This window comes from Myotis daubentonii, chromosome 3 (assembly GCF_963259705.1).
Source record: "Myotis daubentonii chromosome 3, mMyoDau2.1, whole genome shotgun sequence".
NCBI classification, from domain to species: domain Eukaryota; kingdom Metazoa; phylum Chordata; class Mammalia; order Chiroptera; family Vespertilionidae; genus Myotis; species Myotis daubentonii.
In genome coordinates, this window is record NC_081842.1 from 19,861,781 (window position 1) to 19,982,423 (window position 120,643).

General features: G+C 42.6%; 1 protein-coding gene across 2 annotated transcripts; it reads left to right on the top strand.

Moving 5' to 3' along the window:
• Positions 1-5,094: 5,094 nt before the first annotated feature.
• Positions 5,095-117,316, top strand: ARHGEF26 (Rho guanine nucleotide exchange factor 26). 2 transcript variants are annotated; one of them, XM_059686849.1, is made up of 14 exons: positions 5,095-6,735; positions 8,106-8,145; positions 13,243-13,388; positions 34,153-34,209; positions 38,067-38,227; positions 75,718-75,870; positions 80,108-80,237; positions 82,919-82,993; positions 84,442-84,531; positions 88,745-88,899; positions 103,408-103,617; positions 112,779-112,846; positions 114,330-114,434; positions 114,940-117,316. In XM_059686849.1, the coding sequence occupies exons 1-14, from the start codon at positions 5,671-5,673 to the stop codon at positions 115,080-115,082; spliced, it is 2,598 nt and encodes an 865-aa protein (XP_059542832.1). In that variant the 5' UTR covers positions 5,095-5,670; the 3' UTR covers positions 115,083-117,316. The 2 variants fall into 2 exon arrangements, with proteins under 2 accessions (XP_059542832.1, XP_059542833.1); XM_059686850.1 differs by lacking the exon at positions 34,153-34,209.
• Positions 117,317-120,643: the final 3,327 nt, after the last annotated feature.

Here is a 120,643-nt window from a genome sequence, read left to right on the forward strand (position 1 = left end):
CAGCGGCCGGAGGGAAGCTGGTGCTGGCAGTCAGGGGAAGGAAGGCCTACTCTAGCATGAATTTTGTGCATTGGGCCTCTAGTAAATAATAAATTGCTATTTTAAGCCACTAAGTATTGGAGTGGTTTGTTTCACAGCAAAGCATAACTGAAATATCACCTTGAATTTTGCTGCCAGAGGGTGGATACACTAACAATTCAAACATTCAAAGTCTAGGTATTAAGTATATATGCATAGCTATTTGCATTTTTAAAAACTCAAAGGAGGACGTTCCACAGAATGTGTTTAAAGTAGCTTTTTAAAAACATCACTTCACATATTCTGAATTTTTGAATGAATATTTATATATTTACATTAATATTTTTGGTGGCTGCATTGTATATCATAATTTATTTACTAGTCCCCTACCAATAAACTCTTGGCCTGTTCTAATTTTTTGCCATGGTAAGAAATGCTTTGATGGACATCCTTGAACATACTTCTTTGTACACAGTAAGGATTTCCTGTGCATGAAATTAGGAGATCAAAGATTTGCTTGTTTTCAAGGTTTTGCTGACAATCATCTAATAGCTGGAGGGAAAGGTTGTACCCATTTACATTCTTACCATCAATGATGATTCAGATCCTCATTCCCTGCAAGAGTGGATGTTACCTCTCACTTTAAAAATCTTTGTCAACCTAATGGATGAAAAATTATAATTTTAATAGTTTTATTTTGTTTTTACTGTTGGGGTTGGGTATATTTTTATGTATAGTGGATACTTGTGTCTTTTCCAAGATCCGTATTCTCACTCTTTGCTCATTTTTTCTATTGTTAATCTTTTTCCTATTGATTTTTATTTATGAATGACATAGATATTAATATTTTGTGTGTATATATATTTTTTTTTCCTCTAATACCCTCTAAGAGAAGATTTCCCCTCAGATTTTATGGGTTTATGTGGATTTTCTTAATGCACAATGATTACATGTTTTTTAGTTGCCCAAATATGTTGTTGCTTTTTTTCTTCATTTTTCATTTCTGACACTGGTGTCATCAGATTCATTATTTTAAAGGATAAAAAAGCTTAAATACCTCCAGAAAGGGAGTGTCAGTTGCCATCCAGGTAAAATCCAGACCCCTCAGTCTATTACACACCATATTCCTTTCTCACCATAGCTAGTCATATTGACCTCCCACAACTTCCAAATGCAAGCTCTCTGTTCTTGAAAGTTTGGTTTCTGGTTTGTGAAGCGCATGGGTTCAGGGGTCAACAGATCCAAGGTAAGATTCTGACTCAACCACTGACCAACAGAAGAGCTTTCTGAGCCTCTGCTTCTTCATATTTAAATTGAGACAAAATTAATGTGAGATTAAACTATGTATAATGAATAATAGTGATTGACATATAAGTGGCATTTAATAAATATCTCCAGCTAAGCCCCCATGTTTTTGCTCACATTGGGAAATCTCTCTGGGATACCCTTTTCTTCTTTTCCACCTCACAATACTTTACCTACTCTTCCGGCCCAGTTCTACCCACACTCCTTCACAAAGGCTTTCATAGAGCTTACCATGTCCCTTACTCAACTTGGGTGTCTTGTTATTATTGTAATGTTTTAGATGAAGCTAATCAGCCAGGTTATGAGCTTTGGGAAGGCCTAGCCCAGTGCTCAACACTTACATGCATCTAATAAGTATTTGTGAAAAAAATAAATACATGAATAAAGAATGCATGAGGTATACCTGCAAGGTAATAATATGAGTTAAATTGCACTTACATATTAGCCAAATTATTATGGCAGACACAAAATTAGTGATCAATGCAAATTTGATTGGTAAATGTTGCAATAATTGATATCTCAGCCTCTGGTGTCCTGCATGATACCATTTAATATTTTAATGGTTCGATATATCATGGGGGCAATGGGTAAAGGTGATCAAAAGGTGCAAACTAAAAATTGTAAGATAAGTAACTTCTGGGGATGTAATATACAGCATGGTGATTATAGTTAATAATACTGCAGAGTGTATTTGAAAAGTTCTTTTAAAGAAAGTTCTCATAAAGAAAATTAATTTATAACTATGTGAGGTGTTGATAGTAACTAAACTTATTGTGGCAATCATTTTGCAATATATATGCATATCAAATCATTATGTTGTACCCCTTAAACTAATACAATGATATATGTCAATCATATCTCAAGAAAACTAAAATTTTTTTAAAAAATTAAAAATAAAAAATATATAGCATGGGAATATACCAGTGGAATATATCATTCCTAACAGTTTTATATACGATATTTCTTCAGTGCTAAAAAACTGGGGTATGTCTTATTAAGAAAATAGCCATTGGCCCTGACCGGTTTGGCTCAGTGGATAGAGCGTTGGCCTGCGGACTCAAGGGTCCCAGGTTTGATTCCGGTTGGGGGCATGTACCTTGGTTGCGGGCACATCCCCAGTGGGGAGTGTGCAGGAGGCAGCTTATTGATGTTTCTCTCTCATCAATGTTTCTGACTCTCTGTCCCGCTCCCTTCCTCTCTGTGAAAAATCAATAAAATATAGTTTTAAAAAAAGAAAGAAAGAAAATAGCCATTGGCCAGGTGGCAGTCATGACATAGTTGGCATTGCCTCTGTATTTGTGAACATGGTAATCGCTATTGGAAGTGCCATCATGTCACTGAGTTCAAAGCAAGTTAGCGCTATCTGTGTAAGATCCATATATTCTGAGAAATGCAGTCAAAGGCAGCAGAAATCGCCAGATGTGTCATATTAGATTCAAGAAACTCCAAAACAACAAGAGGCTGATATAACCAATTCATGTATCATACAGGACTGTGGTGAAAGGGTTGAAACTTCCTTCTGGCCATTAATAGAGAATGTACATAGCTTGTAGTGACATGACTCAGTTGAACAAGAAAACTATGCTTTTAGTCTAATAACATAGTGCCAGCCTCAAATTTGCAGAAAGAGTGTCAGTGGCTGGGAAGCAAATCCCAGAGATAAGACTGGAACATTCTTTTAAGAAATGGTGCACTATTAGTGACAGTGTGCTGAAAAACACACAGACTGATGCTCTGGGTAAAAAGGGACTCAGAGGAATTAGACTCACTGTACAGAATTTTTATAAATAATTTATGTTGCTTATATTTTTCTTTTCTATATATGCAATTATTGAAAAATCTACGTTTAAGTCTAAAATCGCTCTTTCACCCGGCCGGCATGGCTGTGGTTGAGCATCAACCTATGAACAAGGAGGTTACGGTTCCATTCCCAGTCAGGGCACATGCCCGGGTTGCGGGTTTGATCTCCAGTGTGGGTTGTGCAGGAGGCAGCCAATCAATATTCTCTCATCACTGATATTTGTATGTCTCTCTCCCTCTCTGAAATCAATACAAATGCATCTTTATGAAAAAAATAAAACAAAATGTGTTAGTATGGAAAATATCCTATATTAAAAATTGGGCATGCTTTAGTATGTAATCAACCATATTTCTTCCAAACCATGTTTGGTAAATTTCTTTCTAAAAATTTTTTTCTTATAAAATTTCTGATGCCATTTCTTCTAGTTTACAAAAACAATCTCAGATCAAAGTAATATATATTCAATGTACAGCATTTGATAAGTACAAAAAAAGTATAGAGAAGCAAGAAAAACATCATGCTCTCACTACCCAGAGATGTCCTCTTAATATTTTTGGCCACTGCATTCAACGTATCTAGGGCAAAAACAAGCAACCTAACTTCCCCACAGTGGATGCTCACTACATCCCTGCTGAATGCATGAATGCTGAAAGAGAACTGGGAGAAAAGCCCATCTGTCTTGCTAATAGAATTAATTATACAGTTCTTATAGTGTAAAAATCATTTGTCTTCTTAAGTTTGCTCTATTCTTCCCATATCGCAGGGGGTTGGCTAGGATACAGCCAACTTTCTATTATTTGGCCACGGAGCACCCTGGAAGGGATGGTCACTGTCCTCACTGCACTTCTCATTCATTCAATAAATATTTAAGTGCCTGCTATGTGCCTGGAATACAGAAGAGCAATACATAAGCAGGACCCCTGCCCTCTAGCAGCATCATACAATCTAAAGACAAAACAGATAAACAAAACATAAAAATATGTATATATGTATGTCTACATATGAGCCAACTGTGATAAGTCTATAAAAAGGAAGAGAACAGATGGCTGGGAAAATAAATAAGGGGGACCATGATCTGATTCAGGGTGGGGGTCAGGGGAGGCCTCTGACGGAGTGACAAGGCAGAAGGAACAAAAGGGAAGGTTCTCTGGGGATGTAAAACTTTAGGTGGGTGTGGACTAAGACTCGTGAAGGAAAAAGTGATGGGAAAGAGGCAGGCACATGATGCAGGGTCTTCCTAAGCTAGAGAGAGGATTCTGACTTTTATTCCATGCATGCTTGGAAACCAATCCTTTTTTTTTTCTTCGTAATTTAAATTGCGTTTATTCTTAATAGATAACACCCACGATTCAAAGCACACCAGATTCAAAGATTTTTGAATGAAAACTCTCCCTTCCTAGTTTGGTAGCCACACAGGCCTCTCCCAAGCGGCCTGCGTGTATGCCCCCAGAAATACGCTAGGCACAAACAAGCGACTCTAGGAGTCTATATTAAAAGATATTTCAAGCCGGAGAGCGAGGCCATCGGATTTGTTAAGACCACCCGAACACTGAGAGGGGACCGGCTTTCTGCGTTCGGAGCTACGCCCTGCAGCTCACCCATTTCACAAACCCTACTCCGCCTGGCATTCTCGGTTTCTAAGCAGGAGATCCCCCGGGGCCCAGGGCTTCGTACATTGCATCTCAGCAGGGATCCCCCGCTCGTTCCCACGCTGGGCTCCGGCCCCCCACCCCGCCGCGCGCCCCCAGCTCCCCCGCCGCCGCCGCCGCCTCCAGCCCCAGTTGCCAGCCTGCAACCCCGTCGCTCGGCACCCAGCCCAGGTGTGCCGATCTGTTTCCAACAGGGACCCGGCGGGATCAAAGGCTCGCGGGGCAGGAAAGCCAGTGGCTGGCGGCGGTCGCGAAAGGGGCGGGGATGGGCGGGGCCAAGACGGGGGCGGGGCCAAGACGGGGGCGGGGGCGGGGCCGAAGTCTCAGTTGGCTGCCGAGCTTTGCAGAGCTCCCGCCGCGGCGCCACGGTCCGGTACCCGGGCCACCCACCGGGCGGTGGGCCCTGCTTGGCCCCCAGCTCTGCAAAGCCCCGAAGGTACATCCACCTAGGAGCCGGGCAGTTCGAGCACGAGGCCAGCAGCGACAGGGGCGGGCGGCGGGATGGCGGCGGCGGGGAGCGTCCGGCGGCGAGTTTCCCAAGAAAGCTGAACTTATCCCAAGTTTCATGTGCATCAGCTTGCACCCGGCGAGTCGGTGGCGAGCTCTTTCCGTGCGGGTGGTCTTTGGGCGCGGGAGAGACGAGGCGGTGATTGGATTAATCCGCGTGGGCGCAGCCCGGACCGGATTCTGTCCCGGATCGTGCAGCGCGGAGCGCGCAGTGTTGCCCTAGAAAGGGCGGGTAAGTGACGCGCAGCAGCGGGGCGACCGCCGGCCTCGGAGTGCGCGTCTTTGCGAGGCGTGCCGAGGAGCCTGGAGTCCAAGTTCCATGACTTCTTCCCTCTTTAGGCGAGACTAGCTGGGTGCTGTGCCTCGCGGGGCTCACCCCCAGGCTTCGCGATGGACGGCGAGAGCGAAGTGAATTTTTCCAGCAACAGTTTAACCTCTTCGTGGCGGAGGAGGTCGACCCCTCAGCCGCAGATGCTGGGCCGGAGCAAGCCGAGACCCCAGTCTTACCAGAGCCCGAGCGGGTTGCTGATCACGGATTTCCCGGTGGAGGACCGGGGCCCGCTCCCCGTGGCGCAGACTCCCTCCCAGGTGCCCACCGCTTCGGACGGCAGGACGGTCCAGAGGAGCCCTCTGCTTCTGTGCACCCATCGGAGGCCGGTGACCAACGGGAGGACGGTCTCCCCGGAGTACCGGGCTGTCTCTCCTCGGCTCCGACGCCTGAAGTCACCGCAGACCCCCAAAGGGGCGTTGGGGGGCTCCCCGAAACCCCCAGAGAATGGTACAGTGATTCCGCCCGCGCCGCAGCGGCTGCGCCCCCCACCCTCTCCTAACGCGTCCGCCCCCTGCAGCCCAGAGGGAGACCGGGTCGGACCGACTGCCAGCCCCCTGCCTGCGCCCGCTGCGAACGGGCTCACTTGTCACGTCGACTCCCCAGGCTGCCGTTTGCAATCCGGGCAGACAGCTAAGGACCCTGAGCGGGGACCCTCGCCCCAGAATAGGTCTTTGGAACAAAAACTCCCCCTCCAAAGGCTGCCTTCTCAGGAGAACGAGCTCCCGGAGACGCCTTCAGTGGTTTTGAGCACAAATAGCCCGGCCGCCCTCAAAGTGGGGAAGCAGCAGATAATTCCCAAGAGCCTGGCCTCAGAAATTAAGATAAGTAAAAGCAGCAGTCAGAATGTGGAGCCCCACAAGAGACTCCTCAAGGTGCGCAGCATGGTGGAGGGCCTGGGGGCGTCGCTGGGCCCCTCGGAGGACGAAGGCGAGGTCGAGAACGACCTGGACAGCCCGGGGTCTCTGCGGAGGGGGTTGCGGTCCACGTCCTATCGCAGGGCGGTGGTCAGTGGCGTGGATTTTGACAGTCCTACCACCTCGAAGAAGAAGAACAGAATGTCTCAGCCGATTCTGAAAGTGGTGATGGAAGACAAGGAGAAGTTTTCCAGCCTTGGAAGGATAAAGGTAAGAGTGGACATGTCACTCAGTTCAAAGTGAAGGTGTTGGAGATAGGGAGGAGGGACGCAGGGGAGATCAGGCATTACTGTTCTCTCTAATTCTGTTGTTTGTTGATGAAACCTGTGCACATGTATCTCTTGGCCACTGTATGGTTGGCACGCACAGCCCAAGTCCATGCAGCTTTGTGGGAGGACGTGAAACTCCTATCACTGGGTTGGCTTTCTAAGCTCAGGCAGAATCTGGGGACACATGGGGGAAAAACACAGCAAATGAGGTATTGGCTGCATGAGTCCTGAAACACTTTTCATACAGGTAAGCTGCAAAAGGGGGTGGAGAGCAGGGCAGGATTTGCACTCTTGACTTTGGCCAAGCTATCTGGTGCTTATTTAGAGGTGTCAGTCAGTGGCTGCCGATTTATCACAGCTGATGAGGGGAAAAGCTGATTTCCTTTGAGCCTATTGATTATTTTACATTAATTATTTAATTTCTTTGAATGGCACTCACATGCTAAATACCTCAGATAACATGTGAATTTTTAAAATTTGGTGCCAGAAAACAAAGACACAAAAGGCACAAATAGTATGTCATCTTTGTTGTTACTTGTTTCTGTCAACTCGGCCTTTGGTTGTATTTCATTCCTGTTTTGTGCCCATTTATCCTGGAGTGCATTTAGCAAAAGTTCAGGTTCCAGTGAACTATGTGTTATGGCTCCCTGATAGAGGCCAAAAAGCTGAAATTGGTAAAAAATAAAAATAAAAATTGCCAGATATGACAGAAAGAAATAGGGAAAACTAGAGAAAGGGATTTTGGAGTGTGCTGTGCATGTGCTGTCTTCTTCAGAAATAAGGTGGACCTGGGCAATCGGGCAGACATTTGTTTTGGGAGCGACATCTATTCTTGATTCATCGGAGAACTGGAACCAGTCTGTATGATTGTCACATATGTAATACACAAGCAAACAGGTTTTATTTTAGATCCTATGGCCTTGGAGAAATTACATAACATTTTATGTTTGTTTTGCACACACCCTCCCGCCCCCCCCCCCCCCCCAACTCTGCAAGTATAGCAAAGTTCAATTTAACAGTGATGGTGAGTCATAAATAGTGAAATGAGCTGAGCCTGCTGGTCATTTGAGGATTCTCAAACTATTTCAACAGGGTGTGAGGGACATTGTACATTTTATTTCACTGTTTTCGTGAATTGTTCGAGTCATAGGAGTGAACCAACTCCAGGGATCATCAGCTGTATGCTTTGGGAAATCTAATGCATGTAACAACAAAATAAGTACTTTTTCTTAAATAGTTGTATTTTCAATTTGGCTCATTCATATATAGTATGCTTTGCCTTTTCCTTTTTTTGCTTTTCTTGTTTCTTAGAAAAAAGTGCTGAAAGGACAAGGACCATTTGATGGGGAAGGTAAGCATTTGATTTTCCAGACTTATATTGCTGTTTCAATGTGGAATATCAATTATAAGTTCCAACCCAGCTGCAGTAACAAAAACACTTAAGATGAGGAAAATGTGCAACTTCTCAAAATTATACAGCACAAAGCACTTCACTCAGCTAAATTTTCATCTAGTAATACCAGCCGTGAATAAAATCAATAGCTTTCTTTGTAAGCTGATAACTTTGTCAGCCAATGCCCTGGGATTTTGAATTCTTTTCTACTCTGGCTCCATCCCCACCTCCCTTAAGAAAAAAGGAAAAAGAGTAAGAGCAAGCTCTAGCTCTTTAGTCAAAAATTCTGAGAGTTTGGCATTTAGATCTTAAGTCATTTTTTTCCCCTAGGTCATATTTCCTTTGACTTAATATTCTTTCCCCATTTTAGTCTCATTTCTGACTTCCCGTTTCCTTATCAAGTGTCTGTTTGGGGGAAATCTAACTCCTGGCCAACGGAAACATATTCCTAAGCATTTGTAACCCATATAGTATTTTCATTAAGGGTCTCAAAAACAAAAGCAGCTTCAACCCAGGTGTTCAAACCCTAATCAGATTAGTGGGCTTTGTGTAAATAGATGGGTCAAATGTCAGCCAACTGGAAAAGCATGAAAGGAGCAGCAGCCCCAGCTGCAGCCCTTGTAGGGCTGGTGGAGGGTGGTAGAGGTGAGGCTAGTTCCCTTCTTTCACGATTTGAAATGCTTAAGATTTCCCCAACCTTTAAAGAATAATGCAGAAGGGTATGCCCGTCTAAGTAAATCTAATGTAAAACCACCCAGAGTTATAAAACATATAACCTTGGTGAGTATCAATTATTTCCCCATATAAAAATCATTCCCACTGGAGTATTTAAACATGACTGGTTTATAAAAATTTATTCATTGCACCAATCTCAGGAAGCATTCTATAGGGCAGTGATGGCGAGCCTTTTGAGCTCGGCGTGTCAGCATTTTGAAAAACCCTAACTTAAGTCTGGTGCCGTGTCACATATAGAAAATTTTTGATATTTGCAACCATAGTAAAACAAAGACTTATATTTTTTATATTTATTTTATATATGTAAATGCCATTTAACAAAGAAAAATCAACCAAAACAATGAGTTCGCGTGTCACAGGTTTGCCATCACTGCTATAGGGTGTCCCAAAATTCACGCAAGAAGTAATTTTGATAGAAAACACAGGTTTATAATTAAAAATTGTAATTTTTTTTATTGATTCATAAAGTATACAGTATAAGATTTCCCCAACCTTATAGGGTTATGTATGGAATAACACATCGGGTAAATGGCCTCCACGGCTTTGCTGGCACCTACGCAAGGCCATGGTCTTCATTGGTCTTCATTGTCCCTGCTCCTGGGCCATCATTGGTACTTCGTAATGCTTATCAAATTGAAGGGATTGAAATCAAAGGGCAACAGATATTAGAATCTGATTCAGTAAACCAAGTAAAATTAGGCTTTTATTTTTTGTTGTTGTTGTTAATGCTCACGCAAAATTCAAGTCTTGCGTGAATTTTGGGACACCCTATATATGAAGAAGAAACCCAGCTGCAGTGTTGTAGCTGCTTAGGATGAATTCCTCTCCCTGATTTTACCGTTGAGGACACTGGAAGCTCTGAGCGGTTTCGTGCCCTCCCTACTGTCACTCAGCCAGTACTGGGACAGAGGGCTGGTCCTCAGTCCAGAGTGCTTCCTCTTGTACCACTTTTTGAACATGAAGTGATCAGAGCATCTACCTAATACCGATTTAGAGAGATGTTCTGCATCTTCTGGAATTTGGCATTGATTCTGGGACCTTTGCCTCAAAGGATTAAAAACGTTGAGTTGTTGTTTTTTTGTCCAAAGGGGGATCACCCCAGAATGGATCACACCCTTCCTTATAACTAGTTTTACACGGTTTCTGTTCATAAGGAACTGTTTCTGTGCATCCTTTCAACTCTTTTCAAATATGATGACTTAGAAATTCTTTTTCACATATATGTAGTACTTGAGGAATGCAGTATTCTTACAGTTACTGATTAACAAGAATGTAACCTGGGAAGCGGTGTGATAGTGGTGAGAACCTGTGAAGTTGGACCCAGGGGCCTGCGTTCCTCTCCTACTGCTTTACTCATCGTTGGAGTGATAATTGAGCAGGCACCTTAACCTCACCAAGGCTTGAGTTTATCATGTGTAAAATGACGTTAGCAGTACCACTACCCACGTTGTTGTGGGAGTGAACGAGAAGTCATCTCAACAATGCATGCATGTGTTTTGTGCCAACCACTAACTACTTTAAAGGGCAGTAGAGGTGGGGGAAACTTAGTCATTACCTTTACAATGTGTTTTACCTATGCAGAGCAATCAGAGACCAGTGCAATCTTGCATAGACCTCGTATTTCTTTATTATAGTCATGTAGAACAGGCAATAGTTGATGATTAAAGAGGAAGCTGTTTTCTTGCTTCAGTAGATGGAAAGGATTTTGATACTCTGTGTTCCCAAACTAAACTCCTAACCTTCCCTATTATAGCTAAATCTCTTCTGGTGTTTCCCTCTCCTACCTTCTTGTGTGGGACTTGCAGACCTAGGAAGCACCTGATCACCTGCCTCTCTCCAAGCCCATATACTGGTACCAGTCCACTCCCAGTCCTTTCTTTTTTTAAAAAAAATATACTTTATTGATTTTTCACAGAGAGGAAGGGAGAGGGATAGAGAGTTAGAAACATCGATCAGCTGCCTCCTGCACACCTCCCACTGGGGATGTGCCTGCAACCAAGGTACATGCCCTTGACCGGAATCGAACCTGGGACTCTTCAGTCTGCAGGCCTATCCACTGAGCCAAACCGGTTAGGGCTCCCAGTCTTTTCTAAGTTGCATAGGACAAGCTCCGTTATCTTTCATTGACTACTTCAGTAGCATCCTCATTAGTCCCCTAAGTAGTCAGTGTTTTGCTCCTAAAGATCTAATAAAATCTTCCCTTTCAGTGCGTTCCCATGGCAATCAGGATCAAAATACAGTCTTTTCTCTTTTTTTTTTTTTTGGTGGTGGGTACCCCAACCGGGGATTAAACCTGCAACCTAGGTATGTGCCCCTACGGCAGTGGTTCTCAACCTTCCTAATGCTGCAACCCTTTAATACAGTTCCTCATGTTGTGGTGACCCCCAACCATAAAATTATTTTCGTTGCTACTTCATAACTGTAATTTTGCTACTGTTATGAATCGTAATGTAAATATCTGATATGCAGGATGTACTTAGGCGACCCCTGTGAAAGGGTCGTTCGACCCCCAAAGGGGTCGCGACCCACAGGTTGAGAACGGCTGCCCTACTGGGAATTGAATCCACAGCCTTTTGGTGTATGGGACGATGCTCCAACCAACTGAGCCACCCAGCCAGGTCTACTTTTTCAAAAGCATTTTAATGGATGCATCATTTAGACTTACCATCATACAGTCTGTACAGTGTGAAAGAAACTCATTCCTTTGTCCATAGGATAAAATTCAGTTTTTTTTTAAATTCCTTGCAAAGCTCTGCTTGGTTTGGACTGTCTGGCTCATCTCCCTACACTCAGCTTGCACCCCTTGTCCTCTAGACACCCACTGAGGCACACTGACCTGCCTTAGTTCTTTTAAGGTACTGTATTTCACTTGCCTCAGGACTTGTGCACATACTGCACTTTTTCCTTTAGCTCTGTGGCATCTCAGCTTTCTGGTCTTAGATTTTCCTCACTGACACCTCTCACCCTCAGACTAGATCACACGCTGCTGACCGTCTTTTCTCAGAGTACCTGTATATAAATCTTTCAGTGTGTTGGTCTGTATTTGTACAAGATCATTGTGTCCTCAATCCTACGGTGACTTGCCTTTCACTTGGAGAAAACACTAAAGTTGTCTTCATGGCATTGAGGCCAGGCCCTATATGATCTGCCCTTTATTCATCCCCCACCTCCCATCTTCTATACTTCCCCTCCCTCATCCTATTCCAGCCACACAGGCCTCCTTGCTGATGGTGCATACGGAGTCCTGCCCCCGGGCCTTTGTCCTTGCCGTTCCCTCTGATGAAATGTTCTTTCCCCACTAGAATGGTGGCTTGCTTTCTCACCTCTAGTCTTTGCTTAAATGTCACCTTGGGGAGGCCTTCTTAAATTACCCTATTAAAATCTACATACCTCCCGCATATAACATTCCCTGTCTTTCCTTGTTTTATTTTTCTCCATGACCATGAACAGCATCTGACACATTTTTTTTTTAATCCTCACCTGAGGACATGCTCATTGGTTTGAGAAAGAGAGAGAGAAACATTAATGAGAGAGAGAACATCGATTGGTTGCCTTCCATATACATGCCCCGACTAAGGATCAAACCCACAACCTAGGTATGTGCCCTCAATGGGAATTGAACCCGCAATCTTTCAGTATACCCATGACACTCCAACCCACTGAGCAGCACTGGCCAGGGCAGCATCTGATTTTTAAGTTATTTGTTTATTTATTGTCACTCTCCCTTCACTCTGATATCAGCTCCATGATGACTGGTACTTTTATATGTTTTGCTCATTGTTGTATCCCCAGTGCCTAGCAATTATTGGCATCTAGTAGACATTTTCTGAATATCAGTTAAGCCAGTAAATGAATGAGCGACTTTGACGATTTTGCTCATAAAGCTTTTAGCTCATGAGGGCACGAGAAGTGTCTTTTATTTTCTATTTACTCCCAGTCCTTGGCACATTGTGGATGTACAGTAAATGGTTGTTAAGCAGATAAATGAATGTTGATGGACCTTGAAGGGAAGGTAGGGTGTGGATTCAATTGAACCTAAAAATCCGTTTAACAGGTATGACTATCCTTCATGGGTAGTGTAGGATAGACATGGGAATTTTGCTTTAGTTGGCATTTCATGTCAGGGCCCCTTCCTTTTCCCTATGGATAGATTTGGGACAGGGCTGTGTGAGTGAGAAAATCACTTTTTAAATCCGTTTGTCTCTTTATCGTTTATTAAACTGGAGACTCAACATTGTATAAACATAGATGTTTGTTTAGAACAGGTAGCATCATGATGGGGTCCATTAGTGTGACACGTTGGGTTGGCTTTTCTTGCAGAAAATGCTGTCCTGTACCAGAACTACAAAGAAAAGGCCCTTGACATTGACTCTGATGAAGAGTCTGAGCCCAGAGAACAGAGGTCGGAGGAAAAGATTGTGATCCAGCACAAGCCACTGCGGTCCACGTGGAGCCAGCTCTCTGCGGTGAGTGTTTGCCTTCTGTTCTGTCTGCAGAGCGGGAAACACCGAGGTGTGTAAATTTGGCGGGAATGTGGTTTTACATTTTTCTGCCAGTAGTCCTGTAACTCTAACGAGTAAGACTCTTCTTCGACTGCGCAGTGTTTCTTGAACCTCTCAGGCACATTGAGAATATGAACTTTGACACTACTGATTAGGAAAATTAGGCTTTGATAGCGTGCCTCGAGACTGATGTACTATGAACTCTGGAAACTCTTCCTATTCAGCGTCTCTTCTCATTTGTTTTATATAGTGTATATGTAATGGTAAGTTAATCTATCCTGAACTTGATTATAATTATGGCTGCGTATACATATGTGTGTATGTATGTATACTAGTATTTCTCTGTGCACAACAGGGAGCTTAGAGTGCTTCCCGGGAAATCTCATTTGATGTAGACACATTTGTATTTTTTTGATGTTGATTAATGAATGGCGTTCTGTTCCATCTTTCTCTGTGCATCTTTTGTGTGGGAGTGTCTCCGCACCGACTTTTGTCTGGTTGAGTAATTTCTCCTCTTTGCATCAGACATCTTTTGTTTTCAGCCATCATTTCTATCCCTCCTGGCTTAACAGATGTCACAGTGTGATGCTTCCTTTACTTGCTATGGGCACAGCCACTGTGGGCATCTGATGCATTACCGAGTAGAAAGGAATTCCCATGGTTGGCTTGGGTGTTGGGAGCGTTGCATCAAGAAACAAGCCAGCACACCTCCGTGAGTTCTTAGGCAATATGAGAGCAGAGGTGAGTTTTCAGCAGAAATGAGTGTTGTTCAGAGTCGGGGATCTCATCTATTCAGGGAACCTAGCAACATAAGAAAAGGAGCTGTGTACGTTGGTTGGTGCTCAGAAGCAAGACCGTGGAGATGGGTGTATGTTGATGGTGAAGATATCCTCTGGTTCGGGCTCTTCCTCCCCTCTTCCAGCCTGTATTGGAATTTGGAGTTCTAGAAACCAAGCCCTTTCTCCTTGTCCCTCTCCCACCCTTGAATTTGTTTCTAAGGAGAATCCACTCAGTTCCACTGCCTCCTAGGCGTGGCACCCTGAGTATTAAGTCACAGATTAAAATACCTGCAGGGCCAGGACAAGTAGTGTGAACAGTGATGCTGGTGTGTGTGGGGATGGGGAGTGTGGGGACTGTTGTGAACCTTTTATGAGCATTATTCTAATTCAAGTTTTAAAAACAATATGTGTGCCCAACAAAATATCTATGGGCCTGACTTGGCTTCTATACTAATAGTTTGTAACTTCTGTGATGCTTGCATGTGGTGAAGTGGTAATGCCTATTCACAGAACTGACATATTGGTGGCTTTATACGCTAATCTAATGGTATATCTATCTATCTATCTATCTATCTATCTATCTATCTATCTATCTATCTATCTATCTCAAAGCAAATACTTGGAAAAAACTGGGGACAAGGCCCAATGAGGCTTGGGTGCCATTAAATGGCTGTCATTCCGTCATTGGTATGGATCATTTGGCAGAGAATCCTCAAGAATAATCCTGTGGATTTTTTCAGTTCTCTCTCGTGGCAGCATCTGTGTTTGTTAGCACAGGCCTAAATTCTGCTGTTTTTCTCTGGACCCTTAACAGAATGTGCCACTTACGCTTTGATCCAACGTAACTTTAGTGCTGAAACTCAGGCTGCCATATTTACGACGCCTCCTGCAGTTTGGTTTTCATTTAGATTAGCAAGTGCACGTTCAAATACTACTACATATCCTTCAGTATAACTTCAAATATGGGCATGCGTTTTATTTGGCAAAAGATAGATGTAGGGATGTGCTTTTTGTTAGCAAGATTTATATCAAAAGACTATGGGTGATAAAATGTAAAACTACAAAGTGGGTTCTAACTTTAGTGTGTGTTATCTTGCATTCGAGTGTTCCCAGGAGGCTTATGTGTATTTATTGTGTTGCTTGGCAATTACACTTAATCAAAGGAGGGTGACTGGACTTGAACACCCATTGCTTAGGCACCAGCCTGCATTTTCTTAGTGCCTTCTGTGCCTCCTTTTCACATTTAAAATGTTTTACTTCATTTTTTGTATTATAAAGTACTTCAGATGTGCAGAAAATTTTAAAAATATATGTCTGTGTAATAGATTTCTAGGTACCCATCACCCAGATTGAACAGATGTTGACGTTTAAACCTACTTACTTCAGGCCTCTTATTTTTTAGGCAGATTCATTTACCCACCCTCCCCTCCAGCCCTTTTCTTCCTTCTGCTGCCCCAGGGGTAATCACTGTCCTGAAGTTGTCTTCTGTCCCTACCACATGGTTTTCTGTCCACCAAAAAGATGCAAGCAGCTCTGGCTTTTAGGAAAGTAGATTATTTAACAGCAAAAAGCTGTGATTACTTTTAAAGCAGCCTAGCAGTTGATTTGTCGAAGCTGCGTTTAGGACCCTAAAGAGAGGAGGCTTCATGAATCATGAACAATGTCAGGCTGTTTTCAATAAGGATGAAGACCTCCATTTCTCCATCTGACCTCATGCCCCGGTCCCTCCTTATAAAAGGGTTGCAGTGTCTGGGACAGGTCTTGGGAAAAGTTTGCTTTTTATGTATTTTTGCACCATCTTTCCATGCTTAACTTTTTTCTTAACTTATTTTTTTATCCTCACTCGACATGTTTTTATTGATGTTAGAGAGGCAGGAGGACAGAGAGGGAGGGGAGGGGAAGGGAGGAAGAAAGGAACATTGACATGAGAGAGAAACATTAATTGGTTGCCTCCCATATGTACCCTGACCAGGGATCGAACCTGCAACCTAGGTATGTCTTTTAACCAAGAACAGAAACTGCAATCTTTAATCTTTTCTTGTATGGAACACTCCAACCAACTGAGTCACCTGGCCAGGTCTCCATACTTAACTTTCAATATACTAAATTAGTAGGGTAGCGCCCCATCCAGTCTTGCATATATCACTAACAAAAAACTCTTCTTGGGGTAAGGCCTTGATTCCAGGAAGAGTAGGACAGTGGCTTTTTTTGGCAAAGGGTTAGGTCTCATATTGGCATCTGCCTTGACTTTCTACTTGGGAGGGGGTGTATGTGTATGAGTATTTGCTGCTGATTGTTTTATTTTTTAAAATCGCTTGTCTTTGTTGCAAACACCTGCCTGCCTCTTGGGATGAAACTTTTCTTATCAGTTGATTGCAAGAGGAATCCTGTATGCAAAAGGCTCCTTAGAAGTGCAGCCACTGGCTGTCATTCATGGTCGTTGCATAAGGCCCTTAAGCCGTCAGCCCGAAATGCCAGTTGTCTTAGTGTGTTCGCTCATGATATGTCTCCTTTAGTTTTATTGGACAACCACACAGGTGACAGGTGGTTCTCCACCTACATACAGCGTTGGCAACAGGTTTAACTGGAGTGTTGTGGTCATCTAGGAACAAGGGAGAACAGAGAGGCATTTAATGGGATCTCAGTGGAATAATGGAAGTTTAGGCTGCCATGAACTTCTCTAACCAGATTAAAGTGCGTTAACGTGAATGCATTTAGCAGCGGTGGCTGTGCCAGCAGGTTCTTCAAGTAGAGTTGGGCTGTTCTCTTATAGTCAGGAATAAGACCTGGGCTCCTAATTCCCTAAGGGGGACAGGCTTCCTCTTCCTTCCCTTGATTGTCAGAGTCTATAGATCAATTCTTAAGTGGAAATACTGGATTTCGACAGTCAAGGGAGTAAAACTTTGTGCTGCTCTTCGGGTTTTGGGAAACACTAACACTATGAGAAATAATTTACATGATCATGGTGTTTGGTTGGTCACACGTGAAAAGGACTTGAAGTTTTGAACTTGAAAAGGTTTTCTCGATCTTTAGAGATCTGTGCTCAGCGATGAAGAACCTGCCATCCACAGGTGAAAGGCCCAGCGCCTCACCTTAAACGGCCATGGGAATAGAAGCCAAGAGTTCCTGGATCTCTGAGAAAAGCTTGTGAATTTGAAGAAAAATATTGATTGTTTTATCTGTCTGGGATAGAACACAAAATCCCTGTTATAGTCAGTGCCAGGGAGCTGAGACCTGAATGCAAAGTGAGCTTCTGGTTTTCCAAGTTCACCCTTTAATGGGATCCTGGAAGCACTTAAGTATTACAGAAAGGAAACGATAGATTTTGACCGAAGTCTTTTTGCTTTTCATCATAACTCACCCCGCCCCCGCCCCCTGGGGCTCCCGTCCTGCACTGCGCAAGCGCTAAAACACGACAGTTGCCAAACGGGTGTTTGTTTTGTTAGGTTCAGTGACAGCAGCAAAGCCACACTCGCCAGCCGTACCCTGACCCCATTGATTTGCCATGGGGTGTGTTTGTCTAATTCCATCACCTTGACATCCCAGGTGCTTTTGAAAAGGGTGTTCAGGCTCCAGAGGCAAAAACAAGCACCCGGGCAAACTGTGCACTGAATTCAACACCTAATATAGTCATCTCCTCTGTACTCTGCATTTGTGCTTGCTGACAGGTGGCTCTATCAGTAACCTTAAAGCACTCTGAGTATTTCTTCAGTTTGCTTCAAACTTTCAAGCTCTTTATTCAGAAACTGGTTTTTCTGTTTTCATCGAAGTATTTCTTCAGCTGTGCTTGCTTAGCGTGGCTACCAGTGTAATGAGAAATCTAGAATGAGGACGGGAGTCTCATGGGTGCCGGACACAGCTCTTAGGGCACAGAGTTTGCCTCTGGGCAACTTCCCGAATTGCTGAACGCGAAAGGACGATTTGAAAAGTGGCAATTTTATTATAATATAGTTTCACTCAGTTGAAAATATAACAGACACATTAGAGTCTTAGCAGCTCGACTGATGGGACTTATTCTTTTAGAATTTATACTGTTTAGTTGAAAGACATACTTTTTCTCCTAAAAATCAGAGCTCAACAGGCGTAGGAAACCTATATATTATTTTCTTTGCAGAAATGCTTTATGCACTTAGAGGTTATATAAAGTTTCGTTCCTTTTCTTAAGTTTTCATACTTGTCTCAAATAATTTGCAGTCGCTCAGTGACGTGCTGCTTAAGATAATCTCTTGAGTCATATCATTTTCCATTTGTGTTTTTGCAAGATAGCAGTCTCATAAAATCACTTTTTACCTTAGATGGTGATTAATGCTTTTTACCATATTTATCCTTTGTGTTTAAAAAGATAGAGAAACATTCTCATTTTTCAAGTCTGGCTTACTTATAGTAACTCACAGTGTAAACGGCCAGGGCTTTAGACACATACTCGGTCCACACTTTTAAGTAGAACAGCAGAACTCCTGGTATGTTTGCATTTTTATAAGCAGAAAAGTGGTTCATGTGCCTAGACCTGAGACCCTGGGCAGAGATCCTATTCCAGCCACAAGGGCTGGAGCTGGGAGCCTGCTTAGCCTGGGCCCAGAGACTGGGCTCATATGTTTTTGCACAATTAGATTATAGTGTTCTCTTAACATCTTTGAAAACAAATTTTGACTTATGTGAGAATACATAATACATTCTCCATGTGAAAAGGAATTTAAGCATTTCAGGTAAGCCTAAAGTCTTTTTGATAGCCTATCTGCCATGTTAATCCTTTTCCCTCCTCTGTAGGTAACACTGTTCTCAATTTGGTAACAGCCTCATCCAAATCCACGTGTAGCATTTAAAGAAAAAAGTAAGCATTGTGTGTTTTACATAAGTAATATGCTTTATAGATTTTATAACGTGCTTTTTCTCTGAACGATGAGGCGTACAAACCAATTTATGGCTAGCCATGATCTCCAGTGTTCTTTCTAACTGCTGTGTTCTTCTATAGGATGGATAGGCCTTCTGTCATCTTTCCTTGGGTGGTGGTAGTGGGGTTATACATGCTTTGAGAATCTAATAAAAGCTATGAGCCCTGCACCTTCTCTTTAGAAAAATGCACACACAACTATACGTGTAACTATTTGTTTATCATTTTTGTTTTTTCGTTTCAGTTTGAGGGCAGCTTTTTTTCATGACTATCTCCAAGTACTGGGAGCACCTCACTGTTGCTGTGTGTGTACTGAGTGCAGCTTTTGTGTTGTCCATATTGTTCAGAAGTGTTTCTCTTTCTGAACTTTAGCACTGTTGGAACTTGAACTGTATGACCCCGTCTGAACAATATTCATAGGTTGAGGAAAAAACCACTCTGGTTGGAGCTGAGTAATTAAGGAATAATTGAGTGGTAGCTATGCCAATATTTATGTTATTGATCCTCCGGAGGGAACAATGGGATGTGAAAAGGTGGAGGTGTGTGCACCAGGCCCCGAGGCGAGGCAGAGAGCTGAGGACGCAGGTGCTCCAAGAAAGTGGGAGGTGATGAGCACAGGGACATTTCATTTTGGTTGGCATAACTACAAAAGGAGCATTTCAGCCAGGAATCCAGCCAGGGGGCCTAGACAAAGAGGGTCTTATTATTTCATTGAGCAGAAAACAAATGAGAAAGATTCCTTCATTCATCTAGTGTTTGTGGAGGGCCTGCTCTACACCAGGCCCTGTCCTAGACACTGGTGATGGCACACACAAAGACTCCACCTTGCTCTCATGTCCTTACAGACACCCTTCAGAGCAAGACAGACATCAAACAATAACGGCAGAATTGCAGCTGTGCTAATGCCACGAAGGACATGTTTGTGCTGCTCTGAGAGCCTTTTGGGGAGGGCACCTGTCTGGGCAAGGTGCTGTCAGTCAAGGGAAGGTGGCAAAGGAGGCAACAGGAGTGCCCAGATAGGTGTCTGGGCAAGATTGGGGCGGGGGGAGGAGGGGGCAGGCAGGGTGGAGGAGTCCCAGGCAGAGAGAACCTCATGTACGTGGGTCCTTGGGGTGATGGTGGGTAAGAGGAGTTAGAATGAAGTCAGTGCAGTTGGAGCTTCTTGAGTTACATCGTGGGCTCCTCCTCCTTCCTCTGATCTCTAATGTTGGAGGGTCCCAGGCTCCGTCCTGGGGCCTCTTCTCCTGTCTGCACTCACTTGGTGATCTCATCCAGGCTTGTGGCTTTAACGACATCATGTGCTCTGATGATGTCCAAGTTTCTTTCTCTAGAACTTCAGGTGAGGATATCCAGCTTCTTTTCTGGTATCTAATAGGCATCTCAAAGTGAGCCTGTCCCCAAAATGTGCTTCTGATCACGCCCTTCTCTCCCACCCAAACCCGCTTCTTCCCCAATGGCCTCTATTTCTTCTCAACAAATAGCTTTATTTCTCCAGTTGCAGAGGTCAAAAACCTTGGAGCCATTCCTCACTCTCCTCTTTCTCCCATAACCTACTTTCAATTAGGTGCAAAGCCTGCTGCCTTTACCTTCAGAACAGAGCTACTCTCTGCGCTGCCTCCCTGTCCAATGCAGAAGTGGACTACCTGGTTGCTTCCCTTCTCAACCACCTGTATCTCCCTGTGTCCCTTAAGGTCGCTTCTCCAAGTAGCACCTATATAATTACATTGTTGATTTGTGCCCTGTTAAAATGTACTGAGATACTGTCTCTTTGTTCTGAACCCTCAAGTGATTTCTCCTCCACTCAGGGTAAAGTCTTATTGTGGCCCGGGGGAGTGGGGGCTGTGTGATCTGGCTCCTGGTTGTCTTTCTGGACTCATCTCCTGCTTTTTTGCCTTGCTTATTGCTAGTCACACTGTTGCCCCTCAGATACAAGCTGTACTCTGCCTCAGGCCCTTTGCACTGGCTGTCTGCTCAGTTTACAATAGCTCTCCTTCTAGGCAGCCACATGGCTCTCTCCCTGACACCCCTCTCCCCCAACATGTCCCATCCTCTCTGTGTCACTTACCCCTCCTACATACTATGGGATTTACTTTTTGTTGTTAATTTACTTTTTGTACAGCTACTCCCACTGGAATAAAAGCCGCAGTAAATATTTGATGAATTTACAAATGAATGTATGAACGAATAAATGCAAAAACCTAATCCCATAAGTGAAAATAACAGAAAGCTACTCAACATTGAAAGCAGCCAGGAAGTTAACATTTGTGGACTGTTTTTAATTTTTATTTCAAAAGAAAAATTCTTGATGGTTGTTTGGCCACGTCCAGGATTTAATAGATGTCTTTGAAACATCAGGGAACTGGCATCTTCATATTTTAGAACTATGTTGCGCATCGTAGGTATTTGCATACTATGAAATCACTTTAAATGGTAGCCTCTATCCCCACTTGGGGTTTCTTTTGGGGACTTGGCTGGGCGCATTCTGTAGAAATACAAGGTAGTTAGGTAAGAGGAGAGAAGACCCAGTTACTTTGAGAGGTTCTGAGTAACTGTGGGGGAAGGCTCTTTACTATTGAGCTTTGGATTGTAGAAATCAATCCGATTCTTCCATTTGTCTTTCTGACCTTCAGATGTCCCCCCCCCCCCCCCCCATGGCGTCTTGTCCCTTGGTCCAATGATGGTACCGTTTCTCAGGGCCACATCCACACAGTGGTTAGTTTGCATAATGACAGGAAAAGTCACCACCCTCAAAATGACTGTTTAATTTTTAAATATGGAACTAATGCTTAAAAATTTGTTTCTCAAATTTTGTTGATTTATCCCGACTACATATACTAGTAAGCTGTTGATTTTCTAGGTGCTTAGTCTGTACTCTAATGTCTTCAGGTGATTAAGGTATTTATTATTTGTGTACCTGTTACTGGAGGAGATAAGGACTACAGAGCCAGTGGACAGCTTCTGCAGAAGGAAGTGTTGTTGCCAGTGAAAGGAAATGGCAGATTATTTTCCCCTTTGGTGTAGGAGATAAACTCTGCCACCCCGCCAACTGCAATAACACAAAAATTGGAGCAGTTCCCGTGTTGGGTGGCAGGAAACCCCGCTTCTGGTAGTGATGTACAAAGGAGTAGGGTTGTTGTCCGCTCAGCTGAGCAACGGGGAGCCCTGCTAGCCACCTGGGTTCAAGATCTCCGTGTGAGCAGGCAGGTCAGTGGCTGCCTTGCAGGAGAGCTGTAGCTCTGGGACCTGCCATTGGGGCATCCTTATATTAATTAAAGAAGTTGTTAAGTGTAGTTAAATGATTGGCCAGGTATTTGCAGAGGCCTCACTGTGTACCAGTGAACGTATTTGATTCTTTCACTGCAGTTGATATAGTCCTCGTGACAAGACCACGAGGGCAAGTACTGTTTTGCTACGTACCTTAGTACTTTATATCCAGGCAGCTGAGACTCTGAGATGTTAAATATGGCTACTTGCTTACTGTATTTATAAGGGTCTTGATATTATTACCTGGGAGAGCAGGAACCATATTTCCGTGTGATGATTGGCCAGTGTTGTGACTCAGTGACCATCTGCCTATTGGCTCTCTTCCCATGAATTGGCTTATTTTTCCTCTTTACTATGTCTGTCTTTTCTCCTGAAGGCTCCTGCAGGCTTGGAGTTTCTGAGTCCTCCTAACTTAGACTTGAGCCCACTCCTACTCCACCTCACGCTGTCCTTTCAGCTTCCATATACAATGAGCCAATTTAGTTTCTGGAGAGCCATATTGGATCATATTGGCTCAGCCACTTTCCCTCTGATGATAGGTCACTTCCTTGTCATTCGGCCAGGTGCCTAACTAGCTCTATTCCAATCAGCTTTGGCCTCCATGATGCATTGTGGTGTGAAATGTGGCCACTTTGGGCTACTTCTTTCGCAGAGAACAGCTTTTCTTGCAGGTGTCTGTGAGAGCGCTAAGTGACAAGACTGATGTATCTTGTATAAATTTACACATGGAGGAGTTGACATGGCAACCATGGTCCATATCAGTGACCTAACATAATGCGAAATACATTTTACCTTGTAACCCGGTATGTGTGTTTGTGTGTGTGCATGTGTGCAGGTGTGTGTGTGTGTGTGTGTGTACCTCAAACAAAAGTTTGACAAAGCGGAAGTTACCTTTAATGCATGCCGTACACTATGGTATTTTCTGTTTTATCCTTCCTGTTTTGTTACATTTATATAGATGAAGATCAGAGATTTATGGACTTTATCTTGCCATTTACTAAGAGCTTAGAACTTGTAATGTGAAAAACACTGGTCTCTGACTCCAAAATGCATCACTGAATTATAGGGGGCAAACAAAACAAGCCTAAACCAAGACCTGTACTGCAGGATTTTAGAAGCTGGTTTGGAGGACAATAGAAATGAAATGTCTAAATGATGTTTTTGAAATAATATAGGACAGAATGTCAAAATGAATGACACAGACATCAGAAAACATGCCGAACCAGTTTGGCTCAGTGGATAGAGCATCGGCCTGCGGACTGAAGGGTCCCAGGTTTGATTCCGGTCAAGGGCATGTACCTTGGTTGCGGGCACATCCCCACTGGGGGGCGTGCAGGAGGCAGCTGATCGATGTTTCTCTCTCATCAATGTTTCTAACTCTCTATCCCTCTCCCTTCTTCTCTGTAAAAAATCAATTATATATATATATATATATATATATATATATATATATATATATATACAAAAAAAGATAACAGTTAAGGACAGGATACTTCGCTCTAGAACAGCAGTTCTCAACCTGTGGGTCGCAACCCCTTTGGGGGTCGAACGACCCTTTCACAGGGGTCGCCTAAGACTATCGGAAAACACATATATAATTACATATTGTTTTTGTGATTAATCACTATGCTTTAATTATGTTCAATTTGTAACAATGAAATTGGGGGTCACCACAACATGAACTGTATTAAAGGGTCGCGGCATTAGGGAGGTTGAGAACCACTGCTCCAGAAAGTGTGACCAAAACTAGATGGGCTGGTTGGACAGAAGGGTGAGAAATAAAAGCAGTGGAAGTATAACATGTGGCTTGAATGACATCTGATATATAGGTAAACAGAATGCTAATTCTGTTTCTACTTCTCAGATCTCCTCCATACAGTAATTCCCGTCTGGTGAAACCATTGCATGCTTTGTAAATCCTATGTAAAACATCAGCTCACTTTATTGCTCATTTCGCTAGAATAGTTTTTTCCCAGGTTAGATTTTTATTGCAAATCTAAGAAATTAACTTCAGGGTCAGTGTTGGTCTAAGTAGCTTACTGTTTTGGAATTGTTCATCCTGTCCATCTGCCACTTTGCAAAAATAACAAACAAAAACAAAACAGCATTTACCCTGTTGGCATCACCCTTACCAGCGGGTGTTCTCCTGGGCGAGAGGAGCCCGTCAGACCTGCCTTTGCCAGCCCCTTCTTGACTCACGCCTTCACTATGCGTCCGTGGCGTCATTCCCAGTGACGCCGACTCCAGCCCAGGCCGCCGCCCCTCGCTCTCACACTTGCACACCTGCCTGTCATCACTCATTTTCAACACTGCCTCATAAGCCGCTGCATGGTTTGGACTTGACTGAGATCTTTCTTTCTTATTCCCTCCCTTGGCCTTACTCTGTTTCTTTTTTCTGCTGGTGGACACCTGTCATTTCTCTAGCTCTCCTTATGGGCAACAACAAAGACATGCAGGTACTGCTGGCAGCCTTCACAATTTCGTTTTTCTGCCCTACTTGTTTTATTTCTTTTTTTGAGAGAGGACTTTGAAACCTATTTTAGTTTTTATTTAAAATGAAGATTTAGGCCTTGGCCGGGTCACTCAGTTGGTTAGAGTGTCATTCTGATCTGCCAAGGTTGTGGGTTTGAGCCCTGATCAGGGTACATACCAGAATCAACCAATGAATGCATAAATAAGTGGAACAACAAATTGATGTTTCTCTTGCTTCCTCTTTCTCTATAAATCTATAAAAAAAATAAATATGAGAATATTCCATAAAAATTTTTAAAAAATGAAAATTATGCTTTAAAACCAAGGCATGTTCATTATAGAAAAATCAAAAAGTATCAATAGAAAGCGATAACAAAATAAAAATTAGTTGACGTTTTGTATATAAGATTCAGACCATTTTTTATAAAGGTAAAGTTGAATTTTTTCTTTTCTTTTGAGCAAAACTATCCTATCTAATAAAAGAGAAAAATGGTAATTGGCGTACGATGATACCCTTTTCATTGGCTAATCAGGGCTATATGCAAATTAACTGCCAACTATGATTGGCAGTTAACTGCCAACTATGATTGGCAGTTAACTGCCAACTAAGATTGGCAGTTAACTGCCAACAAGATGGCGGTTAATTTGCATATGTAGGCACAATGCAGGGAGGCGAAAGGGAAAGCAGGAAGAAGCCCCCTGCCACTGACAGTGATCGGAAACCCAGGGGGGAGCTAAGAGCTGGGGGGCAGGGCAAAGGCGGCCCTGCCCCCCAGCCATGATCAGAGAATCAGGCGCCTTTGCCCCCCTGGCCAGTGATAGCAGGAAGTAGGGGTGTAGCCAGCGATGGGAGCTGGGCACGGTCGAAGCTGGCAGTCCCGGGAGCTAGGGGTCCCTTGCCTGGGCCTAAAGCGGAGCCCACGATCGCGGGGCCGCTGCAGCTGCGGGTCCCCGCTGCCCGGGCCGGACGCCTAGGCCAGAGGCCTCAGGCCTGGTCAAGGGGCCGATCCGGTGATTGGTGATCGGAGGGTGATGAGGGTCAACTCCGCTGGCCGAGTCATCAGGCCTGGGTGGGGGGGCTGAGCCGGGGATTGGGGGGATATGATGGTCTCCTTGCCCAGGCCTGAAGCCTGGGTCAGAGGCGTCAGGCTTGGGCGGGGGGTGGAGCAAGCGATCAGAGGGAGATGGGGGTCCCCTGCCCAGGCATGATTCCTGGGCCAGAGGCCTCAGGCCTGAGCGGGGGCCAGAGCCAGTGATCAGGGGGAGATGGGGGTCCCCTGTCCAAGCCTGACACCTCTGGCCGAGGCGTCAGACCTGGGCAAGGGGCCGATCCTGCGATTGGAGGGTGATGGGGGTCAACGCCTGAGGGCTCCCAGTATGTGAGAGGGGGCAGGCTGGGCTGAGGGACACTCCCCCCCCCCCACCCAGTGCACGAATTTCGTGCACTGGGCCCCTAGTCAATAATAAAATAATATTGTCTTGTTACCCATATTTTCCCTTTGTGTTCTAAATACCTTTTTTTGTGTTATTAAACCTGCTGTTTTTTAACCCATTATTTTTCCCTTAACAATGATGTGAATGATTTTCTGCATCATTAGACTTTCTTCCACAACAGCCTTTTGAATGGCCTATATTGTGTTTCATCAGATAGGTGGATGTTTGATTTTTTTAACCACTTCCCCATTGTTAGTCATTAGTTTCTGATTTTTCAATTTAAAAATTCAAAATTTGAAGCTGATTAAGTTCTTTAAAATAATTAATTTTGAATTAAAGAAGTAATACAAATACATTGTCCTCATTACAAAATTAAGCATAACAGTTCATACCGAAATCTGCTTTGATTTTATCACCATTCCCAACCCCCTCCATTGTTAGTCTTGGTCTGCTCCTCAGTATTTTATTAAATATTCCACTTTGTAAACCTGTTCATCTTTTATTAAATAATTTTGCAAATTGCCCTTTACCCCTAACATCTTTTTCCCTTTCATCCTTTCTACTTCTGTGTCATTAGCTTTTCATGTGTGTTTTTTTTAGTGTCATTTTCTCCTCTTAACTGTTGATAGATGAAGAACTTCATCTCTTGCTCACCTGGAGAATAGAGAATGAATACATCTGGGTCTAGTCTCAGTGCCCACAGGGGAATGGAGGCTAGCTCGTAAGAGCCACAAGTCAAAGGAAAGCATTCCTTAACTGGGAGAAATGTCAGGATTAAGCAACATGTGAAATCACCAGGCCACCCCACTGACAACTTAGCTTTCACTGCAGCAGATGCTAGGAATCCAGTGAAAGATGAGGTTTCTGGGGCAGCCAGTGGGAGGATCTTAGTTTAGGGCAGCGGTCGCCTAAGACCATCGGAAAACACATATGTAATTACATATTGTTTTTGTGATTAATCACTATGCTTTAATTATGTTCAATTTGTAGCAATGAAAATACATCCTGCATATCAGATATTTACATGACGATTCATAACAGCAGCAAAATTACAGTTATGAAGTAGCAATGAAAATAATTTTATGGTTGGAGGGTCACCACAACATGAGGAACTGTATTAAAGGGTCGCGGCATTAGAAAGGTTGAGAGCCACTGGTTTAGGGGGAAGAGTAGCTGCAGATCCCAATTCCGAGAATGTTCAGAAGTGTTCAAGAAGCAGTGTGCTGCCTGGGTTAAGAGCTCAGCCTTTGAAGGCAACCAGGCAGGCCTGGGGTTGAATCCCAGCCTTGCCCCTTAACTAGGGCCAGTGGCTTAACTTTTCTGATGCTAGTATCTTCCTTGCAGGGTTGTCATAAGGTTTAGAAGTGTTACAGGGAGTGCCCTCTGTGTCCCCACATGTTGCCAATAGAAGTGGAATTCTTGTGATGTCACAAGGAAAGGAATTTCCTGAGATTCGCACAGGAGAATGAGTGATAGTTATTTGCGGGGAATTAAACCCTGGTCTTTTCAAGGTACCATTTCCCTCTGTCCTGCCATGGAAAAAGTCCAATCTTGTCTTCAGCAGAGCTAGAATTAAGACACTGTCCAGAGTCTCTGCTCCATATTTAAGCACAGTCCATTCCAGTATTTGGCTAGCTTAGCTTGTGTTCCCAGCTGCAATCCCTTGCGTGTGGGTCCACATGGCCATGGGCCAAGGGTCTGCTAAGGCCACATGGCAAGCTAGTGCCTGGGTGAGTGTGGGTCACAGAGCAAGGGAGTGCAAGAGCAAGCGAGAGAGAGGATTCTTTGTCTGGGGCTTATGTATTCCCAAATATTTGTGGGTTGGCATTGGAGTCCACCCTCCTAGCCAATGATCTTTGTTCCCAGGCTAGACTGACAGGAAAGCACCTCCCCAATGCCACCCCAACATCACTGTGCGTACACCCACCTTCCTCTTTATTGCACCCCTTCCGCCAGTGACTTGCAGGTGATGGAACAGAGGTGTCCTTGGGAGTGTGAAGTTGCAGCTCCCTGGTGAAGCTGCCCAGATGACCATGCTTTAATATCTGGCCTTCTCTCTGCTCTCTTTCTGTTTTTAATATTAGCTGGCTAATTATGATGGTGGCAGAAGTTACAAGATTCTGGTGCATGGCAAGCATTTGATATAAAGGTTGTTTGAGAAATGAAAAAAGGAGCAACTAGAGCTCTGAATCAGGATTTGGCTTGATATGGGTAGCTGGTTAACCAGGCTGGCTGCAATGAAGTGATGCACACTTATCTCCTAAATCGTACAGAGCGCAGCAGTTTATTTTTGTACATTTAATTACCTGTCTGTTTGTGGTTTGTACTCTCCGCCTCATATCTGCATTGAAATAATTTGAGTTCATTCAAGAATCTTGGCTTTGTCTATAAAGGGTGACTCAGGCCACAGAGGACAAATGCCTCAAGCCCTGGCCTGCCTTATTGAGTTTGCTGTCATTTTAGTAGACCTGAGGTTCTCTGGAGGCAGTGTGGAGAGAACTGAGAGGCTTGCTGTTTGTTGAGAACCAAGAATTTTGGTGAGGTCTATAGAATTTGGGTGAGGACTATAGAATTTGGGTGAGGACTATAGAATTTGGGTGAGGACTGTAGAATTAAGGTCAACAATAGTAGATCAGAGAGCAGATCCTTTTTTTGAACAAATGAGTTAGGAGGTCCCTGGCATGTTACTTGATATATTTTCAAACTAAGCATATGATTTTATTAAATGGGTCATTGCCTTCTCTCTACCTCCCTGAAATTATGATGCCCTCTGACCTCATTTATCTGATTTTTGGTTATTTAGGTCTGTGGCCCTTTGAGATGAATGTTGTGTAGCAGCTCTTAGCTTAGGTAGAGTGATAGGTCAGGACCTTTCTCCGTGGATAACGTGGGGCTGGAGAGAGCCTTAAGGGGGCTGGCTATGGACATGATCTCTGGACCCTGGCAGATTTTTTCGGTTTAGGAACTTCAGACATACTCTCAAAGAGATGCTGTTCCCATGCTATTTACCATGAAAGAACTGTAGCTCATTTGTAATTCAGGGGCTATTTGGGTTGTGTTCATTTTGTAGAAAAGACCTGAGAGAGATTGTGTCCTGTGGTTTAATTCTACTTTGCAATTCATTCCCTTCCCACATGAGCTTTTAAGAACAGAAGCTGGTGAATAGGGAATCACCAAGAGGCAGGAATAACCAGCTGATTTTCAGCAAGTGGGGCAACTCTGGCCAAGTATAAAGGTTTCAACTCAGATGGGTATTCAACCTACATTCGTGTTTTATGGAGCCCGACTGACCTTGGATCATAAATTTCTGGTTTAATTGTTCACTGTCCATCTCTGAGCCTTTTTGGTCCGTCAGTCTTTTGTGACCCTTCCATCTGGTTTCCCTAGCTGGTGGGGGGAAATAGGAGGAATGTGCACTCATCTTACCTACAAACAGTATCAAGTCTTGGGGGGCCCGAGAACATATCCCTATTTACCCCATATAAATGGTGATCTGGTTGACCGAGAGACTGGGGTTGCTAATCTTGGCTCCTGCACAGAATCCTCTCTGTACTGGACACAGGCTCAGTATGTACAAATGGCAACTTTGGGGCTCTCTTTGGGCCGTAGAGAACTTGGCTCGTAACCTGTTCCAGTGAGTGGAGTGAAAGGCCAAGGGATATTGCACAAAGGTTATGGATTTCCTGCCACCGTTCTGTGAAGTCGCCTATAACTGGTTGAGGGCAGGATGGAATCTCTGCTTAAAGCCTCCCTGTTCCTTCCTAGGAGAGTCATCTGTGTGTGTCAGACTTGCAAATTGTCAAGAATACTGGCATGAGTTCTAAATGGAGCATTGAATAATTAACTTGGGGGTCTATACTTTAGGGAGTTTGCTCTTTTCTAAGTTTCAGTATTTTGGGTCTAACTAGACATGCATGAAGTATCTTGTACTGTTTTTTATTAGTTTCAGCTCACTGTTCATTTCCTTCTCATTTGGACATGGAATATGTATCTGTTACAAAGATCATGGGTGGAGAATTTCAATACCAATTACAGCAGTAAAAATCTACGAATTTAAAACTATTACAACATTACTGAGTTCTCTGAGTTTGTTATCTGGTTAAGCCCCATACCATATTCATATTTGTTAACTTAGGTCAGAATTGTGGTTTTGGGCTATAATTCTGTTGCATTATTTGTATTCCACTTAAAGTGTTGAAGATACTGACCTGCATTCATACTTTCTCCTTAGAGTCTAGAACAGTGATGGCGAACCTATGACACACGTGTCAGAGGTGACATGCGAACTCATTTTTTTGGTTGATTTTTCTTTGTTAAATGGCATTTAAATATATAAAATAAATATCAAAAATATAAATCTTTGTTTTACTATGGTTGCAAATATCAAAAAATTTCTATATGTGACACGGCACCAGAGTTAAGTTAGGGTTTTTCAAAATGCTGGCACGCCGAGCTCAAAAGGTTCGCCATCACTGGTCTAGAACCTGCCATGGCAAGAATGGAAGAGTCTTGTGAATTGCGTAGATGACACAAACTCAAGAACCCCAAATTGAATACAATTGTTACTGTTTCATTAAACTATTTTCACAATTCTCCTTATTGATTACATAGTTGAATAAAAAATTCAAACCAGGCCAAGATAGTGAGGAATAAGTAAGTCCCAGGGAGGTCAGAAGAGACCTTTAAAGGAAGTGTTGCTTTGACTAAGTGTTCCATATGTACTCAGCCAGAGCTACCAACATGAAACAGTATTTTTTAAATAAAAAAGGAGCCTGTACAATTTAAATTTTTCATTTTAGATAGCAAAGTAGCAGTTTTAGAAGCTTGTATATATATTTTTTCTTTTCTGCATGTGGAAACAAGGGGAACAGTAGAAGAAATGTGATAAACATAATATTTTAGATTAAACTTTAAACTATAGATATAAATATATCTTTTACCAGATTTATTTTTCTAAGCACCCCCCCGCCCCCCCCCCCCCAAAAAAAAGAAAGTCTGGGCCTACCAGTGATTTTACCTAAGTTCACCAACATGGTCACTGTTTTTGAGTTAGATAATGTCCAGAGGTATTTACTATTAAAAACTTGCCACGCATTCTTTCTTCTTTTTTCCTGCTTGATATTTGCCCCTATTTTTCATTCTCCTCTAATTTTCTCTTCTCTTCCTTCTGCCAGCCCTTGTGGGGCCCTCTTTCTATATCCCTCTCTCCCCCTCTTTCTCTGGTTTCATTTCTCCAACCTCCTCAGTCTCTGAAATCACCTTGCCTGCTCTCAACCTCCGCCTGCAGGCACCTGTTCTCAGGTATTACTTAACGCAGGGTTCCATGTGGAAGGAGGGCTCAGGTGGCCAAAGTGCTCCTTCTTGCTCTGGAGGAAGAAGCTGTCCCGCCTGCCTGTGCGCGTACGAAGGGGCTGAGGCAGGACAGCCCCGGAGCAGTGGCGTGGCTGCCTGCCCGGAGGAACTGGTTTGTCATAATTCCCCAGAGCAAACTTTCGGGCTCCTCACATGGATCACACCTCAGTTTTCTTATGACCTAATATTGCTTCCTGGAACCTTGTTTTTCTCTCTGTTACAGTAGTCTTGTACAGGTTGCTGGTTTGTAACTGATGACTTTTAGGTTAAAGGAATATTTCACCATTTAAAACTACCTTCTCTTCCCCCTCAAAAAGCAACGACTAGTACTTTAGCTGGGGAATTTGTTTTTATTTTTATGATCAGATGAAGTACTCTTAATCCCTCAGTTAAACTAGGTGTCCTCTGTCTAGGTCTCTAAGCCCACACGTTTCATTCTCTTCCCCTTAAGATTTCCGGGTCTGTGAACTCATCAGTCCTTTTGGATGAAGATGTGAGTGGCCTGGAAATTCTTGCTGATGACCTCACCTGCAGAGATTGTGGGCATGGAGCCTGGATATTCTTCTGCCAGGACTTCGTGTCAGGCAGGAAATCCTGTGAAATTCTTGTTCAGGGTTAACCAAATGGGAGAGGCTCTGAACAGTTTCATTCTGGCCATCTCCTCCCTTATTAAAGTGTCTGACGGGGCCTTTTTAGGCATGAATTCTTGCTGATACGCTGACCCAGGGTCAGGATGGTGGATGCAGTAAAACATATGGAGACTTGGTACAGACACCTGGCATTAGAAGGGGTCTTGCCCAACCCTAGAAAAAGAGGGTGGGGGAAGGGAGTCCCTAACCCCCATGATATCATGATTAAGAGCATGAGCCCGGGAGTTGGACAGGCATGAATGCAGATTCTGGCTTTGCTCCCTACTTAGCTTGTGATCTTGGGTCCCCAGCCTCAGTTGTTATCCTCATCTGTGAAATGGGGATAAGAATAGTATCAACTTCCTAGAGTTTTTATGCGGGTTCGGTGGGAAAACAGGTGTAAAATGTTTAGCACATTTCCTGGCATACGGTAAATGTTCAGTAAATGGTTGCTCATTTTAATATTGATTTGGGACTCTATTTTCATACTGCTTTCCAGCTTTTTCCAAACATTAAATGAAAGACAGTAACATGTGGTTGTCTTGGTTTCCATGACAACACAATGTAGAGAACTGTGTGCACAGCCGTCTTCACACTAGGATATGCATCACACCCCTGGAGTTCATGGACACTGTGCGAGGTGGACAGGAATCATTCGAAAGCTACCGGTTTCCAGATCCTCAACTTCTGCTTCTTCTCCTTTCTAAAACGGAGGCTGCATCTGCAGTGAAGGGTTACCCAGGTCTTTTTTCTAGCCTCTCCTTTCACATTTGCCCTTTTGCCGTTTTACCAAAGCAAGGCATCCCTCTTGCCCATCTCAACTCTTACAACCGTGCGTGGCCCCAAGGTGGCAGACCCCGGGGGCGTAAAATAAAAGGGGGTCCGTGTGAAACATTTTCAGTGAAGCCTCCTTTCATTAAGCCACCATAAGCCCCTCCATCTTTCTAAGAGTTGCATCCTCAGTAACATGTTACTCTTCAGGCTTAGTGCATTAAAATTGGAAGTAATTATGTTGTTTTGATCATATGCTATTAATATTTGTGGTGGTTATATAATCCACAACAATCTCTTTTATACTCAAAGCTAAATGGTTACAGGGAATTTTAGAAAATTATGTTTAAAGTTACATTTTTGCTTTCACGTGTACTAGCGTGACTAATAAGATACCCAATCACATAGAATTACTATGTTCCATTAGGAAATTCTGGGGGGAAATTGATATAGAAGTGTGATTTCAGGGAGAAAGAAGATGATTGTACAATCTCCAAGGGAAGCTTATTTACTTTTACATGGATGATGGTGGCTATCAGATCGTTAGGGCTTTTATATTCCATTGAATACATTTAAAAGACCATAGTGGCATTGAAAGTGTCTAGATTGACAATTAGCAGGAAAATACATCTTTAAAATTCTTTAATTTAGGATGAAAATATGAGACGTGAACTTAAAAATAGGTCTAGCTCAGCAGGTGTGGCTCAGGATCCAAGAATTCTCCAGTTCAATTCCTGATCAGGGCACATGCCCAGGTTGCAGGCTTGATACCCAGCCCCAGTAGGAGACAACTGACCAGTGAATGTTCCTTTCTCATCAGTGTTTCTATCTCTCTATCCCTCTCCCTTCCTTTCTCTCTAAAAATTAATAAAAACATATTTTAAAAATATGTTTTTTAATTTCATTTAATTTTGTTGTTTTCCATCACCATTTATCCTCCATACCTTCTTCCACCTCCACCCACCCCCTCACCCCCTGCAATTTGAGGAGGTATGAGACTCCAGAAATTCACATGTACTGAATTCAACATTTTGCATACATTTCTCTTAATTCATTTTTGGAAGGCATAAAGTTATGCCTTACATAAAACAATTATTAAAGTGAATGAACTCAAAACTCTTTTTTCCCCCCACCAGGTGAAAAGAAATGGATTGTCTCAGACAGTTAGCCAGGAGGAAAGAAAGAGACAAGAGGTATGTTTTCTACCGGCAGCTGCTTTAGAGCAGGGGTGGGGAACGTCTGGCCCGTGAGCCGTATAAGGCCTGCAAGACCATTTGGTCTGGCCCTGCCAAGGCACTAGGGGTGACTTAATTAAACACTTGACCACCTATAGTGGGCTGCTTTTTAAGTTGGTAATTTTGTATGACTCGTGAATGATGTTATCAACATTCAAATGGCCCTTGGCAGAAAAAAGGTTCCCCACCCCTGCTCTAGAGCTCTGAAGCGTGCGTGTGCTTCCATCTACTGTGTGCACTTGCTCAAGGGCTTTCCTTAGCAACTGCATGAAATGAATACAGGTATGGAAGGAATAAAATTTCAGAAGACATACGTGGTCATTGTCAAATACAACTGCATATAAGCTCCCAGGAAAGAATGTTTTAAAATATCCTGATGTTAAAACAGAGCACCTAGTCCAGGTATTTAAACTGGAATGAAAAAGGACGTTAGTAAAAAAAAACTGGTGAAATCTGAATAAAGTGTGTATGTTTGTTTGTGGACTAAATGTAACGTACCCTGGTTATGTGATGCACCCTGGCTAGGGGAAGCTGGGTGAAGGAAACACAGGAACTCCAAGCCCCCTTTTCGACATTTCTGTAAATCTAAAACTATACCAAAATAAAACTTTACTTAATAAAAATAAAACATAACAATAGGGTTTCACAACTTGAAGTTTAAATAACTGCAGTTTAAGAAAATTGCTTGTTGTGATAATACTGTGAGGGTCTCAAAGCATTTTCCACCTGTCTTAGGCATATTACTAAGGATTTCTATCTTTATGCATATACATGCATATGAATTAATCTTACAAACGTCATGTTGTATCCTTATTTCATTGGCATGGAGTAAGACAACAATATAAGGGCACATTGTATTGCCATTTTTTAAAGTTATGACATTGATATAACCATCACTGAGAATTAAATTATATTTATAAGTTTTTTCTTCATTTTTTTAAAAGTAAAGAAAATAAAACTTTCAATAAAGTAGACGTCCTATATTCTTATTCTCAGTCTTCTACCCTTTATTCTCAACCCCAGAGGCACCTATAATTATGAATTAATGTATAACTGTCCAATCGGTATTTTTAAATGTATTCTATAGATTTATATACATGTACTGGTGTGTGTGTGTGTGTGTGTGTGTGTTAAAACATAGATAAATGATATGATTCTGAATATACTTTTGGTTACTTTTTACATTCAACATTGTTTTTGAGATTTATCCATGTTAATGCGTATTAATCTAGATCACTCATTCAGACCACCTTTTTCTCTTTTTTTGTTAATCCTCACCTGAGGATATTTTTCCATTGTTTTTTTTTAGAGAGAGTGGAAGGAAGAGGGAGAGACAGAAACATCCATGTGAGAGAGACACATCGATTGGTTGCCTCCTGCATGTCCCCCGGCCAGGTCCAGGGAACCTGCAACCAAGGTACGTGCCCTTTACTGGAACCGAAACCAGGACCCTTCAGTCCGAGGGCCAATACTCTATCCACTGAGCCAAACCGGCTAGGGCAGACTGCCTTTATTAAAAAAATATTTTTATTTATTTCAGAGAGGCGGGGAGTTGGAGAGAGATGTAGAAACATCAGTGGTGAGAGAGAATCATTCATCAGCTGCCTCCTGAATGCCCTGCACTGGGCAACCAAACTTATGTGTGCTGACTGGAATCAAACCATGACCTCCTGGTTCATAGGTCGGTGCTCAACCACTGAGTTACACCAGCCGGTCAGTACCACCTTTTTAAAATCTGTTTTCCAAATGATGGACGATAGGTGACATATTTTTTCCTTTATTATTAGCATTGTGGTATAAACAATGTCTCTTTCCCTGTGGACAAATTCAAGAGCTTCTCCAGAGTCCTAATTCCATTTGAACATTTCTGTTCTTTTAATCCTTTTCTATTTGAAGCTATTCTGTTTTCCTTATATTTTGAAAATATTTATTCCGATTTGCGATATAAAATAAGTTGTGACAGCAGCAACTCTACCTTTATGGTTTCTTTCTATTCCATGTAGCTATTTTTAGCAGGGGTAACCTGATTTGCCATTAGTAGTTAATGGCTCTGTTGCAGGTGTTATCACAATTACATTAACCCTATTACATGCAAGTACCACTTATTCATCTTTTCCTATGATCTATTCTGTATAGTTTATTAAATCTTTTTATTCAAATCTTCATGTTTTGGATTTTATTATAAAAGTCCTTAATTTTTAAAATATTATAAGTCATTCCAATGTGCCATATCCATCAACAACCTGAAATCCCTTAGTTTTGGCTAGGAAGTGACAATTTTCTTTAGTTGGCATTGCACTTCCTGGAGATAATCATATTGATGGACTGATAACTGTGTCACAGAATTACCTAAGAAACAGGTTCAGTGAGACGCCTAATGGGCTTACTCTTTACTCTTTAGAATGTTCTTTCACTTAAATCCCTGAGCACAACCAAGGCTAGAGCAGCACTTTGAAGTAAGGCTTCCCTAAAAGCTTATGGATGCTGAAAAGAGAGATGCATATTGAGATTGGCACCACTAATGTGACTTGCAAACATGGCCCACCCACCAGTAGCCGGGCCTCTACCTGCCTAGCCTGCCCTGCTCCCACCAGCCTTAGCAGCAGCGCAGGGAGTCCTGGGAAGCATCTTCTGAGCAGGGGTTTGCAGGGAGGAGCCCTGGAGGGCAGGGTGATGATGGCAGTGTTACTAGGGAGGTCTCCAGGAAGGACGTGACTCTCAGGGTGTCCACCATCGCTCCCTGAGGAGGAATTTCCCCTGTGTTGCCATTCTGGGAGGACCTGAAGTTGGCTTTGTTAAGGGCTAGATGAATTCCTTACCTAGGGCATTGATGTCCATCCGCCTATGAGGGTTGGCATTTCATCATGAATGAAAATGCTTATCAGGAAAACCACTGGGTGCCTGACACCAAGAGTTTCTGCAGAGGGTCCTTCGCTCCTTCTTGAGACACTGACAAGAGCAGAGGTGGTGGCTTGTTGAACAGACAGGAATTGCTTTCAGTGTGTATGAGTTGACATGAAAGAATTCCTGAAGCGGTTAAGAGCCCTTTGAGGGTAGGAAAAGTCATGCTCTCTTAGCACACCCAGAATGTTTGCTGTTATTGACTGCAGATGATTCAGATGAAAACATAGGTAGAGAAAGGGCCCACAGAGACAGAGCAAAGGACTATACGTGTGAAAATTTTCCTCTGAATCCTAAGTGATGTCTGTAAATCCTTATTGTCCCAGAGCAACATGCTTTGAAAGCAGGGCTATGGGAGATGACCCCAAAGATTAATTAGTGTCACACTGAGATTTTATCACATGCCCTAGCTTCCTAATATAGATCCTACCCCATGGCAAAGTACAACCTCAGGATGCAATCTCAAGTTTTCCAAGTGATGATTTCATTGTTTCATATTTACACTATGGGCAGTGACTCACTCTCTCTCAAGATTTGGGTATAAGAGCCTTATATAAAGACAGTAGTTTGGTGATACAGTTTTCTTTATTTTATTTTTTTGTAAATATGCTTTTATTGTGTGTATGTTTTTAGAGAGAGAGAGAGAGAAACATCAATGAGAGAGAAACTGGGGATGAGCCCCCAATGCGGACATGTGCCCTGATGGGGAATCAAACCGGTGACCTCCTGGTCATTGGGTCGATACTCAACCACTAGCCACACTGGCCAGGCGGAATACAGTTTTCTTCATGCTTATCTTTTTGTACTTTTCAAGATATTATATTCACCCTTATACCATCAGCAGAATTATGGGAGTTATATTTAGTTCTTCAGTTACTAGAATTAATAATATATTTCTTTTTCCTCCTTACCAGGCTATCTTTGAAGTTATATCCTCTGAACATTCATATTTACTCAGCTTGGAGATCTTGATACGAATGTTTAAAAATTCTAAAGAACTGAGTGATACAATGACCAAAACAGAGAGTCACCATCTTTTCTCCAATATTACAGATGTCTGTGAGGCAAGCAAAAAGTAAGTTCCCTTTTATTTGCCTTTGGTCATGCCAAGACATTACTTACTAACAGACACCCGTGTTATCTCAAAAGGAAGGCATTTGTGGACATGAAATCTCTCATTCACTCAATTGGCTTTTATCTTTATTCTTTGAAATAAATTATAAAGATATGTTTCAGGTTGTTGACATATAGACGGATGCTAAGTGTGTAATTAATTGTCACAGCAGACTGTGTTATCTAAGGTCTCTTCATTCCTTCTCTTCCCTCATTCTCCTCACTCTTTTCATTGTCAATTATGCCAATGATAGAACAGCACTTAGTTGGGAAAGAAAAGAGTAACTAACAATCATGCCAAGCAAATACAAAAGTGATTTTGTTTACATTTTCATGTTCTTATATTTGTTCATATATTATGATTTTGTTCACATAAACATTATTTTTGAAATGCGTTTATAAGGCCCATAATGATTTCTATGGGTTTTTCCATATTTAGCATTTCGTAAGCGCTGCTGGAAGAGTTTTCAGTATCATGTTTAATGAGTGCAGGAACTCGGTATGCCAGCATTGAGCTTTTATGTGCTTCTTAGCAAACTGCACAGCCTGCGCTGCAGCCACGCACCAGAAGTGCACTAAAGCGAACCATATGAAGCTGCTGTTTATGGACTGAATATCGGCAATTTTATGTGGTTGGGTCCACGTTGGATTTACTGTACAACTAATAAAGCTTAAGCTTTAAGCCTTCTTACTTACAAGGGTACCTTTTAAGTAGTTGCTTTGTGCCTAATTTTTTTCGTAAATAGAGGACCTACAAGTTGGACAGTCTTTAGGATGGACAAAAACTGGCGCTGCCCTGGTGTGAATATTCCTTGTGAATCCGAACATTGTTCTTCTGTCACTTCGGGGAGGAGCCAAGCAGTCACGATAGCGTGTTCACGTATGTCTGCTGGCTCCGTCACTGTATGCAAGGGGCACTTCTCTTTCGAGCTACAAGGTTGAACATCCATGCTAAACAGATCAACACGTGGGCAGATCACTGAGCTCTCCAAATGTTTCATGATAGTGGCACAGCTGCAGAGGCCAGATTCTGGCACCAGAAAAGATCCTGGCAACCTTGTTATTGACATGGGTACTTAAAATACACATTCGGAGGATCTGCTGGGCCTGAGGGACAGTGTGCCTGTGGTGTGGGGGTGGTGGTGCTGGGAAATCCTCTTTCAGAAGCTTTTTCTGTTGCTTGTGGTCCACCCATTGGTGCTTTTGGTACCAGTCTTTCCAGTTTTTTTAAAAAATATATTTTTATTGATTTGAGAGAGAGAGCAAGCGAGAGAGAGAAATATCAATGTGAGAGAGTAGCATCAATCAGCTGCCTCCGAATGCCCCCCACTAGGGATTGAGCCTGTAACCTGGCATGTGCCCAGACCAAGAATCGAACCAGCGACCTTGTGCATGGGACCAACTGAGCCACACCAGCCAGGGCTGTCTTGCCAGTTTGGGTAAGAGAAATGAAGCTTTCTTTTCTCCCTTCAGTGAAGATATCTTTTCTCCCTTACATGGTGTGTCCCTCTTCCAAAGGTATTTAGATTTCAAAGTGAGTCTCTTTCGTTATAACTTGTACTTCAGTTGAAGGAAAACAAAGCTCCAAATTAGCTACATCACTATGAAGAATTATTACTGTTTTGATAACTGTAAATTGCAAGTCATGATTTTAAAATAGAGATGTTTTCCGAAAACCCCCATGGCATGTTTTTACTCCAGTGTGGAATTGTGCTTTGAATCATGTGGCCATTGGTCAGCGTCTCGCAGTGTCTTAATGACTCCAGAGAAAGCTTTTAGTAGATTCTGGTTGTTAAGTAACAACAGTTCGTTTGAGCTGTCGGCATGGTTCAGAAGGAGCCGGGGTTCCAGCAGTCACTTCTTTCCGTGATTAGTTAACCTCGATCAGGTTGCTGCTTCTCCAGATCATTTTTTTAAAATATATTTTTGTTCCTTTTTTAGAGGAAGGGAGAGGGATAGAGAGATGGAAACATGGATGAGAGAGAAACATCAATCGACTGCCTCCTGTACACCCTCCATTGGGGTCCGGGCCCTCAACCCAGGCATGTGCCCTGACTGGGAATCAAACCGTGACCTCATGGTTCATGGGCCGATGCTTAACCACTGAGCAACACTGTCTGGGCCAGATCATTTCTTATCTATAAAAAGGGTATAAAAATATTCACCATTGGTTAACCCTGAAGTAAGTCATTGCATTTAAATTAATAGATTTAAATTTTATTTTAATCATTTATAAAATTTAAATATTTTATGCTTTTGTTAAGCAAATTTTCATTTCTATGGTAGCTTATAGGAAGTGGCTATTCTGGACCATTTTTTCTTTTTAATTAAAAGCAAAACTCAGAAACTTTTCATTCTCCATTAAAAATAAATAAATAAATATCCTTTTCTTTACGTTTTTGTTTTGTTTTTTACTTGAAATGTAATGTTGTAATTTGGATAGCTGCCTGTGTGATATTTTCTGTTGTATTTTAACTAGATTCTGCTTCTTCATATAATCTTATGTCTGCTTTATAATAACATAGTGCGCACGTTTATTTAATTCAGTTTGAAAACCCATTTACGTATCTGAAACACTCAGATACAGCCTTTTAAAAATTTAAAGTACTCGGAGTGTTGGCAAAGCCCATTTATTATGTAATGGCTATTTGTTGAATTTCCAGCGTTCGGTCTCCAAGAATGACTCTCAAGTGATAACTATTTAATGTGCTGCCCACGACAGAATTTCCAGTCCTAAGAAAATGTCAAACAGAATCTTGAGTAAAACAAATGGTCGGTGTCTGGATTGGATATTACTGATTAAGTATGGCCTGTTAAGTGCTATGTGACTTTCACCTAATGAGAAATGGTAGCTCTAGGTGCTAGGATATGTCGTGTAGATTGAGGTCAAAACATGCTCAACTTTCAGCTTAACAGTGTGGCATCTGGTCCCCTTTATGGTAGTTCAGACTCTTTACTGCCCATAAATAACACCAAGAAGCCCTTTTACGGGAGATGACAGGGACAAGATAATTCTGATTCTGGTTGTGTGTGTGTGTATGTGTGGGTGTGAATGTGTGACAGGTCCATACTAAATTCTTTTTTTTTGTAAAGAATTGCTCCTTTCAGTGAACACTGTGGGACCTCCTATTCTGCAAGGTGCCTGGGTTCTAGAGCATATTAGCTGATGGCATCTGCCCAGTGGCTGTTGGGCCCCAGGGGGACATTCCCAGTGTGTGAGCAGAGGCATCCCACTGCAGGGCACATCTCCCGAAATCGGCAGATCCGTTGGGTCAGGCTGGAGGTTTTGGGCTTAATGGCGGATGGGCATCAGAGCTGAGGAAGGTGAAGGCCTCCGTGTGCCCTGCTGAGGCTGTGTGGAAACATTGCGGCCTTAAATAGGGGACTGAGGTGGTGGCCTGGAAGGTAACTGTAAAATCTAAGGCGTTAGAGAGGATCTGAAGATGGTGGAAGATCAGAGGCCTTTCCAGGAACACAGCCAGAGATGAAGGGAACCTGATAGGGAGTTGGAAGGAAAGGACTTGAGGGATGTTTAGAACATAGAATCTTGAGGCCGTGATGAGAAACGGGGAGGAGTTTTGTCTGCCTGCCAGGTTTCTGCCTTGTTGACTGTGGATGGAGGTTGTATTGGCCAGGATAGAAGAGAGACAGGTTGGGGCTTCGCGAGGGAAACAAGAAAGTCAATTTGGGGCAGGTTTGAAGTGATTGTGAAGCCTGAGGGGAAGCAGATAAGAGAAAAATCTTGACTGGAGATGTAGGATTTGAGTCATAGGGGTGGTTCTCCATGAGACGCTAGAGCAGTGGTTCTCAACCTTCCTAATGCCACCACCCTTTAATACAGTTCCTCATGTTGTGGTGACCCCCAACCATAACATTATTTTCGTTGCTACTTCATAACTGTAATTTTGCTACTGTTATGAATCGTAATGTAAATATCTGATATGCAGGATGTATTTTCATTGTTACAAATTGAACATAATTAAAGCATAGTGATTAATCACAAAAACAATATGTAAATATATATGTGTTTTCTGATGGTCTTAGGCGACCCCTGTGAAAGGGTCGTTCGACCCCCAGAGGGGTCGCGATCCACAGGTTGAGAACTGCTGCCCTAGAGCTTGTAGCATTGGTTTTTAAGTGATGGTGGCTGTATTTACTTCCTAGGGGCATTGGGAAATGCATATTTGGTTGCCCCAGTGACTTGGTGGTTCTACTGGCATTAGTAAGCGGGGGCCAGAGGTACAGGCACCCTGCAATTGGCACAACAGTCCTACATGAGCATGAGTTGTCCCACCCAAAGACTGGCAGTGCCCTCCTTGAGACGCATGCATAGAGTAAAACGAAAGAGAGAGAAAAACCAAGGTCAGAATTTTGGCACAGAAATACTTGAGGACCCTGTGGGCTGGGGCAGAAACGAAGTAAATAGGATAAGAACTGCATGGACTTCTCTCACAGTGGAGGCTTCGTTCTCTCTTTAATGCCCCTTCCTCCTCCCGTCGCCCTCCCTGTCAGTGCCATGGGCTTGCAGCTGTTTTCTTTGTAACCTCTTTACAGGTGTAATTGGGGCTCGCCTGGCATGGCTCAGTGGTTAAGCATCAGCCTATGAACCAGGAGGTCATGGTTCGATTCCCAGTCAGGCACATGCCTGGGTTTCAGACTTGATCCCCAGTGTGAGGTGTGCAGGAGGCAGCCTACCGATGATTCTTTCTCATCACTGATGTTTATATCTCTCTCCCTCTCCGTTCCTCTCTGAAATTGATAAAAACCTATTTAAAAGTAAAAATAAATAAATAGAGATGTAATTGGGCAGGTAGCTGTATTTGTTCCCCTCTTTTCTTTTTCATGGGATGAGTAGAGCTAGATCCTTTAAGTGTGGGCTGTATCAGTATGTCTTAGGTCAATGTCATACTGATCTCCCAAATCTGGACCTATTTCCTTCCACCTTAACTGTGTTAACTTCCCTGTCATTCAAACTCATGAAACCTCCCCGGACTCACGATCTCCCTGTCTTTTCAGGACCAAAGAAGTCTTAAAAGCCTAAGCATCCCATGTAAAAGGAGTATTAGCTAATTGGTTCCGAAGTGAGTGGGCTTAATTCATAACTAAACGCCGTATGTAGTGTATGTTTTGCATATTTGTACACATCCTTGGATGATTCTTTTTTTGTGTGTTCTGCTTCATATAGCTATGTTCATTTAGAATAATTCATACATAATTTCATATTAATAGAAAAAGACAAGTATGACTGATACAAATGCATTTGTAAGAGACTATGATCTAATTCCCATTGTTTTTGAATTTAAGATGGCAATACTAAAAGGCTGATACTATCAGGAAAGGAAATTGTCTTTTGTTTACGGCTGAATATTAACCCTCCTGCTGTATTTAGAAACGCCAAGGTCTTTTGTGTTGAAAGGTTTTCTACAAAATGAAAACTAGATGAGCCTTCGTTTTGATGTTTTATAAAGTGACACATTTTCACCTTCAACTCTGAGTTTTCATTCTAAATATATAGGCTATGCTGACTATTCCAGCTACATTTTTTTCAACAATTATTTGTAACCTATAAAAATATAATGCAAAAGAACTTTGCATGACGCTTCTTTTTCTTTTTCCCATGTCAAAGTTGAAACATTTCCCGTGTTAAAGTTGAAACTGTCTTTGGAAAGTAGGAGAGAGCTGAAACTATGCTTGCCTTCAGTTTCTACCGAATAAAATAAAAATATCCTTTCCTATGCTTTTGTGTCCCGAGGAACTGGTTTTGTTCCCCACATAAGATGAGAAACTGATGCCAAGGTCTCTAGTTTCTGCTTGGTGTGGAAGAGTGGATTGCAGTAATAGCGCACATTCAGAATGGGTCTCACCCAACATTTGCTTCTCCTGAAGATTTTGTCCCCCCCCTCCCAATTTTAAACAGATTATATTAAAATTGAAATATCACAGGATACTAAATACTGCTTTAAGTGCACACACTTTAATATTATTTTATGAAATGCCTTCATATTACAACATAATGACCTTTTACTCAAATAATGACGCAGTATAGCTAGCTGCCTTGTGAAGTGTGTTTTCTATATGATAATTGACATGCTAAACTTGAATGCCTTCACAATAAACCTTCAACAGTTTCACAATGCTAATATTAGCATTTTATCCTTCCTGACGGATTCTTAAAGGTACATTTTAAAAGGAAGACCTATTAAATTGAACTAGGCCAGAGAATATGGAACTGCTTACATTGTGGAACCTGTTTAATTTTTGCCCTGAAGTCATGGCCGTTCCCATTGTTTTTCATTAGCAACCGTTCCTTCCTTACTCAATATTCAGTATGTTTACCACAGAATCTTTGGTAAATAAAGCAATTGACCTGTTTCCTTTAATATAGCAAAGGAGCTTTATTCTTCCTAAAACCAAAATTTCTTCTGCTGACGGTTAAAAGACGGTGACTTCCAAAAGCTACTAATGTTTTTATGACATTCCTTGTCCTTTTTCTCTTTCCTGAGATGAGCAGACAAAGAAGTTCATGTGAAAGTCCCCTCAAGTACTCTCTAATAGCAAGGGTATTTAGTCCACATTGTTCAGCTTTTACCCATGCCCCAAGTCTGAAGTAAAAGTAAAAGAAATAAGTAGTTATTTATGTATCATTTTAGGGAAAGAAATAAAGTCCACAGGCGTCTTCATAATAGGTGCAGTCCTTTCAGTAAAGATTGCAGGAAAGCAGGGGGGAATCCGAAGGCTTGGCAAGGGAGATACCGCCAGTTAAAGATGACTTTGCATTCCTTCCCTTAGGAAGCCACTTGAGAAATGACGGGGGGGAGAGAGAGAGAGAGAGAGAGAGAGAGAGAGAGAGAGAGAGACAACAGCAATAACATTTGGGAACCTGAAACCTGGGTGCTCAGTAACGCTTCCAGACAATCCAAGAAAGTTCAAACTGGGAGTGAAGAAAGCCAAGAAAAACCCAGATTTAAAAGCCTGAATTTCTGGAAGGTGCAGAGTTGATAACGAAGTTGGGGTAAAGGTGTGACAAAACATAGGAAGCCTGTTGGGGACGTACTCAGATCCCAGACCTTTCTTCAGTTTCACACAGATGGATGGTACCCAGGTTCACCCAGCTGAAGGCAAGATGGATGACCTCTGAACCTGAAGGCCAGGCCCCAGTGAGGAAGGGCGTGCTGGACAGGGCATAGGGATATAGTGACGGTTGACACCTGGAGCCTTCTGCCCCGCTTCCCTTTGCAACACTGGTAGTCAGGTACCTGTGCACCTTTTGCCCTATTTTTGGCAAATGGTGGTTGGCATCAATTGGGTTAAGTAACATTTTATCAATAATATTTATGTTCAAATTAAATACATTATTATATCATTATCGTTACTGAGTTTTGCAGGAAGCAACAAGCTAAAGGTTATAAAACCTCAAATTTTAAAAAATATCTCTCTTTCTGTAACAGTATAGATAAGTACTTACTAATTCTAAACCTTAGTTTCTCCATGTATCTAATGGGGATGAAATTATAGCTAATCTCCTAGGTTGTTATGAGAATTAAATGAGATAATACATGTAAAGTACTTAGCGTAACACTGCATAAGCTCTCACATAGCAGTGATTTTGTTGATATATTTACTGTCATTTTGATCATCTGTGACTGATCTTCTGTAATAGCTCTGGTTTTGTATTTATTGGCTTTTGTGTGTGTGTCCCCTCTCTGTCTATCTCTGTCGGCATTGGTCCAAGACCAGGTTAAAGGACAGGTCTTGGTTACATAGATTCCAGCACAGTGATGTGCATGGGTATGTTTTACAGCATTGTAGCAATCATCTTTATTTTGACTTGGAATGAAATAAAAATAAATGGATTCTTCCTTAGGCGTAAGGCTTGGGAGTTGTGTTTTAGGTTAGCACTAACGTCTGAGCTGTTTCCTTGCTCCCTGTCTGGTGTTTGCCTTGGAGTTGTAGAATCCTTGGACCAATGCTTCTCAATAGGCCCAGACATGCTCCAGCTGCCAGTTACGCTGTTCTGGTTATTTTTTGCAGACATTTGGGGCTACTACATGCTCTCTTTTTTTGCATTGCTTTTGCAAGCTCCAAGAGTCCATGGATTCTGAACTGTTAACATGGAGATTTAAACTTGGATAATGATCCTGGTTGGGACAGATGTAAGTGTTACCAACTGTAGTCATTAGCTGTTATCAATCTTAAACTAGGGTAGAATTTTGTGGAAAAAGAAACAATGGCCGGGGCTTAGTTGCAGTATTTCATCTGCATTGCATTTACAGCTGTGGATTTTGAACCATTACATGGGTTTTTGACTCTGCCAGTTGTGAGTTAAACAAGCAGGACCACACAGTTTTTCTGGCCGATGGAAAAGATTTTAATGTAAACTTTGTGGTCTAGCCAAGTTAAATCTAGCACTTGATTTAAGCACAAGGCACATGGTTGATGAATTAACGTTCAAAAGCAAGCTCTTCTAAGCTTTTTGATTACTTGTTGATCCTGGGCTGTTGCCTCTAATTGTTATGCATTAATTATTATCATCTGGGCATCAATTTTGCCTTTTTCCAACAGTTATTATTTCATCTGATTTAATCCTGTATAGCATTTTGTGAAGTACCAGCATTTTACTTTTGCAGCTCAGGAGACTTAGACCTAAATTAATTATGTGAATTTGCTTCATTCATTCATTCATTCATTCATTCATTCATTCATTCATTCATTCAAATAGAATGGAAATTAGTGAGGTTTTTGATTCTTTAGAATGCATTCCCCTAGACCCGTGGTGGGCAAACTGTGGCTTGCGAGCCACATGCGGCTCTTTGGCCCCTTGAGTGTGGCTCTTCCTAAGCCTTAGGAGTACCCTGATTAAGTTAATAACAATGTACAGTGGGGCCTTGACTTACGAGTGTCCCGACTAACGAGTTTTTTGAGATACCAGCTGTCTCTCGGCCGATTTTTTGCATTGAGTTGACAGAGTAATTTGAGTTAAGGAGCTCCTTAACGAGCTCGGTCTCAGAACGAATTAAACTTGTAAGTCAATGCCCCACTGTACCTACCTATATAGTTTAAGTTTTAAAAATTTGGCTCTCAAAAGAAATGTCAATCGTCATTCTGTTGATATTTGGCTCTGTTGACTAATGAGTTTGCTGACCACTGCCCTAGACCACTTGTTCAAATATATAAATATTTGAACATATTTTTCCGAGGATATTTTGCCATTGATTTTTAGAGAGAGTGGACAGAGAGAGAGAAACATCGATGTGAGAGAGACATGTCCACTAGTTGCCTCCTGCACTCGCCCTTACCAGGGTGGGCGATTGAGCCTGCAGTGGAGGTACCTTTGACCCAGAACCCTTCATTCTGTAGGCCAGTGCTCTATCCACTGAACCAAACCGGCTGGGGCTCAAATATATATATATATATATATACATATATATATATACATATATATATATATATATATATATATATATATATATATATATATATATGTATATATATTTTAAGTGCAGTTGAGGGTTCAGTCTAAAGAGCTCAATTTCATTTTAGGCCTCTTCTGGGGATTACCCATCTGGAAAATTATTAGGATTCACTCTTGGTGGTGTACATCACCCATGGAGCTAGTCATAGAGAGTGATTAGGCTTTTGTCTTATTTTGAATGTTGTGACCTTGTAAAATATCGAGACCTTAAAAGCAAAGAGCAGCTACTTTTCTGACACAGCCCTGTGCCACACCATAGACACCCCCGGCCTGTCAGTGCCCTGTGGCCATTGTCCCCGGACGAGGGCTGCTGTCCAGTGTCTTTAGCATAAGCAGTCTCGCAGTGAGTCTCCATGGGGGAAGTTCTCCAGCACGAAGCTCATTGATTATTAAAGTGTCTATGGTTCCTATATAATCAGATACCCCAACATGCAACAATACAGTAAAATAAAAAAGATATCAAAGTAGTTTATCTTAAACTCCTTAAATTGCTTTTATAGTGATTTGAGGAAGAAAAATTTTGGAACATGCTGACTGAGTTCAGATGATAGTTTTCTGCTTCTTCTGAAAAAAAGAAAAAAATTGAATGTTTCCAAAATAAACTTTCATATAAAATGAGTTTGCAAGTTTTTCTTAGTACTTAAATGAGAACATTCTTCATTCCCTACGTGAATGAATACTCAGCAACTTCACAGCACAAAACTTTAATTTTTTAAAATATAAATTTGGTGTAAAACCTGTGAAAATACAATTTTCTTAAAAATTCTGAAAATATTTTCTGTATGCTAAGAAGATAGGTGAATACTGTTTTAAATATTAATTCAGTATATTCTTACCACATTCTTGGGCTTATTTTTTTCAAGGATGTGGATGAAATCATACCAGCCTTGACACTTTTAGATTTTATAAGTATATTTATAGAAAAAATGTCTTGAGAAAAATCATGAATGGTATTTGTTCAAAGGACTTAGCTGATACTTTATCTATGCAGAGTTTTCTTTGGATTTCCAAAAGGTTTCGGGAAATGATTTGAACTTGGAAAAAAATGTGGTGGAAAGGTTCCATAGAAATGTCAAGATTGGCCAAGATTGACCTTGTCACTTGTGGGGGATTCAGACAAAGGGACCTCTGTGGCGAGAAGACTGTCTGTGTATCGGGAGTTCATTGGAATTTCTTTCCTGGCGGAGAAGAGTGATATGAACAACCAGAACAGGGCACAATAGCTGTGTTTGTGCTTATCGCTGAGGTCGCCCTGTCACGTAACACCCACTTCTTCTGCATCTCGTGTAGATTCAGTGCCCAACACTTCGTTATACACATTTATGTTTGCCTTTGTGCGTGCATGTAGATATCTTTGAAAAATCCGCTGGGAAGAAGATGTTTTCCAAGACAACTTTGATAGCTATTTTCTCAAGTAAGAATCTTGCTTGAGTCCATTCTATTGAAAAGACAGCAGGAAAGATTAAGCCATGGAATTATTCTCTTGGGTTTTGCTAACGTAGCATTAAGTTAAAGATGTGTAGGAGGGCTTTAAAAAAAATTGATATAACAGATTGGGCCACCTTTTCTTTAGTTTTAGATATCTGATAGAGTTATTTGAAAATTAACATTTTACAGGTTTTGAAATGTTATATATGGGCGGAGAGTTTGGTTCCCTTGCTTGTGTTCCTGCCGCCGCCCCTGGGGCTGCTCTAATGAAATGCCTCCTGTTTGAACCTTTGCTTATCCTTTTATTCCTTTTTCTTTTTCCGTTTTCCTGGGCAATATCCTGTTTACTTCCACAAAAAAGCTTTTGCAATCGGAATGTAATTTTATTAATCTAGAATATCAGAATATCATTTCGCCAATTTATTACTAAACTTAGAGATCAGGATATCCTTTTATAGACATTGCTGAGAAGTGCACACTAGTTGATTTATTTATTTATTTATTTATTTATTTATTTATTTATTTATTTATTTATTTGTTTGTTTGCTATGTATCCTTTCCAACTGGGAGGGGGAAATGTGTCATTATTTAGACTCCAAACACTCTTCCCCTGCACGTTGTCGACTAACATATATTCTTGTGGACTCTTTGAAGCACCTTCTATTTGGAAACTCGGCTCTTCAAACTGGCAAAATGTTGGCTTGCTTTTGCCTGTTTTATTGCCGACTTTCCTGGCAGGAGCTACTTCCTAATTTGAAGACTAGTTTTTATTGATCGCGTTTCTCTGTCCTGAGACTGGAGCAGGGAATCCTGACTGGTCTTAGGCAGATGGCTTCATTCTTCTTCACGTCGGCAGCTCAGGGAGGTTTTTCCAGCAGCACGAGCTAACCTTGATCAGAATAACCACGGAATCTAAACCCCAGGGCGCTGAGGTCCGTGCCTGCTGTGATGCTATCACCAGCTCACACTGGAGAATTACTGACTCCTACCAGTGTTCTTTCTAGACAGTGCGTTCTCCCCGCGGTATATGAGCTCGGGAAACTGGTCTCACAGAGGGTGGGCTTTGCAAGCAAGCGGTACCTTAGGTTCAGAGCCTGACTTCCATTAGGGCCTGGATGTGGCAAGAACCCTTTAGGAATGGTATGAAAAATGGAAAGCACATTGCCAGGATTTTATTTTTCCATATGAGAAAGATTGGCTGCAGTAAAGATGTGAATAACCTACTAATGGGAGGATAATATGTACAAGTGGTTTTCTGAGCGTGAACATTTCGGCTATGAAAACCAGCTGGGGCCGGGGCTCCGGAGGCAGGGCTGACTTCTCCTTTCCCCTGGGAACAGTGAACACCACGTTTGAGGAAAACGTGCTGTAACATTTTAATAATCGCAGTGGGTGCATTTCTTTTAACAAGCCTGGAATTGAGCTGTAGGCCGTGTTTGACGGGGTAAAAGTGTGACATGTCCAGGAACTGCTTCGGTCCAGATGAAATGCCTGCCGTTTCCCGGGTGAGCTGTGTGCATCCTCGTCCGGGCGTGGCCCGCTGTTGATTCATCCGGAGGAGGCCACCGGGCTTGGATCCAAGAAACAGTGGGCGAGAGGTCCCGCCCACCACCGCCCAAAATAATACACAGGCATGGTGAAAATTTCAAATTCTGCCAAAGGCTATACAGTGAGACGTGCCCCAGTACAGCTGGTTTGTGGTGTGTCCTGCATACGCAGTATGGTTGTTTAAATATAACAATAACCTACCATGCCATTGTCATGCACCACTAACGAGTTACTTTTCTTTTACTCTGCAAAGAGCTAGAGTCTTAAATGAAGAATAACACTGGGTATCTTAAAAATATATATATTTTTATTCAATACTCCCTAAATAAGCCAAGGATTCCTCTACCCAGTCTTTTCTGTCCAGGAACTGTAAATAAATGGTTTTACATGAATTATGAAATTTATTTTCTTGGGGAGATAGTCATTGCTCTGAATATGAGATTTTTTTCTTGAATCTTATTTTTTGATAAATTATGTGGGTGAGGTTTTGGGTTTTTTGCAGCATAATTAATACAGCAGCTACTGTGTAGCAGACATTGGAAATATAACAGTGAACATGAGAGGCAAGATCCTTGGTAAACACACGCACAACAGATGCCTGACTTACTGGGTACTCCTTGAAGCAGGACCTTGGCCTGGCTTTCGGAACTAGGGAAGTGACCTTTTGCTAACCCTGACTTACCCTACTTTCCTTAGATGCTCTCTCTTTAGATTAATCTCATAGGATTAGGGGTCTTTAATAGACGTTTTAATTCAAATATAATTTAGTCTAGTTTCTCACTACATATAGAACTACCATAGTAGTCATATGTTGTTATTTTATATTTTTCAAGTAACTTCATTAAAGGGGCAACTGGAATGTATGGAATTGAACTTAATAAACCAACATTTTTGCAATGTAATTAAATGATAGTTTACAATATGAAGATCTTTAAAGAATAACAGCTTGGATTATATCATGGTTCAATATGCTAAACATTCTTCTAGTTTGAATGCATAATTCTTCGATTTCCTTGCCTCTGAATTATTTATAAATCCTGGGATTTGGATACTACCTAGCTTAAGGAAAAGTCAATAGTAAGTTATGTATTTATATGGCTTAAAAGTGCAAACACTGTCAGAGGGCATATGCTTATATAACGAGATGTCCTGCTCACCCCTCTCACCTTCTGTTAATGTATTCGATGTCTTGTGTCTCCTTCTGGAATCTCCTTTTGCAAATACAGGCCAGCACAAATGGTTTCTTATTGTCCTGCCTTTTAAAAAAGTAGCATGCTGACCATATACACTAATCTGCATCTTTTCTCTGTCTTGGAAGTGTTCATTTAAGCTCCTAAGAATAGTACGTGTGCCTATAGATCCCACTGGATTTGCTGCAGTGAGAGGGGAACCAAGTTGCTATATTTAGCCTGACTCAGTAGCATTGAAAACTATGGGAACTTCATTCTAAAGCAAGCATGTCAAACTCAAAGGTTAATATGGGCCAAATAAACAAAGCATGCCGCCAACTGGCTGCAAGTTTGACATGCTTGCTCTAAAGCAGCGGTTCTCAACCTGTGGGTTGTGACTCCTTTGCGGGTCAAACGACCCTGTTTCACAGGGGTCGCCTAAAAGCATCGGAAAACACATATATAATTACATATTGTTTTGTGATTAATCACTATGCTTTAATTATGTTCAATTTGTAACCATGAAATTGGGGGTCACCACAACATGAGGAACTGTATTAAAGGGTCGCGGCGTTAGGAAGGTTGAGAACCACTGCAAAGGAACTGTAGTGAACAATGATTAGCAATGGAAAACAAAACTCAGGATGAAACCTTACTGGAATTACTATTATTTGACCCAAAGAAGAGAAGGTTTGGGCATTATTACGTTATAAATGAGAAGGGAATGTTCAAAGGGAGGTAAGATAAGTTGTGGTCCCCCACCCAGTGGGTGTGTGAGTGGGGACCTGCACTCAGGTGTTGAAGACTCTGTTCTCCTGCTGCAGGAGCTGGACACCTTTGTGAGTGACATGTGATGTTGCAACTCCTCATTTGTGCATTCCGTATTTGTGAATTTGCCTACTACTAAAATTTATTTATAACCCCCCAAATCAGTACCTGCTGTGCTTTTGTATTCAGACATACATTCTATTTAATGTCACATTTTTTGTGGATTTTTTTTCCTGGTGGTGATTTTGCTATTCAAAATGGTCCCCAAGCATAGCTCTGAAATACTGTCTTGAGTTTCTAAGAGCAGGAAAGCTGTGATGTGCCTCATGGAGAAAATGTGTGTGTTAGATAAGGTTTGGTCAGGCATGAATTATAGTGCTGTTGGCCATGAGTTCAGTGCTAATGAATCAACCATAGTATTAAATAAAATGTCTTTAAACAAAAACACACATAGCCTGGCCAATGTGGCTCAGTGGTTAAGTGTCGACCCATGAGCCAAGAGGTCATGGTTGGTTTCCAAGTCAAGGCACATGTCCGAGTTTTGGGCGTGGTTCCCAGTAGGGTATGTGCAGGAGACAGCTGATTGATGATGTTTCTCTCATCAATGTTTTTATCCTTCTCCCTTCCTCTCTCTGTAAAGATCAAAAAGCAAATTTAAAGTCAGTGTCACCTATAGATTTTTAAAAACAAACAAGCAAACAAACAAATACCACACATAGGTTATACATTGATCCATTGATGAAAATGCTGTGACCAGAGGCTTGTTGGAGCCTAGCCCTGTGTTTCCACTATGCGCAATGGTTCAGTATCCAGTAATTCAGTGTTAACAATAACTTTATAAAACATAACTATGGCAAATAATGAGAATTGACAATAAATGCAAAATTCCTTGCTAGCTCTATTTGGATTTATTTCTTCTTATTCTACCCTTAGATACAGCAGGATTGATTTTAATTAGATGTAAAGGGGAAAAATTTCCCAGTAATGAAATAACTGAGGATCTTTCACTTTCAAAAGGCGTCCCAATTTGGAGGATAAATTACGTGGTGATGCCGAAACCGGTTTGGCTCAGTGGATAGAGCGTCGGCTTGCGGACTGAAAGGTCCCAGGTTCGATTCCGGTCAAGGGCATGTACCTGGGTTGTGGGCACATCCCCAGTAGAAGATGTGCAGGAGGCAGCTGATCGATGTTTCTCTCTCATTGATGTTTCTAACTCTCTATCTCTCTCCCTTCCTCTCTGTAAAAAAATCAATAAAATATATTTTAAAAAAAATTACGTGGTGACGCCAGCCAGTTGTGAGAATGATTCTTAGTTACTATCAGCTAATTACCGCATCAGTAGTTACTTCTGAAAATATGAGTTGGGGTGATTAATTTCTTTTTTCCTCTTCAAGATCCAAGTTCAAAAGTCCCTCCTCCTAGTTTTGGAACGAAGAGGAGCAGGTTGAGTATTCAGATGTGGCACGAAGCCGTGTGCCCCTCACTCATTTTGTTTCCTACTCTATGAAAAAGGGCAGCGTGGCGCCTAGTTCTGGGTGCTGGCAGAGAGGTTATGTCTTTCCCACTGGTCAGTTCTTCCTCCAGTAAAAACTTGTGGGAAACACTACTACAGGGACTCTATGAGATTGGGGTTTTGTGAAGGAAGTTTCCATGAAACTCATCTTAAGCTTTAACCCCACGAGAAGAGTCAGGGTGCCTGTGGACTCCATTTGATGGAAGCAGGTATAGGCTGGGGACTGCTGTCACTGCTCCTGAAGCATGACAAGGACCCTCCTTTCTCCTGGAGATCTCTCGGAAAAGCATTATTGGTCTTTCTAGCTGGGATGCTGTTAATACCCACTGATACAGAGGAACAGGAATTGAGCAATACACTTTGAGGTGTCCTTCTGCATTATGTTCATTCACAGGAGAATTTTTAAAAAACATATATTTTTTAAAGCCGTTTTATGTTACAGCAAAAATGAGCATCGTGTACGGATATTTCCCATATACTTCTGACCTTCCACAAGCACAGCCCCTCTCACTGTCAGCATCCCCACCGGGTGGTACATTTGTTGCAATGAATGAACCTACATTGACACATCATTGTCACCTGAAGTCCTAGTTTACTTTATTTCGGTTCACTCTTGGTGTTGTACATTCTATGACAGTGATGGCGAGCCTTTTGAGCTCAGTATGTCAGCATTTTGAAAATCCCTAACTTAACTCTGGTGCCGTGTCACATATAGAAATTTTTTTGATATTTGAAACCATAGTAAAACAAAGACTTATATTTTTGATATTTATTTTATACATTTAAATGCCATTTAACAAAGAAAAATCAACCAAAAAAATGAGTTCGCGTATTACCTCTGACACACATGTCATAGGTTCGCCATCACTGCTCTATGTGCTTTGTCAGATGTGTAGTGACATGTATCTGCCTTTATAGTGACACGCAGAATAGTTCGCTTGCCCTAAAAGTCCTCTGCTTATTCTCTGTGTACTCGCTGTGTACATGTAATCTATTCATCCCTCCCTCTCACCAAGCTCCCAGCAGCCACTGATCTTTTTACCAGCTCCCTAATTTTGCCTTTAACAGTAGTGTTGAGTTCTTAGTGGTTGTTTGTCCCCCGTGCGCTGCACCTTTTCAGATGGCTACAGGATGTCTAGAGTCACTGCTGAACAGGCAGTTAGATATATTGGGGCAGTTTGAAAGGTGCTGACATGTTTGGGAGTGGTTGGCATATACTGGTAGATGGAATTTAAGCGATGGTGCTGGAAAAAAGAATGGAGAGAGAGAAGGAAGTGCTGAGTGCCCAGCCCTGGGGCCTTCCAACACTGAGAGATTGGGACGACAGGGCGGGGGGCGGGGGCCTGGGCGGTGGACCAACAAAGGAGTCTGAGAAGGAGCAGTGCGTGGGGCTGAGGAAGCATTCAGTGTACCTTAAGAATGAGTTTCAACTCAGTGGAGCCCTTTTGAGGATTCATGTTTTGTACAGTGTCTGTGAGATAGAGTTCTACACAAGTAGTTGCAGGAGCGTCGCTTCTCTGTGGGATCAATGGGTGAGTGATACGCCTTCAGAACCCCTTTGTCTGGGCCTGACTTTTTTGACTTCAGAGGACGATCGGACCAATTGGCATCACCCCCAAACAGCATGGAGGGTTGCAGCAGTTCGACCTAAGTGGCAACGGGGCTGTTGCTGAAGTTTCGCTGTGGCCGTTGGACATGGTTGTGTCTTCCCGGTTCCATCTGTTTCTGAATGAAGCACAGCTTGTCTTTAAAGACAGGGTGGCCTAGGATCCAGGTGTAGAGAGCAGGTCCCTTTGCAGAGACCCATTTCCATCTCAAAATCACCTTTTTTCTTCTACAAAATGAACCGTCCAAGGGTTGTTTTTTGTTTGTTTGTTTTGTTTTGGTCATTGGTGGTTATTTAATTTACAAAATTATTAGTTTTAGGAAAACAGCTATTGCATAAAAAAATGTACCTGTTTTTGTAACTTTACATTGCTGTTGTATCAGGGATAGACGGTGCTTTGCTAACATGGACTTGAAGTAAAATGCGTATAAGGCTCATAACTTAGCCTTTGTTCATACCTGTTTTTACATATGCGGTAGCCAAAGTCAACATTGGAGAAGCTGTTAGGGCTTTACAGCACAGTGTACTTATCATCAGAATACAGTGTGTTCGGCCAGGTGCTGTTAATACCCTCTTATGGCCTTAAATATGCCATTTCAATAAAATTTATTAGTAAGGTTTCCATGGACGTTTCCCCCCCTCCTTCTCCAGCCTCCCTAAAAATTCATTATGGTCCTACCGTGGACTTTTGCCAGCGTGCCATAAATAATTGGACTTAGCTTCTCATCTAGTTTCTTCTGGCTCAGATTATGAATATAAGTTGACGAGAATTTTTTACCCGTTTCAATTCACCAGACTGCATTAAAATTATGAAAAGATGGCTGGGTATAACTTTTCTTCCCTATATTCCTCCTGTAACTGAACTGTAAAAGTTCCCAGTTAATTACAGTTCCTACGGAGATATCAGTTATTGCAACTTGCAAATTCCAAAGCCTTCATAATGAAAGACACACATTTTACAACCCTACATTTATTAAATCTGGATGCTAATTGCAGTAATTAATTCTTCCTCACAGTTTAAATAACGTTTTGTAGGTTAATAAAACTTGTATTCCTTTTTTAAATATGTTTTTATTGATTTCTTTTTTTATTTTATTTTTTTAATATATTTTATTGATTTTTTACAGAGAGGAAGGGAGAGAGATAGAGAGTTAGAAACATTGATGAGAGAGAAACAGATCAGCTGCCTCCTGCACATCTCCCACTGGGGATGTGCCCGCAACCCAGGTACATGCCCTTGACTGGAATCGAACCTGGGACCTTTCAGTCCGCAAGCCGACACTCTATCCACTGAGCCAAACCGGTTTCGGCGATTTCTTTTTTTTAGATAGAGGGGGAGGGAGGGAGGGAAGAGAGAGAGAGAGATAGAAACATTGATTGACTGATTCTTGCATGCCCCTCACTGGGAATCAAGCCCACAACCCAGGTGTGTGCCCTGACGGAGAGTCAAACCGGCGACCTCTTGGTGCTTAGAATGATGCTCAACCAACTGAGCCAGATCTTTGTGGGGACTAGAAATAGTGATTTCAGAAACCTTTCTGACTTGGATGGAAATTAGCATCTTCTCAAGTATTTCTCGGCTGCTTTGTCATTTGATGATGATGATGATAACGATCACAACAACATCGACCACCATGTATTCGGCCCCATATGCCACATACTCTGCTAAGTTCATGCTATGTTTTGTGCTTTTTAATCCTTGCCGAGACCTATGTAGGAGATGGCATTACATCTTTTTTAGGAGATGAGAAAGAGAGTTTAAGTTGCACTCAAGTAGTAAATACGCACAGACTAAGTGATAAGCCAGAATTCAGACCCAAGTCGGACTCCAGAGCCTTCTCTAGCAGGGCGCAGATTCAAATCCTGCCTGGGCAGCCAGGTCACAGGATGGGCATGAGATGGTTCTGAGTGGTGGGGTCACTCTAAATGGGGGGGCTGGGGGGCTGCAGCCCCAGCCACTGTGGCTGTTGTGGGAATATGCGCTCAGGGTTGTGATCTTCTGATATTTCAAGAAAAGTGGGAAATCTGAACATGTGGGCGTAGTCCCTTGATTTTTAAATGTTGGGAGCTCATCAGGTTTGTAAAATACACATGTGTAGGGCCGTTCCCCTCAGCCACCTGTTTGAGCGCTCTGGTACTCATTGTGTCGGTTAGATCATTTGGTCTGAATTAGCCTGACTTAATCCATGGGCCTGGTGCCCAAGCACAAAGTCACGCCCCTGAAGCTCCTCAGAGACCCTCTCTATACGTTTAGCAAGCGTCAGAGGACCGAGGAGGGGAGACTGTGTTTTAACATATTCAAGCGAATGCTCTCACTGGTCTTAGGGAAATGAAGCATCAAGACTTTCAAATACCCGTATCTCTCTCTCTCTCTCTCTCTCTCTCTCTCTCTCTCTCTCTCTCTCTCTCTCATATTATGTAGTTTAGGCATTAATACAGTTGTGTAATTTTAATCACACATATTTATCTTTCTTTCATCCCTGCCCTCTCTGTTAAAATTAGATGGGCACTCAGTTAAATAATAGTTCTTTGTCAAATTTTTGATATTGGAGAAAATAAAGGATAAGGTAGATTTGCGTTTTTTAATTTTAATTTACATATATATGTATGTGTGTGTGCATATATATATATATATATATATATATACACACACACATACATATATATTTCAGAAAGGGAGAGGGAGAGAGAGAAACAGCAATGATGAGAGAGAATCATCGATCGCTGCCTCCTGCACGCCCCCTACTGGGGATCGAGCCCGAAAGTCTGGCATGTGCCCTTGACCGGAATTGAACCCAGAATCCTTCTGCCAGCCGATGCTCTACCCACTGAGAAAAACCACCTATTACTAGATTTTCTTTTTTACAGTATTAACATTGAAGTAAAAGCAATGCTCTTTTTTTTTTAAAAAAAAAAATGTATAGTACATATCCATACTCATTTTCTCGTATTTTTTCCCCAATTAAAAAGTTAAGAAACTTGAGTTGGCTCCCAGGTATTATCTGGCAAGAAGATAAAGTAACTACAGAAAACTGAGAAATAACTTAAATTTTATTTAAAAAAAAATATATATATAGATAAGAGAAATGCACCTTGAAAAGGCACAGAAAAGAAAGAGGGTGAAGGAAACTATTTCCATGCTGAATCGCTGAAGGTTTTAATATAGTGGCAGTGCCCTCAGCAGGAAGTCGTGGTTCAGTAGTGAGGGGTTCCCTGCCTATAATGCTCTTAGCATCTTTTTTAGACATTGAATTTACCACTCTGTGTCATAGGGTTCAGGTTTGAAAGTCTAAGAAACAGTAACGGCATCCCTTTCATCTTGTTTTAAAGGTCTTTAAAAGAGGCAGTGATTAGATTTTCGACCTCTGTCCCTACACCTGCAGCTATACTTAAACTGTCCAAGTCCAACTTGGCCTGCACGTGTAACTCGGAGTGTGCAAGCTGCCTGTCATAGGTCATTGCGACTGTTGTCTACCTGCAAGTTCAGCTGTCCATTAATTTCCCAGGGACATAAAATACTTCCCTCTTTTTTTTCTATTATTTATCTTCAAGCAAACCTTAAAAAAACACACACGCACAAAAATGTATCAGGAATTAATATACAGAAACCTGAAGATTTGTAAACTAAAAATGATATTTCTCCAAAGTTGAGTTTTTTTAATACCTAGAGATAGGTATTTTGCATACTTTTTTATAAAGCTCGTATATCACTGATTACTGCCAATCATGTAACCTACAGATGATTTTTTTCTTTCAGAGACCACTTCTCATGTAACAGTTCTTATAACTGAATTATGGCTTTTCCGTTAGCCAAAAAGAGAAAAGAAGCGAAGGAAAGAATGTATATTGTATGCTTTGCTTAGTTTTGTTTCAGAAAGAAGCCAGTGGGCATTTGTTCTGCACGGCTGTAATGAGTTCTAAGAAAAGCCCTTGGAAAAGCTTCTGCGGTTTAATGGAAAGACGTAGAAAGCACTTGGACCCCGTAAAACACTGTACAAGGTCCAGTGAAGCTATCAGGTCTAATAACTAGTGACTGATTCTGTAGTTGAACTTCACGCCGGCCTTGTTCGCACCGGTGCCAAGGCATTTTCGGTGTCTGATGTCGTACAGTAACTAGAGTAGCTGCTGACAACCTGAGCAGTCACGTGTGCCCGGGGCCTGGATCCCGCAGCCCCTGGCTAGCAGCGCCCCTCCCCCACAGGTGCAGCCTCCTGCATTCTTTCAAAACTGGAGGTCTTCCCCTCATGAGGGGATCCACAGTGCAACTCTCCCTTGAGTAAACTATCAGCAGGCCGTTTCTTTAGTTTTTCTCTGATTTCTGCAACTAGCTGGGAGTCAGCTCTGCCTCTCGCTGACATGAGGATGGAGACTATGGCTGGGAGCTGCTCTTTTTTTTGGAGAAATGACCAAATGCAATACATATAGGCCAAAGTCCAAATTCACTTTTTGCAGGAGTTCCCACCACAACTATTAAAGATGTAAAAAAAGCCGAAACCGGTTTGGCTCAGTGGATAGAGCGTCGGCCTGCGGACTGAAGGGTCCCAGGTTTGATTCTGGTCAAGGGCATGTACCTGGGTTGCATGCACATCCCCAGTAGGAGATGTGCAGGAGGCAGCTTATCGATTTTTCTCTCCCATCAATGTTTCTAACTCTCTATCTCTCTCCCTTCCTTTCTGTAAAAAAAAAAAAAAAAAAAAAAAAAAAAAAAAAAAAAAAAAAAGCTAGAGAAGGATGAACTCCCTGCAAACCGTAAGTGGTCACATCTCTATAATCCAGCCACTGTGTCAGGGAGTGACATAGTTGTGGTGATCCAGTGTCAACATTCTCAGCAAGCAATGCAAGAGGATTCGGTAATGATGCGGTCCTTTTGCAGCATGTAGGTGGGTGCAGGCATGTAGCTGGCTTTATAGCGCGGCCCAGAGAGCAGGCTGGGAAGGAACCAGGAGGAGGTGTGTATCTGTGGGCTGTTCTTCGGGGAAGTTGTGTGGTTAGAAGCCAAGAGTTAGGAATTTGGTTTGGACATCCGGGTCCCATTGATGGTTCCGAGGAAGGGGGTGGTAGGACCAGAGTTCTTAATGAGGTTTTGGTAGATTCTTTAAAAGTGGATTGGGCCCAGCTGGCCTGGCTCGGTGGTTGAGCATTGACCTATGAACCAGGAGGTCAGGGTTCTATTCTCGGTCAGGGCACATCCTTGGGTTGCAGGCTTGATCCCCAGTGTGGGGTGTGCAGAAGGCGCCTGATCAATGATTCTCTCTCATCCTTGATGTTTCTATCTCTCTCTCTCCCTCTCCCTTCTTCTTGAAAAAGAAAAAAAAAAGTGGATTGAAGCAGGAAGGAGGGGCGGGGGATACCACAAAGAGCAGAATACCATTAAGAGGAGAAGATGTATGTTCTGGGGCCAGAGTTTTGGTGGAGAAATAGAAGGAAGAGGTGCGTGTATATAAAACAGAACACAAACCTTGGTGAAATGTGAGTGACGTGGTTTATAAATTACTGACTGGCAGCAGGAAATGTAACTTTAAGAAGTACATATGCTATGGAGATTTCTCCAACGGAGAACGTAACATATTTTGTCATTCTAAATTCATTTATTAAAGTTAAAACCTGCCATCATCTTAGTTGTGGTCAGATGCTAGGTAAGATTTTTGGAACATGTTGACCCTTCTGGGCTAAATGGCCATCATTAGGACTCTCTGACAGCCTTAGGGGAGGGCGTAAAAACAGACCTTTCTTAGCTTTTGATAAATGAAACCGTTACTCTCACTAGAGAATCTAGTGTGGTGAAGAAGCTGAAGGCTGCCAGTTGTTACTTGGGTTAAAGGCCTGTGCAGCGGGGCAGGGCTGCCTTGGTGGGGACACAGTGTCTCCAGTCCTCGGGTGTGACTAGGGAGCTCTTGGCTGGATTCCCTCTCGCTGACCCTACAGAGATGCTTAACATTCCCACATCTCTCAGCGCTCCGGATCTGCAGAGCGGTTTCAGATTGCGTTCCAGGGAGCCCGGAATTCCCCGAAGGCATGTGAGGGGTGGCCAGTTTGGGTGTCAGGGAAGCCAAACAACTGGACTCTGGGCCCCCTGCCCTTGCCTCAACCAGAACAGATCTTCTCTATTGTTTCAATCTTGGGCCTTTTCCTAAGAGTCACTTGAAAAGAGCTGAAATGCATATACAATCCATTCTCTGGGAAAGCAGGAAAAGAGAGAGCTCTACACATGAACAGAATTAGTAGATCTCAGCGTTTACCCCTTCGGGCCATTTCCCAGGGGCTGGCTGTCCTTTTTATTGAAGAGCTTTCTTAAGAGAATAATTGATATACCCTGTAAATAACCCACTTAAGGTGTATCATTTAGTGAGTTTTCAGTATATTTACAGATCGAGCAAATATCACCACAGCCAACTTTACAACATTTTCACTATCTCAAAAGGAAACACTCTGTGCATTAGTGCTCACTCCCCACTTCCCCCTAAACTCCCCAGCTCTGGGCAACCACCAGTCTACTTCCTGTTTCATGGATTTGACTGTTCTGGACATTTCATATTAATGGAGTCATATAATACATGGTCTTTTATGACTAGCTTCTTTCATCTAGCATGATGTTTTCGAGGTTCACTGATGTTGTAACGTGTGTCAATACTTGATTTCTTTTCCTTGCTGGGTAATATTCCATTGTGCGACTGTACCGCATTTTACTTATCCATCCATTAGTTGATGGAAATTGAGCAGTTTCTTCTTTCTGCTATTATAAATTATGCTGCTGTGAGCATTTGTGTACAGGTTCTTATGCGAGCATATGATTTCATTTCCCTTGGGTGTGTACCAGGAGTAGGTCATGTGGTGCTCTGTGTGTCACACTTCGAGGAACGGCCAGCCTCCTTTTCTCTTCAGTGGATTATGTGTGTGGAGGTGTGGCCGGCCTCCTGGCCTCCTTCTCTGCCCCTCAGTTTAGCCTTCAGTCCTATATCCTACCCTTGATCTCGTTTCCTAAAATACGAGAAACCTCAGTGGCTCTCTGTTACTTGAGGAAGGAAGTGAAATGGCTTCACGTGGCACTGGGAGTTCTTCTCGGTCTAGGCCGAGGCTTGTTTATAATTTTTTCTTACAGTAATTTCCCAGTTTTTCTGAATCTGTCTGTGTTAGGTGTTTTCATTACACGAAGCCAGTGGTTCTTAAACTTTGAGTCACGGACGCCTTTGAACATCTATCATTAACAGACCCCGAAGTCCACCACACATTCCTTGGACACACCTGTGAGTTCCCATCTTTGTTCCCATCACACCTCCTCCCTCATTCCTTTGTCCTCCTTGGCAGTCACCTAATGTGAAAGTGTCTTGCCCTTTAAAATGTCTTTTAGTGGACCTAGAAGCAAAACTGTTTTGTTCCATTTCACCAGTGGTGCCGAGAGGTTTTTGTGTGGTCTTCCAGGCGGGCCCTAGGGGAGTAGAACAGAGACGGCTCCCCTCCCAGGAGCTGGTTGTCAGTGCCATGAAGGCAGGGATTTTTGTTGGATTTGCGCTGGCTTTTATGTTCTGGGTGACTAGAATGAGCGTGGAACATGGCCACTGTTCAGTAAAAAGTCACTGAATGAATGAGTTCAGAAGGGAGCTGGGTCCGGATCCTTAGGCCTTCTGGAATTGGTGTACCTCTACAGTCTGGCCCATGAGTAATCCAGGGGCTGGTGTGTAGGTACAAGATAGTGGTTATTGGGGAGTGAGAAGGAGGTTAGAAGAGAGAGAGATATAAACCTAAAATGGATTAGGGGATGTATTAGTTTCCTATTGCTGCTATAATAAATTACTATAAATTTAGCAGATTAAAACAAGACTCTATCTCCTAGAATCCTGAAGGTCAGAAATCTGAAGTCAATTTCAGGTTGACTGGCATCGAGTGTTGGCAGGGCTGACTCCTTCTGGTGGCTCCAGGTCATAGGTCACCTGCATTCCTTGTCTTGTGACCCTCCCTTCCACCTTGAAAGCCAGCTGCATGCCATCTGCTTTCCTCTCATCTTCCCGCTTCCATCCTTACACCTTCTCTCTGATTCTGATCCTCCTGCCTCCTGCTAAGAAGGACCCTGTGATTCCATTGGGCCCACCTGGCTAATCCAGGGTGACTTTCCCAACTCAAGATCCTTAACCACATCTGCAGTAGTCACTTTTATCCTGTAAGACCACAAAGTCACAAAGCTGTGGACCTCTTTGGGGGCCAGTATTTAGTCTCCCACAGGGGGGTTCTAAAAATAAACACGATGCCCTTTGTGTTTGGGCCTAGTGTGCCTGTGCCTTGCCTGGCCTAAAGCCTCTTCATTGTGACATGACTTTTCCTTCCCCATGATTAGGAGGCCAAGGCCAAGAACAGTGTTTACATATGGAGAAATGTTCCACCACTTCTTGGCAGGAAATCCTTGGTTTGCGCTGGTTCATTACGTTCCCGTCTGTAACTCACTGAGGAGGTACCGACACATGGGACCTAAAAAGGACCGAGCTTGATCTTCCTCTAACTTTGTCACTGATCGGTACCTATTAAACATTTTTTAAAAGTTGAAGAGAAAGTGGATGCCTGTGATTTTAAGAGGATTTGGTGTACGGCAGATTTAATGGATGGAAGTAGAGGAGCTAGACTTGCTGTCCTTGAACAGACGGGACTGGAAAAGCAAGAAAGCCTCCTGGCATTCCTTAAAAGACATGCGAGTGGTGTGAATTCATGTAGGAGAGAAAGGCATTTTTATTGCACTTTAAGTGATAGTTAATGTTAATGAGCCTGGACCATGTGTCAGACTGTGTGCTAAGCACTTAAGATGTTTTAATTCATTCAGTCATCGTGAGAGCCATATGAGGTCATACCATTATTACTATTCCCATTTTACAAATGAGGAACGAGGGCATGGAGACATTAAGCAAGTTGCCTAAGGTTACACGGCTAATAAAAGAGGGGGCTGGGATTTGAACCCAGGCCATCTGGCTCCCGAGTTTGTACCCATAGCCAATATCCTGCATACATTTTCCAGGGGTGTGATGTAATGGTACACAGTTAGCCTTGCTACAGGAGGTGCAATGTGAAATGGACTTTATCTGGAAGTGTATTCACTTATAGTTCTTAATCTAATCAGGAGATAAGAGATCACACATCATTGAAGTCGAAGGAAAGCATGAAGTTGGGAAAGACAGCGTGGGAAGCCTGCTCTTTGGTATTGTGGAGGTGATGGAGCCTTAGTAATCACCCCTTCTCTCTTTTTCTCCCTTCATGCTCCCCTACCCATTTTCTTGTAGGACTTTTTCTCTTCTTGCTGGTCAGGTTTCCCTCTCACTATGTTGTGTATTGAATTTCTTTGGCTAATTACTGAAGGTTGGCCAAGTCTTCTCCACTCAGTTGCTTGTTTTATCTGTTAAACATTTTCAATTATAGTGTACTTTCAATATTATTTTGTACTGGTTTCAGGTGTATAGCATAGTGGTTGGATAATCATATAGTTTACAAAGTGTTCCCCTCAATATTTCCAGTACCCACCTGGCACTGTACATCGTTATTTCAATATTATTGACTGTAGTCCTTATGCTGTACTTTGACATCCCCATGACTGTTTTGTAAGTACTAATTTGTACTTCTTAATGCTTAACCTCTTTCATCCAGTCCCCTGAACCCCCTCCCTTCTGGCACCATCCAGTCTGTTCTCTGTCTATGAGTCTGTTTCTGTTTTGTTTGTTTGTTTATTTTGCTGTTTAGATTCCACATTTAAGTGAAATCATATGGTATTTGTCTTTGTCTGATCTATTTGGTTGAACATAATACCCTCTAGGTCCATCCATACTGTCACAAATGGTAAGATTTCATTCTTTATTATGGTCAATAAATGAAGGAACAGAAATTTATCATCCAGTGAAAACCAGGGTAAGAACTTGTTTACCCCATTCATCCTTGTCTTCTATACTTGGCTAAGCAGTATTAATAATCATCTGAAGAGACAGTATTTTTAAAATCCCTGATGAAAGTCGAAGCAGAGGGTTGTGTGAAAAGGGCAGACCAGAGCCAGATGCTGAGTAAACTGAAGCAGGCTTGAAAAACCTCAGAGAGAACATGAAATTCTAGTTCTCTTGTGCAAACATCATTTTTTTTTTTTATTAAAGAATATTATGGAAACTGACTTCTGGAGTTTTCAAAATTCAGAATTCGCCCCCTCCTACCCCTTATAAAATTGGTGGGAGCCATAGAAAGCATTCTTTCCTTTTAGGAAGATAACTTTCTTTCGGGCATATTTAAAAAGAAAAACTGAGATGCAAAGATTTGGGGCTTACTTTAAATCTTATCCTTCTTTGTGGATTGAATTCTGACTTGAAATATCACGAGAATACCTAAAAAGGATCTGGAAATAACGCCTGGAGAGAAACGTGTCTTCCCTGTGCTGATTTCATTCCAGAACGACCCACCCACAGTAGGAAGCGGGGCTTCAGCATGAGAAGACTTTTGTGTTTTACTTGACTTGGCTCCAGTCGTCTATAAATTTATTCTCCATGCTGTTTCCAAGCAGCAACCGAGAATCCACATTTTCCTGGTTTGTTTATAATTTATAATTTAGACGTCAACTGCATCCACAAAAGGCCCAAGGCAGCTTGCAGCAGATGACGTGCACACAATGAGGCTGTTGATGTGGGAAACAGAAAACAAGGCGGGGATGAAGGGAGACAACCTGCCCAGCCACTTCTGGTGAAGCTACTATGAATGAGGGTTACACACAGCAATGCCCTTTCATGGGGCCAAGGTCACAGGGTCACCGAATTGGTTATGTAATTATCATCTAATAGTTCTCCAGAAGTCATAAACCTTGGTTAGGTTTTGAGTTTTCAAAGGAGTTTTGCCGGGCAATGCATTAGCAAAACTACTCCTGAGATTCCACGCCTGGTATTTAGGATTTCATAGAAGGCACGTAAACACTCAGCTTCCATATTTGCCAACAGCAGAGCCATCCATTCAGTGCCACCTCACCCCAGCCTAGCCCCGTCGTGAGGACCCTGATAATTTAATGTAGCTATTAATCAGGCCTAATAGATACTTGCTTCATACCATCGCTCACTGTTCCTTTCCTGGGACGAGGGGCAAGGAGGAGTGATATTGAATCATTCAACACAGTTATTGAGGGCTTATTCTTTGCTAGGTCCTGGAGAGCCAGGGGTGAACCAGGCATAGTTGGTTTCCATTCTTCATGGTCATATATAAAAGTAGGGGTGGAGAGGATGTTGTTGGCTGTAAATTAATAGTTGTGCTCAAATAAAAAATAATTAAAAACTGTCAAACTGTCCACAATAACCCCGAGCATCCCAGGCACACGTAGACTTCCATCTGTCCTAAGGACATTTTGATAAGAGTGCTTCCTGGCGTTCATCGACGTTGTCCTCATCTCTGGGAGAAATTCAGATATGTATGAATGCGTGTGAGCAGCAATGAAACAAAAGAACCAAGTATGCACAAGGTTACCATGGGAACAAGCCCCTTTTACTCCAGTTTATTCTTTGTGGCAGACTCAGATGGTCATTTAAATTCTCATTTGAAGGAAAAACTCAGTCTTATGGTATTAAAATCTCAAGGACTTGAAAAACATTGTTTTCCTATCTTTGTAGGGTCCTGTTTATATTTCTTCTGGCTTGTGCGTTATCGCTGAGGAGGAAGGACGAAGGGCACCAGACCCTCAACTGCTACAGCAGAATCTTGGGGCACTTAGCTCTGTAGTCTTTCTGCCGCTTCCTTCCCTGGACCACTGCTCCGCCTTCCTCCTTTGGGATTTGCCAGGAGCCTTGAATGGAAGGTGTCTGTGGGGAGGGAGCCGGAATTAAACCTAAGAAAGCTCTGTGTTTGGTGGTAGTAAGGGTAAGAAGACCCTTAGTTTATCTCTTTCACCTCAGTGGCTTCTTTCATGTGTCCAGGCTGATCTTAACGGCCTGATAAGAATCTTTGAACAAAAACCATCCTAGAGATTTGAAAGATCAAACAGTAGCTATCAGAATGGGGAAGGAGGGCTACCAGGACATTTTTGTTCAGAATAGGATGTTTTTCTTTCACATTCCCAAATACCTTTCATTTCAACCCTTTCCCCCTTGTTATCAATCCGGAGATACAATTTCAGAAGAAAAAGTAAAGCTAGAATGTGAGAAGACGTACAGTCTGTTAAGAGGGAAAGCTGGTGAGATCTTTTCCTGGTCGGGATGTAGGGTATACTCATTCAGAAAGAACAGTTCTATATTTTTGTCAAATAACATTTCCTAGCAGTGGTAGCCTGGGGAAAAATTCGTAGATGAGCTTCATCTTCCTCGTCGTCAATGCTGATTGATGGATAACAGCTGCGTGGAGGGCAAATTCTGCAGCTGGGCAGAGTGCCACCCTCGGTTGGTGATGCCTGCCACAGGTTAGAGGTGGTACTCTAGCCATGCGTTTGCTCTCCCTGATCCAGTGTACTCAAAGAAATTCAAAGAAATTGATGCTGATCTTGAGTGTCAACCTGGCCACCAAGAACCCCCCCCCCCCCCCCCAGACAAACAAGCCCCAGGCCTCACGCACAGCGGAACATAAATTCATTTGAGTCGAGGACAGAACGTTCTCTTGCTCTTCTGTTGGGAAAGTGTTTCCAGCAGCACATAGTTCGCTGCCACTTATCTGGACGATTTCTTTGTTTAGTGGAGATATTTTATTATATAACAGCATCTTAGACGTCTGAAACCTGCTCGGTATGTTTCACGGCTCCAGCAAACATGACGCTGACCCTCTCCGGTGGAGACGACTGACAGCTCGTTAAGGGAGGAAGAAGTCCAGGACCCTCGTGAGCGGGCTTTAGGCAGATGGATATTGATGAGGGAAAAGCACCTGGAAAGGATGCCGATCTGAGAGGGTGCAGGGCAGTGCTGACTATAACCAGAGCCCTGCTTTCTGTGCCTCCCTAACTACAGAGCTGAGTGTGGAGGGGATGTCCCGGGGTGGGGGTGGGGTGGGGAGGGGCCCTTAGCCATCCTGGAATACTCTGGAGTCTGGTGGGGGAAGGGCTGGTCTGCCCAGGTTTTTTAGTAAGCGCAGCTGGCATGGAAGAAACTTGGGCTGGATTGGGTCTCCTTCTAGTGACCTGACTTGACAGGATGGTAAAAGTGTGTGCTGGGAGTTTGTATCTTCACTGGGAACCCAGTTTGTGGTCACTAAATATCCGCTGACTTGATTAGAGGAGAGCAAGACAGAGACTGACCAATTTGTGGGTGTTACATTTTTTCTTTTTTTTGGTAAAATAGCAGTAGAACAAAATTCCTTGGACAGGTTTCATCTTTATACTTTTCGGTTTAAAACACAAAATCGAGTCATTCCATCAAATAGTTGACCGTCTCCCATGTTCCAGGTACTGTGTGGCCAGGACCTGGGTATAGAGTGTTGTACAAAACAGGCATGGCATCCCTGCCCTCTAAACCTTGCTAAGAGAGACAAATGCAAACAAATTCATAGTATAATTAATTATAATCACAGTAAAGATACAAAAGTCTTAGTGTAGGGGTTTATAAAGACATAAAATAAGGCCACAGGAGTCAGAGAGAGAGCTTCTTGGAGGAGACGAAATATAATCCAAGATTTGAAGGATGAATGGGACAAAGAGAAGGGCAGCAGGGAATAGGGAGGGTCCAAATGAATGGCTCCCAGAGTTTCCCAGGGTACCTGCGATCCTGTCATTGCTTACACTGTTGAGCAGGACCAGAACCCATCACTGGCCATGACCATCCTGATTGTTTTCCCAGGGGCTCACCTGTTGACTCCTCTGCTGTCTGCTGGTCTTGCTGTAGCATAAATCCTCTGTGCACGTCTTTACTGTTGACATCCATAATTTACTTGCTGAGACGATGCAACAGCTGGTCTTCTTGGAAACGAATAGTATTTCTTTTTCCGTTCAGCAGTTTATCTTGCTGGATGTCCAGTTTGAGGGCTGGCCAGTTGTAACAGGCAGGCAATAGCAGCAGGCACCTGTGAGCAGAGGCCAGAGGTGCTCACAGGCTCTGGACTCAGATAGGCTCTGGCCCTGGGTTCAAACTGAGGCTCAGTTGTTACATGTTTTGACGTGAAGGCCCCATAGCCTTGGTTTTCTTATCCTTAAAATGAGTATAAAGGCCATCTCACAAAGTAGGCTTGAGGAGTCAATTAAATGAGATAATGTATGGGAAGCATGTAGCACTGTGCTTGGCACATGAATGGTAGTTATAATTTTTAATGACTTGCTCCTCGACATTCACTTAAACCTGCCATCCTGTGCTAGGCACATGGAAGGAGATTTGGTTGGTTGACTAATTGAAACAGGTTCGTTGTTTGTATTACATAAGTCTCAATCTCCTCTGTAGATTGGTGGGTTTACCATACACGCATCAAGAGCTATCAGGAGCGTTCATATCTGAGGTGTCAATTACATTACCTGTTGAATTCTAAGAAGGCTGTTAGTAATGGCATGGGGGCATTTATACCTCACATTGGTAGGTCTTTGCTGCCTATTCCATCGGAGAGAAAATGATGTTAACGAAGCAACATGCCCTGCGTGTATCGGAAGCAGCTACCTCACTGTTGGTTGACTTTGTTTTTCCCGCTCAAAATGCAGTGCCACATTTAAGACCATCCCTTGATAAAGCAACCACAAGAAACCTGAAGAAAATACAGCCCCTGCAGTTCCAGGAACTATTACAGGGGAGGTTATAGACCATGAGCAAGCTCTTCAAACATGGACTTGCAGTTACCATCTAGAAGCCCCGCCCCCTGGGAGGCCTCCCTGGCGTTCTTGGTGCTCTGACCATTGTCTGCACGGCCCAGGAGCTCACCTGGGCAGGCTGCAGTCATTGGAAGCGCTCATTTGAAGTTGAGTGTGATTGTGCTGGGGATGGTGAGTCAGCAGTCAAGCTGGGCTAGCGTGGGTGCCTGGTTAGGAGGCAGTGTTTTCAGGAAGCCTTTTCTGGTTATCAGAGGTTTCTCGAAATCTAGACTTCAGCAATGAGATTAGGATTTTGGTAGGGGAAAAAAAAGAAAGAGAGGTCGTCTACATGATTGGTTGTAAACATGGTCATCTTGGTAATGCTACAAAGGGGAAATAAGGAATGTATTGTCCCAGAAAAAAAAAAAAGTATAGCGCTGAAACATATTTCCATTAAAAAGTTGTCCTTCAAATAAGCCAAATAACTTCACGAAATGCTTTAACTTTTGCGTCAGATTTTATATGAACCAGCAGCATTCTTGGTTATGGGAATAATACCTCATTCTTCAGTAATAGTTTCTTGGTCTTTTTGAAGCTCCACTCAGTAAAATATGCAAATTTGCCAAAATAACCAACAGATAATTTAACACAGAAAGCTTTAAATTGTATATCAATTGTGCAAATGGCAAAATAAAGGACAAGGGGCTTAGTTTATATTTAATCAAAGTAAGTAGCATAAACAAATATATCATCAGTGCTTTGTTTTTAATCTTGTACTTTGGCAAACCTTTTAACTGTGATAAGTGAATTTTCCTTTCATTGGGAAAAGCCAAGTTACTGTTGTTTTTGGTTATATAGCTGCATTCTTTCAGATTGTAACAGTTAGCTAAAGACAAGAAACTAAAGGATATTTGCCTCTAAGATATTTATTTCTTAGATTTACATGATAATGACCTTGTGCATGGTTTCTTGTGTGTTTTTTTTTCCATTTTCTCTGAACATTTTCCTCAAAGCTGCTTGGAATTAAAATAAAGTACAAAAATTTTGCATTTATATGAAAACCATCTAAAAGTGAACTAGACTTGACTACATACTATCTAGATTTGCTGGGGCTCAGAATTCTCCCAGATGTGTGTTTTCAGCTGTCCATTTGACATCTCCAAGACAAAATTAAACTGTGCTTTCTCTTGCTTCTCCCCTCTTCCAATTCCCTGTTAATGACTCACCTTGATGCCCAGGTAGAAACCTTAACTAGAAATCCCAGCATCTTCCCTGACTTTCCCATCTAATGAGTTCCTCCATTCTATTAACTTGCCCTCCAAATTGTTACCCTAATCTGTGTCCTCTCTTTAATTTCCCACTGCCAGGCTTTATCGTCCCCTGCCCAAATTTGCCACCTCACTGGCCTGCTTGTGGCCTCTCTCTCCCCACTTGTAATCCGTCCCTCCACTGTCCCACGTTTCCCTGTCTGGTTGGGTAATTTACTGGCCTCAACACCTCTAGCAGATTCTCACTGTCCCCAGAGTAAGCCCAAACCCTCAGCCTACAGTCAAACCTTTGCCATCAAGCTCTGACCTGCTTTTCCTCCTGTGGTCCACACCTCAGTCTCACTCACCCACCCACGTTTTCTTGCATGAGATTCATGTCTGGGCCCATGTAGTTTCTCCAGCCCACAGTGCTGTGCCCCCAGTGCTCAGTAATGACATCCTTATCACTGCAGACCCGCCTCATGTTGACTGTCAGTCACTCTGTGTCTCTCTTACAGACCTTGAATTGTAATTAACTGCTCCATGCCTCCTGTGGGCCACTCAGGAGGGAAGGCTCATTTTTTACTCAACTTTCATTTAATGAAATAATTTCCCCTTGACAATAACTCAGCAGCTCCTCTATTACTCCTTGGTATCATACTGTCTTTCCTTTATATACACTGATATTGGCACAGAGAGTGAAGTTGAAATTTCATCTCTAGGTATATACCTAACCCAAAGATTTGAAAACAGGGACTCAAGTGGATACTTGTATGCTAATGGTCATAGCAGCATTATTCACAATGGCCAAAAAGTGGAAACTACCCAAGTGTCTGTCAACAAATGAATGGATAAACAATAATGGTATATGCACCTAAAGGTGTATTATTGAGCCATACAAAGGAATAAAGTTCTGATACATGCCTCAATATGGTCGAACTTAGAAAACATTACACTAGCCCAGCCAGCGTCTCTCAGTGGTTGAGCGTTTACCTATGAACCAGGAGGTCACGGTTCAGTTCCCGGTCAGGGCACATGCCCAGGTTGTGGGCTCAATCCCCAGTGTAGTGCATGCAGGGGGCAGCCGATCAATGATTCTCTCTCATCATTGACATTTCTATCTCTCTCTCCCTCTCTCTTCCTTTCAGAAATCAATATATATATATAAAGATATATATATATATTAAAGAAAACATTACACTAATAAAATAAGCCAGACAAAAAGCACAAGTATTATATGATTCCACTTATATGAACTATCTAGAATAGTCACATTCATGGAGACAGAAGGTAGGTTAGCGGTTACCAGAGGCTAGGGAGAGAGGGAAATGGGGAGTTACTGCTTAATGGGTGTAGCCTTTCTATTTAGGGTGATGAAAATACTTTAGAAATAGATCATAGTGGTGATTGCACAACATTGTGAATGTAATTAATACCATTAAATTGTACACTAAAAAAAATGGTTAAAGTGGCCAATTTCATGTTATATGTATATTTTACAACAATTCATGTAATTCAAAAACTACCACCAACACCCTTATGCACATCCTATATAGTAAAACCCTAATATGCAAATCGATCAAATGGCGGAACGACGGGTCGCTATAACACACACTGACCACTGGGGTCAAGCGCCCAATGCAGGAGCTGCCCCCTGGTGGTCAGTGCACTCCCACGGGGAGCACTGCTCAGCCAGAAGCCGGGCTCACGGCTGGTGAGCGCAGCAGCAGTGGCGGGAGCCTCTCCTGCCTCTGCAGCAGTCGGACATCCCCTAAGGGCTCCTGGACTGCAAGAGGGTACAGGCCGGGCTGAGGGAACCCCCACCCTGAGTGCCGGAATTTTGTGCACCAGCCCTCTAGTATGTTATAAGCAAAAACGTTATATTTTATATCACCTATGTCTATCATTCTTATCTCCCGAATATATCTTAAGTTCCTTGAAGTCAGGGACAGGTCTATATAGAAATTATCATTTAAGAAACATAGCTTTGTTTTGGAGTTTGGAGTGGTTGTTTTTGAAATTGCTGAAACTTTCCGGATGGGGGTTATTTTCTTTGAATATTAAAAGACTCAGTCCTGACAAAGTAATATGAAGCTGTTGACTGGATTTTGGAGTCTTCCAGTGTGTTGTCTGGACTAGTGGCTAAGGACTGTGCAGATTAACCCCGATACCACTGAAAGGAAAGGCAAATAGTCCAGCAAAGTTTTCCCTTTTGCTGTTTGAAACCAGGGGCTTGGATGAGTAGGCCAATTAAAATCTGTGGCTGGGATTTAGATTGATTATTTTCTCTAAGTCCTTTATATACATACATACATATATATATATATATATATATATATATATATATATATATATATATTATTGATTTTTTACAGAGAGGAAGGGAGAGGGATAGAGTGTTAGAAACATCAATGAGAGAGAAACATCTATCAGCTGCCTCCTGCACACTACCTACTGGGGATGTGCCTGCAACCAAGGTACATGCCCTTGACCGGAATCAAACCTGGGACCCTTCAGTCCACAGGCCAACGCTCTATCCACTGAGCCAAACCGGTTAGGGCTTCTCTAAGTCCTTTTTAAAGGAAATACAAATGTAGGGGCTTCCTCAAAGTATATAATGATTTGACTCTTCTAGGAAGTTAAAATGCATTTGTCCCTTAAGCTCTTACAGAAACTTTAAAAAATAATAGATAATGATGACAAGCTGATAATACAGTTCATACTAAAATGAGTTTTATGTACATGTAAACATATAAAAACTGAGCTTCTTAATGTCTTGTTTGTTTTATTTCTGAGTGCCAGGATTTTGTATGAAAATAACAGAGACAGAAATGTGAGAAAATGTTAGACCACATTTACGATGTTCTTGTATAAATTTCTGTTGTCTCATTCGCTATCAGCGTTGAATTTTGTGTGATGGAGTCCAGCCAGCTGACTGGTCGGGAGCAGTGAGTGATGTGCTAAATGCTAAAGAATTTCCTGAAAACGAAATTTCCCTTGTATCACTGTTCCAGAAGTCAGCATGAGAAATTATTGTTGATGTCACCTTCATCACATTTTTTAGGGAAATGATTGGGTCCTTGTGGGATGGTTATTTCTAATAGATTTTCCTACCATTTTAAATTTGGACAGTAAGTGGGCTCCAGGGCAGTTCTCTAATTTTAGTATTCACTTGAGTCATCTGGAGATCTTGCTAAAGTGCAGGTCCAGATTGGAGGAGGTGCGTGATGAGGTGGTGCATTCCTGATGTGCTCTTAGATGACACCAATGCTGCTGGTCCATGGACCACATTTTGAGCAGCAACCCTGGGTAGAAACCCATGTCAAATACCTGATATTGATGTTCTGTTAACATGGGATGCAATCTTTGGTTGCCAGAGAAAACACAAGATGCCTATGCAATACTTGACACATAGTTTACTGAAAAATTATTCATTATTTATCAGAAATTCAGTATTAACTGGACTTGACACAATATATGCACATACAAATACACACCCACTCTTAAGTCTGGCAAACCTGAAATTGCAATCTAATTTATAAAGACACTGAATATCACGCATATTATTAGATTTAAAATAATATGATTACTTTTATTTGAGAGAAAGGACACATAGAATTAAGTTTATTTCATGCTTGGTTTTAAAGTACTTATTTAGATGTTGTACTCATATGCTTTTCAGTATAATAAAATATGCAAGCATCAACCTCTTCTCCCTCCTCCAATATATAGGGAATTCTTGAAAAATGGTGAAATCTGTATATTCTAAAATCTGTATATACCTGAAAACGTAGAAATGAACTGGATTATCAGTCTTGTAAAACCGACTACTTGAAGTGACAAGGTATTTATATGACAGCTTTAAATGTAGAGAATTTTTATAGTTTTTGGCTTGTGTCCCTTTGAGTTGGTACTGGTACTGTTGATATTTTCAAACCCTGTATAAAAGCATCACATGAGATAATCTGTTATTAAAGCATATGGAAGAAAGCGTAAATGCTTTTGTTGTTTTTTTTTTCAGATTCTTTACAGAGTTGGAAGCAAGACATCAGAATAATATCTTCATAGATGACATAAGTGACATTGTGGAAAAACACACGGCATCCACGTTTGACCCGTATGTGAAATACTGTACAAACGAAGTCTACCAGCAGCGGACACTGCAGAAATTGTTGTAAGCTATGTTAAAGAGTACAGTTTTAATTAGCCAGCCTTGTTTTAATTAGCTCACATTGATTGAAATTAATTAAGCTCTGAAATCAATTTTGTGTGATGGAGTCTGGCCAGCTCACTGGTAAGGAGCAGTGACTGACATGCTTGATGCTAAAGAACTTATTGAAAACGAAATTTCCCTTGTAACTGTTCCAGAAGTCAGCACTAGAAATTATTGTTGATTGCCTCTTCATCGCATTTTTGGGGGAAAATGATTAGGTCCTCATGGGATAGTTATTTCTAATAGATGGGCTATATCCCAGGGACAAATGTTTAAGAGGATTGCTTTCAGGGTGAGTGTCCTAGTAGAAAAATCTAGTCTCTGGAAAATTTTCTCTCTAAAGCAATTATGAAATAATAGTTTGTTGTTTTCCTTTTTTTTTTTACTTTTTAAAATTGAATTTATTGGGGTGACGTTGGTTCACAAAATTATATATGTTTCAAGTATACAACTCAACAAAACATCATCTGTACCCTGCATCATGTGCCCTTCACCCAAAGCAAAGTTTCTTTCTATCTGTCTCCATTCTCCCCTCCTTTGCCCACCTCCTCTTATCGCCCCCCCCTTTCCCTCTGGCTATCACCACTCTGTTGTCTGTGTCCATGGGCTATGCATATATGTTCTTTGCCTTCTTTCATCCAGCCCTCCAAGCCCCCTCCTTTCTGACAGCTGTCAGTCTGTTCCGTGTATCCATGCCTCTGTTTCTATTTTGTTCATCAGTTTATTTTGTTCATTGGAGTTCACATATAAGTAAGATCATACGGTATATGTCTTTCTCTGACTGGCTTATTTCACTTAGCATAATACCATCCAGGTCCCTCCAAGCTGTTGCAAACAATAAAGTAATTTATACAAGTAAAATAGAAGAGATTGGCCATGGGTTGCTAATCCTTTAAACTCAAATGGGGCCTCCTTATACCAGTACTATTAGGCCTATTTTTACATATGTTTCAAAATTGCCATTGAAAAGTTAAAATACACCCAGTAGGTTACGATGTACTATAGTTTGTTTACCAAAATAATACTGGTGTCACAATCCAGAAGCTGGGTTGGTAGATTGTTCCATATCTCATTGTTTTCCTTGTTTTTGTTTTTAATTGTTGTGATGATTATTCCAAACCCCCCCCCCCCCCTTCTCTAAGACTTTAACTGGCCATTAAGTATTTTGCCTGAGGCCAAGAGAGAGTTTTTGAGGAGGCTGAATAGTTAGAGTCAGGATCCAGTTTTCTCTAGGACTCTAATCTTCTTCCATTCAAATGACAGCTCTGTTAAGTTGTTTGTAGGAATTGCTGACTTCCCCTTTGGGTGATCTGAGAAGCAAAGGTCTGAAAGAAGCCATGGGGAGGGAGGGAGTTCTTAAAGACTGTAATTATGAAACAAAAAACAGTTAAGCTTTAAACTTCTCTCCACACCTTTTCTCTTTGTCCTACTTAGGTTGCTGTAAGTTTTGGTGTGATGTATATTCCATCTCTATCCATGAGAGAGCCAGCAATTGTTCAGTAGCGTCTATGTTGTTCTATTTTCGGGGGCTTGTTTATCACAAGAAGCTGCATTTGTGCATTGCTGTGCATTGCAGCTTGGGGGTTACTGGCTGTTCCCGTCCCCCCACTGGGAGTTGTGGCGTTTTTGACCTTGGCTGGGAGCTGTGGCCGGCTTCTCTGCAGTGTGTGAGACTTACCAAGGGTCGGTGATGAGTCATCACCTCCAGGCTGCTTGCAGAAACAGCTCCTGGTTGGCAAGAAGGGCTGGTCTGCCCCTTCCCTCTCCGTGTCCTCATGTAGCTCTTGTACAGGGTGGGAAATCCAGCCGCCAGTGCCAGAGGAGGTTTGCAGTACAAAGCGGGGTTTGTCGGCACTGCTGACATGTGGGGCTGGATACCTCTTTGTTGTCGGGACTGTCCTGCCTGCTGCCCATGTTCCACGGAATCCCTAGCCTCTGTCCCTCACCCCAGTTGTGACAACCCGAATGCCTACAGACATTGCTGAATGCTTCTTGGGGACAAAATCACCCCCCTCATTTTTCCTACCATCCCCACCACCACCCCTAACCCCCCTGCTGATGCAAAGGTTGCTCTGTAACTGTTAGAAAATGCAAGTTACATACCTGTTCCAAGCAAAGCCTTAAATTAGAGCTGAATTTCATTTTGTTTTCAATATTTTGCAGGATTAAAAAAAAAAATGTGAATAGGTCCCAGCTGATGTGGCTCAGTGGTTGAGCATCGACCTGTGGATTCAAGGGTCCCGGGTTCGATTCCCGGTCAGGGCACATGCCCGGGTTGTGGGCTCGATCCCCAGTAGGGGGTGTGCAGGAGGCAGCCGATTCATGGTTCTCTCTCATGGATGTTTCTCTCTCTCTCTCCCTCTCCCATCCTCTCTCTCTAAACAAATCAATAAAAACACACAAAAAAAACACCAACCTAAAAAAATGTGAATAGGAGCTACTGTGCATTATGTAACTTTTAAAAATCGAGGTTTTCTTGAAATTAGCTTAATGAAACCATCAACTGAGCTTTCACCTGGACACGAGTGTCTGGGTTCTCGGGAGCTGGGTACAGTTGGTGTGAACTTACATTTAGGACAGTGACATTCAACTTCACCTGCACTTTGGAAACTCCCGGGAATCTGAGAACCAGCAAAAAACAAAGCCCAGGGCTCATCCCAGACTGCTTACTGCTTAATCAGACTCTTGGGGGGGGGGGGGGGGCTGGACTGGACTGGGACCTAAAAATGCAACCGGTGATTTAAAGATGCAACTGGTTTGGAGTTTGATTTTTTTCCCTTGAACTCTCTAAAAATCTTTCCAAGCAAGTAGGAAGGAAAACTTAAAACTCCTTGTGAGGAAATGAAATTAAAGCATTTCTGTGACATTTCTTTTAATTTGCTATTCTGGGTATTTCCTAATTTATTTTTAGCAGACTTGAACCAAATAATCAAATTTTGGGGCCTTGTTAATCACAAGGCCCGAGGATATCCTCGCCCAAAGATACTTTTCCATTGATTTTTAGAGAGAGTGGAAGAGAGGAGAGAGACAGAGAGAGCGGAACATTGATGTGAGAGAGGCACATCAGTCGGTTGCCTCCCACACGAGTCAAGCCCCGACCAGGGGGCCCCAGGGATGGAGCCTGCAACTGAGGTACATGCCCTTGACTAGAATTGAACCTGGGGCCCTTCAGTCTGCAGGCTCACACTCTCTCCACTGAGCCAAACTGGCTAGGGAAAAAAAAAAACATGTGTAAAAAGGTCACAATTGCCACTGTGCTGCTTCTTGCCCCCATCCCTCTTCCCTTGCCCTCCAACGTGGGGTTCCATTGCAGGACCACCCTTTCCCAGCCCCCTCCTTGCAGTCACAATGGAGCTCCGCACAGCTCCTCTGGGGCTGAAGTGAGGTGAGAGATGCAGGGGTGAAGGCACCCACTGAACGTCAGAAGACCTTGGCTTGACCTCTGTCTTTACCAAACACTAGGTCTGTTATTTGGCAAGTCGGGGACCTTTCTGAGGCTCCATTCTAATTGGAATCCCCTCTTGACCTTCCTTAAAAGTTATATGGGTGGTTCCACATAAGATCGTATATGTCAGTGTATCTTGCTAAATGTTGTGGCAGTATTTTACTGGTTTTACTGTCACTGGGAGAGAAGAAACACTGCTGACAATGGTCAGTTTTCTGTTTAACCAGACTCTTTGGAGGTGGGAGACTGGGACCAAAGGGATTTAAAGATGCAACTGGTGTAGAGTTTGATTTTTTTTCCTTGAACTTTCTAAAAGAAATTTTTAAATGAGTAGGAAGGAAAACTTAAAACTCCGCATTGTGAGAAAATGAAATTAAAGTGTTGTGGCAGTATTTTACCGTTTTTATTGTCAAATTTTATTACAAATTAAAACTAATTTGTAATTGATGCGTTCACCATTCCGATGCCATTGCCTCATCATTTGTTTACTTTCCACGTCTATAAAATTGTAGCTCAGACATTTTCTTCTCATTGCTCATACTGTCACCTTAGACTCATATCTTATAGTCAGTCTTGACTATAAAAGGCAGACAAGCCATCTATGTCTACCTATGTAATTATGTGTTCATGTTGTATATATTTAAAAATTGTTGGTAATATCTGAAATTATCACAGTATTCTATACTACATTTTTTAATTCTTAACTTGAGGAGACTGTATATTGAAGTTTCTTCTTTCTTTGTTTTCCCTCAGAGCCACCAATCCATCTTTTAAGGAAGTATTGTCAAGAATTGAGTCCCATGAAGACTGTAGGAACTTACCCATGATCTCTTTCCTCATTCTCCCCATGCAGAGGGTGACTCGCCTTCCCCTGCTGATGGACGTAAGACTTGATTGGGTGGCTCTTTCCTCTGTGGGTAGCCATAGTACTATAAATCTGATTAAGGAAATTTTTTTCTTCCACTGAAATTGATGCATCACCCCTCTATAAAATCTCCTGATTGAGAAGTTGCTATTCGGCTGGAAAGTCTCACTTTTGTCTAATATCTTTAGGAATCATCTTCAAGTTAGGTTTGTGTGGTCACTGAAGGATTTAGATTACATCACTCACTGAATACTTTTTGAAATGAGAAGAATATTGACTTCTTGAAGTCAGCAGTCCTGGATTGGGTTCTGGGTGAGCCACGAGACCTGTGACCTTGGACAGCTCATTTAATCTTTTTGGGCCCCCGCTTCCCCAGGAGGCACCCTGGTGCAGTGAAGTCCTGTGGCTCTGGAGTAAGACAGATCTGGGTGCAGATTCTGTCTCTGCCACTGACTAGGTGATCCTAGGCAAAAAATTACTTATCTTATTCTGAAAATCAGGATAATGGGTACCTGCAGGGTTGGCGTGAAAACGAATGAAATAGTAAATGGTAAGTGTGACAATAGACAGTGTTTCTTGACTAAATTAATAATATAATATACAGGCCTGTGCTGAGTTATATTAATACTCGAGGCCCGGTGTACGACATTCGTGTACTGTGGGGGCAGTCCCTCAGCCTGGCCTATGCCCTCTCGCAGTCCGGGACCCCTCGGGGGATGTCTGCCTGCTGGCTTAGGCCCACTCCCCGCCTAAGCCGGCAGGCGGACAACCCTTGAGGGGTCCTTAGTGCTGCTGCAGAGGTGGGAGAGGTGCCCACTGCCACTACTGTGCTCGCCTGCTGTGAGCCCAGCTCCTGCGTTAAGCATCTGCTCCCTGGTGGTCAGGGCGCATCATAGCAACCGTTCATTGTGCTATTTGGTCGATTTGGATATTTGGGTTTTATTATATAGGATTGTGACTTTTTCAAAGATACCTTCAAGGAGCAGCTGCTGTGCTTTCTTCTGTAAGATTTATCAGTAGTAAAGAGGTCATTTAGAACAAGATTTATATTATGTGACTTCTAACACTTTTTTATGGAACTTTGAGTTATATAGGGAAATATTTCAAACTTTACTATTTTAAATAAGAAATGGGTGCTTTCTAAATGTCAACTTTCTTGGAGTATTATGAATTTTCAGAATGTTTTCTTCTTCTTCTGAAAATACATTTTAGCCATGTTTCCTTAAATTCTGTATATACTGCCATCTCTCAGCCTTTCATATTCTTTGTTTGATTTTGGCAAAATTGCTTGAATAGATTGGTACCCACAAAATCTAACATACCATGTTGAGTGTTAATGCCATATTGTCCAGTGGGCTCTAATATTTTTTTAGGGTCAAAGACCCCTTTGAGATTCTGAGTAAAGTGTAGTCATTCTCCCTAGGAAATTCAGTATGCACAACGTTTACATAAAATTGAGGTGTGCAGAGACACTATGAACTTAGGGTGCCTGCTCTCAGGGACATAAGCCAGTATTTTTCAAACCACTTTCATACCCCTTAGTCTGCCACAAAATTGACTTTTGAAAAATGAGCACTGCTTTAAAAAAAATCAGAACGTACTCTACATGACATGGATATGGTCCATAATGGTTAAGTATTATTTCATTTAAAAAAAAGCCTTGTTTCATTTTTGTTTGCATGTGTACTGGTCACGGTGTTAAATGTATTTCCTACAGTGGGTCATAGTCAAAAACATTTGGGAACCATGACTATAAGCCCACAGATGGCACTGTCTGTGTTTCTTCTGACACATCACATGTAACAATCCTGACACCCGACCTCAGGTGTGTAGGCCTGGTACTTCCCCCCCATTGTAGACCAGGGGTTTGCTAGATGGAAGTACCTTCCACCTTTACCTGATGCCCACTGCCCTAATCTGGTTTGTGAGAGAGTCTGGACTTCAGACAGTATCTCTTCAATGTTACTTCATTTGGAGATTTAAACTTGTTTTGAAATGATTTAAACTTAATTGAGATGAACAGTTTTAACACTTAAAATGGTTTTGTTGGTTTTGAATTGGGTATAGTTTCAAAAGTTATGTGTAATTTGGTTTACCTTGAATTCACCTTCTTTGAGCTCAATTTTACTATCTCAAAAATTGCAGTATAAATATATCAAGAGAAAATTTAGCAGCCATTTTTCCTTGATATTTTTGTTCAGTCGTGTTATATACAAAATTAGTTCACCTCTAATGGCGATTATGATGATAACAATTAAAGTTATTTTATTATTTATGGATGGCCTACTATATGCCAGGCGCTCATAAAGCACTTTACATGTATTATCATTTAGTCTTTGCAGCCATCTGGTGACATAGCTGGCATTATCCTGAATTCATAGATGAAGAAACTGAGGCTTATAGAGACAGAAGACTTACCCAAGATCAAATAGCTAATAAGGGTCAGAGTTCAGAATTGAAATCGGGTTCATCCACCTCTGAAGTCTATCCTCTTATTTAACTATTTCTTGGATTCTGTGTGTGTAAAGACTATTTCATAGTTTTCTCATTGGATTTTAATGCCATCATCATACCCATCCATAATATTGTGTTCAGCATTGTGAAGTTTGCTATGAGCGAGAGGGTATGTCTGGGCATTGGTTTTATCGTATTTAGTAAAATCAGTCAGTTAATTTTCTTCTTCTTTTACTTTATTACAGACTATCTGTCAAAAAACACCGAAGGACTCTCCGAAGTATGAAGTCTGTAAAAGGGCCTTGAAGGAAGTAAGCAAGGTAACTGTTGGGTAGCTCCTCAGACAGTAAAGCCCTCAGATCACTTGGAAGAGAATGTGTCTGGGTTTGATGCTGGAAACTGGTAGATTCTCCTAGTCATTTGCACAGCATTCTTTAGCTAGCTGAAAAACAAAAGGATGTTTGCTACACTCAGATGAAATGTGCATTTTTACCATGTCAGACAGTCTTGTTTTAAGGGCCTATAGACGTCTCATTTTTTGTGTGGTGTCTGAGTAGCTGTTTATTTATTTCCCCATTAAATAAGTATTTATTGCATGTCAACTACTGTGCCAGGCATACCAGCCCTTGAAACTACGGTGATGGTTAGCGGCTTTTTTAAAGTTACCTCATTAACATAAATTAAGATGTTGTTTAAAAGGACTTGTTATAAATAAATATCGTATTATGACTAAAGATGCCCCTAATGGCTCCTATATAGGAAATTACACGGGTTTTAGGTGCTCTGTTCTGGGAACTATGGACAAAGACCAACTATATGTTTCTTATTATAAATCACAATGTCCCAGGCCATCATTAAAGGACTGAATGCATTCAGTTGTAGATCATTCATTATTTCTAATTACAGTGAATGTCCCTGAGCCTGGCCATCCTTGAAGAGTCACTGACCGTCAGGTTCCCCCTAGATCAGCGGTTCTCAACCTGTGGGTCGCGACCCCTTTGGGGGTCGAACAACCCTTTCACAGGGGTCACCTAAGACCATCGGAAAACATATAATTACATATTGTTTTTGTGATTAATCACTATGCTTTAATTATGTTCAATTTGTAACAATGAAAATACATCCTGCATATCAGATATTTACAATACGATTCATAACAGTAGCAAAATTACAGTTATGAAGTAGCAACGAAAATAATTTTATGGTTGGGGGTCACCACAACATGAGGAACTGTATTAAAGGGTCGCGGCATTAGGAAGGTTGAGAACCACTGCCCTAGATGAAGGCTTCCCTTTACTAGTCTTATGCTTTGCAGTACCACTCTGCTTAGAATTTGCCTTTGACCTTGGTAATCTGCCTCCAGCTGCTCTGACTTGGCAATGAGGAGAAAGGTGCAGCGTGCCCTGAGGCTGGGTGAGGGTTTGGGTTGAGGCAAGCAGGAGGGATGGAGGAAAGGAGCAGACTGCTCAGGAACTGGGGACTGGGTCTGTGGGAGGAACCCGGGTGTGGAGGGTGTGATGTAATAACTCATGAAAGACATGTGTTCCTAGAAATTTTTAGGAGACTTTCCCCCCCTGTCTTCACTTCCTGATGACTCCACTTCTCGCTGAGGACAGTGTCCTAACTGTGTAAAAGTGAATTCTTCAACCGTCAGAGAGGAGTCTGTGGAGCTTCCCCAGTGCTAATTACTTCCTGCGAGAGATCTGCTTTTGAAAGTGGGGTTTCTCTCCTGGATCCCTCAACCCTCCTTATGTTTCTGTGTTCCCAGTTGGTTCGACTGTGCAACGAAGGAGCCCGGAAGATGGAAAGGACAGAAATGATGTACACAATTAACTCCCAGCTGGAATTTAAAATTAAGGTATTTCCGCACGTCCTCATAAACAGATTTATTACTGCTCTTGCTTAAGTCTTCTGTAAACATGAAGACAGTCAAGGGCAACAGAAGTGGATAGGATTTTATTTTTCAAAGAAGGACCATCCATTGATTAGAGAGAGGCTGGCGGAGAGAATAGCAGATGCTGAGGGAGATTCTATTCTGCTTATGCCGGATAAAGCGACCTTTCCATAATCCACAGTTAGGTATTATCTGACGAGAACATTTTTTTTTTTCCCCCTAGGAAGCCAGCAAACTCGGGGAAAAGGGTAGTTAAAAATAATAGAACTTGCCCGGCTGGTGTGGGTCAGTGGTTGAGCATCGACCTATGAAGCAGGAGGTTATGGTTCGGTTTCTGGTTGGGGCACAGTGCCTGCGTTGTGGGCTTGATCCCCAGTGGGGAGCATGCAGGAGGCAGCTGGTCAATGATTCTCTCTCGTGATTCATCTTTCTATCTCTTTCTCCCTCTCCCTTCCTCTCTGAAATGAATAAAAATACATTTTTAAAAGCGAATAGAACTTTAGTATGGAAAGGAGCTTTCTTTCAGATTCTCAGTGTCCTACAAAACAGTGGTGTCGTCTCCCAGGAGCTGGACCGTGGTGTGCTCCCAAATCAGATAAGGACGCTCCTTGTCCAGTTTGCAGAAACAGATTGTTGGTGGATTGTTCTTTGCAAATTTGTTTTTCTCCCATAATTCTTTATTGACGATGTGCTGCCCGTTACTGCTTGTCTGGCACTGCTCAGGGGCAGATGACAAGATGAAAAAGGAAGAAAATGACAGTTAATGATTGTAAATCTTGGCCACGCTCAGTCCTTTGGTTTAAAGCTGAGTTCTCAATGGATGTGAATGATCAGGATTGGCATTCTGTTTTGTTTTATTACATGTAAGTTGTGTTAAGCAACTTAAAATGACAGGCCTTTCTTTAAATTTGTATTTAATTTTTTAAATATATTTTTATTGATGTCAGAGAGGAAGGGAGAGGGAAAGGGAATCTTTGATCAGCTGCCTCCTGCATGCCCCACAATGGGGATCAAGCCCATAACCTGGGCTTGTGCCTTGACCGGGAATTGAACTGTGACCTCCTGGTTCAACACTTAACCGCTGAGCCATGTGGGCCAGTTGTTTTTTGTTTCTTTTTTTAAAATCTTCTTTTTAAAGATGGCAAACCCCTAACCATTTATCTTTTTAAAGATGGTAAATTCCTTCCCTAATACGTTTCTTTTTCTTCCTCGCTGAAAATCAGTTGATTTAAAATATCTTTAAACTTTATTTTTCTAGAATGCAAAATTAATATGTAATTGAAAAAAGCTTACTCCAGGGGTCCTTAAAAGTAAGTGATTAACATCAATTGAGTTCATGAGTTTAATGAGCACCTTATTTGTGGAAAGCAGTAGGAAGAACAAAAATGTAATCCCTGTGCTTGGGAAGCTTACAGTCACACAGAAAATTACAGAAATGCAAAGGAGTTAGTAGCAAAGTCTGCAGCTGTCACAGTAGATGGGAGACTGGAAATGGAAAGGATAATGGTCAGCTCTAGGAGCGAGGGATGGAGGGATGGGGAGCTTGTATCAGGTAAGGCTTCCTACTCCAAATCCAAGATGTAACACAACATGAAAAACTCCAAGGCATTAAGAAGTCTTTGGACTGTAGAAGACAGTTTGATATTTCCTCAAAAAGTTAAACAGAATGACTACATGACCCAGCAGTTTCACTCCTAGGTACATACGCAAGAGAACTGAAGACAGTTGTTCAAATAAAAACAAATGGTCATGGTAGCATTATTCATTATAGCCAAAAACGTGGAAACAACCCACATGTCCGTCAACAAAATTGATGAGGTGATAAACAAATTGTGGTATATTCATACAATGAAATAGTATTCAGCCGTAAAAAAGAACAAAGTCCTGATACATGCCACAACATGGATGAAGACATTTATGTTAAATGAAAGCAAGCAGACTCCAAAGGTGACATATTGTGTAATTCCTTTTCTATGAAATGTCCAGAATAAGCAAATCCATGGAGTTAAAGTAGAATCATGGTTGCCGGGGCCTTGGGGAAGGGCAGAATGGAGAGTGGCTCAAGGCATACGGGGTTTCTTTTTAGGGTATTGAAAATGTTCTGGGATTATGTAGTGCTGATCATTGCACAACATTGTGAATGTACTGAAAGCCACTGAATTATATGTATACCTTTAAATGGTTAAATGATCATTTTTCTCTCAATTCATAAAAATATATATTTACTCTTCAGCAGTTCTTTCTTGTCTTGCTGGCTCATAAAATTAGTTCAATTTTATACTGAGGCTAGTTTTCTAGGATGCCAAATAACACAAAAAAGGATGAAAAGTCTTTTCTCCATAGGACTTATATCAGTACCTTTAGGGATATATTTTTATTCATGAACTTTTTTTCTAGTTTTTTATTAACACCTGAATTTTAGTCTTAGAGTTTCTTAATTCCAGGAATTCACTTATGCCCATTTTGGGTTCTTCAGATTCTTTTCTCTTGGACATTTTCAGTTTCTTTTTTTTCTTCTTCTTCTTTTTTTTTTTTTTAAAGAATGAGTTTCATCTTCTAATAAATTCTGAAACAAAAAAACACATTTATAATATCGGATTTTGTTTTCAAAAGAGGCATAGACATATTGAAAGCCACTGCCCATTTTAGATATTCCTTAGATAGTGATTTTTGCCTAGTGGAATATGAGGAGCCTAAAAAAGTCAATGTATTTTAAAAACAACAAACTAGTTTTAAAAACTTTCTTTCCCCTGCCCCTAAACGAAGAACTTAACCATAAAACTGTCCTTGGTTCATACTGTAGCGTTACATGCAACAGCAAGATAGCACTGTGTCCCCAGTAATTCCATACCTTCAGCAGGACCAAACCTGACACCCAGTTCTTTGCGGTGACCTCTTGTGTGCTGGTGGGGTTCCCCAGAGTAGTCTAAGCCATCTTTGTCCGTCTTTTAAGTTTCAGCCATTCCTGTTGGATAATTGTCTGATGTGAGATTTGGGTCTGGAAACTATGAACTCCCTTAATGGCAAGTTTGGAAAGTTTGAGGTCAGCCATAATGTTTCCTCTTCCTTTTTAAATTTTCAGGAAAACAGTACATAACTGATGAGCAACCTGCTTATAAAAGTTCTTTATAAAGTAAAAAAAATAAATAAAGAAAAGAAAAGAAAAAAGAAATCCTCTTAGCTTTCTTATTTCCTCCCTAATATCCTCAATTTCCTTTAGCTATTTTTAATCATTATTCCCTGAAAAGGATGACATTTGGGTGCACTAAGCTACTACAGTTATGTTTTGTGTGTCTAAGAACTTCTGCTTATTTTATGGATGCAGTTTTTTAAATCAAATTTTTTGACAGTAAGCATTTCTGGTAACTTAAAAAAAAAAAAGAGCTCTCAAGGGTAAGGATTATCCCGTGGTTTTGAGAGTTTTCCAGTCGGAAACTGGAAACTGAATTTTTAAAAAACTATGTAATTTCTTGTATCCAGCCTTTTCTCTGAGATTAAGATGGATTATTTTGGGAAAACCTCATTTTCCCCAGCCAGAAAAATGGCATGTTGCTTTCAGGGATGAACTTCCATGGAGAAAACTACCATACATTTAAGAACAGGTGTTCTTCAGAAGATGGCTAAGTAAATAATCGGCTGACAAATCATACATTTAAGAGGATTTTTTTTTTCCTTTTGAATGAAGTCTACTCAGTTCATAAAGGAATGCAGGCTTTTATATTGGGCTCTTTTAGCTACAGTTCTCTCCATTTTCCTGTGTGTTTAGATTCTGGTTTGTGATATTTATATTTAAAGTAACTGCAGTTGATACTTACAGATTTCATTTTGAGGCCTTTCAGTGTTCAGTGACTCCTTTCTTGATCTTCTTTTTTCAGCTGAGAGTTAATGGAAGGGCAATATAATCCTTTCTGGTTGACCCAATAACATTTTCTCATTGAGTTTTAGTTACGTGTAGGCAAGTTAATTGTTTTTATATTGGAAAATAAATTGTTGCTCACTTTCTATTGGAGAATTACTGTACTTCTCTAGTTACTATATTTTGTTATAATGTGTCTATAAAATAATGATGCATGCCATATGTGCATACTGTGTTTGCATGTAAGTTTTATGTTTTAATCTCTGTCATCTTAGACGCTCTCTCCTTTGGCCTTGGTGCTGAGTTCTTCTCTGTTTGTAGCCTTTCCCTCTGGTCTCCTCTTCCCGGTGGCTGGTGAAGAGAGGCGAGCTGACAGCCTATGTGGAGGACACAGTGCTTTTCTCAAAAAGGATGTCCAAACAGCAAGTCTACTTCTTTCTTTTTAACGACGTGCTCATCATCACCAAGAAGAAGAGGTAAGCAGCCTTTGTGTCGCTTGCTGTGTATCCAGGTTCCAAGATCCGCAATTCAGATGCTTGTTGAAGGTGATCGTCCTTTCAAAGCTTGAGATGTGAGGTGTATAGTTCTTACACGTGGACTCACAGGAGCGTCTGTGCTTCATTTTCTTTAAATTACCTGTTAGTTAAGACTTGAGTCTTTTGCAGTGTGCAGAGCCACTGTTGTAAGCATTTGATTCATTTGTATCTTTGAGTTCTCTCTCATATCTGTGGGGAGGCAACACCCTCATTATTCCCAATGAGCATTTTTCAAATTTCTTCTCCATAGAGCCTTTCCTCTGGTGGATAAGGAGCTAGGGTGCAAGTCTAGTGCTCCTTGTACCTTAATCTAAAATCCACTGCTCGTAATGATTGTTGGTCTAAAACGTTTCCCCGTGACTGGGAAGATGCTGGCGAGACTCTAATACTCTCTCCTTAAGGGAATAGAAAGTAAATCCGTCTGTTGGCAGCGTGTTTATGCCTCTGACTTCAGACTTCTGGTTGTGTGTTCATATCCTGCTCTGGGGAGATAACCAGAAAGGATTCCTTTTTTTCTTTTTTTACAGTATTTGTTCTATCTGTCCCCACTACACACACATACCCACATGCATACACACACTCACTCTCCTTAGCTCTTCCCGCAAAGAATTGGCGGGAACATTCTTCATTAACTATACTCAGGGTATGTAGGATTGTAAAATATTTTCCTGCTGGTCCTTCATAAACATTCCATCATTTCCAGAATGTGAACTTAAAAAACCATAAATTTGTGGTGTGTTATTTCCACATATGAAGGCAAGCAAGTGGGCAGAATTGTTGGCATAGAATAGAAGTAGGGGTGGTTCATGGGATACAGTTTAGACAAGGTGAAGAGAATCATGGAAACAGGCTTCTAGGAATATGTGAAATAAATGTTCACATTTGTCAGAAATATTTATTTAAATCCTACGTCTGAATAGCTGACATTTTAGCTGAAATATTCAAACTACCCTGGAGAGCATTATGCTAAGTGAAACTGACCATGTAGAGAAAGACAAGTACCATACCATTTCACCTATATGCGGAGTCTAATGTACAAAATAAACTAACAAAGTAGAGACAGACTCATGGATATAGAGAACAGACTGACAGCTGTCAGACAAAGGAGATTGGGGGCTGGGTGAGAAGGGTGAAGGGATTAAGTGAAGAAAAAAAAAAAAAGACTCATGGACACAGATAGCAGGATGATGATTACCGGAGGAAAAATAGGGTAGGGGAGGCAGAAGAAGGTATAGGGGAAATAAATGGTGGTGAAAGAAGACTTGGGGTAGTGAACTCACAATATAATGTACAGGTATGTATTGTAGAATTGTATGCCTGATACCTATACAATTTTAATAACCAGTGTCACCCCAATAAATTCAATAAAAAAATAAGTTTAAAAAAAAAAAGAAAGAGAGGTTGAGCTTTGCTTTTTGTTCCTTTTAGTCAGACTGTGTTATGAATGCTTTTAGCTGCTTGGAAATCTAGCTGAAATGAAAACTTTGAATGGTCTACCCTAAAAAGCCGTAATACATCTATGATAAATATATAAAGATGCTGATGATTATTTTTCTTACTTAGGAAAATAGTGTTCCCGTATCTTTAAGAAGAAATGATTTATCGTACCTTGGGGCAGTTTAAATAGTTCTAGTAGCTAAGTAAAGTTTATAAATAAAAGATTGGAGAAACATTATAATTTGTGTTCTTATGTTTTGTTGGTTTCCTATGAGATAGCATGTTTTTTTGGCGTCCGTCGAGATGTTTTGTTTTTAGGGAAGAGTAATTATATAGATGACTCTTCACATGCCCGAACTCTTGACTTTTAACATCTTCCAGCTGTTGAAATATTTGTTCTGTCTCAAGGGACCAAAAGCTTTACCTAAACTTTTTATTTTAATGATAAAGTATACCAAACCAATTTTAAATATAATGTAGTAGTCTTGATTATGATGTCTCTGGTGACTTGATGAAACCATTAAGGGTTTTTAAGCCAGTATAGTACAACTTTTATTCTTGAACTTGCATACAACGACCCAATAAATACAGACTTTTGAAAGTTGGAATTAAGGTGTATGCAGTTCTACTTAGCAGCATACGTTTCTCTCCACAGGAGGTTTTGCCATTACATTTAATGTTGCTTTCCTAGCTCTCCCACATCTATTTGCTCGGGTATGTTTGAGATTGTAGTGTTGTCAAAGGAAGAGCAAAACATACAGTTCCAGTGGAGAGGGCAACCAGAGTGGCTCACTTTGCCTGTCCCGAAACTGGAATTTCCTTGCCCTTGCAATGAGCTCTTCATATTTCTAAGGTGCCCTTGACCCAGAGAATGGCATTGGGAAGCTCAAGTTGTTTATGACCTGAATAGGTGGTGAGAGTGACAAGCAGAACAGGGGCTCGATAAACAGGCTTGGTTAAAAATGTGCAGTATGCACAGCCCTATTTACTCTGCAGCTTCAAGGAGGCAACTGCAAATGCTCCGCATGCCAGAGGCAGCAGCGAAGGAGATAGGACGGGTTTGGACCAGGGGGATAGTGTAGGCTTGGCCACGAGGTGCAGATAAGGAGAGGTACCTGTGCCAGCTCTGCAGGCCTTTCCACCATCCCTGCCTCATTATAATTCCAGGGTTCAGTCAGCAGCTCAGCTGCTGGGTCTCCAGTGGTTTCAGCTTCAGGGAGGCTCCCGGGCTCCCCGCAGAGAGAGCTGGGGAGGAGAGCTACTCTTCCTCCTCCTCCCCGCCTGGCAGATGGCTTCTGCTGAGCAGATGGCTGGGGTGTGTGGCCGCCTCCGTGGTGCAGAGACCATATTACTGCTAGTGCTTGCAGAGCGGTCCGTGGCCACGGGCTGTCTTCTAGGACAGGAATTTTCGCTTTTTTTTTTTTTAAAGAATATTAAAAGGAAGTTTAAAATTTCTATTTGCTCTGGGCTGTTTGTGAGTCACTACAGGAATAGTCTCTTCCACCGCATTTCAAAAGGATCAGTTTGTTTGGATGAGAAAGTGTAACTTTTGGCCCTTGCAGCTTTCATCGCAGATTACCTGGGAATGGGAACTTTGGGAGTAGAATTTTCAACCCAGCAGGACAGAGACCTGAGGGCTCTGTGTTGGGGGACTGCCCTGTGCTCTGTGGGGTGTTACAGCAGCTTCCTGCTCTCTACCCTCTGTGTGTAGCAGCACTTTCCTTCCAGGCGTGACAGCCCAGAATATCTCCAGACATTGTTGTATGTTCCTGGGGGGCGGATTGCCTCCAGGTGAGAACCACTGCCCTAGTGCAGTGGTCGACAAACTCATTAGTCAACAGAGCCAAATATCCACAGTACAACGATGGAAATTTCTTTTGAGAGCCAAATTTTTAAAACTTAAACTATATAGGTAGGTACATTGTTATTAACTTAATTAGGGTACTCCTAAGCTGGCCTTTGCTAAAAACGTCCTCAATCTGATTGAGGTACATTCGCTAAGATCGACTCTTTCCAACTCTCCCATCCACACTCGTCTTCTATACTTGTTTCGTCTATCTCCTTTCGTTCATCCTCTCTGTGTGTCCAAACCATCTCAACATACCTTTCTCAATCCTCGACACTACATCTTCTTTCACTCCACAACGATACTTGTACATGCGCACCCGCCCGCACGTGGCATTTTGTGGAAGAGCCACACTCAAGAGGCCAAAGAGCCGCATGTGGCTCGGAAGCCGCGGTTTGCCGACCACTGCCCTAGAGTGATGGCAGGCTATCCACCAGTGTTGCCTTTAGTGTAGTTAGTGAAGGTGTGAAAATCGACCAGAGCTGACATAGCATTAATCTTTTTTTAAAATATATTCCTACTGATTTCAGCGAGGAGGGGAGAGGGAGAGGTAGAAACATCAATGATGAGAGAAAATCACCAATCGGCTGCTTCCCATATGCACCCCATTGGGAATCGATCCCCCAACCCAGGCATGTGCCCTGACTGGGAATCGAACCATGACCTCCTCATTCATAGATCGATGCTCAACCACTGAGCCATACCAGCCAGGCTGAAATTTCTTTTATTTTTAAAAGACATGTGGTTCTTGTATTCTGCTCCATTATATATTCATTTTTAAGTGAAATTTTAAATTAATTTTTGCAAAAACAACCTGGAGCTTGGTTTATCATGTGGCTTCTTATCTCCTCTAGAGTTTTACCTATGGAATACAACCAGATTGTTAAGACTATTTGCAAAACAGTGCTCTATAGAGGAAGTTTTCTGTTGTTGTTTGTTTGTTTTATTTTGTACTACTGTAATATACAAAATATTTGTACAACTAATATTTTGAGCTGCAAGTAAAAGTATATTCATACGAAAGGGTTAACCAATAAAAATGTTGAACTATCACATGCGCGCATACACACACACACACACACACAATTAGAAGTTGGGTGAGTTTGGAAAACTTCATTCTTCTTTGGGAGATTCACTGTTGGACCACTTAGAAAGCTTTTGGCTGCGTGTAACAGAATTCCCAAGTAACAGTGGCTCAGACACTAAAGGTATTTACCTCTCTCTCCAGACATGAAGCCTGAGGGTGGTCAGTCCAGGCCTGGTGGTCACGTGTAACCCAGCCCGTTTCCATCCTTGAGCTGCTCTGTGCTCTGCTCGTGTCCTCATGGTTGCGAGAGCTCCTGCAGGCATCATGATTTCATTCGGCCATAGGAGGGAGGCTAGGGTGAAAATCAGGCTGAACCAGGGCTCTGTGCAGGTGGCTTTTCCTATTTTTCAGCCCAGGAAAAACTTTCCCAGACAGTCCTAAGAAGACTCCGTGAATCGCATGGATTGGTTTTGGGTCCCAGGACTTGTTATAAGGGAGGCAGGGAGAGCCAGCACATGATAAAGGGGAGCAGGAGAATCATGACTGTTTTGGTTCAGCCACGATGCATCCCCTGGGGCTGGCACGCTGGGACTTGATGGACAAGAAGCAGGGGAGGCTGGCAGCTGATTAGATAACAGTTCCAGCCACAGCTGGGAAAAGCTCTTCTCCGCAGAACACCAATTACATTTGAGTAGTTTGGGAAATGGGAGGCTCTTTGAAAGAACCAACGCTGTGCCTTTAGGATAGATGGGGTTGGGGAGTATTGATTTCCAGGGAGACAGAAGTGATTGGAGATTTAGGACCTGCTTCCTTTTAGCTGGTGGTAGTCTTCTAGCTGGGATTCATGTGTCTTTGTGGTAGTGCCTTTTCCCTGCCGCCAGCCCAGATGTGCCCTTCAGCACATCTGGAGCAGATAGGTGGATGTGGTCTGGGTGTTGGGGCACAACACCAAAAGAATGCTGAACTCTAGTCTGTTCTTGTTACCTGTAACAGTAAAGGCAATTATTTCCGGGTTTGTTTTCTTGTCCTGAGTTCTCTACCCATAAATGATTTAGCCATGATGTTTTGTGATGTTACCTGTAGTTACATGAGGAGTAATGGTAATTGTAATAATGATGATAAGAACCCGTGTTATTAAGCATGTGCAGTATGCCAGTCACTGAGCGCAGAGTGCATAGGCAACACTGAGTTATCACAGCAGCCCCAGGCTCTTTTCCTTTTACAGGGGAGAATACCGAGGCAGAGACACAGCATCTTTGTCAAGGTCTCTTGCCAAAGCCAGGATTCTCATGTGTCTGACTTTAGAGCTTCCTCTCTACATTTCTTTGTTCATTATTTCTTTAAAAAAATATTTTTTATTGATTTCAGAGAGGAAGGGAGAGACAGATAGAAGCATCAATGATGAGAGAGAATCATTGATCAGCTGCCTCCTGTACGCCCCTTACTGGGGATCGAGCCTGCAACCTGGGTATGTGCCCAGACTGGGACTCGAGCCGTGACCTCCTGGTTCATAGGTCGATGCTCAACCACTGAGCCACACTGGCCGGGCTGTGTTCATTACTTCTTAACTTCATTTTTGTAGAATATTTTCACTGTTCCCTTTGCTATAATGTCATTGGGGAAAACATCGTAGAAACTCGCACCTTTTTTAAAAAAATACATTTCTTTATTGATTTTAGAGAGGAAGGGAGAGGGAGAGAGATAGAAACATCAATGATGAGAGAGAATCATTGATCAGCTGCCTCCTGCACGCCCTCTACTGGGGATCGAGCCCACAACCCAGGCAGGTGCCCTTGGCCGGAATCGAACCTGGGACCCCTCAGTCCACAGGCCGATGCTCTATCCACTGAGCCAAACCGGCTAGGGCTCGCACCTTTTTCTTGTCTGTTTTGATAGACATCTTTTCCAAAGCAAGGTTGTGTTCCATGAGTATTTTATAGTGGCACAGGTGGTAGGAGGAAACCAGAACCAGCACCAGATTGCATTTGTGAGCTTTCCTCTGCCTTTAGCCGGAGTGTAAGGAAGAGTTTCCTTTTCATTGTGTTTCCTTCCTGCAGACATTGAAGACAGTAGGTTCCCACTTCCTGGTTCCTGTTCCATAAATACTGTGTGTATTGACATAACTTGAACTTTTCGGCACATTACAAATTCTTGGGGGTTAAACGAAAGGATTTTCTGTAATAGGATATGACGAGATCATTATCACAAGTCCAGGGTTTAAGTTACCACTTGCATTTTCCCAAGTAGTTGGAATGCCCCCGTGGCTCGAAGCTGTGCGCGCTCCCTGGTTCAGCCCCACTTTGAGTTTTTCCACTTGAAGCCTTTCCCATTTTAGAAAGCTGGAGTCCCCTCACACTGTCTCCCTTCCTCTGCAGAATAAACTCCTTCCTCAGGAAATTAACTTTAAGAGTACCTTGGATCAAGAAAGGCAGTAAGACCGACTGAAAGTGCTTTTATTCCTGCAACCTAACACTTGGCTGCTTCTGATCATGTGATACTGGTTTCTAAATTTAAGATGCTGAGATGGGGTGGGGGAGAAGTGAGAGCCCCATTTCCTTTTCCCTCCCCCTCTTTTTCTCTGGCCTCCTCACATACCCTTCATTCCTCTATGTGATGAGTATAAGGGTATTGTGTCCTTTAATCTGTAAGAAGAATTGAAGTTGCCATTCAATCTTGAAAGCTGCCGTGACCTAGAAGCACAATATCAGTGTCTGGAATCAGACAGAACTGGGCTCCAGTCCTGGCCATGTGACCTTGGGCATGCTACTCTCAGTCTCTCAGAGGCTCAGTATTCTCATCTGTAAAATGGGTGTAATAATTCATCTCCTTCGTGAAATTTTCTTGAGAATTAAATGAGATAATGCACATAAAATTTTAACCTAGTGAATAGTCTCTGCCAAGTGACTGATACATGCTGGGTGTGGGTGTCATTATTCCTAGTATTGTGTTTCTTATGCTAAAGATTAAATTATTTGATTGGTTAAAAAATGGTTTGAAACCTGTAGCCATTGCTACCTCTGAAGGTTGTGGTGTACTCTGGGGGGCAGGCCTGGATGTGTGGCCTCTGAAATACGGCCTTAGGAACAAATGCATTTAGATCCATGCCTCTCCCTCCTCATCAGGAACTCATGTCAGATGGCAAGGGAGTGAAGGACAACCATTGGTTTATTTTTGTCATAATTGATATGAATAGTGTACACTGTGGTAGCAGTGATTTTCCTGCAAAATCCCTCACAACATCCCTCATCCCTTTTTTGTGGCTGAAAAAGTGAATTCAGTATATTTTCCCCTTTCCTTCAAAGAAATCGGTAGAAGTAAACTTAAATGGGAAGGTGGTGCTTTGGAATAACTTTGTTACCCATTGAAGAAGCTGCCTGCTTGCTCTTTAGAGTTTAGTTCTCGTTATGCCAGGGAGAACGCTTCTGTGGGGTGCCAGCAGCCCCTCATACCTGTCCGCCTGCTCTTTGTCAAGGACCATGGGTTCGGGACATCCCGTGGGCAGCTGGGAAAGTCCCAGGCTGTGGAACCTGGAGATCAGTGGTGACAGGAGTCGGCGCTTCTGTTGGTCCTGTTGTGGGCCACTGGCCATCCCTTTTGGTGACAGTGAGTGACAGCCGATCCTTGTCTTACCAATGGATGTGACCCTCACCTCCACCATTCGTTATCTTCTTGACAATGAACCAGGAAGCATGTGCATGTTTGTTAGTCTTCAGAATTATTTTGAGGAGCTGGGCAAGTAAGGCTGCTTGAAGTCAGCTTCTAGATAAATATCCTGTCTTGTTTTGCTGGTTGGAGCACTTGACAAATTATTAATTTCTCAACAGAAGTATTTATGGTAGCTCTAATTATACCTTTTCCCAGTTTAATAGCTGACATTTACTGGCTGTGAGCCAGGCATGATTATAAGATTTTTACAGGCAATAAGATAAAGAATCTTCACAACAACCCAAAGAGATAGGTATTATTATCCCCATTTTACAGATGAGAAAACTGAAAACAGAGAGGATCAGACCACGGAGTGAGTGATAGAAGTGGGATTTTTACAGACATTCCAAATCAAGTCTGTACTCTTAACTGTTATGCTATAGTTATTACTTTAACATTGTCTATTATTTCCACCAAAAATTTGTTTGTGTAATCAAATACCACCCTTTAAAATTGAAATTAACATCAGTCATTCGAAAAAGTGTTTCGATCTGTTAACGCAAAATAAGTTTTTGTGTAGTCCAATATTCTCCAACCCAGAAATGTTGAACTAGAGTATTTTTATTCCCGTTAAGCACAAGATCAAATATGAGGATCTAGAAGTCATGTTTTTAGAGAAGAGAAGCAAGCTGGATTCCGGAGAGGAAGAAATATCACACAGGCCTTGAAGGGAAGTAGGAAGAATGGCCTTTGATCCTTATAAAACCCCATGTGCTTCCTGAATCAGTGCGCTGGGAGAAGGGCAGAGCCGTTACAAATCCCCGAGAGAAAAGCCAGAGGGCCTAGGAGAGGACCTTGGAGAATGACCCCAAGGAAGGATGACTTGGAAATGTCACAGAGGCCTTAGAAGAGGAAGATGGAATTTCAGGAGGTCACAGGTGCTCAACATCATCAGATAGTGTAGATGTCAAGAATGGTAGTGAAACCCAGGTCATTGGATTCGGTGGGTGTTGGGCCACACTGACCTTGGGGGGTGATTTCACTGGCATGTACGCCCAGGGGCTGAGACAGTGAAGACGCAGGCGGCTGCTCACTGAGGGGACCTTTGTCTCAACACCAGCAGATTCAAGTAAAAGTTTTTTTATGACAAGGAAGCCGTGGGAATGTTTGATAGAAAGCCTGTGTAAAGGAAGCTGCTGAATAGGTAAAAAATAATCACTACTGCTGGCCAGCAGGGATCAGTGGTTGAGTGTCAACCCGTGAACCAGGAGATCACGGTTTGATTCCAAGTCAGGGCACATGCCTGGGTGTGGGGCATGCAGGAGGCAGCCGAAACATCTCTCATCATTGATATTTCTGTTTTTCTCCTCTCTCTTCCTCTCTGAAATCAATAAAAAATATATTTTTTAAAGTCACTACTTGGCTATGTATGCAGAAAACAGTGTTTTGTTTTGGATAATTGTTGATATCATCTTTTCCTTTAAATTTTATAAAAGGGTTGAAAAGCGATACACCTCACCGTGATCAGTGGCTTTCTTAAACCGAGGATTATGGAGCACTTTTACCCTTCTGTCCCATATACATTTCTATAAAGGCTAGAATGATCTATAACGAGCATATATTTATTATTTTTAAATTAGGATAACATTGAAAACTGCATAAACATGTATTTTAAAACACTAAAGCTACATGTTTAGGTGTTTTATAAAAGGAAGGATTGGTGGTGGTGGTGGTACTGGTTTGCTTTTCACCTGTCAGATTTTGGTTATACAATAAAGTTGCGGAACAATGCCAAAGGAATGTGAGACAAGTCACAGTTAGGGCTGATAGCAGGGGGTTGCAGTCTACCCTCCCCTCATGTCCCTACTCCCCTCTTTCCTTGCATATTCCTGGCTGTGTCTTGGTCAACTAACCTATTTCCCATTCTCGGTCATCCTGATTATGTGCTTACGATGTTGGCTAATGCGTGTTAAGGTGGAAACTCCCCCTGAGGCGTTTGCCTGTCTGAAGCACCTCCCTGATCGGAGGCAGGCCCAGATGGGTCCGAGCCCCACAGGAGGAACCTGTTCTGTCCCACGTCTCCTTTATGACGTTTATGGACCCAAATCTGGGTCCAAGGAAATATCTTGGTTTACGGAGTGAGATTGGGATCCAGACTTTTATATTTTCCAGACATTTCCTCCAGATGTCCTGATTATTTGTTGACTAACCCATCAGTTCCTCCAGATTTGAAATGCCACCTATGTCATGTACTAAATTCCCAGGTGTGAGCACACGGTTCTATTTTGCTCATGCCCAGTCCCAGTCTTTGAATTACAGTAGCTTTACAATCTATTTTTTTTTTTTAAAAAAAACAACTTTCTTTTTTTTTTTTTAATATATTTTATTGATTTTTTACAGAGAGGAAGGGAGAGAGATAGAGAGTTAGAAACATCGATGAGAGAGAAACATCGACCAGCTGCCTCCTGCACATCTCCTACTGGGGATATGCCCGCAACCCAGGTACATGCCCTTGACCGGAATCGAACCTGGGACCTTTCAGTCCGCAGGCCAAGGCTCTATCCACTGAGCCAAACCGGTTTCGGCACAATCTATTTTTAATATGTCATAAGGCTCATTCTTATCAGGAAGAATTGATACCTGTATAATGTCAATCTTATTATTTCAGGCCGTTTTCTGAAGTAAAGTAGTTGAAGGCTGTCTTTATATAGCAGGAACTGGTTAAGTTTAATCCTAAATATTTTATGTGGCTTGTGACAATTATAAGGGTGCTTCTTCTGTTATATTTTCGGAGTGTCATTTATGTATAGAAGAGCCTATTTTTTAACCCAACGATTTTACTGAATTTCATCTGCAAATAATCAGTTGTTTGTATGGGGGAACAATGCCATTATCCAATAGTCGCTTAAGCTATACCCATCAGCATCCACAGACACCTGGAGTGATGGTAGTCTTTCACATCTATGCATTTGTTATTTTTAAATTTATTTGTACCTTGAATTGTGAAATACTTCAAACGAACAGGAAATTGTCAAATACTAACATACCTATCTTTTATATAAAAGAAGATATTAACTTCTTTTCGTATTTATCAGATCTCTGCTTTTTAAACAAAAACCTGGTATAATACCACAGGTAAACCTGAAATCCCTTTACCATTATTCCATCTCCCTCCTCCCTCTTCCCAGAGTAACTCCTGTCCTGAGGTTGGGGCTATCATCCTATACTCCCTGTTGTGTGTGTGTGTGTGTGTGTGTGTGTGTATGCATATGTGTGTATATGTATATGTGTGTGTATATATATGTGTGTGTATATATGTATATATATGTGTGTGTGTATGTAGTTTTAGTGTTTTAAAACACATTTTTATGCAGTTTTCAATGTTGTCCTAATTTAAAAGTAATAAATATATCCCCGTTATAGATCATCCTAGCCTTTATAGAAATGTATATGGGACAGAAGAATAAAAGTGCTCCATAATCCTCAGTTTAAGAAAGCCACTGTTCACTGTGAGGTGTATCACTTTTCAACCCGTGCTGTTAGGTGGAATTTAGTAGAACCGAAAACTATCTGATCTGCTTAACAAAAGAAGGCCTTCCCGAGAGAAGCCTAATTGGGGTATGTATTTACCACCATATCCTGTTCTGTACGGATAGTTCTTTATCTTGTTAAAAAAAAAAAAAAAAAAAAAAAAAGACAAGAAAGGGTTGTCAACAAAGGTTGCTGGACTTGAAGCGGGGTTTAACCGGGAAACCCATCATTGTTTATGCCACAGAGCAACAGACTTATATAGACTTGATCGCTGCACCTGATAGAGCCCGGCTTGCACAAAGCAGCCAGGCTTGATGAGCAGCTGGTAAACTTGGAGCACGTATAGGACAATGAGAGGAAGTCTACACATAAACTTCTCCCTGCGAGGGAAGGTGGTTTTTCCATTTGCCTTTTTCTGAGCAATTTAACTTCCTAATTCGTGGTCCAAATTGTTTCCGAGACTATGTAAACCATATGTTTGCTAAGCGCTGGAGACAAACATGGGGAAGTCTCATTAGCAGCAGCTTCCCTCCGGAAAGGGGCTTTTTCCCCAGTCCAGCTTAGCCTGCTTTCTACTTACTGGACAGGAGCGAGGAAGCAGAGGAGGGAATCGGGTCGGAAATAGCTGCCTCTGGCTATATTCCGCCCCCCCTCCCCCCTTCCTTCTGCTTAAGCACGTAGTCTAACATAAGTTATCCTCTGTATCAGCACGAGAGCAATAGTGGGTGCTGACTGACATGAGGAGGAGGCAGTTCAGTATTTAGCAGGTCTGGAGAGGGGAAATGCAGTTACTTTTGAACCTTTAGGAGATTAAGTGCATGTGTGTGAGGGAGCATGAGCAGTGACCGGGCTAGCAAGAGTGAGATGCTTTTCCATATGTGTTTTATTGGGTTTGAATAATCGCTGACAAGGATAAAGAAGTTACTACTGTTAAATGAAAGCAAGTTCTTTTTATATTAAATTTATTAAAAGAGTAGTGAAGTTGTAAATGGTATTTATTATGAGATGAAGTTTACAGGTCTAGATAAAATGATGTTATTGGATGATTGCTATTGAATCAAATTTTTTTTTTTTTTTAAAAAAAGGCAAACATTTCCTGCTTCCTATTTTGGACTCACAAGTCAAAACAGTGGGATAGTTCCTTATAAGGCCTCTTCAATGACACAGATGTGCAGATGTGTAGAAACTGTCACCTGGAGGTGAACTCTCAAAGCTATGAATAAAGTGGCGTAGCTCATCACCCACTCTGGATATTTGAGAGAACAACAGGCATACACTGGGTCAGCGGTCACCCTCGCTCTTTAATGGTCTCATAGTTCTTATCGCTGAAGAGAACAATTAAAAACATTCTATTATAATTTATCTCCTTCTTCTGTCTCTAATTACCCTCAAAGACAAAGATTCAAAGCACCCATGAAACACAATAGCTACTATTGTTTGTATTTGGGCAAACACTGGGGAAATTAGAAACTCTGAAACTTAAGAGACACAAAAAAAATAAAAAGATTTAGGTAGTTTATTCGTATTAGTTTACATTAGTTTCCTGTAAACTCTTGGTCTTGGTTTCTAGTGGGGACTACCCAACAGGTAAAACCACTTCATGCTAAAGACTTTCTGGAATGTGAGTCATCTTGAATGACTGCTTTATAGCATGTACATTTCTTTGCCACCTATTTCTTTGGAAATGCAAAGACTATCTGTTCAGTGTCATTGTATAAGGCACTACCTACACACCCAGGCACACGGCATTGGGGTGGTTGGAGTTTTCTGTCTGCAGCAAATTATTTTAACTGGAAATCGAGTGCCTTTGACTAACGGGGGTAGTATTTTTTAACTTGTGAGTTGGACCCAGAGTAACTAGGAGTTGCAGAGAGAGGGCCATAACCAGGAAGCCTTCCTCATCTTGTTGTTTCTCTTGTTGAGGTTTTGCTTTTGCTTGTGTGTTTGTTTTATCTTGAGTCCTGGGCTGTTAAGTCCATGTCCGAGATATCTGGACACACATTATAAACTTTTTCTGCTCTTCCAAAAACTGACTGCTTTGTTTCTGGTAAACATGGTCTTTTAAACACACAATCTTAGTTGTTTGTAAAGTGTATCATCTCTTTCCTCCTTTTATAAAAATTGTGAGCTTTGATAAGCCTCATTGTGGTATGACCAGTACTGTTGTATATCCTGAGTATGGCTTTGCGCGTCTGCAGGCAGTTAGTTCCGGGAGAGCTTTGGGGGTGATCTTGCCGTGTGAGCTTTCAGTTAATACAGATTATTACCCTAGCAACAAAAGGCTTGTCAGAGGGCAGTATTTCGCTTTGATATATAATAACTGTGTTTGCTGTTTTTTGAGGGAACACTCTATCAAGCTAAATTTTAGAAAAGATATAGCTTTTCAAGGAGAGTACAGGGGAGTAGTTGATAGGCAGCTGTCCAGCACTGAATAAAAGAAATTCTGAGAAATCTTGAGCAAATGGCTTGTTCTGGAATTCCTAGTATAGGAATTTTTCTTTTCTTTTAATTTCCCTGAGTTCACACATTTGTGTTTATTATTAAGTAAGGAAGCCGTTTGACATTGTTCCTAGACTGTACTTAAATGTATTGCATCGTTATCAATTTATTCAACAGATATTTATTGAGCTCTCCCATGTTCAACTGCAAAGGTACATAGTCACAGTAGAGGGAAAGCTGTATCTAAGCTGGGTAGGGATTTTCAAGGAGATGAGGGCGTATGCAGGGAGTGATTATAACTAGCCACCAAGAAATCCAAGCATGAACCAGAAGACATGAAGGGTTTAAGGATGGGTGCAAGGTGGTAGCGTCAATGGCTTTTAGAAACTGGTAGGTTGAAGAATTGTTGGGCTTTATTAGAAGAAGAGAGACAGGCAGTGGTGATGAGAGCCCTGTTTGACATCCGGATTACAGGTGACGGTCTCGTCCACTATTGACATGTTCTTTTCCCTTTTCCTTACAGTGAAGAAAGTTACAACGTCAACGATTATTCCTTAAGAGATCAGCTATTGGTGGAATCTTGTGACAATGAAGAGCTTACTTCGTCGCCAGGGAAGAACAGTTCCACAATGCTTTATTCAAGACAGAACTCTGCCAGTCACCTCTTCACTCTGACCGTCCTTAGTAACCACGCGAATGAGAAAGTGGAAATGCTGCTAGGGGCTGAGACACAGTGAGTAGGGGTGGGGAGAGGGTTTCAGAGCAGCTGGTATCAGTCTTCCCTGCCTCGTGGCCCTGGGACTTCCTGGAAATAGGGAGGGGACTTGAGTGGGTGTGGTGATTGCTGGGCTGTTCAGGGAACCAGCAGGAGACACCTTCCCAAAGCTGAGGAAGGCGATTCTTCAGCTCAAAGACAGTGCAAGACCTCCTTTGGGAGCCCCTCTCCTAAGCAGAGAGTGTAATATGTCTGAGCTTTGGATTTTATAAGACTTGAAGGAGCCCTAACCGGTTTGGCTCAGTGGATAGAGTGTCAGCCTGCGGATTGAAAGGCCCCAGGTTCGATTCCGGTCAAGGGCATGTACCTTGGTTGCGGGCACATCCCCAGTAAGGGGTGTGCAGGAGGCAGCTGATCAATGTCTCTCTCTCATTGATGTTTCTAACTCTCTATCCCTCTCCCTTCCTCCCTGTAAAAAATTAATAAAAATAGATTTAAAAAAAAAAAGACTTGAAGGATAAAAACGTCTTACACACTTTGGTGGTTAGTGCGTGTCCAGATGTTCTGAAGCATTCTCAGAAACTGGAGACTTCCTTTCATCACTTGCAGTTAGTAATGGCGAAAGTGTGTTGGTTTTGCTTTGTGTCTCCCTTTCCTCTGTGTTTATAAGGAGTGTTTGTTTTTTATCCAGGCCTTGCCAACATAGCAGAGCTCTTCCCAGCTGTCTCCTTTGTAATGTATGCCATCTCCACCACTGTTTCTGAGATTCCTGGAGGAGAGTAGGAAGTAAACCGACGAGCGCAGTTCTTTTTGCACAGAGGCCAGATCCTTTCCTGGGACATTCCGTAGCATTAGTCACCCCACCTGCCTTTTGATTGTACCCCGGGCTGAATGGATATTCCTTTCCTCAGTCAGAAATATTCTCAGAAGATCTGGTTATGTCACCAGTAAACTCATGCGTATGACTCATATTTGCAGTTCTTTAATTAATAAAAAAGAACATTCCAGAAAGGGCATGGGGCAGACGTCTCCTTGGGTACAAAGGGAGTGACTCCCTCACTCTCTCCCACCAGGAACTCAATTACAGTTCAAAAGTAAATAACTAGACAAAGACTTTTAAGCTCACGGATGTGGTGTTGAAGGAAAATATATTACAGCCATATGCACTTTCCTTTAAAAACAGTAGACTGTTTAAAAGTCTAGCAAATTGACCCTCGTGGCTCCGTTCGTTGAAGCATCGTCTGTATACCAAAAGGTTGAGGGGTTCGATTCCAGGTCAGGGCACATACCTAGGTTGCAGGTTCAATCCCTGGTAACCAATCGATGTTTCTCTCTCACATCTATGTTTCTCCTTTTCTCCCTTCCTCTCCCTCTAAAATCAATAAACATACCCTTGAGTGAGGAATTTAAAAAAAAATCTGGTAAGTTGGTATATGCCGTAATTGGAAATGTGCAGGTCATCTCTGGGTTACTTGGTTTTGAGCAATCAAAGTTTGGGTCTATATATCATGTTTTCTTTGCTTCTAAGATTTGCACAATGTATAGGAGTGTATACATTTTTCATGTTTTGCCTCTTTTGTACATGGTTAATATAGTTCATTAGCAATCCAGTTGAGAAAAGGTTTTCACCACCGCACTGGCCTTGAGTAATTGTAGAACCCAGGCAAGTCACATGTATCCTTTGGCTACTAATTCTTCAATTTTGAAAAAGAATAGGGTTCATCCCTAAATATTTACCTTCTTTGAAAAGCTGTTCTTAGCAGAGGCCACCTGGGGAATATGAAATGTAGAGTGAGCTGTAGGAGGGGTGCAGCTGTTTGGCACAAAGACAGTTCAACAATCATGACAGTGACATTGAGGAAGAACAGGTCGATAGCTCTGATTACATGAAGAATGCAGAAAAGCTCACTGAAGGGAATGGGGCACACCCTTGGTGAGCATCTGGGCTGTGCCAGCTCTAGAACAGGAAGAAGGGGCCCATAGCCCTTTCTGGAATGTTCTTTTCTATTAATTAAAGAACTACCAGGCACTGAGCCAGCTCTAGAACAGGAAGAAGGGGCCCATAGCTGTTTCCAGAGAAAAGGAGAACCTCAGAGCTGAAGGGGCATCTAAGTCAGGTGACAGTGCCGATGCCCCAGGATCATTATTATGTCTGTTCTGGCCAACTGAAGAATACTACCCTCTTGGAATCTCAAAAGTATCTTGTTTAGACAATAAAATATGTGATGACCCTAATTACTAGTCTGTAGCCCAACTCCCTTTTCCCCCTAAAAGTAAAACGAGACTCACAGAGGTGAAGTGATTTGCCTGCAGGAAGTGAGTTATTGCCAAAGCTGGGACTAGACCCTGACTTTCCTCAATGCAGAATTATTCCTAGTAGCAGAGTTTTTCCTTAATCACTGAGAGGCTGCCGGCCATACAGACAGTCCTACCCCATCCTTGCTGCTCAGGTTGGCCTTGTTCTGGATCTAGAAGGGATACTAGGAAGCCAGTTGCTATAAAATGTGGGAAACTATTAAAATGTGGATTTTTTCCCCCAAGTCCGTAAGCTGTAAAAGGAAAAAGTTTGTGGAAACTTAGATGATAAATTTTTAAAATGTTATATGCTTTGAAATATTTTAAAACAAAATGCTGAATATATGTATCTGAAAAATTATTTTCTGCATAAAACAGCTTTTTTTTTTTTTTTTTTGTTCCTTTGCCTGGGTTTTTCCCTCTTCCTGGAATGCCCTCTTCAGACCTCCTTGAATTACCAAGTGCATCTCCTCTCAGGGCTCATGCCAAGTCTTCCCTCTACGACAGTGGTCGGCAAACTGTGGCTTGCAAGCCTCATGCGGCCCTTTGGCCCCTTGAGTGTGAAAGAGAGGGGTCAGTGATGCTTTGGATTTTTGGTACTTCATACGGAATTACCCCTTAACCGTCTTCTATATGGCTTCCTCTGACTCCCTGCTGAGGCCGTCCCATCCAAAATTAGCCATGGCTTCCTAGTTACCACACCCAGTCAGTCTTCTCCTTTCTTTACCGCAAGGCCATTTAATGTTGACCATCAGACTGAGGCTAACTCCTTTTGGAGATGCTTTCTCAAAGAATCTCTCAGTTTTATGTCCATGTTTAACCATCCCTCTTCGCTTTCCCTTCAGAAATGCAACTGCCTGAAGCCAGGCATCACCCCTGCCCACCGCTTTCCCCAGTTACTCAGTCTGGAGACTTGGTGTCATTTCTGATGCTCCCAGTCTGCACAGATCCATCACCGGCCAGCCCTTCCTGTACTAAAGTCTACTGCAGCCTTCCGCGTGTTTCCACTCCACTCCCTCCTCCTAGAACACCCCCTACGCCCCTTATCTTTTGAACCACCTAACTATCTTCTCTCTAATCATTCTGTATGGCATTACGACTGAATTCCACACTCAGCTCTGGTTTTGTCCTCGTCTCACTTCGTACCTAGCAAGTTCCCACTAAATATTTTTGGAATTGACCCGCAGTGAATATAATTAGCTTTTCTTTATCCAAAAGAAGGCAGCGTAGTAGCCACATGGAGGGAGATACTGCCTCTCTCCCAGTCTCTGTTCAGGGTTCTCTTTTTGGTGCTGGAGCAAATTTTCTCTAAATTCCATGTGTTTTACAACGTTTGCTCATTAAAGACTTGATCAAATTTTTTTTTTTTTTAGAATGTACATCTAGGCCGTGTATACTGCTATATCTGTTTCCCTGTTAAAGATCTTAAGTCATTGTCTTGTTAATGAGACAGGAGTCTGTGAAAATTACAAAAGCTCACCCTTTATGAAAGGACAAAGGAAGAATGTTTTACTACTGTCCTCTCTTTTCCCTCTGGGCCTTCCCAGAGGAATGTGGGAGCCAAGAGCCCCCTTTGTCTGCCTTCATTCAAATGAAGCCCGGACAGCTGCTGTGGCACAGACCAGCGGCCGAGGCAAGTGGCGTCCTGGCATCTTTTGTCCCCAGTGGACTTTGGATGGCATCTGGGTCTAGTGTACATCGTGACGGGATGCCAGGAGATACTCAGCGGGGGGCACAAACTTTCTTCACCCATTATTTTTAGCGATAAGATGTAATCACCTGACACGGTAATCAAAGATCCTTCTCAACATTTCTCTCTCGCAAGAACTGGGAGCCTAATGGATGGGGCTGGTCCCGTCGGCTGTGCAGACAGCCAACTCCCGGGCCTGCCGACAAAGGCGCATGGAGCGCCCGCAGTCTTTTGTGCTCTTCCTGCTTATGTTAATGATTTCATTAACAACAGAAAGTAAACGGTACGGGATAAAACTGTAAATAGTATGTTGGACAGACTCTTACACACCCTTTAGGGAAAATCCACAATATAGAGATGACAATGGACATGGGAAAAAATATATTACAGGTCGGAGTATTTTCTCCGTGTTGAATCTTGAACCCGTGCCCAATAATGATCTTTTACTTGTACATTGTCCGTCAAAATTCATTATCGTTTGTGATCCTCATTACTGACCCCCGTGAAGGAGGAGGGCAGGTGATAGTACGGATCGATCTTTCGTTATCCAGGAAACAATTGACCCACTGCAGGTGAACTCCTGGATGCTGGAATAGACTAGGTCTCATGAGCTATTAGATATGACAAGAAGTAATTACACTCTCGTGCATGTCACAGTGCTGAATTCTAGCACTCTTAGTGGGCTCGGGAATGATCTTGCCCCGGCTCTAGTCCAGCTTCATTGGCTTTGTCAAACAGCATTATGACATCATTTTTCTTCTTACCCTGTGAGTTTTCTTTCATGGGACACTTTATGGAGCTCAGCTAGTTGAATTGAGTGTCGGAGTAAACAAAAACAGCATCTCCACTGTCTTACTTGTCATGCAAGCTTGGAAGACTGCTAACCAAAGGCTGTGGGTATATACGAATTTCAGAAGGCACCACAGGTAAATGTCTAGGCTGTGAGAAGGAACCCCAAAGGTATCCGGTCAAATGCCATTCTAAGGATAAAAGGAAGGTGAGGCAGCAGCTGGGGTCTCAGCCTCTATGGAAAGGTCAGGAGGACCAGGTCGGGGGGCAGGTCCTTGGTGGGCATTCCATTCCGTTCAGCCTCATCCTCAGCCTTGCCTCTGCGTTTCAAAGCCGACTCTGCACTTTCTCAGTACTTATCTGCCTTTTCTAGCCGATGCCTGGAATTCAGGGAAAGTCCAGCTTTGCACACAGTATCTTCGAACTGTGTGCAACTTAGCTTTAATCGACGGTGTTTTTAATGAATGATGTGCGAGCAAACTGCTGCGCAGGGAACAGGACTTGCATCATTCATGCCTTGCACTGAGAATGTGGGGGTTTTGAAAGGATGGCATGGGCAGATGTTTGTGTTAAAGGCGTCCCTTCTCAACTCGATCCTCTCCCTCTCCCCGGTCCATGTGTGTTGTGCAAAGCGCTCGGCCCAGGCCCATGGCTCTGCGTTGGGTTTGTTTTCTGCTCCGTCTGCTCCACGCTGAGGCCTGTGAAGAGCAGGAGAGCCGTTTGCTCGCTTGGCAGCCTCAGCCTAGCCCAGACCCTGGCACAGGCCGGCGCTCAGTGAATGTGGAAGAAAGCAGGGTCGGAGAGCCTCAGAGGTTGATATGCCCAGGTCCCCAGGAGGGCAGCCCTGTTTATTCTCTCACTTTGTTGGGGCCAAGGGAAAAGTCTCAGAACTAGGTGTGTGGGGGCGGGGGGGCCCTGTGACTTCATGTTGACTGGTTCATATTGTCCCCCGAGAAAAGAGCTGTCTGGAGTGAGCCCCGGACTTGATATCTGCATTTCCTAATGGGTATGTCTGGGCCTGGTTTGTCTTGTTCTTAGACTCCCGTCTTTTATGGAGCGCCTCCTCCCTGTGTGAGAGGAGCTGTGCTCTCTGCTAGCTGACCGAGGGGATTGGGGGGAGGGGGGGGCGCTCCTTGGCAGGGCTCCTGGAGGCCCTGGGGGAAGTCGTGGGGCTCTCACAGCATCTACTCCATTGAAGCCATTTCAAGAAGGGGCCCCTTTCAGCCGGGGCAACAAGGAGTGTCTTGTTCTGTCCTCCGGAGTCCCCGCGAGGGCCGCCGTGTCTGAGCGGTGCATTAGCATCCGGCAGCATGCCACAGGAGGGAAGGGTTTCATCTGGGCCTCTGGGAACTGGCCGCAGGGGGAGGCCCGGCCGAAAGCGGCCACTCGCTGCCAGGGCAGTGCCGTGCCAGGGAAACCTTACGTGGAGGATGCAGCCGGCAGCAAGGGCCGTGGCGCGGGCCCGGCGAGCCACAGGGGAGCCTGGCTTGTGGCTGTGGCACCGAGAGCACGCAGATGGGTCATTTTAGGTTTCCCTCGGGAGCAGCCCTTCCACCGTAAGATGCTTTGTTTTCAGTTTCCTTTGTACTTTGCAAATTCCAGTTGAGCCCGAGGGTAAAAAACAACAACAAAAAGAGATGGTACCCCACAAAGAGATGATATCACAGGCTGAAGTGTTTGCTTGGGGTTATTTTTAAGGAAATGATGCTTTCGTGTTCCTGAGAAAACCATCCTGAAGCCCTTTGAATGCTTTTAAAAGCCAGACGGCATGGGGAGGTGCTGTTTAAATTGTGTCTATTACTCCTGACACCCAGCCCCACAGAGCCCAGTCTCCTCCTCTCTAAAGAAGCCTGTCTTTCGCACACGGCGGTGTCCACGCTTCCCGCCTCCTCTCATTACGCCGTGAGCACCCACGAGGGAACCCCAGCTCGTGGACCCCAGACCACCTGGCTTTACCTTCTGACTGCACTGCTTGAATTGTTTTTGTGTGTGTGTGTTGTTTTGTTTTTAAATATATTTTTACTAATTTCAGATAGGAAGGGAGAGAGAGATAGAAACATCAATAATGAGAGAGAATCATTGATCGGCTGCCTCCTGCACGCCGCCCCTACCACTGGGGTTCAAGCCCACAACCCGGGCATGTGCCCAGACCAGGAATTGAACTGTGACCTCCTGGCTCATAGGTCAACGCTCAACCACTGAGCCATGCTGGCCTGACCACTTGGCTGTTTTACTGTGAGCAGGCACTTCACACTCCAAACTTCAGCTTTGTCCTCTGGGAACACGGAAATAATCATGCCAGTATTTTCTTCCAAGATTTTTGATAAGACTAGATTAGATGGTACTTGCAAAATGCAAAACATCCTCTACCTATCATGTAAATAAACCTGTTTAGAACAAGGCCCAGTTCCTACCCTCCTGGGGTGTATGGCCGGGTGAGAGAAACAGGCGAGTCGGTAAATGTTGGGGGATCGGTGTGGGATGAGTGACCCATGATTTCATAGGTCAGCAGGTGTTTGCCGAGTCCCTGCTGTGTGCCAGGCAGTGAGCCGTATAGATAAGGTGCCTGCTTTCACGAGGCTTACAGTGGACCAGGAGTGTGCAGAGAGGAGTGTGGGAACAGGACCCAGACTGGGATGGAGACGAAGTATGGGTGCACGCATCAGAGCAAGCTGCCTGGGAGAGGTGAGGCTTGTGTTTTCAGTGTGGAGTGGGTGTGTGGAACAAAGAAGTCAGACACAAAAGTGGACACAACATGGGATTCCATTTTCTTACAGAACGGGATAGGCAACACTCGTCTCTGTTGGTGGCAGCCAGAACCGGGGTGACATTTCCAGGAGGTCATTGCTTGGAAAGGGATAAAAGGGAAGCTCCTGGCATGTGTCTCTGGACCTGGTGACATGTGTACGTGGGTAAACCTAAGGAAACTCACAGAGCTACTTACACGTAAGATCAGTGCAGGCTTTTTATTTTACATACGTTCTTCAATCTAACATTTTTAAGTAGCGATTATGAGGGGGTCTAGCTCAGTAACACAGCAGGAAGGTTGTATTTGAGAGTGAACAGAGCCAGTAGGAAAGGTGTGGAACAGCATGACGTGTTCTAGCACTGGACAACGGCTGCTCTGGATGGAGGGTGGATACACATGGGGGTGAAGAGGGGGTGGCAGAGCCCGGCCGGTGTGGCTCAGTGGTTGAGCATTGACCTATGAACCAGGAGGTCATGGTTCAATTCCCGGACAGGGCACATGCCCGGGTTGCGGGCTCCATCCCCAGTGGTGGGCGTGCAGGAGACAGCCGATCAGTCATTCTCATCATTGATGTTTCTATCTCTCCCTCTCCCTTCCTCTCTGAAATCAATAAAAATCTATTTTTAAAAAAAGATGGGGTGTTAGTGAGAAAGAAGCATCTTTTAGGTACAAGCTATTATGGGAGGAAAAAAGGTGTTTTTCAAGTACTGGACATGAAGAAGGGAAGAAGGTAGAGTGGCCCTAGTAGAAATTGACCTTGGTTGGAATCTCGGATGTTAGAACTTAGTATCCTCATCTTTCTCACCGGCTTTTGGGAGGACTGTATGATATAATGGATGGGTGTCAAGTGCTGTGTCTGCCACGTCGTATGGACTTAATGCTTCTTAAGAGATTTCAAAGTTGTGTATGGGCGTGTGGCTCATTTCATTGCAATCCCGATATTTGGCTTTTCCAGGCCATAAACTGTATTATGGAGTAGTGCTTGCTTATATGAAACTTTTGATCCTTTCATTAAATAATTATTTTGTTTCATGTAAATATAGCTTAATGTTGAAGAAAAAGTCTTGTTTGCTTTGTGCCTTGAATTATTTTTGGCTATACTCATTAAGCCGTATTAATAAGCCTTTGAGCACAGTCTAAAAAAGGTCAAAAATTTCTATTTCAATAGAGCTCATATTTGGCAATATTGGTTGAAGAGGGACAAAGCAGCTTTAAATATGTCACGTTTCTCCTCTTTTCCGAAATGGTTTGAGTATGGGGGGCAAGGGAGGGGAGGGCAGGGAGGGAGACTGCCTTAGTGGGATGTTTCTTCTTTTTTAAGGAAATTTACTTTTTTGAAATGTTTAACTTCAGATTATGCGTTACTGAACATGCTTTTGTGATGGCAGTGTGTAAGTGTAGTCAGCTCTTTATGAAAGGTTAAACTGTCAAGTGAGAAGTTCCGCTTCACCAATAGCTGCTGGCCAAGTCCATTCAGAATAGTTTAAGTGTCCCAGATGGCCATTTACAACCCCTTACCTTTATTGTGAAGGTCAGCCCCAGGCCTCTCTAGGTCCTCTCTCCCGTTTGGGAAGTGGCTTTGCATTCTAGGACATGCTTCGTTCTCTGTAAACACCCTGCATCTCTCAACGGGCTCTGCCCTGTGTGTTTGTTTAGGAGCGAGCGAGCCCGCTGGATAACCGCCCTGGGACACAGCAGCGGGAAGCAGCCTCCTGACCGAACCTGTAAGTAACTCCTGGGCTGTCTGCTCTGAAAGGCTGACCGACCGTGGAGGGGTTCTGCCCCCTGCTGGACGCTGGGGTATTAACGCTTCCCCCAGGCTTCTTTCCTTCCTGCTGCCTGTCCTACATCAGAACTAGGAGAGCAGGGATCTGAATGTACCAAGGCTCTGAGTTCGAATCCAAGGTGCAGTTGTTCTTTGTTGTATAAATGCGGTACATTGTGGCATATCCACCCCGAGCCAGTTTGACCTTCTGCAGTCGGGGGCTTCATGATATATACACTGAGTGGCCAGATTATTATGACCACCCCATCAGCACTTCATTGACACTTCCAAAAATACTGAATATTGAAAACTTCCTAAGCAAATACTCTCAAGGTTTTATTATTATTATTATTGTTATTTGCACAACTAATTAACTTCATTGTACTGATGGGGTGGTCATAATAATCTGGCCGGTCATAATAATCTGGCCACTCAGTGTACAGTACTGGGTTATTGGGAAGAAGGAGTTAAATAATATCCATTGAAAGCCCTGCTTAGACTTGTGAAAGTAAAGCTCGTACATTTCTAGCTGTGGTTCAGGGTCATTGGCTGCATGTTTAAGCCATACTGACTGTCTAAATCTAAGCTGAAATGTATTTTTAACCGTAAAGAAAATGGCTTTACCATTCCTTTTGACCTTTTTTTTTTTTTTAAAATTGAAGTGATAATAGTTACAAAATGTATTTCATTCTTCTAGAGAAGTAGGAACTAATGCGGTCCAGGGTGCTGTATTAGCGCCTTCATGCTGATGTTACGCTTCTCCTGATGGTTCTAGCTGGAAGGTCAAACCCAGAGGATAAAGGGCAACGAAACTGTCTGTCCTGGAACACTCAGAAGTCACAGCTTTAAGCGTAGAGCCAAAGCTAAAGTGATGGATTGGAATAAAAGTTCATAGACTCAAGTTCTGTATTAAAAAAACAAATTAAGAAGTCTTGCCCGTCAGTACCAAGTCACTGAAGTTAATGGCTTTATTACGATTTAGCATAATGGGGAAACTCACAAAGTTTTCTAACTTTTGGTTGGAGATCTTATTTCTAACCCTCCTTGGCAGCTTCCATGTGCTGCTGCTGATGGGAAAGCACCTTGGATGAGAGCCTGGAGGCCTGGATGTGCTGTGGATTTCATCATCAGCTGCATGTCCTTGGCACGTTACCTGACCCGCCTTGTCTCAGTTTCCCCAGTGCATATGGCTGTGTTCTGCTCTGTCCTGTGACGTGACTAATGGCTCCTTCTCAAGGCTGTTCTTGAGGGGATTCCTACATCATAAAAGGCCTCTCTCGACTCTGAGCTTCTGAAGTTATAAAGCTCTTCGCCCAGCATTTTCTGCTTCTTCATAGAAGCCGGCCCCGAGTTGCACAGAGAGACTGAGAACACCATTGATTTGTACCTGTTCTGTTTTTCCTCTGCTGCTGGAAGCTCAGTATGTCCCCTTTCCTCCCTAGCACTGACCCAGGTAGAAATCATTAGATCGTTTACCGCCAAGCAGCCAGACGAACTCTCCCTGCAGGTGGCCGACGTGGTCCTCATTTATCAACGCGTCGGCGACGGTGAGTGCAGGCGTTCTCACGGGCGGGCCGGCGTTCAGGGTGTGAGGCACCAAGGGGGCTGCTTTTTGTTGTTCATGTGCACTTCCCACATCCCTTCGGTTTTTCTCATGTGCACCAGCCTCTCCTCTTTCTACACTTTATGGCTCTTACGTGTTTTTGAAAAGGGATGCAGTCACGTGGTTTGTTACTCGAAAGGAGCTATGAAAAGGTTTCCTTCCTTCCCAGTGACCTAGCTCTCATCTCCGGACAATCATTTTTTCCTGCTGCCCCTACCCAAAGCGCCCTCCTCCCCCAGCTCAGCCCAAACTCACAGACTGTCTCAGCTGCTCACTTCGGAGCCTCTGGTCATGTCACTCATTCTCCCTTGAGGACATCCCCTCTGTTCCACCTCCCTCTCCACCTCCCGTCATCTGCGGTACCCAGCATCCCTGCTTGTTGGAGCCGAGCACAGTGAAAATACCTCCAGACACGCGTTGCTTCATGAGGACTCTGTTCTTCTCTGCAGGCTGGTACGAAGGGGAGAGACTGCGAGATGGAGAAAGGGGCTGGTTTCCGATGGAATGTGCCAAGGAGATAACATGTCAAGCCACCATCGATAAGAATGTGGAGAGAATGGGACGTTTGCTAGGACTGGAGACCAACGTGTAGCCTCTCTGGTGGCCTTTTGCGACGGCAAGATTTGCACTGCATCGCGGTGGGTGGGATGGTCCTGGGCTGGTGTTCTTCTGAGTTTTTACTGAAGAGTTTTCCGGCTGATTGGATTAAAAGGAGGAAAACATTTGCCTTTAAGCTTGCCAGGTGGTTTTGCTCTCTCGGGAGAATGGCTAGTTCGCAAAGCCGGGTGTGCACACAACGATCCTCTTGCAAACCTCTCGGCCAGGGGCCCTCAACTACGGCCCGCGGGCCACACGCAAATACAGACATTGTATGTGTTCCCGTTTTGTTTTTTACTTCAAAATAAGATACGTGCAGTGTGCATAGGAATTTGTTCATAGTTTTTTTTTTTAACTATAGTCCGGCCCTCCAACGGTCTGAGGGCCCGTGAACTGGCCCCCTGTTTAAAAAGTTTGAGGACCCCTGCTAGGTAAACAGAGTAGCTGGGCAGGCAGTCCACATGCGGGATGCAGGGGCCTGGACTCCTCCCAGTTGCACTGCGTCTGGCAATAAGACATGTACATACGATGCTGTATCCTGATTCTCTAGCCTCACTTAACCAAGAATGGGCTCTCGCTGTGTAAGCATCTCCTTATGTGGTTTTCCCAGCATTAGCAGGAGTCTCTATCTTGAAGGAATGCTCAGTTTTGTATATACTTTTCCTGCTCTGACATTTTAGGTCTGATTAGAGTGCTGTGTGGATTTCAAAAGAAACTGACAGAGTTCTGAAGGTGAGCAAAGTTTTTTTAAACCCTTTCCAGGGAAAGGGAAATTGACACTTGAATTGCTGCCACCTCTCTCCTGGTCAGCAGGGAAGGAAGGAGGCCTTACTTATTTTTAAAAAAATATATCCATCGTACCCAATATTGGCCTAAGACAAGTATAGCCTAATAACACTACGCTACTTTAACAGCATAAAATTTAGATGGTTCGCATATGTGAGAAAAGCTTAAATATAGGACAGTAATCCCAACTGAGCTGATACACGGACATGAGGCGGCTTCGCCTTCAGTAATGCAAGGTTTCTGACTGTTTCTCCTCCCACTCATTTCCTAATAGGAAATGGGCTGACACACTTTAACACTCCCAAGGAAGATCAGATTTGGCCTTAAAAGGGACCGAGAAACCAGCATGGTACTGAATTGAAACATAACAGTTTGCCTTTCATGGGGGAACCCATTTTCTCTGCACAAAGGCCTCCCTGGCTGGGTTTGGAGCCTCTCTTTACTGCAGGTGTCTGCAGAACTGCTTCCACTCGTGCAAGGAGAGGGAGGAGTCATTTTAAAAGTGTGTTTCAGACACAGGGCGTAAGGTTTGGAAGATTGAGAGTGGAGAGCCGATCTGTACCACCAGCGATGTTCGCTCTCTGCTCCATTCTCTTCCACCAACGGGGAAAACCTGGCAAAGGATGCATTGTTCAAGGCCTCAGATCTCTGTGTGACATGCCCAGCTGCTGCCTGCCAACCAGTTACCCAAATTGGCAGTAAAGTTGAAAATAGTGCAGGAGGTAAGTACACTTGGCTCTCGTGCCCTGAGTCCTCCCACCTCAGCAGTGAGCCAGGGAGGAGCACCCTGGACCTTCTTGCCCTGATGGCTCCCCTTTCCCTGTGCATACATTTCTGGGAATAAAACACATGCCAGGCCCTGAGTTCCTTGAGGTCAGGAAGTCACAGCAGGAGGCCACAGCAAGAGATGTTGGGGACTGAGAAAAAAAGAAATCTGTCTCCTTCCTCGTTAACGTCAGAGACTTTTTGAAGGAGAGGGGAACAAGTTGTAATCTAATCTAACCTGATGTTTTCATGTAGGAAGGAAGGTCAATTTGTTGCTTGCACAGGGATCAATTTTGTGTTATTTTTGCTAATACCCAGACGCTAAAAAGCAACTAAACGAGTCCTGTGAATTAATTTATAAGTAGAGATGTCAAACAGCTTTGGAAATATGTGCATCTTATAAGTCAAAGCCGTATTGAGCAGGCAGGTTAATACTGCTGTTAGGTATAGTGTTTTACAGGAGGTATTTAACACATTCACAGCGTGTGTCGTTTTTATGCGACACAGTGCTGTTTGCCAACCTAGTTCAGGTTCTAGAATAGCTTCTCTGAATTGCACAATTTCATTCAGCGACCTGTGGAGAACAAAAATACTCATTTTTGTCCCAATGAATTGAGACTGCTTGTACACTTTCGACGAAACATGTGAATTGATAAAGATTTTGTATATACGTGTTCATTGGTCCTGGTGTGATTTAATTTACTGTAGATATATTCATTTAAGTAAATTTTTTGCTGAATTCTTGGCCAAATCTGAGTTCTACGAAAAAGATATCGGCAGCTGACATCAAAGGGAACGGGTGTGTCCTTGGTTTCGTGTTGGCATCAGCTGCCCCAGAAGGCTGGAGCATTTTTAAGAGCTGGGCCATACTGTTTCTTCTCATGGTTTCCACAAAACTGCATGACTGACTAGCTTCTATTAAATAGTTCACAGTCCCCTAACCGCTATTGACCCCTGGAGTATCTCTTACTCATTTTGGCCACCTAGTATCTAAACCTCTGTGCTTGTGAAATTTCACTACCTTGTGAATCTTGGTAGAAGGCAAAGAATGAGTTATTCTATAGCAGTGGTTCTCAGCCTTCTGGCCCTTTAAATACAGTTCCTCATGTTGTCACCCAACCATAAAATTATATTCGTTGCTACTTCATAACTGTAATGTTTATACTGTTTTGAATCGTAATGTAAATATCTGATATGCAGGATGGTCTTAGGCGACCCCCGTGAAAGGGTCATTTGACCGTCAAAGGGGTTGCAACCCACAGGTTGAGAACCGCTGTTTCTGTAGTTAGTTGTTTTATTTTTTTGCTGTGTGACAGATTTCTTTAAGACAACACTCATTTTTTATCTCACAGTTTTTAAAAATGTTTTTAATTTTTAGAGAGAGAGGAAGGGAGAGAGAAACATCTATTGACTGCCTTCTACATGCCCTGTACTGGGGATCTAGCCTGCAACCCAGGCATGTGCCCAGACTGGGAATTGAACCGGCCACCTCTCAGTGCATGGGACGATGCTTAACTGAGCCACACCGGCCAGGGCCATCGCATAGTTCTGTAGTCAGAAGTCAAGGATGGCCTGGTGGGGTTCTCTGCTTGGAGCATCGCAGACTGAAGTCAGAGTGTTGGCTGGCTGATTTCTCAACTGGAAGGAGCTAAGGTGTCTTCTTTCAAGCTCATACCTGTCATTCACCCCTTCACTTCCTTGTGACAGCCGCCTGAGATCCCTGTTTCCCTGCTGGCTGCCAGTGCGGGGTGAGGGGGAGAATGCTCACAGCTTCCACTGGCCGTTCATATTCCTTGCCAGGTGGCTTCTTCCATCCTTAAGGCAGCAGTGGCATGTTGAATCCTCAGACTTGGGATCCCTCTGACTCCATACACAATATGCTATCAGCAGGGGAAAAAACTCTGCTTTTAAAGAACTCCTGTTAATTCTATTAGACCCACGGGATGATCTCCCTTACGTTTAACTCAAAAGCAACTAGTTTGGCATCTTAATTAAACCTGCAAGAAGTCCTTTGCCATTTAGTGCAACGTAGTCAGACACAACACCAAGGAAGCAGAGATCAGGAGTCATTTTAGATTTCTGTCTCCAACACCCGTTATAAATCCTTAAAATGCTTAGTTCCCCCGTATTCCGTGGAGCTAAAATACAGCCGTGTGCTAGGATACACCAAAGGAACCTTTGTTAGATTTCCACACAAGCTAGGGAAGGAAAAGAAAAAAGGAGTACCATCTCTGGGGCTGCCTCCCCATCTGCTCCATCCTCCATTCCAAATTACTGCTACGTTCGCTGGACTTCGGAAAGCAACAGAAAGGTGGAGTTAATGGTGGACTTGCAGTGCTAAACGACGCTGGCCGTAGTGCCTGCCATGATCTCCCATGTTGTGGATTGGGTCTTCAAAGGGCTTACTCCGGAGTGAGAACATGAATCTTGAGGACCCGCAGCCTCCCTCTTTGGGCTTCTAGAATACTAAGATCCTGACAGAAGGAAACAAGACCTACTCGAGAGGAAGCTAGCATCATCTTACTTCTCAAGTATTTCCAAAAACAAATTCGCAAATGAAAGGTTCAGAAAAAATAAATCTGAGACCCAGCATCATGATACAGAAAAAACTGACACTCAGGGATTCTAGATATTCAAATCATTGGTGACAATAAAATAATTGTAATAGCTATGCTCATGGAGATAAAGCCAAACTTTAAAATGCAATACAGAGCTAACAACTTCAAGAAGAGATCAACCGAAGGACTTGTATGCATGCATATAAGCATAACCAATGGGCACGACGCTGGGGAGTAGGGGAGGCCCGGGGAAGGTCAAGGGGCAGGAGGGAGGAGACATATGTAATACTCTTTGTAATACTTTAAGCAATAAAACAAAAAAAACAAAAAAAGAAAAAGTGACAAAGGAAAAACAGCAGCTAGAAATTGTGGAACTGGGTTTTTACACGGGATTAGATTGTTAAAAGAGATATTGGTGAACTGGAAGTGAGGCGAGAAGGAACCTGCATGGAAGCATGGAGAGAAGAGACATGTGGGATGCAAGGATATATAATTGGACTCCAGAGGAGAGGGGAGAGGGCACTTGGCAAGGACTGCACCTTTATGACCCTGTTTTGACCACCCATCTGGTGTAAACTGTCCCCAGAAAGAGAAAGTGGCCCTGGGTGAGAGGACTCCCTACAATTCCTGCAGGGGGTGAAGGCTGTCATCTTGATAGCACTTCCAGCAGCTAAAGGAATAAGTCCATCTGGGCAGAACATTACAACATCCACTGCACGTAGCCATGTCAATGCTAGATCAAATCGTCCTTAAGATAAAAGATATTTCTGGGGATAATGAGTCTACATAATGATGAAAGTTCCATTTAACCAGAAGGAGATAACAGTTCTAAATATATATTATCCCAATCACATGATGTCACTATATATAAAGCAAAAATTGGCAGAAAGAGAAGAAATCTAAAATCATAGCATGAGACTTTAACATACCTTTCTCACTTGACAGGAAAAAAAAAAGATATAACAGTGCAGAAGTAGATAAAAATCAAGTAGATATGAATGACTATAAAATAACAGGCATAATAGGACTCTGCAGCAATTTCAGCATATACTTTTTTTTTTTAGGCACACAAAATATTTACATTTCCTGAGTGATAAAACAAGTTTTACCGAATTTTAAAATGCAATTGGAGGATTGAAGTTAGGAGAGTGAGTCCTCTGATAACATAATTAGGTTAGACATCAATAACAAAAGTAAAATTAAGAAATATTCATTTATTTGGAATACATGAAAAACTATAAAACTCTTAGAAGAAAATATAGGGGGAAATCGAGGTGATCTTGGGTTTGAAGATGACTTTTTAAATACCACACTAAAAACATGATCAATGAAAGAAAAACTTGGTAAGTTGAACTTCATTAAAAGAAAAAGACAATCCAGAGTATGAGGAAAACTAGCAAAACATCCGATAAAAGATCGGCATGTAAAACATATCAAGAACTCTTAA

Bases quoted from the DNA above. Each gene is read 5' to 3' on its own strand.
- ARHGEF26 (XM_059686849.1), top strand. From the start codon at position 5,671: ATGGACGGCGAGAGCGAAGTGAATTTTTCCAGCAACAGTTTAACCTCT. The intron at 75,871-80,107 runs GTAAGCTATGTT...GTTTTCCCTCAG, and splicing joins CGGACACTGCAGAAATTGTT to AGCCACCAATCCATCTTTTA. The intron at 114,435-114,939 runs GTGAGTGCAGGC...TCTTCTCTGCAG, and splicing joins TTATCAACGCGTCGGCGACG to GCTGGTACGAAGGGGAGAGA.